We start from the raw sequence: 124,912 nt of genomic DNA on the forward strand, positions 1-124,912 counted from the left end.
TCAGTATTGAATATTCCTGGGTAGAATATTGCATCCAGACGTGATATATATGGCATATTTGTGCCTAAAAAGTCTGTTTCATATTGTGTTTGTACTGTGTAGGCCAGGGATGGGCAACTTTGATGGGGGTGGGGGGCCACAGAAAATCGAAACTCAGAGCCTTTTGGGGGCCCTAAGCTACATTTTGAGAGCAAAGCATTTTAGCGGACCCCTTGACAGCAAATATTTAAAAAAATTGTTTTAGAGTTAATTTCCTGCCATTCTACACATTTTGCCATGGGGCGTAGAGAAAATTGTGCCATTTTTAAGTACGTTTTCTGCAATTCTACATATTTTGCTATGAGGTGGATAGAAGATTTTCTAATTTTATATGTAATTTCATGCAATTCTACACATGATCAATGGGGGCCCACAGGTCAGTAATTCAATCATGATTACTACAAGTTTGGAAAAATACACATTTTGCCATAAGGTGGAGACAAGTGTTTGCAGTTTTTAATATAATATCTGATGATCAATTGGCTCCCCCCGGTCGGTAATTCGGCCATGATTACTACAAGTTTAGGTGGCTGGGGGGGGATTTAATCCGCAGTAACAAGGGGCGCTGCCAGTTGCCCATCCTTGGTGTAGGCTATATGTGACGTGCTCTATCATAATCAGTTGGAAGTCGCAATGACTAATTTGCATATAAACTGTGTTTTTGTCAACATTTAGATTTTTTTGCTATTTGGGGGTTTCATCTGGTTTTAACAAAACAATGTCTTTGTTTTCATAATCTGTATGTATCATTGCCAAATTCAGTATAAATATAGTTTTTAATCTTATAAATGTAGGATGAAATGGAGCACTTTCCCATCGGTTCGGTGGATGCTAGCTAGTAACACATCAGGCTTTCGCGGCACTAGCTTATCTGCACAATGAAAACCCTCCTCTATTCCCGAAATCATGAATGAATTACAAACTAGCTAGATATATATTTTGAATCAAGCTACAATAGGCTATTCAATTGGAGGATTTTCCTGTTTTCCCAATCAAAGCTACTGTAGTGTATCATCCGCGGGAAAACAAAGTGTACTTCAGGCTACACTCTCTCGCACTTAAAAACCCATCTCCCGAGTGGCGCAGTGGTCTAAGGCACTGCATCTCAGTGCTTGAGGCGTCACTACAGACCCCCTGGTTCGTTTCCAGGCTGTATCACAACCGGCCGTGATTGGGAGTCCCATAGGGCGGCGCACAATTGGCCCAGCGTCGTCCGGGTTTGGCCGGTGTAGGCCGTCATTGTACATAAGAATTTGTTCTTAACTGACATGCCTAGTTAAATAAAGGTAAAAAATATATATACATAGTTACACTGTCACTACTGCCTACACCTTAGCTAGCTAGCTTAGGTTTATACTGCATTGATGGATTCCCGGGAGAGAGAAATCGCTACATTTTTAAATAGCAATGTTGTGCTGGGAGCTGGTTCAGACGATCAGTGGCATCAACTTATTGGCGACTACTTTTTGACCCTGCGCCACAGAGCAACGCCATCAGCGACTCAGACAAGCTCACTGAAGTCGAGGCCGAGCACCTTGAGGAGGCATCCAAGGAAGACCACCCATTAATGGTGGATCCGTCAATTACGGTGCTTCAGTCGGTCGAGGGGGAATATGTCAGTGGTGCTGGGCAAGAAATTGAAAAGGCTTGCGAGTTCAGGTGCACTTCCAAGTCCAATGAATGGAAGCCGGGATTTTTGCTTTTTACCCCCGAGGAGATGAATTAGCTAACTCACCAATGGTAAGTGCTTGCCATTCAACTATTAGTCGAGTTTATATGGCTGTGAGTGTGTAATGTGTGCGTCTTTCTGTGTCTGTCTATCTGTCAGTGTCTGTGTGTGTGATGAGGCACACACAGACTGACTAGCTAACTGTTAGCGTATTAAAGCCAAGCGTGTGTGTGTGAGTAAATGTGTGGCTTGGGAGGGAGAGCGAGAAGTGGGGGACGTGTAGCCCATGCAACCTAGCTATGTAGCTAGTAATGTATGGGACCTGTGTGTGTGTGTGTGTGTGTGTGTGTGTGTGTGTGTGTGTGTGTGTGTGAGTGAGTGTGGTGTGTGCGTGGGCACGGGGGAGAGAGAGAGAGAGAAGTGGGGAATGTGTAACCCATAAAACATTTGCAGTAACTTATGGGACCTGTGGCTGCTGATATTTGTCCTAAAGACAGGTTACATAAATGCATGAAATGGCCATCTATAAAGTTATCACATACACACTACCGTTCAAAAGTTGGGGTCACTTAGAAATATCCTTGTTTTTGAAAAAAAAATCAATTTTTTGGTCCATTAAAATAACATCAAATTTATCAGAAATATAGTGTAGACATTGTTAATGTTGTAAATGGCTGATTTTTTATGGAATATCTACATAGGCGTACAGAGGCCCATTATTAGCAACCATCAGTCCTGTGTTCCAATGGCACGTTGTGTTTGCTAATCCAAGTTTATCATTTTAAAAGGCTAATTGATCATTAGAAAACCTTTTGCAAGTTACAAATAACTTTCTTCTGAAACTCATCAGTCTATTCTTGTTCTGAGAAATCCCAGCGTCGCCTCTTCACTGTTGACGTTGAGACTGGTGTTTTGCGGGTAATATTTAATGAAGCTGCCAGTATTTGTCCTCTTGCTCAGTTGTGCACCGGGGCCTCCCACTCCTCTTTCTATTCTGGTTAGAGCCAGTTTGCGCTGTTCTATAAACTTCTGATTAACTTGGATTAGCAAACACAACGTGCCATTGGAACACAGGACTGATGGTTGCTGATAATGGGCCTCTGTACGCCTATGTAGATACTCCATAAAAAATCAGCTGTTTTCAGCTACAATAGCCATTTACAACATTAACAATGAATACACTGTATTTCTGATCAGTTTCATGTTATTTTAATGGACAAACAAATTGCTTTTCTTTCGAAAACAAGGACATTTCTAAGTGACCCCAAACTTTTGAACGGTAGTGTACCTTTACATCAAACCTGACCCATTTACACTACTGGTAAAAGTGTGTGTGTGTGGGATTCACGCATGCATTTCAATGAGTGCAGGTTGTATAGTTTGTGTGTTGTATTGAAAGTGTGTTGATATTACTTGAAAATCTATTGGCTAGAATAGATTATGACGATGACTGAATGTTAAAGAATTATAAATTGTTATGTCTTATTTTTCAGATGAAAAACATCTAGTGCTCATTGGCAAGATCTCTGGTTCCGTTAACCTCTGCAAGGAAACGGTCATCTGGAACAGGAGCTAACAAAAAGGAAACATCAGAGGACATATTTCTTTGATAGCTAGCAAGTCTGCAGAGAAACATTCAAGTTCTGACACACTTGATGTTTTCTGTTATTATTGGGGCTGCAACAGTATCAACAAGTTCGTGAGGTATTTAAGAAAAAATGAGTAGGACGATGTATCATGACTAGAAATAAAAGAGCAGAGAATACATTGTGCCTTTCAGCACATATTAAAGGCATGTAAAAACAAATACAAAATAAGATTGATTTCAGATTTTCTACAACAAGCTGACTGCAGTGATAAAGTTCTACAAGGAACATGGTGTGGCTCCAAGGAAGAAGAGGTGTGGTGGTCGTCTTGCCAGAAAACGGGTGCTGTCCTACGAGGACACTCAGCAAATCTTCCACGATGTCAACAACTCCGCCGGTGTCCACGCGATGCCGCTCCCAGGACAGATCCCTGGATTTAAGAGGGCAGACATCCGGTGGCTACCGACATATGAGACCAAGTCCTGTGTGTGGCGCTAGTACAAAAACGTTCATGCGTGATCATGGTGAGTGTTTTCCAAAATATTGATACTTTTATATTTGTACCCAACGTTCATCAGCTCAAGCCAGCAGCAAAGACTCTAACCAAAGCCCACACGAATCGGATCCAAAGAGACTGTCAGTCCTTACTCTCTGGTGACGCGTGTGTACTCAGATTTTCTTTAACGTTTCTCATTTTAGTTGCTGCTTAGAGACCAGAGCTAACTCTGACCATTTTTAGCTCTAACCCCCTCATTCCCCTTCCCTGTTTTAGCTCTAACCCCCTCATTCCCCTTCCATGTTTTAGCTCTAACCCCCTCATTCCCCTTCCATGTTTTAGCTCTAACCCCCTCATTCCCCTTCCCTGTTTTAGCTCTAACCCCCTCATTCCCCTTCCATGTTTTAGCTCTAACCCCCTCATTCCCCTTCCATGTTTTAGCTCTAACCCCCTCATTCCCCTTCCCTGTTTTAGCTCTAACCCCCCTCATTCCCCTTCCATGTTTTAGCTCTAACCCCCCTCATTCCCCTTCCATGTTTTAGCTCTAACCCCCTCATTCCCCTTCCATGTTTTAGCTCTAACCCCCTCATTCCCCTTCCATGTTTTAGCTCTAACCCCCTCATTCCCCTTCCATGTTTTAGCTCTAACCCCCTCATTCCCCTTCCCTGTTTTAGCTCTATTGAGATGTTGTTTACTCTGTGTGACTGTCATAACAATGTAGGTCCTGGGTTTGTGAGCGGGTTGCTTGGGCACATCTATGCACATTCTCTATAACGTATTTATAAGAGATGTTATTTAACGTGGTAATGTATTCATTATTTATCATCCCAAGCCTCCAAGATCCAACATGGAAAAACTATGGGACACAACCATGAAATGTTCGAGGACTACGTGGGATGGGCACACGTTTGTACGTGCACATGCGCACATATGTGCACACAGCATGTAGTCCACGCACATATAATGGCGTGAACATGTGCAGTGTGAGAGAGTGTTTCTCAGTCATACATACAGTACCAGTCAAAAGTTTGGACCCACCTACTCATTCCAGGGTTTTTCTTTATTTTTACTATTTTCTACATTGTAGAATAATAGTGAAGACATCAAAACTATGAAATAACACATATGGAATCATGTAGTAACCAAAATAAAGTGTTAAACAAATCTAAATATATTTTATATTTGAGATTCTTCAAAGTAGCCACCCTTTGCCTTGATGACAGCTTTGCACACTCTTGGCATTCTCTCAACCAGCGTCATGAGGTATTCACCTGGAATGCATTTCAATTAACAGGTGTGCCTTGTTTTAAAGTTCATTTGTGGAATTTATTTCCTTCTTAATGCATTTGAGCCAATCAGTTGTGTTGTGACAAGGTAGGGGAGGTATACAGAAGATAGGCCTATTTGGTAAAGACTAAGTCTATATTATGGCAAGAACAGCTCAAATAAGCAAAGAGAAAAGACAGTCCATCATTACTTTAAGACATGAAGGTCAGTCAATCCTGAACATTTCTATAACGTTGAACGTTTCTTCAAGTGCAGTTGCAAAAACCATCAAGCGCTATGATGAAACTGGCTCTCATGAGGACCACCACAGGAAAGGAAGACCCAGAGTTACCTCTGCTGCAGAGGATAAGTTCATTAGCGTTAACTGCACCTCAGATTGCAGCCCAAATAATTGGTTCACAGAGTTCAAGTAGTAGACACATCTCAACATCAACTGTTCAGAGGAGACTGCGTGAATCAGGCCTTCATGGTCGAATTGCTGCAAAGAAACCACTACTAAAGGGCACCAATAAGAAGAAGAGACTTGTTTGGGCCAAGAAACACGAGCAATGGACATTAGACCGGTGGAAATGTGTCCTTTGGTCTGGAGTCCAAATGTAAGATTTTTGGTTCCAACCGCTGTGTCTTTGTGAGACGCAGAGTAGGTGAATAGATGATCTCCGCATGTGTGGTTCCCACCGTGAAGCATGGAGGAGGAGGTGTGATGGTGTGGGGATGCTTTGCTGATGACACTGTCAGTGATTTATTTAGAATTGAAGGCACACTTAACCAGCATGGCTACCACAGCATTCTGCAGCAATATGCCATCCCATCTGGTTTGCGCTTAGTGGGACTATAATTTGTTTTTCAACAGGACAATGACCCAACACACCTCCAGGCTGTGTAAGGGCTATTTGACCAAGAAGGAGAGTGATGGAGTGCTGCATCAGATGACCTGGCCTCCACAATCACCCGACCTCAACCCAATTGAGATGGTTTGGGATGAGTTGGACCACAGAGTGAAGGAAAAGCAGCCAACAAGTGCTCAGCATATGTGGAAAAGCATTCCAGGTGAAGCTGGTTGAGAGAATGCCAAGAGTGTGCAAAGCTGTCAACAAGGCAAAGGGGTGGCTACTTTGAAGAATCTCAAATATAACACTTTTTTGGTTACTACATGATTCCATATGTGTTATTTAATAGTTTTGATGTCTTCACTGTTATTCTACAATGTAGAAAATAGTAAAAATAAAGAAAAACCCTTGAATGAGTAGGTGTGTCCAAACTTTTGACTGGTACTGTATGTATGCGCGTGTACATGTGTGTGCGTGGACGTGTGAAAATAAGTGAATGTTGCCAATACATTCTGTTGCTTGTACAGTACATGACCAAAAGTATGTGGACACCTGCTCATCAAACATCTCATTCCAACATCATCAGCATTAATATGGAGTTGGTCCCCCCTTTTGCTGCTATAACAGCCTCCACTCTTCTGGGAAGGCTTTCCACTAGATGTTGGAACATTGCTGTGGGGACTTGCTTCCATTCAGCTAATGTTCTCCTCTTTCCAGCACTGTCCAAATGTGTTTTGGGGTCAATGTGAGTGATTATGATAAAGCAAGTCACATATGATGTTCACAAATGCCTATTTCATTATTTCCGTTCAACTACTTAATTATTTTCCCAAAACACTTTTAATGAGAAAATGAATGCAGTTTATCAAGTTCATGCAGATTCTTTTTTGGGAGACATGTACAGTTGAAGTTGGAAGTTTACATACACTTAGGTTGGAGTCATTAAAACTCGTTTTTCAACCACTCCACAAATTTCTTGTTAACAAACTATGGTTTTGGCAAGTTGGTTAGGACATCTACTTTGTGCATGACACAAGTAATTTTTCCAACAATTGTTTATAGACAGATTATTTCACTTATAATTCACTGAATCACAATTCCAGTGGGTCAGAAGTTAACATACACTAAGTTGACTGTGCCTTTAAACAGCTTGGAAAATTCCAGAAAATGATGTCATGGCTTTAGAAGCTTCTGATAGGCTAGTTGACATCATTTGAGTCAATTGGAGGTGTACCTGTGGATGTATTTCAAGGCCTACCTTCAAACTCAGTGCCTCTTTACTTGACATCATGGGAAAATCAAAAGAAATCAGCCAAGACCTCATAAAAATAATTGTAGACCTCCACAAGTCTGGTTCATCCTTGGGAGCAATTTCCAAACGCCTGAAGGTACCACGTTTATCTGTACAAACAATAGTACGCAAGTATAAACCCCATGGGACCACGCAGCCGTCATACCGCTCAGGAAGGAGACGCGTTCTGTCTCCTTGAGATGAACGTACTTTGGTGCGAAAAGTGCAAATCAATCCCAGAACAATAGCAAAGAACCTTGTGAAGATGCTGGTGGAAACAGGTACAAAAGTATCTATATCCAGAGTAAAACAAGTCCTATGTCGACATAACCTGAAAGGCCGCTCAGCAAGGAAGAAGCCACTGCTCCAAAACCGCCATAAAAAAGCCAGACTACGGTTTGCAACTGCACATGGGGACATAGATCGTACTTTTTTGAGAAATGTCCTCTTGTCTGATGAAACAAAAATATAACTGTTTGGCCATAATGACCATCGTTATGTTTGGATGAAAAAGGGGGGAGCTTGCAAGCCGAAGAACACCATCCCAACCGTGAAGCACGGGGGTGGCAGCATCATACTGTGGGGGTGCTTTGTTGCAGGAGGGACTGGTGCACTTCACAAAATAGATGGCATCATGAGGAAGGAAAATGATGTGGATATATTGAAGCAACATCTCAAGACATCAGTCAGGAAGTTAAAGCTTGGTCGCAAATGGGTCTTCCAAATGGACAATGACCCCAAGCATACTTCCAAAGTTTTGGCAAAATGGCTTAAGGACAACAAATTCAAGGTATTGGAGTGGCCATCACAAAGCCCTGACCTCAATCCTATAGAACATTTGTGGGCAGAACTGAAAAGGCTTGTGCGAGCAAGGAGGCCTACAAACCTGACTCAGTTATACCAGCTCTGTCAGGAGGAATGGGCCAAAATTCACCCAATTTATTGTGGGAAGCTTGTGGACGGCTACCCGAAACGTTTGACCCAAGTTAAACCATTTAAAGGCAATGCTACCAAATACTAATTGAGTGTATGTAAACTTCTGACCCACTGGGAATGTGATGAAAGAAATTAAAGCTGAAATAAATAATTCTCTCTACTATTATTCTGACTTTTCACATTCTTAAAATAAAGTGGTGATCCTAACTGTCCTAAGATAGGGAATTTGTACTATGATTACATTTCAGGAATTGTGAAGAACTGAGTTTAAATGTATTTGGCTTCTGACTTCAACTGTATGTGTGGTTTTCATATGGTGTAATTAACATTTGTTTATGTTTAATAAACACAAAATGGGACTTTTCATTCTAAGACTTTCATTGAGACTCTCTTTACTATACATCACATCTGATCTCACCCTATTTTGCATACACCCTACAGAACTTCATAACCAATATACACTTACTAAATATACCTACACATACCCACACACTAACAAACACCTACTGTACACATCAACATAGTTTAGTCAGGTTCGTCTAATGATGACTTATCATAGATTACTTTTTTTACCCACAACATCATATTTTTGTCCACCATGATGGGTTTAACAACAATGAAGTCATTCTGTAACTACATTATAGGACTCAAATGTAGTGGGGATGGGTAAACACTCCATATTGAACGTGTTTTTATCTGTGTGTACGTACCTGAGGGGGTGTATGTCTGTGTAAACTGTATCACCCCTCTGTTCCAGGAGGAGGAGGGTCCAGAGGTGCTGCTGGTGAAGGAGGAGGGGTGTGAGGAGGGTCTGGGGAACCCTGAGGGGACCATGGTCATGGAGGACAACCAGACTACACCTCCTCCTGAACCCACAGAGGAACCAGCTGAGCAGCACAGGACCACACACAGTCTCACTGAGGTGATCCCATTGTGAACTACTGTCTTTATGGGATTAGGTCAGGGCCCGTATCCACAGTGTCTCAGAGTAGGAGTGCTGATCTAGGATTATAATGAATACGATTATATGGAAAGATCCTAGATCAGCACTCCTAGTCTGAGACTCTGTGGATACGGGCCCAGGTCTTGATTAATTTTGTCTTAAGTGCTTTGAATGATCAAACCATTAAAGAGTGGAAAGTAATCGAGCTAACCGGTTTGCATGGTATCAAATCAACTAACATGTTTGCATAGTACTCATAGCAATTCCTCATTGCCCAATCTGAAGATGCTCCATAGCAGGGTGCTCATATCAGATTTATTGATCCAACATCCTCTCACTCTGTATCTCTTACAGTCAGTAGACATGGAGGATGGGAAGCCTGATCTGCTGCTAGTCAAAGAGGAGACAATAGAAGACGGACCAAAGAGCATTGACCTGCTGAGTGGACTAAAGATGGGGGAGCAAGGTAAGGGAGACATACAATACATTTGGAAAGTATTCAGACCCCCACCCTTTTTCCACATTTTGTTACGTTACAGCCTTATTCTAAAATGGATTAAATAGAAAAAAATCCTCATCAATCTACACACAATACCCCATAATGACAAAGCGAAAACAGGTTTTTAGACATTTTTGCACATTATTAAAAATAAAAAACAGATACCTTATTTACATAAGTATTCAGACCCTTTGCTAAGAGACTCGAAATTGAGCTCAGGTGCATCCTGTTTCCATTGATCATCCTTGAGATGTTTCTACAACTTGATTCAATTGATCGTTCATGATTTGGAAAGGCACACACCTGTCTATATATGGTCCCACAGTTCACAGTGCATGTCAGAGCAAAAACCAAGCCATGAGGTCGAAGGAATTGTCCGTAGAGCTCCGAGACAGGATTGTGTCGAGGCACAGAGCTTGGGAAGGGTAGCAAATACATTCTGCAGCATTGAAGGTCCCCAAGAACAAAGTGGCCTCCATCATTCTTAAATGGAAGAAGTTTGGAACCACCAAGACTCTTTCTAGAGCTGGCCGCCCGGCCAAACTGAGCAATCGGGGGAGAAGGGCCTTGGTCAGGGAGGTGACCATGAACCCGATGGTCACTCTGACAGAGCTTCAGAGTTCCTTTGTGGAGATGGGAGAACCTTCCAGAAGGACAACCATCTCTGCAGCACTCCACCAATCAGGCCTTTATGGTAGAGTGGCCAGACAGAAGCCACTTCTCAGAAAAAGGCACATGACAGCCCGCTTGGAGTTTGCCAAAAGGCACCTAAAGGACTCTGACCATGATAAACAAGATTCTCTGTTCTGATGAAAGCAAGATTGAACTATTTTTTTGCCCAAAAAATCTAAATATCTGTTTTTACTTTGTCATTATGGTAATTCTGTGTAGATTGAGGAGTAAAAAATACAATTTTTTAAATCAATTTTAGAATAAGGCTGTAACGTAACAAAATGTGGAAAAAGTCAAGAGATCTGAATACTTTCCGAATGCATTGTACATATACAGAACATAATAGATATACTTCAATGGGAATAGTGATGCACCTGGCTATTATTTTGTCCATACAACTCCATATTCTCTGCCATGTTTATAAAGTCTATTTTGTAACCTCTTCCTACAGGTGGTTGGCTGGAGGCTAACAGAGGAGACTGGGCTGCCATCTTGGATTCCAAGACCGGTGCAGCCAATATCCCAGGGGACGACATCACTGAGCAGGCCAGGACCAGAGGCAACATCATAGTGGAGGTCAGTGGATGGGACAGCGTCCTCAACTCTGGGCTGGGGAACAACGCTGTTCACCACAACCAGAAACAGACAGTGGAACACAAAACAACATCCGAACTTAGTCTACATGACAACAGACTGGCTGAGACCAGGGCGAGGCGTAGAGTTGGTCTGCGGGGTCGGGGAGGTGTCCGTATGCAGCTTGAGGGAACAGACACAGATTCGGCTAGCGATGCTCCGTCTTGCTCCTATAGTTGTGATTCAGAGAGACTGATGGTGCCTCAGGTTAACCCCCTAACAGGTGCTGCCTTCAGCCTGCCTTCTATAGGATCTATCAGCTGGAACATGGACCCTGCGACAACACAGACACTCCCTGGCCTTCGTCCTCCTCACACTCTCCTTATGTTAAACCAGACCTCAGACAATGCCAGTGCCTCAACAATAAATGGCTACACAAGCCCATTGACAAATGACAGTAGTAGTAAAACTCTCAGCAGATCTGGTGGCAAAGAGAAGCGCTTCCCGTGTTCATTCTGTGGGAAAGCTTTCAGTTTCCCCAAACAGGTCGAGATCCACCAGAGGATGCACACAGGGGAAAAACCATTCAGCTGCCATCTGTGCCGGGTCAGTTTCTCCCACTCGTCCAGCCTGAAGAGGCACCAGATGGTCCACACAGGGTTGAAACCCTTCAGCTGTACCCAGTGTCACATGCGCTTCGCCCAGGCTGGTGACCTGAAGAGGCACCAGAGGATCCACACAGGGGAGAAACCCTACAGCTGCTCACAGTGTGAGAAGAGGTTCACCCGTCAGAACCAGCTAAAGATACACCTGAAGGTCCACACAGGAGAGAGGCCGTTCGCCTGTACGCATTGCAGGAAGAGGTTCTCAGAGAGGAACTACCTCAGGATACACCAGCAGAAAAACCATTCCGCTCTATAGCTTCTGACGTTTTGGGCAAACCCTTCAATAAAGACAAAGACTAATTTTCATTGTTGTCAGCAGAAAATATCCACAGATGCATTTGGAATAACGAGAGTAACAGATTTCAGTGTTGAATATTCCTGGGTAGAATATTGCATCCAGACATTGTGTGATAAATAAGGCATATATAAGCCTAAAAAGTCTGTTACATAGTGTTTGTACTGTGTAGGTTAGGATGTTCACAAATGCCTATTTCATTACTTCCGTTCAACTACTTTTTTCCCCAAGACACTCTTAATGAAAAAATGAATGCAGGTTATTAAGTTCATGCTCATTTTAAGTTGAGACCTCTGTGTGGTTTTCATATGGTGTATGTAAAACTTGTTTATGTTCAATAAACACAAAATGGGACTTTTCATTCTGACTTTCATTGAGACTCCCTTAATAGACACTGTTTACAAAACAGACTGACCAGGTGAAAGCTATGATCCCTTATTGATGTCACCTGTTAAATCCACTTCAATCAGTATATATGAAGGGGAGGAGACAAGTTCAAGATTTTTAAGCCTTGCGACAATTGAGAAATGGATTGTATATGTGTGCCATTGAGGGTGAATGGGCAAGACAAAACATGTGAGTGTGCTTGAACTGGGTATGGTAGTAGGTAGTGATGGGGAAACAAAGTTTTCTGAAACATTAAGCATTTCCAGAAAATTGTGTCCAAAATAGGTTCATTACTTGAGGCTTTGATCCACACAGTGTACACTATTGGCACCTGCTGATCAAAAGCATTTAGAACAGCCAAATTATTATAGATGACGTCGCACACCCCGTAGCGCGTACGCAGGGTAGCCTTTTTGTCTTCTACAGAAGCCAATACCAAACCAATCAGCTGGCTAATCGACAAAACAAAGCTTTGGACGTCATTGATCACGTGCTTCTGATAAAATGGTACAAGCATCGGCACACTGCTTCGAAGTAAACTGCTTAGCGATTTCGCCGCATGCCTCGGAGCTCCGGTATCAAACGTAGCATCGCTAATAGTAGGTGCCAGGTGCCATCCAGACAACTTGACACAACTTTGGGAAGCATTGGAGTCATCATGGGCCAGCATCCCTGTGGAACGCATTTGACGCCTTGTAGAGTCCATGCCCCGATGAATTGAGGCTGTTCTGAGGGCAAAAGGCGGTGCAACTCAATATTAGGACAGTGTTCCTAAGGTTTTGTACACTGTGTACATAATATTAGGACAGTGTTCCTAATGTTTTGTACACTGTGTACATAATATTAGGACAGTGTTCCTAATGTTTTGTACACTCTGTGTACATCACATCTTTCACCCTATTCTGCATACACCCAACAGCACTTTATAACCAATAAAACACTTTATAACTCACTCTAACAAATACCTACTGTATGTAACGGGAGTCTGTGTGCTGTTAACAGCTTAGCTTCCTCCACTGTCTGACTTCCCCATACTGGGCTCGAACCAGTGATCCTCTGCAACACACTGTGTGACTGCCCTCCTTCACAACGTGCAAACCTATTTAGCCATACAAAAGGTACCTTATGAATGGCTCCATCTGCAACATTTCCAACTAGCTGTGGAGTGAGGTACGTTCTTAACTCAGTTACATGTACACGTCAAAATAGTTTAGTCGGGTTTGTCTGACTTTTGACTTATAGCCGACTCATTTATGTCCACCATGATGGCTTTAATAACAGTATAGGACTCAAATGTAGTGGGGATGGGTAAACACTCCATGTTGAAAGTGTGTTTATTATCTGTGTTACGTACCTGAGGGAGTGTATGTCTGTGTAATCTGTATCACCTCTCTCTTCCAGGAGGAGGAGGGTCCAGAGGTGCTGCTGGTGAAGGAGGAGGGGTGTGAGGAGGGTCTGGGGAACCCTGAGGTGACCATGGTTATGGAAGACAACCAGACTACACCTCCTCCTGAACCCACAGAGGAACCAGCTGAGCAGCACAGGACCACACACAGTCTCACTGAGGTGAGCCCACTGTGAACTACTGTCTGTATGGTATTAGGTCAGGGCCTGTATCCTCAAAGTCTCTCAGAGTAGGAGTGCTGATCTAGGATCAGTTTAGTCTTTTAGATCATAATGAATAAGACTATGTAGACAGGTGGGGACCTGATCCTCGATCAGCACTCTTACTCTGAGACTCTTTGTAGATACGGGCCCAGGTCTTGATTAATTTTGTTTTAAGTGTGGGACCATGCCTTTCAATTATCAAACCTTTAAAGAGTGTCAAGTAATCAAATCGACTAAAACATTTGCATAGTACTCATAGCCATCCCTCATTGCCCAATCAGATGCTGCATAGCAGGATGCTCATACTCTCTCTCTGTATCTCTTACAGTCAGTAGACATGGAGGATGGGAAGCCTGATCTGCTGCTGGTCAAAGAGGAGACAATAGAAGATGGACCAGAGAGCATTGACCTGCTGAGTGGAGTAAAGATGGGGGAGCAAGGTAAGGGAGAAATACATATAGCCTACATACAGTAATAGATCTTCAATGGAAATAGTGATGCGCCAGGCTGTGATTTTTTTTCTAAATTTCCTTCAGTGAAATCAATACAACTTCTGTTTACATACTAAAACACAATGTATGAACTTCACCGGATAATTGACCAAAAAAACTCCATACGTAGAGTTCTCTCTGCCATGATTTTGTAACCTCTTTCTGCAGGTGGTTGGCTGGAGGCAAACAGAGGGGACTGGGCGGCCATCTTGGATTCCCAGACCCAGACCGGTGCAGCCAATGGCCCACGGGACAACATCACTGAGCAGGCCTAGACCTGAGGTGACATAGTGGAGGTCAGTGGATAGGACAGCGTCCTCAACTCTGGGCTGGGGAACAACACTGTTAACCACAACCAGAAACAGACAGTGGAACACAAAACAACATCCAGTCATAGTCTCCATGACAACAGACTGGCTGTGACCAGAGCGAGGCATAGGTTTTGTCTGCAGGGGTGGGGAGGTGTCCGTATGCGGCGGGATAGAACCGACAGACTGCTAGCGATGCTCCGTCCTGCTCCTATAGTGATTCAGAGAGACTGATGGCACCTCAGGTTAACCCCCGAACAGGTGCTGCCTTCAGACTGCCTTGTATAGGATCGCTATGTGGGAAAGCCTTCAGTTTCCCTTAATAGCTGGAGAAATCATTTGGCTGCCATCTTTGCCAGGCCAATTTCTCCCAGTTGTCCAACCTGAAGAGGCAACATAGAGTCCACACAGGGGAGAAATCCTACAGCTGCCCCCAGTGTTTCTCCTACCAACACCATCTGAAGATGCACCTGAAGGTCCACACGGGAGAAGGCCACACGGGAGAGGAGCTACCTCAGGTTACACCAACAGAAAATGCACACAGCCCATGTATAGAGTATAGTGACATGTAATAAAATGATAATAATGATTAGGGAATAATAATAGATTTATTTTCATGGGAAAATGATGATGCACTTCAGTAAAGGAGTAGCTTGATTGGAGGTGGCGTCGATGATACAGCCAGGGAGGGAGACACATCAGTCAGACAGGCCCGGAGCTTTTCATCAGGCACCTCTGTCTCTGAAGTTCCTTTTCCAAAGTATTCTAAAATTCATTTTATCAAAGTGAGGGTAAAGAGTGTTACCATACTGAGAAAATGTATACTTCTTGTCATATATCGTTTTGTGAAATAAAAGTACTATACTTGAAGTCACTCATGTTAGAGTAGAACCATTTTGTTGAAATGAAATACAAAATCGAATTTGTGCTGACTGACTATTTTTACATTTATTTTATCATCTGAGGGACTGAGATCCCAACAATCCCAACAACACCCAAACAATGGCTAGAGGTCAAGGAGGGAGCTCAGTCTAACCACCTGAGGGTGGCACCTGCTTTACCTCCTCATGGGTCATTGGGTCACAACGTGGGAGACCGAGCATTAGGACGGAGACAAGCGCTTCGCTAGGGCAAACTATTTGAAGTAGCACCAGACCGTTCACCCCAAGGAGAGGCCCTTCTCGTGCAAACTGTTACAAGAGCTCCTTCCTGACTAACCTTACCAGACATAGGAGTGTCCACAACGGGGAGAAATTATAGCAGTGTGGCTTGAGATGTACGCAGGGGATGTCTGGGAACTGTTCATTAGCTGACATATTATAGTTATCATCTGAAGTTTCTAAGGGTAATAAGGTAATTAACCACATACCCCTCATTAACCCTTTATTAACTTGTCATTTGAAACAGGCTTGTGTAAATAACTGTTTTTAGAGAGACAGTAAGATAGCTATCATAGGAGATTTTATGTGTAATGTACACTGAACAAAAATCTAAACGCAACATGTAAAGTGTTGGTCCCATGCTTCATGAGCTGAAAAAGATCCCAGAAATGTTCCATACACACAAAAAGCTTATTTCTCTAAAATGTTTTGCACAAATGTCTTGAGCCGCCTCCTACATTGTTTTAGAGAATTTGGCTGTACATCCAACAGGCCTCAACCGCAGACCACGTGTATGGTGTCATGTGAGCGAGCGGTTTGCTGATGTCAACGTTGTGAACAGAATGCCCCGTGGTGGTGGGGTTGTGATATGGGCAGGCATAAGGTACTGACAACGAACACAATTTCATTTTATCGTGATTTGAATGCACAGAGATACCATACAAGATCCTGAGGCCCATTGTCATGCCATTCATCCGCTGCCATCATCTCATGTTTCAGCATGATAATCCACGGCTCCATGCTGCAAGGATCTGTACACAATTCCTGGAAGCTGAAAATGTCCCAGTTCTTCCATGGCCTGCATACTCACCAGACATGTCACCCATTGAGCATGTTTGCAATACTTTTGATCGACATGTACGACAGCGTGTTCCACTTCCCGCCAATATCCAGCAATTTCGCACCAACATTCCACAGGCCCCAATCAACAGCTCTATGCGAATGAGATGTCGCGCTCCAGGAGGCAAATGGTAGTCCTTATATGAACTGTAAAGTCTTTTAAATTGTTGCATGTTCCGTTTTATATTTTTGTTCAGTATTCAAAAGCAGTACCATGTTTCAAAGAACAGTGCGCGTACCCTTTTCATTTAACCACACCCTTTGAGCTATGACGCCAACCAATAAGATCCTTTCTCTTCAGTGTAAACGGAAGAGAACTGTGACCAAGAACAATTTCAATGTTAGCGTTTTTATTGTTGTTATTTAGACGTTTATTAACACCCTGGAACTCAAAATATGACAAATGTAACTGCACAGCATCACAAACTTACCACAGGTAGTGTGTAATTCGCGTTGGACTTGGTTGATATGTTATCTAGGTAACGCTAGCTTGCTAGTTGCTGACGTTAACTAACAATGGCTAACTGTATGGTTTTTCACACTCAAATAGCCTCCATCATGGAGGTGCTAGCGAATGCAGCCGTGGCAGAGATCTGTAAACTCGTAGACGACGACTATGCAGTGTTTCGTTTGGAAATAACTCAAAGCCAGAAAGAAAACAGGGCATTGCAGAGGAAACTACAGCTACTGGAACTGAAGGTATCACGGGAGCGCGCAGAGAGGACAATGCGAGAGCGCGTCCTCGCCAGTCCCAGTAGTGTCAAGATCGTTGACCGATACAGAGCATCGGCAAGAGGTACATTTTTCCGAGGCTGTGCTGCCTGACGCCGTTCATATATAGCTCAGTGCCTGTCGCCCCCTTCCCCTTTGCACACATGTTCAGATGTGTTACCCAGAATTGGGTCTTAGTTAGCCCATTCAAAAAGACGGTAAATGTTATTAAACATTTTAAACTGGGTGGTCCGAGCCCTGAATGCTGATTGCTGACAGACGTGGTATATCAGACCACCCTTATGACAAAACATCTAGTTTAGCTGCTCTAATTACGTTGGTGACTAGTTTATAATAGCAATAAGGCATCTCGGGGGTTTGTGATATATGGCCAATATACCACGGCTAAGGGCTGTGTCCATGCACTCGCTTTGGGTCGTGCATAAGAACAGCCCTTAGCCGTGGTATATTGGCCATATACCACACCTCTGGCCTTATTACTTAATTATACAGTCTATTCTGATGACTGCCTGAGGGCATTTCTCCGATGCTGCCCATGCTCTGTCTTAATACGAATATGCCTTGCCCAAGATACCGTTTTGGAAAACTCGAACACTGGAGAGAATACGTAAACATAAATGGTACCGTAGATCTGTCATGTACAACCACAGAACAATCATGAGCCAGATGTTTCACAAATTTTTATAAATCTGAAGCATCTGGTGAGCATTTCCACAGAAGCCCAGTGGCCGGCAGTGGAAGAAGATGGACCGAGTTTAATTTTGGTCGACATTCTGCACATTTTCTCATTGATGAAACAGATCCTCAATAGAGTTTTCTGTTCCCAAAACTGAAATCTGTTACGAACAGAGTGGTTCTGGTTTAACCGAGATTTCAGTTTTGGAAATCTCGGTTAAACCAGAACCACATAAATTATTTTTCAAATAGAAAAGATACACTTGCAAAGTTGCACCCGGCTGTATTTTGAGAAACACAGGAAATGTGGAATGGAATGGTCGAATGGAAATGCGAGCGCAAGGTGAGAGGATGTGTCATAGCCGAGGCAGCGTTTGAAAACAGCCAGGTGCAACTTTGCTAAACTGTGCACAGTAAGTGTATCTTTTGTATTTGTAAGATTCTTTCTCTCTTATATGAAAGTTAAGTTAAAGGTTTCCAAAACTGTATCACAAGTGAGGTGCATTTGCGTTCAGACAGTGTCTGGATTAAACAGAGCGTCGGGATTGTAGTTCACGAGGGAGCAAACTGGGATCAATACCATCAGCTGAGAACCAGGGGGGCCGGCTGTAAACTGGGTATACCCCACTTGGGTTCTTGAGAGCTTGGTCTTGGTCAATTCTTGGATAGTAAGCAATAATTCCCCTGATTACTTAACTATCTTGCGCAAAGACACTATCATATTCTAACCAGATGTTTTATTTACTGCATTTCCGATTATTTACTCAATTAAAAAAAAAATATGCATGGAACAAAATGCATCAATCAATAAATAGTATATCAAGAAGTTATAAGAAATGTTACCTTACATCCTTGACAATTCTAGACAGTGTCAAAAGTGTACAATACACTGTTGAGCATTGACAGTAGCTAACCTAACCACTAGAGCCTGACCGATATTGATATCAGCATAAACCGATAATCGATATTCAATAAATAGGGTGGAAAAGGGGAATCTGATGCTTATCTGAACATTTGTGGACATTCTCATGATGTGGAAATATTGTCACAATGTAAGAAATCTACATTTGAAGTGAAGTTATTGGATGGCAGTTTATGAAAATTCAGTGTGGAAAAATGACACTTTTTCATTTTCCGCTGTAACAGTATATCGGCAGATATATCGGTATCGGTAAGTTTTGTTCCCCCAAAAATCTGAATCCGTATTGGACCCAAAAAAACATATAGGTCGGGCTCTACTAAGCACCTCTTTTCCCCCCAATCACTCTCAGGTGAAGGACATCTCACTGGAGGCCACAGGAGCTTTGTGAAGCCAGCGGGACACAATACATGGAGAGAAGACCAACCAATCACTGTTGATGAGGGGAGTGGAACCTCAACACAGCACATTATCATGATAGAGGTTAGTGTAATAGTGTTGCATAAAACAGTTACTTTGTAAATCAAATGTGGCCAGTTTATTTCAGAAAGGCTACCCTCAGCTAGGGATTGGCACGGTTATGTGAATATCCAAACTGATATTAGTATTCGATTACTAGGAGAGTATTCATTTTTGAGGGGGAAAAAAAGGCCTATTATTTTTTAAGGCAGTGTCTAAAATTAAACAATGATCTATGTGACATTGCTACGTAGCCTACGAGGATAGACCATTACATTAAAACATGTTATACAAGTTTTATTACAGTTTTTATGAGTGCGCCCCATAAAAAAAGACGCACCGGTAGCCTAGACATGTTTTACACTGGTGTAGCTTGTTATTGTCGGTCAATCAAGAGGAACCATGTGTAGCAAGTGAAGTGGGAGCTTTCTAATCAATGCTAAATGGAATTAAAGTTACAGAATTATGCTGGCTAAATGAGAAGGAGTAGGCAACAATGATCAACCAACAGGTAGGCTGTTGTTTCATATGAATGGAGTTGTAGACAAGGACGGGAAGCGCAGAAAAATAGCCTCAATTAGCCTTGCTACTTTAGCTAGCTGGCTAACTTAGCTAGCTAGCTTGCTTCTTTATATTGATGCAGTCTAGACAAGATAGCATGACAGATAAACTATGGCAGCAACAAGTTTGTCGAACTAGCGCAAGTTGGTTTGGCTACTTTCCCTCTCTCTTTCTCCCTCAGTGCTACACACACCGGCCCCTGCTCCTCTCTCGACTGCCCCCTACCGTTAGCGCAGCGCACCTTCTCTCTCAAATCTCCATTGAAGTAAAATAAAATAAAATACATTCTTTAAAACATATGTATCCAGATATCCGAATAAAAGATCATGATATTATTCAAATAGTGAAATAATTTAAAATGCCCATCGCTACCCTAAGCTATTCACTTGCTTACATGTACATCCACATTTATCTGTCATTGCCTCCAGAGACCGTTTTTTTTTTTTTTTTTTTTGAAAAGCCCAAAATGTCCTCTCATAAGTACAACAGGACCTAACACAGTGGCATGTATTTCATTAGTGATACGGATCAAACACAAATGTCCATTAAAGAACATAAAAAATGATTGCTGGGTCTCAGGAGGATATGGGAGCTTGTAAGACTTCCCTATGACATTGTTAACCAATTCAACTCATGTACCACCTCTCTTCTTGTCAGTCTGCAGATGCAGAGGCTGCAGGTCCTGGAGGATCATCTCTGGTCAAGCAGGAGAAGACTGAAAGAGAGGACCCACGACACAGCAGAGACACTGAGACTGGAGTGGCTGGAGCGCCGCCTGTAGCCCCGGAGGACCCCACCACCGCCCCAGCGCTGCCCAGGTCCCGATGCAGCATCGGGTCAGTGGAACACCGAACGCCGTCAGAGATGGACACTGAGACTTTAATTGAAACACACAGGCTCTTAAACAAAGGATATGACCACAGATCAGACCCAGAGAGTCTGGGCTGTCCTCCTGCTCCCAGCTCAGACTACTTACCGGTATTTCACCAGAGCCAGAGGTCAGTTTATTCCCGTGAAGAGGGTGATGGTGATGGTGACGCGTTAGACACTAGCGGTGATGACCTGTCTTGTTCTTACACTACAGAGATGGACGCTGGCAACATGCCCTTGGGTTTAGAGACACAGACTGATCTGTCTACAGGGGACTGGAACCGGTACAGTAGTAGTGTATACTCTGAAGGGTGCCTAGATAAGAAAGTGGAGGTTATAGTGGTAGATGAGGTGACTGTGAAAGTGGAGGGCGACACTCCTCCCACATGGAATGCAGATAGTCACCTAGGAGACGGACAGTCACAGGGCAGAGATTTCTTAGATTACAGGGAAAGCTTAGAGACAAATCTAAATGTTGTGACCCACTCCCCTTTACATTCGCTCAGGGATTGCGACCCAGTGTCCACGTCGGTGGGGCCTTCCAATTCACACGGCCGCATCCTTTTCGATCAGGTATTGAACTCAAACGACAGGGCTAGAGCCCAGGCTCAGGGAGGGGGAGCCACATCAGGCAATAGTAAAGAGAAACGGTTCCTCTGCATGTTCTGTAACAAAGGCTTCAGCTGCCTACAGAAGGTGGAGATCCACCAGAAGGTCCACACAGGGGTGAAACCCTACAGCTGTACCCAGTGTCATATGCGCTTCGCCCAGGCTCGTGACCTGAAGAGGCACCAGAGGGTCCACACAGGGGAGAAACCTTACAGTTGCCCCCAGTGTGAGAAAAGGTTCTCCCGCCAGGACAATTTGAAGATACACCTGAAGGTCCACACGGGAGAGAGGCAGTTCACCTGTACGCACTGCGGGAAGAAGTTCACAGAGAGGAGCTACCTCAGGATACACCAGCAGAAAAACCATCCCACTCTATTAACATAGAAAGTAACCATTCCACGCGATAGCTTCTGAGTTTAGATCAAAACTGCATTAAAGGGTTTGTAGCATTAACATAACCACATGTAACATGGATTTGCATTAGTATACGCATCAAAAGTCCCAATGCAAAGTTACTTAGAGTTATTACATAAAACCCATCAGAATGCCGGAAAATGTTTTTGCGGGGTGTGACGTAATATGGAGGACCCAGGCAAGCCATAATGTAAACTCCAACAGAAATAACTTCAAATGTATAACATGTTTACACTCTTGACTACTGGTTTCAATTACATTTTCAGCCAACTGACAAGCAAATACTTTATGAATTTATTGTTACAAATCAGCTTGCAAGGTTGCTAGCCAACTAGCCTGCTAACGTCAGTGGTGTAAAGTACTTAAGTAAAAATACTTTAAAGTACTACTTAGGTAGTTTTTTGGGTATCTGTACTATACTTTACATTTCTGACAACTTTTACTTACATTTTCCCTGACACCCAAAAGTACTAGTTACATTTTGAAGGCTTAGCAGGACAGGAAAATTGTCCAATTCACACACTTATCAAGAGAACATCCCTGGTCATCCCTACTGCCTCTGAGCTGGTGAACTCACTAAACACGAATGCTTTGTTTGTGAATGATGTATTATGGAGAGTGCCCCTGGCTATCCGTAAATTTTAAAAACAAGAAAAATCAGTGCAAGCAAGCCGTTTTTGCCGCCAGAATGGCCAACGCTACCGAAAATGTTGTGGACTTTTTGTTGAAGAATCCCTTTCATTCTCTGGGGTACACAGAAAAGGTGCGAATTAAAACCGAGGGTCGACCTCTGCCTGAGAACAGTTTCATGAAGAAGGATGAAAAGGTGAGGGCGTTCAATACCAATTGGTATCAAAAGTATAGCTGGTTAACAGGGAGCCTTTCATCAAGTGGCCTGTATTGCTGACCTTGCCTGCTTTTTGTTAAGTCAGAGCCTTGGGGGGAAAGGGGGTACAGTGACCTGAAGAACATTGGTCGTTCAGCAAAACGGCATAACAAAAGCAGGGAGCATATAAATGCCCACATCAGATTCAAGCTTCTGGGAAAAAGCCACTTCAATCATGTAATGACCTCCTTCAAGGTCTATGTGTTCAAACTGCGCAACACAAGTAAGAAGAAACAGGGATGTTATCAAGCGGCTTATCGACCCCACTGCATTTTTGGCCATACAATAATTGCCGTTTAGAGGACACGAAGAGAGGGAAAGTTCCACTAACAAGGACAACTACAAGGAACTTGCAGAGGTAATTGCACGTTACGATGCTTTACTTGCTTAACATATGGAACTTTCGACTGTCTTTGCTTGGATGTCGAAATCAATTCAGAATGTTTTGATAGCTTCCATCGCATCATCCATTAAAAGTGAGATTAAAGAGAGAGGTTGACGCAGCACATTTTTCCCGCACTCGCTCAAGTAGCCTTTCCACTTTCCTTCTGTATTTATTTAGCAAAGGTGATAACACAATCACTCCGGACAGACACAAACAAGTCTGATCAACTGTAGGCTACTAATAATAACAGCTGCAAACAGCCTATGCACCCTGTCCATCTGGTCAGGGTAAACAAATTGTTAACGTTATGGACAGTTACCAGTCAAAAGTTTGGACACACCTACTCATTCCAGGGTTTTTCTTTATTTTTAATATTTTCTACATTGTGGAATAATAGTGAAGACATCAAAACTGTAAAATAACACATATGGAATCATGTAGTAACCAAAAAAGTGTTAAACAAATCAAAATATATTTTATATTTGAGATTCTTCAAAGTAGCCACCCTTTGCCTTGATGACAGCTTTGCACACGCTTGGCATTCTCTCAACCAGCTTCATAAGGTAGTCACCTGGAATGCATTTCAATTAACAGGTGTGCCTTGTTAAAAGTTAATTTGTGGAATTTCTTTCCTTCTTAATGCGTTTGAGCCAAGGTAGGGGTGGTATACAGATGATTGCCCTATCTGGTAAAAGACCAAGTCCATATTATGGCAAGAACAGCTCAAATAAGCAAAGAGAAACGACGGTCCATCATTACTTTAAGACATGGTCAGTTAATCCGGAAAATGTCAAGAACTTTGAAAGTTTCTTCAAGTGCAGTCACAAAAACCATCAAGCGCTATGATGAAACTGGCTCTCATGAGGACCGCCACAGGAAAGGAAGACCCAGAGTTACCTCTGCTGCAGAGGATAAGTTCATTAGAGTTACCAGCCTCAAATTGCAGCCTAAATAAATGCTTCAGAGTACAAGTAACAGACATCTCAACATCAACTGTTCAGAGGAGACTGCATGAATCAGGCCTTCATATTATATTTTTTTATGTTATATTTTTATAATTTTTTCTAAATACATTTTTTTAAAATATTTTTTGTTTGTCATTTAGCAGATGCTCTTATCCAGAGCGACTTACAGTTAGTGAGTGCATACATTATTTTGCTTGGGGGAAGAAACACGAGCAATGGACATTAGACCAGTGGAAATCTGTCCTTTGGTCTGATGAGTCCAAATATGAGATTTTTGGTTCCAATTGCTGCGTCTTTGTGAGACACAGAGTAGGTGAACGGATGATCTCTGCATGTGTGGTTTCCACCATAAAGCATGGAGGAGGTGGTGTGATGGTGCTTTGCTGGTGACACTGTCAGTGATTTATTTAGAATTCAAGGCACACTTAACCAGCATGGCTACCACAGAATTCTGCAGCGATACGCCATCCCATCTGGTTTGCGCTTAGTGGGACTGTCATTTGTTTTTCAACAGGACAATAACCCAACACACCTCCAGGCTGTGTAAGGGCTATTTGAACAAGGAGAGTGATGGAGTGCTACATCAGATTACTTTGCCTCCACAATCCCCTGACCTCAACCCAATTGAGATGGTTTGGGATGAGTTGGACCTCAGAGTGAAGGAAAAGCAGCCAACAAGTGCTCAGCATATGTGGGAACTCCTTCAAGACTGTTGGAAAAGCATTCCAGGTGAAGCTGGTTGAGAGAATGCCAAAAGTGTGCAAAGCTGTCATCAAGGCAAAGGGTGGCTACTTTGAAGAATCTCAAATATAAAATATATTTAGATTTGTTTAACACTTTTTTTTGGTTACTACATGATTCCAAATGTGTTATTTCATAGTTTTGATGTCTTCACTATTATTCTACAATGTAGAAAATTGTTCAAATAAAGAAAAACCCTTGAATGAGTAAGTGTGTCCAAACTTTTGACTGGTACTGTATTTATAGTCCATTTGTGTGTCAGGAGAAAATGTGAATGTGGTCAAATGTGGTTTATATTCAAACTTGGGCTGGCTAGACTGCCTTTACGTTTTCAATCCAAAATTATTAACTGGAATTAATCAACATAATAGTGATGACAGATGTGAGTTAATGTTTTATAGGGTGGTATATAGGATACCTGCGTGATGCAAACATGCATATAGCAATCTCAGCCCTGTGAGTTCAATTGTCTATCTGTCTCTGTGTCTGGGTAGAGGAAATCCCCCTCTTAATCGAGTCTAAATATAAGTCATATGAACAAGTACAGTGAGGGAAAAAAAGTATTTGATCCCCTGCTGATGTTGTACGTTTGCCCACTGACAAAGAAATGATCAGTCTATAATTTTAATGGTAGGTTTATTTGAACAGTGAGAGACAGAATAACAACAAAAAAATCCAGAAAAACGCATGTCAAAAATTTTATAAATTGATTTGCATTTTAATGAGGGAAATAAGTATTTGACCCCCTCTCAATCAGAAAGATTTCTGTCTCCCAGGTGTCTTTTATACAGGTAACGAGCTGAGATTAGGAGCACACTCTTAAAGGGAGTGCTCCTAATCTCAGCTTGTTACCTGTATAAATGACACCTGTCCACAGAAGCAATGAATCAATCAGATTCCAAACTCTCCACCATGGCCAACACCAAAGAGCTCTCCAAGGATGTCAGGGACAATATTGTAGACCTACACAAGGCTGGAATGGGCTACAAGACCATCGCCAAGCAGCTTGGTGAGAAGGTGACAACAGTTGGTGCGATTATTTGCAAATGGAGGAAACACAAAATAACTGTCAATCTCCCTCTGCCTGGGGCTCCATGCAAGATCTCACCTCGTGGAGTTGCAATGATCATGAGAACGGTGAGGAATCAGCCCAGAACTACACGGGAGGATCTTGTCAATGATCTCAAGGCAGCTGGGACCGTAGTCACCAAGAAAACAATTGGTAACACACTACGCCGTGAAGGACTGAAATCCTGCAGCACCCGCAAGGTCCCCCTGCTCAAGAAAGCACATATACAGGCCCGTCTGAAGTTTGCCAATGAACATCTGAATGATTCAGAGGAGAACTGGGTGAAAGTGTTGTGGTCAGATGAGACCAAAATGGAGCTCTTTGGCATCAACTCAACTCACCGTGTTTGGAGGAGGAGGAATGCTACCTATGACCCCAAGAACACCATCCCCACCGTCAAACATGGAGGTGGAAACATTATGCTTTGGGGGGTGTTTTTTTGCTAAGGGGACAGGACAACTTCACCGCATCAAAGGGACGATGGACGGGGCCATGTACCGTCAAATCTTGGGTGAGAACCTCCTTCCCTCAGCCAGGGCATTGAAAATGGGTAGTGGATGGGTATTCCAGCATGACAATGACCCACAAAACACGGCCAAGGCAACAAAGGAGTGGCTCAAGAAGAAGCACATTAAGGTCCTGGAGTGGCCTTTCTCCAGACCTTAATCCCATAGAAAATCTGTGGAGGGAGCTGAAGGTTCGAGTTGCCAAACGTCAGTCTCGAAACCTTAATGACTTGGAGAAGATCTGCAAAGAGGAGTGGGACAAAATCCCTCCTGAGATGTGTGCAAACCTGGTGGCCAACTACAAGAAACGTCTGACCTCTGATTGCCAACAAGGGTTTTGCCACCAAGTACTAAGTCATGTTTTGCAGAGGGGTCAAATACTTATTTCCCTCATTAAAATGCAAGTCAATTTATAACATTTTTGACATGGGTTTTTCTGGATTTTTTTGTTGTTATTCTGTCTCATACTGTTCAAATAGACCTACCATTAAAATTATAGACTGATCATGTCTTTGTCAGTGGGCAAACGTACAAAATCAGCAGGGGATCAAATACTTTTTTCCCTCACTGTATAAGGTTGCTGCAGTTTGACATGGTTTTCATCCCCCTGTAGGGGCATCTCAAAAACGAAAGCCCTTTTTGAGAATAGAGCTCCATTTAGGCCAGTATGGTCCACCATGCAAACAGGCTGTTCAGAGCCCTATACTACGAATGTAATTTGAGGAGTTAGCGAGGTAACTTTGGTCAACTGAGTTCAACTCGGGATAACCGGTACCACGAAAGTGGTTCAGCTTTCAGCCTGGTACATTTCTATGGCAACGAATCCTTCAGAACTAACCTTGGCCTGGTTTCCCAAAGGCTAAGTGCATCGTTAGAACCTTCGTAGGCGAATCGGTCAATCTCCAACCTTTTTCCCAAAACCATCGTTATTAACGTTGCACTTCAAAACGCTTGTAATCTAACGCCTGCCTCAGACCACTCGTAGAACAGCTAAATGTGTCGTTAGATGCTTTTTTGCCCTCCCGCTTCACTTTATACGCAGATCTCTGCTAAACATAGAATCACATGGTGTATCCGTCTCTCTGTGACAAAAGTTGACTACTAATACAAAGTTGCCAATGTCTTTGCAATTTATACAAACAAGCAACGTACAAAAATATGATTCAAATCAAATCCGAGATGACTGCATAAAAATAAACTGTAGGCTATAGGACTATTTTAATTATAATGAAAAACATGTCATGTTCAATCAATTGAGTTCTATTTAGCTACTTGTAGGCTAGGCTGTCTTGTAATTTGTCTCAATATATTTCATGATGTGTAGCCTAAAGTGCGCAATGATGTTCCAAATCGGTGATTTAATGCATTTTTATTGGGTAAGCATTAGAATAAGCCGCGTTAATATTTCGAGCCTTAGGAGGTAAAATGTATCTAAGAGCTGATCCGTCAACAGTATTGCGAAATAATCCTGATGTTAAGGTAAGATTTGAATGGAGAAAGGTGATCTGAGCGCAGCGCTTCCGTTCTTTCGAGCCTATCAGTATCGACACATGCTCCAACGATGCACTTAGCGACCGTTCTCTGCGTGGTGTTTTGGAAAACGGATGTTACATTATTCGGCCATTGTAGGAAAGATGTATCGTTAAAACACTCGTAAGCCTAAATTCCGTCACTATCGGGAAACTAACTACATTTATCATTAATGAAGTGTCTGAGCCGCGAGTTGAGAACCAATGAAATAACATTCCCTCCCTTTCAAAGATTTCGTCGACATCCAATTCATTTGAGGAAGACAAATTATTTAAATGTTATTCATCAAATGTGTTAAAAAATAGTAATGTTAAATAACCTATCACATTACACACCAAATGCATTTGAAACTTCACGCACAGTAAAACTTTTGTATGCCTTAATACAATGACTTTATCGATAGGAGTGGGGAAAAGGATGCTTGTGCATTGATAAGCACAAAGTAATAAAATAAAGACGGCACTTCTAAAAGCCTATTTCACACCCTAGCCTGCTGAATTGGCAAGATAACGTTTCTTTAATTTAGGCACAAAATGAAAATGTGGAACTGACTTCCCCATGGAATGATGTTTCAGCATTGTCTCAATAAAGAGTTTGGCGTTCGACTAGACATGAGCAACATGCACGCGCAGTTACAAGCCTGCTAGAGTTAGCGGCAGGCGGATGGGCATTATCCACTGTTGTAGTACGGATGAAGCCGGAGCTTGAATGGGATGCTAACTGAAGCTGGCTAGCTTTAGAAAACCCTGAGTAGATCTAGCTTGCTTTGCAGTATACCCCTCTCGGCCTGCATCTTCTGGTGACCTATTGAAAACAGTACAGTAATGATATAGCAAATTATGATGTGTGATGTATGCCTTTTGTTTTTATGACAAAACGAAGTAGCCTACACACCTGTGGAAGTTTGTCGCATTCAAGCTCCAACTGACAGGCTTTCAGGGTCCAGCTCCAACTCAGGTTGAATACCATGTGCTTTAGGTTTTTGTATCCACAAAGCATCTCAGAAAAGGTCTTAGGAATCCTGTTAAACCCGGTTTTAAGAAGAAAACAACCTTCCACCTCAGAGTAGGTTTTAGGATGGTGTTAAGACACTGCTCAGACAAACTCTGAGCCAGGAGTAAAATCAACTCATAAAAGTTTCTCAGCTGGTAATCACGACTATTTGAGGTACTGCAAAGTGATGATGCTCATTGACATTGTTGCAAATGATGGGGAATTACCAATTGCGATGAGGCATCGCTAGCTGTGAACTCTATAGCACGCTTCAGACAACCACGGTGAATGTGACTGTACATCAAATGTTGCAATGGTAAAACTTTTGATATAATTTTCGCCTGACACGATCACTTTGCCGACTCTTAATTCTTACCTAATATGACGTAATATCTGTGATAATGCCTTAAATCATCTTTACTTGACAGGAAGTAGTGAAGCTGTGTGTAATGTAATGTTGAACCTTTTACCAAGTATTCTAAAATCCATTTGATCAAATTGAGGGTATCAGATTTACAGAAAGGGTCAAGTGTTACCATAGTGAAAAGTTTTTCTACTTGTCATGTATCGTTTTGTGCAATAAAATTACTGTACTTTACGTTATGTGAGTGTATGACCATTTTGTTGAAATTAGCATGTTTTATCATCGGACCCAGCTCTGCCAGCTGAATTTAAGAACCCACCACTTATTGTATATAGGAGAGGATGCAATTTACGCGACAGATTGGTCCATGCCAACTGCCAGCTACAAAAATAAATGAGCCCGGTTATTTTACACCCTCTTCCGAATGATAGAGGTTGCGCACAGTGCAACAATATGATGAAGTGTGAATATTTCTGCCACCCACATAGAGGAAAACGGTTCCAAATAAATGACATTATTACGTGCTTCACCACCAATGTTATCTATATGATTAAATGTCCATGTGGGCTGTGTTATGTCCATGTTATGTAGGTAAAACCTCTCGTTCTCTCAAACAGAGAATTAGTGAACATAAAAGTTCAATCAGGAGAAACGACAGGGATTATCCAGTCGCAGTACATTTTAATGACCAAAAACATGACCTTTCTACCTTTAGATTTTGTGGCATAGAGAAAGTCAAGATATCAGACAGGGGCGGTGATATAAATAATACTCTGAGCAAAATATAATGTTTTTGGATTTTCACCCTCCAGACATTATTCCCAAAAGGTCTTAATGATTAAATGCCCATGCATGTTATGTTGTAAATGTGAACATGAATTAATGCTGCCCATTCAGTCTACTCTGACGTTTTTTCTTGGGCTGTACTCAGTAATTTATGAAAACTTACTTGATATGTCGATGTCCTCATTGTGGTTTTACACTCTTGTTTAATAAGTTATGTACACACCTTATTAGAATACTTATGAAATGCACATTGTTATATTTGGTAACGCTTGTTTATTTTCCCTCGACTCCAACCCCATTCGATGCATTGAACGGATGTGGGTGGAGCAATGTCTATATAAAGGTGCAAATTATAAAAACTCACAAAATCTCTGACAAGGCCTTGAGGCCGATACGTAAAGCTGAATAAAGAGCAGTGATACTAGCAAGAGCAGTGTGCGGGTTTTCTTTTTTTCTCTTGAAATGAAATGCAAAATGTAATCTGTGCTGACTGACTTATTTTTGTACCATTGAGTCGAGCTATAATTTATAAACAACATTGGCTCCATATTGTTAGGTACTTGTATCACAGTGTTAGAGATGGGCTTGACTGTGGTTAACATTTTATAATAGCATGTCATGTTTGTGTGTACAGCAAAGAGTTTCTTATATAAACCTTTATGCTTTTCTGTACAATCTTTGTTTTAAGTCTGTAGTCCATGGTGAACTGAACAACCACAGTCCTGGTGGTCATCAGCGAGACAGAGGCTCCAGTCAGGGATCCAGTCTGCAGCCCAGACCCTTCTCTTCACAGTCTCAGTGCAGTGATGGAGCAGGGCCTGGGGCTGATAGAGATAGACCTTCCTGTTCCTATGATACAAACACCACAGTATCCATGATGAACAGAGCAGGTTACCCTGGGCTTCAGCCTTCACAGAGAGTGGTGGGAGAGCCCCATGGTGGTAGTCTATCAGCAAGTCTGTCTTCTCCTTCAGGGTCTTGTCTAATGACTAGTGACTGGGTTCATAGAAGACCTGGATATAGCCTTCCTCAGTTACCTCATGGTTACCCCACCAATACAGACCAGGTCAGGATGGGCATTCTCCACAAGAGGTACCTGGTCTATAACACAGCACACAATCTCAACAACATCCAAACAATGGTTAGAGGTCAAGGAGGGAGCTCAAAGACTAATCACATGGGTGGTAGATCCTGTTTCTACCTCCTGGGGTGTCATTGTGTCACAACGTGGGAGGCTGAGCATTAGGACGGACGCTGACAAGCCATACGCCTGCCATACGCATGGAAATCGCGTCGCTGAGGCTAATTATGTGAAGAAGCACCAGACCGTTCATACCAAGGAGAGGCTCTTCAAGTGCAAAGAGTTTCTCCTTCCTGAGTAGCCTTATCAGACATAGGAGTGTCCACAATGGGGAGAAATCTTAGAAGTATGGTTTTAGATGTACGCAGGGGATATCTGGGAACCATTCTTTAGCTGACATATTATAGTTATCATGTGAAGCGTCTTGGGGTAAGAGGGTAATTAACCACATACCCCTCATTAACCCTTGGTTAACTTGTCGTTTGAAACAGGCTTGTGTAAATACCTGTTTTTAGAGAGACCGTAAACCTAGGCTAGAACAAGGACAGTTGAATATTTACCTTACTGAGGTGATGTAGATGGAATAAAGTCATTCTATTATTTTCTACTGTAGCTCATACACTGTTCTTTCTAAACAAGTCTCTTCTCAGCTTAAAAGATACTGATCATCAGGGTTTGGTAGGTTACTTTCTAAATGTAATCCGTTAGTTACTAGTTACCGGTCCAAAATTGTAATCAATAATGTAGCTTTTGGATTACCCAAACCCAGTAACGTAATCTGATTACTTTGGTACTTTTGGATTACTTTCCCCTTAAGAGGCATTAGAAGACAAAAAGGATCCATCAAACACATTTGGCATGTCATCATAGTGGTCTCTGACATGTGGTCAGAATTGCTCAGATGGAACAAACTTAAACTTGCACCTTTTTTCAATGCTGAATTGAATGTCAATGAGAAAACAGAAAGGTGTAAATGTATTTTTTTATCGCAAACTAAATTTGAGTTTAAAAGTAATCCAATAAGTAAAAAATACAAAATCTAAACTATCTATAATCTGATAACAATATTTTTGCTGGTAACGTAACTGATTACAGTTATCTATTTTTTTTGTAATCAGATTACATTTGTATTTATTAAGGATGCCTTGGCACCAGTTACTCTTTCTGGGGTCCAAACAAGATTAAGGCAATTACATCACAAAAAAAATACATAATAATACCACAATACAACAACAATACAACATTACAAATGTACGTGTGTGTAGAGTGCGTGCAATAACGGTGCGTGGGTAAAATCACTGGGGAAGCCAATCCAGGAAAAAAAAAGCAATATTACAACCTGTGTTGTGATAATTGCGTTGTTTGCTCTATAACCTGCTAGTTCATACGCCTTAATTAATTTTAATCATTGGACATTGATCACCGGATATTCGGCCAGTCTGCACAGCGCGTTATCGACCCAGATCATATCAGTTTTTCCGCCGGAATCACTGAATCACTGGACCTTTAACTCCGGATTCATCGCTACCAGCTGGCTACAACAAAACGGACGCTGTGGTCTGGCTAATCATCCTGAGCTAGGCCCATCTCCCGGCTATCTACCTCTCTGTCAACCGGACGGGACCACCTAGTGTTGACACGAAGCCCCGCCGATCCTACACGACTGGTCTGCCGACGAAATCGTCTGATGTGGTTACGACGTTAACCACGAAGATTCCATCCATCTGCTAGCCTGGCCCGCTAGCACACGCTATCCGTGGCCTCTTACTCACAAGTGCTTCACCACCGGACCTTATGATAACTCAGCTATACAGCTGATATCTGCTGGACTGTTCCTTTTTACGGTACTACATCCTGTTTATGTTTAGCCTCAGCCCAAACATGGTTAGTTTATTGTTGTTTCGGTTATTTCTAATTGTACTATATCACTGTAGACCCCCCAGCCTAGCTAAACCTGCCTTAGATAGCTCCTTTGTCCCTCCCCCCATACACTCAGAGACCGACTCAATTAATGCCTCTAGAGATACTATCTCTTTCATTGTTACCCAACGCTTAGGTTTACCTCCACTTTACTCATATCCTTCCATATCCTTGTCTGTACATAATGCCCTGAATCTTTTCTATAACACCCGGAAATCTGCCCCCTTTATTCTATGTACCCAACGCACTAGAAGACCAGTTCTTAAAGCCTTTAGCCGTATCCTTATTCTAGTCCTCCTCTGTTCCTCTGGTGATGTAGAGGCTAACCCAGGCCCTGCAGCCCTCAGTATCACTCCTACTCCCCAGGCGCTATCATTTGATGACTTCTGTAATCGCAAAAGTCTTGGTTTCTTGCACATAAATATCAGAAGTCTACTTCCTAAGTTTGAGTTATTCACTGCGTTAGCACACTCTGCCAACCCTGATGTTCTAGCAGTGTCTGAATCCTGGCTCAGGAAGGCCACCAAAAATTCTGAAATTTCCATCCCCAACTATAACATTTTCCGTCTAGATAGAACTGCCAAAGGGGGGTGGAGTTGCAATCTACTGTAGAGATAGCCTGCAGAGCTCCATCATACTATCCAGGTCTGTGCCCAAACAGTTTGAGCTTCTACTTCTAAAAATCCACCTTTCCAGAAATAAGTCTCTCACTGTTGCCGCTTGCTACAGACCCCCCTCAGCCCCCAGCTGTGCCCTGGACACCATATGTGAATTGATTGCCCCCATTTATCCTCAGAGTTTGTACTGCTTGGTGACCTAAATTGGGATATGCTTAATACCCCAGCCATCCTACAATCCAAGCTAGATGCCCTCAACCTCACGCAAATTATCAACGAACCTACCAGGTACAACCCTAAATCCGTAAACATGGGTACCCTCATAGATATCATCCTGACTAACATACCCTCTAAATACACCTCAGCTGTCTTCAACCAGGATCTCAGCGATCACTGCCTTATTGCCTGCGTCCGTAACGGGTCCGCGGTCAAACGACCACCCCTCATCACTGTCAAACGCTCCCTAAAACACTTTAGCAAGGAGGCCTTCCTAATTGACCTGGCCCAGGTATCCTGGATGGATATAGATCTCATTCCGTCAGTAGAGGATGCCTGGTTGTTCCTTAAAAGTAATTTCCTCTCAATCTTAAATAAACATGCCCCATTCAAAAAATACAGAACTAAGAACCGATATAGCCCCTGGTTCTCCTCAGACTTGACTGCCCTTGACCAGCACAAAAACATCCTGTGGCGTACAGCATTAGCATCAAATAGCCCCCGCGATATGCAACTTTTCAGGGAAGTTAGGAACCAATATACACAAGCAGTCAGGAAAGCAAAGGCTAACTTTTTCAAACAGAAATTTGCATCCTGTAGCACTAACTCCAAAAAGTTTTGGGACACTGTAAAGTCCATGGAGAATAAGAGCACTTCCTCCCAGCTGCCCACTGCACTGAGGCTAGGAAACACTATCACCACCGATAAATCTACAATAATCGAGAATTTCAACAAGCATTTTGCTACAGCTGGCCATGCTTTCCATCTGGCTACCACTAACCCGGCCACCAACTCTGCACCCTCTGCTGCAACTTGCCCATGCCCCCCCGCTTCTCCTTCACACAAATTCAGACAGCTGATGTTTTGAAAGCGCTGCAAAATCTGGACCCCTACAAATCAGCTGGGCTAGACAATCTGGACCCTTTCTTTCTAAAACTAGCCGCCGAAATTGTCGCAACCCCTATTACTAGTCTGTTCAACCTCTCTTTCATAACGTCTGAGATCCCCAGAGATTGGAAAGCTGCCGCGGTCATCCCCCCTCTTCAAAGGGGGTGACACTCTAGATCCAAACTGCTACAGACCTATATCCATCCTGCCCTGCCTTTCGAAAGTATTCGAAAGCCAAGTTAACAAACAGATCATCGACCATTTCGAATACCACCGTACCTTCTCCGCTATGCAATCCGGTTTCCGAGCTGGTCACGGGTGCACTTCAGCCACGCTCAAGGTCCTAAACGATATTATAACCGCGATTGATAATAGACAGTACTGTGCAGCCGTCTTCATCGACCTGGCCAAGGCTTTCGACTCTGTCAACCACCGCATTCTTATTGGCAGACTAAATAGCCTTGGTTTCTCAAATGACTGCCTCGCCTGGTTCACCAACTACTTCTCAGATAGAGTTCAGTGTGTCAAATCGGAGGGCCTGTTGTCTGGACCTATGGCAGTCTCTATGGGGGTGCCACAGGGTTCAATTCTTGGGCCGACACTTTTCTCCGTGTATATCAATGATGTCGCTCTTGCTGCTGGTGACTCTCAGATCCACCTCTACGCAGACGACACCATTTTGTATACATCTGGCCCTTCATTGGACACTGTGTTAACAAACCTCCAAACGAGCTTCAATGCCATACAACAATCCTTCAGTAGCCTTCAACTGCTCTTAAACACTAGTAAAACTAAATGCATGCTTTTCAATCGAACGCTGCTAGCACCCGCCCACCCGACTAGAATCACCACTCTCGACGGGTCTGACCTAGAGTATGTGGACAACTACAAATATCTAGGTGTCTGGTTAGACTGTAAACTCAACTTCCAGACTCACATAAAGAATCTCCAATCCAAAGTTAAATCTAGAATCGGCTTCCTATTTCGCAACAAAGCCTCCTTCACTCATGCTGCCAAACATGCCCTCGTAAAACTGACTATCCTACCGATCCTTGACTTCGGCGATGTCATTTACAAAATAGCCTCCAACACTCTACTCAGCAAATTGGATGTAGTCTATCACAGTGCCATCCGTTTTGTCTCCAAAGCCCCATACACTACCCACCACTGTGACCTGTACGCTCTTGTTGGCTGGTCCTCACTACATGTTCGTCGTCAAACCCACTGGCTCCAGGCCATCTATAAATCACTGCTAGGCAAATCCCCGCCTTATCTTAGCTCATTGGTCACCATAGCAGCACCCACCCGTAGTCTGCGCTCCAGCAGGTATATCTCTCTGGTCATTCCCAAAGCCAACACCTCCTTTGGCCGCCATTCCTTCCAGTTCTCTGCTGCCAATGACTGGAACGAATTGCAAAAATCTCTGAAGCTGGAGACTCTTATCTCCCTCAATAACTTTAAGCATCAGTTGTCAGAGCACCTTACCGATCACTGCACCTGTACACAGCCCATCTGAAATTAGCCCACCCAACTACCTCATCCCTATATTGTTATTTATTTTGCTCTTTTGCACCCCAGTATCTCTATTTGCACATAATCTCTTGCACATCTAGCATTCCAGTGTTAATACTATTGTAATTATTCTGCACTATAGCCTATTTATTGCCTTACCTCCATAACTTGCTACATTTGCACACACTGTATATATATTTTCTGTTGTATTTCTGACTTTATGTTTTTTTTTACCCCATATGTAACTCTGTGTTGTTTTTATTGCACTACTTTGCTTTATCTTGGCCAGGTCGCAGTTGTAAATGAGAACCTGTTCTCAACTGGCTTACCTGGTTAAATAAAGGTGAAATAAAATAAAATAAAAAAATACCGTGATATATAGGCCTAAGGCCGAGACAATAAGAAGACACAGTGGCAGAATAAATTCAACCACACATTTGTTTCATTACAAAACGGAGAGCAACATCTGACTGGTGAAGTCCACAAAACATATTGCATGTACAAACAGTTACATGACCTACAGCATGGTCAAGCAAGGTAATGTTTCCGACATTTTCGGACTGATAAACAAGTCGCAAAGAAAACAGCAGCAGCCTCCACTATTCCAGCACCATTTCAACATATTTCAATACAGTGACAACTAAAAGATACCAACAACTATTTAGTCCAATCAATGTACGCTAAATGGGATGTGGCTGTCCATGGTACTGATGTGTGTGTGTGTGTGTGTGTAAGTAGAAAAAACATGTTGACTCACCCTACTTGTAGAGAAAAGCCAATGCCATCCTCCTCTTTCATTTTGCCTAAACTGTCTATAACTTTGTCATACAGTTCATACTTTTAGTTTTTGTTGTCCTAGGCTACTTGACTAAAATACTTGCTCACTAGTTTCCATTCATGGGCAACAATAGTTAATATTAGCATACTACATCTAGCTAGCTACATGTTGAACTTCCATCCTCACAGGCCAGGGGCACAATGTATAAATGTATGGTTGGATCAGAATCGTCGTTATAATCATTGGCCAGTACAGAGAATTAAATAAAACCACAAGTCCAAATTCTTATCTCCATCGATGGCTAATTTAGGAAAGGGGTGATTTTAGCTAGCTAGCTAGCCACCGGAGGACAACACAACGAGATGCAACAATTCATGTTTTTCACTGTCAATAATGAAGTTTGGCTTGTGATGTGATTGGTCTGAAGCCAAATCCAAACTGGCTTCCCTTGACAATTTTTTATTTTTTTGTGAGCCAGGACCATTCACAACTGAGCTCACTCAGTTTAGCTCAACACTGATTGGCAATTATTATAATTTTTTTCAAATAACAAGGGAGGCCAAATGCTCGCTTGCTGCCTTTGTATTCAATGCTAGGGGTGGAAACAATGTCATACACTTTCTGACCAGAGAGCATCAGATAGATACGCTAAACATACTGAGACAGAGGGGCGCTGTATCGTTCGCTCGGATGCTTTCTCCCTTGTGAATTGAAACTGTGGTATCTGGACAATTTATGACTTTGCTAATGGTTGCAAATGGTCTTAGAGGATGTTGACTAAGCTTAAAGGGAGCATCTGGAGAGTAGTTCTATAGGGGCACCCTACAGCCGAGGAAGTCTGTTAGGTGGAGTCCTGGGATTGGTCTGTAGGGGAAAACACCCATATTATGTTACATAGGGCATAGGATATAAATACCACGGTTAAAACAGAGGACGGGGAGAATAACATATTACAGATTGGAGCCGGTTATTCTCCAGATATCGGCAGATGTCTGTAAATTGACGCTGGAATACTTTGATATAATAAACCTTTATAATCAAAGTACAGAGTCAGCGGATTTCCTTGTTCTCACAGCATAATTAGCATCGTTTTCTCGACACCACAAAACAGAGACGAAATATTTCATTTTTTCTTGGTCAATCTGTTGGGGAAGCCTGGCTTCCCTTGGCATCAATGAATACACCCCACTGAGTGCGTATGTTAGCGTGTACATGTAATTAGTTACTCCCCAACACTGCTGATCATTGATTTAATGTGTAACGTAATAAGCAGTACCGTATTTCAAAGAACAGCGCGCATAACCTTTTTCATTTAACCACACCTTTGAGCTATGACGCCAACCAATAAGATACTTTCTCTTTAGTGCAAACGGAAGAACAATTTCCACGTTAGGATTTTAATTGTTATCTTGACGTTTATTAACACCCTGGATCTCAAAATATGACTCATTTAACTGCACAGCATTACATACTTACAACAGGTAGTCTTCGCATTGGAGATAGGACTTGGTTGATATATATTTTCTAGGTAACGCTATCTAGTAGCTAGTAACGTTAGCTATGTTTTTTCACACTCAAATAACCTCCATCATGGAGGTGCTAGCAAATGCAGCCGTGGCAGAGATCTGTAAACTCGTAGACGACGACTATGCAGTGTTTCGTTTGGAAATAACTAAAAGCCAAAAAGAAAGTAGGGCAATGCGGAGGAAACTACAGCTACTCGAACTGAAGGTGGCACGGGAGCGCGCAGAGAGGACAACGCGAAAGCGCGTCCTCGACAGTCGTCCTGGTAGTGTCAACATCCTCGACCGATACAGAGGAATGGCAAGAGGTACATTTTGTAGAATGCCGAGACTGCAGGGCATGTCGCCCCGTTTTATTTTATTTTTTACAAAGACAGTGCACATTAATCAACGTTTCAGTAAAAGTGCCGGTTTTAGTCAGCCGGCTAATTTTCAACTGCAGTCCCTGGGCAGGTTATTAAAAACAAGTACATTAACAATACAGATAAGAAATTAGCAGTGAGCACATGCAGAGCAACAAAATACATAAAAGCAACAAAGTGTTTACACACCTCACAAGCTACAGATAACATGGAAAGTGGCAATAAACAGCTAGGGATTATGTTTACTAGTCTGATTGTCCTTTAGCCATCTCTTCATGTTTTTTTGTGATGGTGCAGGTATATGTCTGATGGCAATGTGTTCCAGACACGGGAAGCTCTCACAGAGAAAGCAGTTTGACTAAAGGTGCTTTTCCTTAAGGGAACTAACTATACAGTCACTTCTCATGGGAGACCTTGTGGATCTGCTGCCAGTCACTTCTCATGGGAGACCTTGTGGATCTGCTGCCATGGGTTTGGGTTTTCTGTTTGACAAAAGTACTAGGTGGAGGGGGAGCCAGGCCGGTTAGGATCTTGAATACAAGACATGCCTCAGTGTGTTGTACAAGATTTTCCCAACTCAGAAGCTCATGCTTTTTGAGGATGTAACAGTGATGATGTCTATCAAGCACTTTGAGAGCCTGTTTGTAGACAGACTGAATGGGTTTTAATGTTGTACAGCAAGCTTGGGCCCAACTAGTCAAGCAGTATGTTAAGTGGGGGAGTAGCATAGCATTGATGTACAGTTTTGCTGCCTCTGTAGTCTAAACAATTTCGTATGTATCGGACATTAGATAGGTTCCTCCTCTGTGCATGTGTTTAGATGTGTTGCCCAGAATCAATGGTGGAAAAATGACTCAATTGTCATAATTGAGTAAAAGTAAAAATTGAGTAAAAGTATCTGGTTTTAAAAGTACTTAAAGGAAAATTCCACCCAAACCTTTTGGTATTTGTTTCATTAGTCCATTGTTGATATAGTCCCAAAATGTTTTGCATATCAGCAATCAAGTTGTATTGATAGGTGTGTGAATTGGACCATAATTATTTCCTGCTTGAGCATTGGAAGTGTAACAAGTACCTTTTGGTGTCAGGGCAAATGTATGGGAATAAAAAGTACATATTTACTTTAGGAATGTAGTGGAGTACAGATACCCCCCCAAAACTACTTATGTAGTATTTTAAAGTATTTTTACTTAAGTACTTTACACCACTTCCCAGAATTGGGTCTGGGTCCGTTTTTGGATAGTATGCCATACTTCCCCTAATTACTTAGCTATCTTGAAAAACATTTTATTTTACCTTTATTTTACCAGACAGGTCAATTAAGAACAATTAAGTGTCTTGCAGACACAGTATCATATTCTAACCAGATTCTTGATTTACTGAATTTCCTATTGTCATACTCAATTAAAACAATGTGATGCATGGAACATAATCAATCTATAAATAGTATATCAAGAAGTTATGAGAAGTGTTACCTTACATCCTGGGCCAGATTACCAAACGCTAGAGCTCTATTTTCATGTAATCTGACCAAAGCACCGGTTTGGTCAGCTCTTTGGCCACGCACACCAGTGGTGGGTTTGGTGTCGAAATGAGTTTAAAACAACCCCATACCTACTGTAAAATATGGGGGTGGATCTTTGATGTTATGGGGCTATTTTGCTTCCACTGGTCCTGGGGCCCTTGTTAAGGTCAATGGCATCATGAACTTTACCCAGAACCAGGATATTTTAGCCAAAAACCTGGTTGCCTCTGGCAGGAGGCTCAAACTTGGCCGCAAGTGGATCTTCCAGCAAGACAGTAACCACAAGAACACATCAAAATCTACAAAAATGATTAATTGGCCATAAAATCAACATTTGCAATGGCCATTTCAGTCTCTGGACTTGAAACACATTGAAAACCTGTGGTTTGAATTGAAGAGGGCAGTCCATAAGCACAGACAAAGGATATCAAGAATCTGGAAGGATTCTGTATGGAGGAATGGTCTAAGATCCCTCCAAATGTCTTCTCCAACTCATTAAACATTTTAGAAAAAGGCTATGCGCCGTTATCCTCGCAAGGTAGGCTATTGAAAGGAATTGAAAACGGGTGTCAATTTTTTATGAATTGTTAAACAAAACCTCTGTTTTGAGCATACAATGAAGCTCAGTGTGTGAATGATTTATTTTATACAGTCATTTTTGCTCATCTTTATCAAGGGTGTGAATAATTTTGGACCCCACTGTAGGTGCCCCAGGTCCCCAGATGTGGTAGTCCGGCTTACATCCTTGCCAATTGTAGACGGTGTCAATAGTGTACAATATAGCGTTGAGCTTTGACAGTAGTACCTAACTTAACCATCCCTTTTCCCCCAATCACTCTCTCAGGTGAAGGACATCTTACTGGAGGCCACAGCAGCTTTGTGAAGCCAGCGGAACACAACGTGTGGAGAGATGACCAACCCATAGCTATAGATGAGGGGAGTGGAACCTCAACCCAGCATGTTATCGTGATAGAGGTTAGTGTCATAGTGTAACATAAAAAATTACAGTACATCAAATGTGGCCTGTTTATTTCAGAAAGTCTCCCCTCAGCTATTCATTTGCTTACATGTACATTGTTATTTATCTGCCATAGGGGAGCTTGTGAGACTTCCCTATGACATTGTTATCCTATTCAACTCATGTACCGATAATAACCTCCTCTCTTCTTGTGTCAGTCTGCAGATGCAGAGGCTGCAGGTTATGGAGGATCGTCTCTGGTCAAGCAGGAGAGGACTGAAGGAGAGGACCCACGACACAGCAGAGACATCCAGACTGGAGAAGCAGCTGGAATGGCGCCCCCTGTAGCCACAGAGATAATCGCCGCCTCAACCCAGCCCAGGACACGATGCAGCATCACGGAGGTCAAGTCAGACACAGACACCGAGACTTTAACTGTAACACACAAGTTTCTACACACAGGATCTGACCACAGATCAGACCCAGAGAGACTGCAGCTGGGACCAATGGGCTGTCATCCTGCTCCCGGCTCAGAGTATTTACTTTATGGTAATCCAAGCCTAAGGACGGTTAAATCCCATCGGGACTCAGGTGACATGTTAGAGACTGGCAATGATCCGTCTTGTTCTTACACTTCAGAGATGGATCCTGGCAATATGCCCTTGGGTTTAGAGACACAGACTGATCTGTCTAGAGGGGACTGGAACCAATACAGCAGTAGTCTATACTCTGAAGGGTGCCTAGATAAGGAAGGGGAGGTTATAGTCGTAGATGAGGTGACTGTGAAAGTGGAGGGCGACGCTCCTCAGACATGTAATGTAAACGAGACTCACTTAGGAGAAGGACACTCACAAGGCAGAGATTTATTAGATTACAGGGAAAGTTTAGAGACAAATCCAAATGTTGCGACGCACTCCCCTTTACATACGCTCAGGGGTTGCGACCCAGTGTCCACGTCGATGGGGCCTTCCGATCAGGTATTGAACTCAAACGACAGGGCTAGAGCCCAGGCTCAAGGAGGGGGAGCCACATCAGGCAATAGTAAAGATAAACCGTTCCTCTGCATGTTCTGTAACAAAGGCTTCAGCTGCCTCCAGAAGGTGGAGATCCACCAGAGGGTCCACACAGGGGAGAAACCATTCAGCTGTACCCAGTGCCACATGCGCTTCGCCCAGGCTGGTGACCTGAAGAGGCACCACAGGGTCCACACAGGGGAGAAACCATTCGGCTGCCACCTGTGCCGGGCCAGTTTCTCACACTCGTCCAACCTGAAGAGGCACCTGAAGGTCCACACGGGAGAGAGGCCGTTTGCCTGTACGTACTGCGGAAAGAGGTTCTCAGAGAGGAACTACCTCAGGATACACCAGCAGAAAAAACATTTCACTGTATAACATAGAAAGTAACCATTCCACTCGATAGCTTCTGATGTTTAGATCAAACCTTGCATTAAAGACAAAGATCAATTTTCATTGTCCACAGATGCAGTCCTATGAATTCACGTGTGTGTCCCAAGGACCTACCCTTGTGTATAAAAAAGGTGGTGTTTACAGAATACTCACTGCGTGTAAGGTTTTTATGTTCTTCTTTAACTTCAGGCTATAGTCGAGTCGTCCAAAAGCAAGAGTGTTTCCTGGTCCATCTCCTCTGCTGCAAAAGAGAGGGTAAAAGGGAAAGGGGGTACCTAATCAGTTGTACACCTGAATGCATTAAAACGAAATGTGTCTTCCGCATTTCACCTGACCCCTCTGAATCAGAGTGGTGTGGGGGGCTGCCTTAATCGAAATTCACGTCTTCGGTGCCCGGGGAGCAGTTGTTGTTGGGGGTTAACTGCCTTGCTCAAGGGGCAGAATGGCAGATTTTTCCACCTTGCTGGCTAGGGGAGTCGAACCAGTAACCTTTCAGTTACTGGCCCAAAGCTCTTAACCTTAACTACTAGGGGGGGAGATTGTAAGGGATAGTTTCACCCACATTTCTAAATTAAAATACTTTGAAGGAAGGGTTGATAAGCCAGGTCAAATGGTTGAGCAAGGGATTGAGGAAAGAGCTAAATGAATAGAGGTGGCAGTAGCTTCGCAGTTAGAAAGGCAGGCTGATATTCGAACCCCCGAGCTGCCTGAGGGGAAATCTTCAGGGAGAGATTCGTCAGCCAGAGGGTTACCAGCTACAATATCTCTATATACCACCTACTGCTGTTGTGCCCTTGAGCAAGGCACTTTACCCCTAAGTGCTCATGAGCTGCTCCCAGCCTGTGATGTGTGTCAGGTTGGTCAACCTGAAATGAAGTCTCAAGTTTCCATTAAGGTTGTACTATTGGTTATCAATGAAAATGTGGAAGACTTAGATGCTGTTTTACACAGGGTCAATAAAAATCAGTGTTTTTCCCCCACAAAGCTTTGTCCCCACTCTCAAAAATGAATTTATCGTTTTACTTACCCTCAAACTTTGGAATCAAAGAGGCCAGGTTCCACTCATTCAGTGTATCCTTTTCAATGCTGTCCATTCATTGGCCTGGACCTCTGCAAGTACAGAAATAAAGAAATGTTAGAAACATAGCTAACAAACCCCCACTTCTCCTTATATGGTTCCTATCGACACCTCCACTTTTCCTGAGAGATGCACTGCACTGAGATGACATATCAGTAGGTGGCAGCATAGAGACCCGGCTGAGGGAGGAATGCTATGAGAGATGATTTCATAGATAGAGATAGCCAGAGATATTAGCACAGAAAATGGCTAGCTAGCTAACATTTGTTAGCTAACACTCAAGCTAACGTTAGCAAGCTACCAAAATTATGCTAGGACAACCTATTTAACCTGAATGACCATCAAATTCATAATTCGTAATGTTTGGAGCACCTGGCTGCTGATGTCATGCAGAGGCTGTCATTTTGTGTTTATACTTTTTCATAACAACAACGATGAGTTTGATGTCGGATGACAATAGAATGTTCATGATGACGCTATGGCAATTGTCTACAGACATGTCGATAGACGGACTGTAAACCAGCCTTAACTTCCTTATCCACGAGTTCATCTGACTCTGGGGAAGTAGATACAGGGCCTCATTGCCAAAATCCCAAAGTATCCCTTTAATGAAGAGTTCAGCGTTAGACTAGACGTGCGAAATGCACACGCAGTTACAAGCCTGCTAGAGTTAGTGGCAGGTGGACGAGCAGGTGGACGAGCAATATCCGCCGTCGTAGCACGGATAAAGCCTGACCTGGAATGTGAAGCTAACTGAAGCTGGCTAGCTTAATAAAAGCCTGAGTAGATCTTGCTTGCTTCGTAGTATACCTATCAGAGCAGGTCATCCTGGACTTCAGCCTTCACAGAGAGTGGTGGGAAACCCCCCTGGTGGTAGTCTATCAGCAAGTCTGTCTTCTCCTTCAGAGTCTAATCTAATGCCTGGTGACTTGGTTCATAGAAAGCCTGGGTCTAGCCTTCCTCAGCTGCCTCATGGCTACCCCACGAATACAGACAGGGTCAGGATGGGCTTTCACCACGAGAGGTACCTAGCCTATAACACAGCACACAATCCCAACAACACCCAAACAATGGCTAGAGGTCAAGGAGGGAGCTCAAAGACTAACCACCTGAGGGTGGTGGCTCCTGCTTCTACCTCCTCTGGTGTCATTGGGTCACAACGTGGAAGGCAGAGTGTTAGGCTGGACAAGCCGCACGCCTGCCCCAGGTGTGGGAGGCGATTCGCTGAGGCGAGCTTTGTGAAGAAGCACCAGACCGTTCACACCAAGGAGAGCAGGCTGGTCACTACAAACAGGTGTCTATTTTAGACGTTTGAAAAGGTCCTGAGGACGTCAATATATGCCACCATTCTTATAAAAAACAATGGCACAGCACTGGGCTCGAATTCATGACATTGCAGTTCATAATTGTCTAGCAAGCAGGGAGAGTACTTGATGATACTAAATGGAAACAGCGCATTGTTTGAAATTAATTCGTTTTATGCTTTCTCCTAACCATAACCCTAACCTTAACCACTCGGAATTAATACCTAAACTTAACCCTTTGAGTTTTTAAAAATTATTATTTAGTTTTATGCTTTCCCCAAATCATAGCCCTAACCACTCGGAATGAATACCTAAACTTAACCCTGTAACCACGCAGAATTAATGGGTCAAAAATCAACGTTCATCCAATTACGTCAAATCCCGAAGTGAAACTATAAAACAAGTTGAGGAGAGGCCCTTCAAATGTAAACTATGTTACAAGAACTTCTCCACGTCACGCGCCTCGGGATCGACCTGTGTCGTGCTTTGCTCTCTGGAGCAGGGTGCCACTCAAAGTAGTGATCAATGGGGTAGAGTTGGATCAAATGAAAAATAATATTCCTGGTGTTTGTGACGTCCAATGTTTGGTGAGACGTAGAACCTGTGGCAATGGCAAGACTGAGAATACCCTCTCTGTCTTGTTGAGCTTTGACACAGTTTCTACCTGACAAAGTCAGGTTAGATTATATTTGCTATTCTGTGAGGGCCTATGTTCAGAACCCACTATGGTGCTTTAGGTGCCAAGGATTCGGACACGTTGCAGCAGTGTGTAGAAGGGAGATTCCACGATGTGAGAAATGTGCAGGAGAGCACAGTAAGAGAGAGTGTAAAGTTGGGATAGAAAAAGCACTGTCTGTCAACTGTGGGGGCAACATGCAGCTGGGGATCCGAAGTGCCCTGTGAGAGAGAGAGACTGGTTGAGATTGCCAGAGCTGGAGTGGGGCAGAACGTTTCCTATGCCAAGGCAGTGAAGAGAGCAGTAGAGGATAGTGTTTCAACTGGGAGTCCCCAGTGAGTAGGCCTGAAGAGAGCGATCAAATCAAATGAAATTGTATTTGTCACATGCGCCAAATACAACAGGTGTAGACCTTACCGTGAAATGCTTACTTACAAGCCAACAATGCAGTTAAGAAAAATAAGAGTTAAGAAAATATTTACTAAATAAACTAAAGTGAAAAAAGTAACAATAAAATAACAATAACGAGGCTATATACAGGAGTACCGGTACTGGGTCAATGTGCGGCAGTACAGATTAGTCTAGATAATTGAGGTAATATGTACATGTAGGTAGAGGTAAAGTGACTATGCATAGATAATAAACAGAGAGTAGCAGCAGCGTAAAATAAAGGGGGGTCAATGCAAATAGTCCGGGTAGCCATTTGATTAACTGTTCAGCAGTCTTATGGCTTGGGGGTAGAAGCTGTTAAGGAGCCTTTTGTACCTAGACTTCGCGCTCTGTTACCGCTTGCCGTGCGGTAGCAGAGAGAACAGTCTATGACTAGGGTGGCTGGAGTCTTTGACAATTTTTAGGGCCTTCCTCTGACACCACCTGGTATAGAGTGTGGTCCTCTGTAGCTCAGCTGGTAGAGCACGGCGCTTGTAACGCCAAGGTAGTGGGTTCGATCCCCGGGACCACCCATACACAAAAATGTATGCACGCATGACTGTAAGTCGCTTTGGATAAAAGCGTCTGCTAAATGGCATATTACATATTTAGAGGTCCTGGATGGCAGGAAGCTTGGCCCCAGTGATGTACTGGGCCTTACACAATACCCTCTGCAGCGCCTTGAGGTCGGATGCCGAGCAGTTGCCATACCAGGCGGTGATGCAACCAGTCAGGATGCTCTCGATGGTGCAGCTGTAGAACATTTTGAGGATCTGAGGGCCCATGCCAAATCTTTCCAGAGGATAAGTTTTAGTAAGGTAGGATTTCATGTGTTTTTTGCTATGGTTATTAATTGTACTGCACTGATGGAGTGTAAATCCTAGAAAATAGATGTGGTAGTGGCAGCAACAGAGATATTTTTGGGTGTAAGAGATTTTAGCGCAGAAGAGCTAAAGGGGGTTTTAAGAGAAGGGGTCCCATCCTCCCAGTTGGCCTGGAGTAAGATCTGGTAGGGCTAAAGTAGTGGGGTAGGGGTGGTGTTTTTTTTGGGGTATAGTGGTGTATACAATTAGTGGGTCAGATGGTGGTGCGATTTATTTTCTACCTTTCCCCTTATTTTTGTGACAAATTGTGCAATTCACACTCCGACCTGTGAAAGGCAACAATACCCAACACAGCGACCAGTCTACCGGAAACTCACACGAAGAACAAGTAAACAGAAAGTGAACAGTGACTTAGAAGAATTTCAAATTTTTTTAGCGTTTTTATTGTTATTTAGACGTTTATTAACACCCAGGAACTCAAAATATGACTAATTTAACTGCACAGCATCACATAATTGCCGTGTATAGTGTTTAATAAGCGTTGGAGACTGGACTTGGTTGATAGATGTGATCTAGGTAACGCTAGCTAACAATGGCTAACTGTATGGTTTTTCACACTCAAATAGCCTCCATCATGGAGGTGCTAGCTAATGCAGCTGTAGCAGAGATCTGTAAACTTGTAGACGACGACTATGCAGTATTTCGTTTGGAAATAACTCAAAGCCAGAAAGAAAACAGGGTTTTGCGGAGGAAACTACTGGAACAGAAGGTGGCACGGGAGCGCGCAGAGAGGACAATGCGGGAGCGCGTCCTCGCCAGTCGTCCCAGCAGTGTCAAGATCCCCGACCGAAACAGAGAAATGTTAAGAGGTACAGTTTGCAGACCAGTTTGTGGTGAACAATATTAGCGTGCAATAGTGTTATCGGCGGATCGCATTCAAAATAAAAGTCCCCCATTGAAACTGATGCAAACTGATAAAAATAGTGGAATAATGCCCCATTAGATAATGCTAAACCATTTTGGAATGTTGTTATATAAATTCAACAAAATACAATAATTAGTTAATTTGACATAAAAAAGGAAAAGTCAGTTGAAATCGCATTGTGGATGTATAGACTTCAGAATTAAATTGGGGGCATAATTATATTGCAGTGTAGATACAACCTTACCTATGGGTCTTGGGTCTATGAAATGGGGTATCAGCCTACTCAGTGACACCCACAGATTGCAGAAATATTATTGTGTTACTTTAACTGTGGGAAATCACCTCATTATACAGCCTATTTCTTACCAAGATCATAGGTATAAGGCTGTACACTGCAATATGAATGTTCAATACAATAGGCTGAATAGTGAGATTATTTCCCACAGTTAAAGTAACACAATAAGAGCTACGATGCTAATATTTGTGTAAACTCTTCAGAGTTGTAATCTGTGGGTGTCCCCTCTTCCCTTCTGCACGTGTTCAGATGTGTTACCTAGAATTGGGTCTTGCTGGTCACTTTTTTGATAGTATGCAATAATTCACCTGATTACTTAGCCATCTTGCGCAAAGACACAATATCATATTCTAACCAGATTCTTGATTTACTGCATTTACTATTATTTCCTCAATGAAAACAATGTGATGCAAGGAACATAATACACTGATAAATAAAAAGTATATCAAGCAGTTATGAGAAGTGTTACCTTACATCCTTGCCAATTGTAGACAGTGTCAATAATGTACAATATACCGTTGAGCATTGACAGTAGCTAACCGAACCACCTCTTTTCCCCCAATCACTCTCTCAGGTGAAGGACATCTCACTGTAGGCCACAGGAGCTTTGTGAAGCCAGCGGGACACACTACATGGAGAGATGACCAACCAATCACTGTTGATGAGGGGAGTGGAACCTCAACCCAGCACGTTATCGTAATAGAGGTTAGTGTAATAGTGGTGCATAAGAAATTACAGTTTGTCACTGAAATGTGTCCTGTTTATTTCAGAAAGGCTAACCCTCAGCTATTCACTTGCCTACATGTACATCCTTATTTATCTGCTATAGGGGAGCTTGTGAGACTTCCCTACGACATTGTTATCCAATTCTACTCATGTACCGGTAATAACCTCCTCTCTTCTTGTGTCAGTCTGCAGATGCAGAGGCTGCAGGTCCTGGGGTCAAGCAGGAGAGGTCTGAAGGAGAGGAGGACCCACGGCACAGCAGAGACATCCAGACTGGAGCGCCCCCTGTAGCCACAGAGGACCCCACCACGGCCCCAGCGCAGCCCAGGATGCGACACAGCATCACGGAGGTCAGTGGAACGCAGAACGCCGTCCTCAAGTCAGAGACCGACACCAAGACTTTAACTTTAACACACAGGCTCTTACACACAGGTTCTGACCACAGATCTGACCCAGAGAGACTGGGGCGGGGGAGACTGGGCTGTCCTCCTGCTCCCGGTTCAGAGCACTTACCGGTATTTCACCAGAGCCAGAGGACGGTTCATTCCCGTGGTGATGGTGATGCGTTAGACACTGGTGTTGATGATCCCTCTTGTTCTTACACTACAGAGATGGACCCTGGCAACATGCCCTTGGGTTTAGAGACACAGACTGATCTGTCTAAAGGGGACTTGAACCAGTACAGTAGTAGTGTATACTCTGAAGGGTGCCTAGATAAGAAAGGGGAGGTTATAGTGGTAGATGAGGTGACTGTGAAAGTGGAGGGCGTCGTTCCTCCCACATGGAATGCAGATAGTCACCTAGGAAACAGACACTCACAGGGCAGAGATTTCTTAGATTACAGGGAAAGCTTAGAGACAAATCCAAATGTTGAGACCCACTCCCCTTTACACGCGTTCAGGGATCGCAACCCAGTGTCCATGTCGATGGGGCCTTCCGATTCACACAGCCACGTCCTTTTCGATCAGGTATTGAACTCAAACGACAGGGCTAAAGCCCAGGCTCGGGGAGGGGGAGCAACATCAGGCAATAGTAAAGAGAAACGGTTCCTCTGCATGTTCTGTAACAAAGGCTTCAGCTGCCCCCAGAATGTGGAGATCCACCAGAGGGTCCACACAGGGGAGAAACCCTACAGCTGCCCCCAGTGTCACATGCGCTTCGCCCAGTCTGGCAGCCTGAAGAGACACCAAAGGGTCCACACAGGTGAGAAACCCTACAGCTGCCCCCAGTGCGAGAAGAGGTTCTCCCGCCAGCACCTGCTGAAGACGCACCTGAAGGTTCACACAGGAGAGAGGCCATTCGCCTGTACGCACTGCGGGAAGAGGTTCTCAGAGAGGAGCTACCTCAGGATACATCAGCAGAAAAACCATTCCATAACTATAGCTTCTGACGTTTAGATCAAACCCTGCATTAAAAGTAGACTCAGCGAGATGACGTAGATGCACAAAGAAAACCGCAGTAGTGGGTCAATTTCCACAACAACTAAGAGCGTTGAAGCACGAGGCTAAACTTCTCTGAAGTTTTGGTCCTGCAGCTACCATGTTGTAGCAGCGTGAAGCAAACCCGTGTACATGCGCAGATACTCTGTGTGACAGCAAAGTCTAGCATCACGCTCTTAACAATATCTGCGGTTCTGCTCGTGGCAACCTCATAACGCTGAGTCTTCCTTTAAAGACTGTTCATTTTCATTGTTGTCAAAATAACGAGAGTAACAGATTTCAGTGTTGAATATTCCTGGGTAGAATATTTCCTTCAGGCGTTGTGTGATACAGTGCCTTTAGAAAGTATTCACACCACTCAACTTTTTTCACATTTTGTTGTGTTACTGGCCTACACACAATACCCCATAATGTCAAAGTGGATATTTTTTTTTTTACCAATTAATAAAAAATGAAAAAATGAAATGTCTTGAGTCAATAAGTATTCAACCCCTTTGTTATGGCAAGCCTAAATAAGTTCAGGAGTAAAAATGTGTCACATAATAAGTTGCACAGTGTTTAACACAATTATCTGTATGGTCCCTCAGTCGAGCAGTGAATTTCAAACACAGATTCAACCACAAAGACCAGGAAGGTTTTCCAATGCCTTGCAAATAAGGGCACCTATTGGTAGATAGGTAAAATTAATAAAAAAGCAGACATGAGGTCCATGGTGACTTTTAAGAGTTAGAGGTTAATGGCTGTGATAGGAGAAAACACTAACCTAAGTGAAAAGAAGGAAGCCTGTACAGAATAAAAATATTCCAAAACATGCATCCTGTTTGCAATAAGACACTAAAGTAAAACTGAGGCAAAGAAATTCACTTTATGTCCTGAATACAAAGCGTTATGTTTGGGGCAAATCCAACACAACACATCACTGAGTACCACTAAGTATTTTCAAGCATGGAGGTGGCTGCATCATGTTATTGGTATGCTTGTCATTGGCAAGGACTAGGGAGTTTTTTTAATCAAAAAAATAAACGGAATAGAGCTAAGCACAGGCAAAATCCTAGACGAAAGCCTGGTTCAGTCTGCTTTCCAACAGACATTGGGAGTCAAATTCACCTTTCAGCAGGACAATAACCGAAAACACAAGGACAAATATACACTGGCGTTGCTTACCAAGACGACATTGAATGTTCCTGAGTGGCCTAGTTCCAGTTTTGATTTAAATCGGCTTGAAAATATATGGCAAGACTTGAAAATGGCTGTCTACCAATGATCAACAACCAACTTGAAGAGCTTGAAGTTTAAAAAAAATAATAATGTGCAAATATTGTACAATCCAGGTGTGCAAAGCTCTTAGGGACTTACCCAGAAAGACTCAGCTGTAATCGCTGCCAAAGGTGATTCTAACATGTATTGACTCAAGGGGTTGAATACTTATTTAATGAAGATGAGTTAATGTTTTTTTTTTTTACAAATGTTAGAATTTTTCCAATTACAATGTATTTACAATTAAATACATTTTAATCTCACTTAACACAACAATATTTGGAAAAAGTAAAAGGGGTGTGAAGGCAGTACTTAATTTTTATATTGTGCTTGTACCGTGTAGACTATGATGTTCACAAATGCCATTGAAATACATTTTTTCTTCCCAAGACACTTTTAATGAGAACATTAATGCAGTTCATGCATATTTTTTGTTGAGACATTTGCATGTGTGGTTTTCATATGATGTATTTAAAACTTGATTATGTTCAATAAACACAAAATGGGACTTTTCATTCTAAGACTTTCATTCACTCTCTTTAGTATACATCACATCTCACCCTATTCTGCATACACACACAACAATGCTTTATATCCAATATACACTTACTAAATATACCTACACACTAACAAAATTCTGCAATACACGTCAAAATAGTTTAGTCAGGTTTGTCAGATGACTTCTGCCTTACCATAGCTGACTTGTTTTTACCCACATCATATTTATCCCCACCATGATGAGTTTAACAACAATGAAGTCATTCTGTAACTACAGTATAGGACTCAAACGTAGTTGGGATGGGTAAACACTCCATGTTGAAAGTGTTTATTATCTCTGTGTGTGTGTGTACATACCTGAGTGTATGTCTGTGTAATCTGTATCACCTCTCTATTCCAGGAGGAGGAGGGTCCAGAGGTGCTGCTGGTGAAGGAGGAGGGGTGTGAGGAGGGTCTGGGGAACCCTGAGGGGACCATGGTCGTGGAGGACAACCAGACTACACCTCCTCCTGAACCCACAGAGGAACCAGCTGAGCAGCACAGGACCACACACAGTCTCACTGAGGTGAGCCCACTGTGAACTACTGTCTGAATGGTATTAGGTCAGGGTCCGTATCCACAAAGCCTCTCAGAGTAGGAGTGCTGATCTAGGATCAGTTTAGCCTTTTAGATAATAATGAATAGGATTATATGGAAAGATCAGCACTCTTACTCTGAGACTCTTTTGTGGATACGGGCCCAGGTCTTGATTCATTTTGTCTTAAGTGTAGGACCATGCCTTTGAATTATCAAACCATTAAAGAGTGTCAAGTAATCAAATCAACTAACACGTTTGCATAGTATAAAATCAACTTGCATAGTACTCAAAGCAATCCCTAATTGCTCAATCAAAAGATGATTCATAGCAGGGTGCTCATATCAGATTTCTTGATCCATCATCCTCTCACTCTGTATCTCTTACAGTCAGTAGACATGGAGGATGGGAAGCCTGATCTGCTGTTAGTCAAAGAGGAGACAATAGAAGACGGACCAGAGAGCATTGACCTGCTGAGTGGACTAAAGATGGGGGAGCAAGGTAAGGGAGAAATACAAATAGCCTACATAGAGTAATAGATCTTCAATGGGAACAGTGATGCGCCTGGCTTCATTTTGTTAATTCATAAAATGAAATCAATACAACTCATGTTTACATACAAAAACACACATTATAATGTATTTACTTGACCAGGTGATTGACCAGGTTAATAAAACACCATACGTAGAGTTCTCTGCCATGTTTTGTAAACCCTCTTCCTGCAGGTGGTTGGCTGGAGGCTAACAGAGGAGACTGGGCAGCCATCTTGGATTCCCAGAGTCAGACGGGTGCAGCCAAGGGCCCAGGGGACAACATCACTGAGCAGGCCAGGACCAGAGATGACATATTGGAGGTCAGTGTATGGGACAGTGTCCTCAATTCTGGGCTGGGGATAAACACTGTTAACCACAACCAGAAACAGACAGTCGAACACATAACAACAACCGAACTTAGTCTCCATGACAACAGGCTGGCTGAGACCAGGGCGAGGCGTAGAGGCCTGTTTTGTATGCGGTGGGAGAGAACAGACGCAGCTAGCGGTAGTCCGTCCTGCTCCTATAGTTGTGATTCAGAGAGACTGATGGCATCTCAGGTTAACCCCCTAACTTCAGCCTGCCGTCTATAGGATCTATCAACTGGAACATGGACCCTGCGACAACACAGACACTCCCTGGCCTTCGTCCTCCTCACACTCTCCTAATGCTAAACCAGACCTCAGACAATGCCAGTGCCTCAACACTAAATGGCTACACAAGCCCATTGACAAATGACAGTAGTAGTGACGCTATCAGCAAATCCGGTGGCAAAGGGAAGTGCTTCCCATGTTCGTTCTGTGGGAAAGACTTCAGTTTTCCCAAACAGGTGGAGATCCACCAGAAGGGGAGACACCATTCGGCTGCCCCCAGTGCGGGAAGAGGTTCTCCCGCCAACACCTGCTGAAGACGCAACTGAAGGTTCACATGGGAGAGAGGCCGTTCACCTGTACGCACTGCGGGAAGAGGTTCTTAGAGAGGAGCTGCCTCAGGATACACCAGCAGAAAATGCACACGGCCCATGTATAGAGTATAGTGACATGTAATGTAGTACTAGTTAGTTTATAGTTAATTATGTTGGTTTTGGATGTAGTAGGGAACTGGATGAGGAGAACTGAGGAAAAAATGAGTATGATGAGGCAGAGTAGATGATATGGTGATGGTTGGTGTGATGGTGTCTGTAAAAATGCTTCACTGATAAAGAGTGACAACTTTGTCCTGTTGTTTGATACTGGTGTTTTATAGTGAGGTAAGGATGGTGCCTTAATTCATGTTTACTTATGAAGTAGTGAAGATGATAACATTTGATAATATTATGTAATGTTTCTGTGTGTACAGCAAAGAGATTCTTATATAATCCTTTTTCTTTCCAATCTTTGTTTACAGTCTGCAGTCCATGAAGACCTGCTGATATCCAGTGTTACTGGCGGGAGAGACTGGACCTCTGAGGTGGCTGGTCACAAACCCTGGCCCCGGAACCTGAATCAGGAGCCGTCACTCTTCCTTCCTGAGTCGGAACCAGAACCCAACCGCGAGGGACAGAGACTCCACCACCACACAGAACACAAACAGTGGACAGGTGGACTGAACAACTTCAGTCCTGGTGGTCATCAGAGAGACAGAGGCTCCAGTCAGGGATCCAGTCTGCAGCCCAGACCCTTCTCTTCACAGGCTCAGTGCAGGGATGAAGCAGGGCCTGGGGCTGATAGAGATAGACCCTCCTGTTCCTATGATACAAACACCACAGTATCCATGATGAACAGAGGAAGTCACCCTGGGCTTCAGCCTTCACAGAGAGTGGTGGGAGACCCCCCTGATGGGAGTCTAACAGGACGTCTGTCTTCTCCTTCAGGGTCTCATCTAATGCCTGGTGACTGGGTTCATAGATGGCCTGGACCTGGGTCTAGCCTTCCTCAGTTACCTCATGGTTACCCCACCAATACAGACCGGGTCAGGATGGGTGTTCACCATGAGAGGCACCTAGCCTATAACACAGCACACAATCCCAACAACACCCAAACAATGGCTAGAGGTCAAGAAGGGAGCTCAAAGACTAACCACCTGAAGGTGGTGGCTCCTGCTTCTACCTCCTCTGGTGTCATTGGGTCACAACGTGTGAGGGCGAGCATTAGGACGGACGCCGACAAGCTGTACGTCTGCCCCACTTGTGGGAAGCGCTTTGCTAAAGCAAACTATGTGAAGGAGCACCAGACCATTCACACCAAGGAGAGGCCCTTCAAGTGTAAGCTATGTTACAAGAGCTTCTCCTTCCTGAGTAACCTAATCAGACATAGGAGTGTCCACAATGGAGAGAAACCTTTCAGCTGTACTCAGTGTCACATGCGCTTCGCCCATGCTGGCAACATGAAGAGGCACCAGAGGGTCCACATAGGGGAGAAAGTCTACAGCTGACCCCAGTGTGAGAAGAGGTTCTCCAGTCAGAACCAGCTGAAGATGCACCTGAAGGGCCAACTGGGAGAGAGGCTGTTCGCCTGTACACACTGCGAGAAGAGGTTCTCAGAGAGGAGATACCTCAGGATACACCAGCAGAAAATGCACACAGCCCATGTATAGTGTATAGTGACATGTAATGTAGCTAGTTTGTTTGTAGTTAATTCTGTTGGTTTTGGATGTAGTAGGGAACTGGATGAGGTGAACTGAGGAAAGAATGAGTATGATGAGGCAGAATAGATGAGTAGACTCCCGAGTGGCGCTGTGCCACTAGAGATCCTACCGGGAGGCCGCGACTAGAGGCCGCGACCGGGAGACCCATGGGGCGGCGCACAATTGGCCCAGCGTCGTCCAGGGTAGGGGAGGGAATGGCCGGCAGGGATGTAGCTCAGTTGGTAGAGCATGGCGTTTGCAACGCCAGGGTTGTGGGTTTGATTCCCACGGGGGTCCAGTATGAAAAAATAAAATAATGTATGCACTCACTAACTGTAAGTCGCTCTGGATAAGAGCGTCTGCTAAATGACGTAAATGTAAATGTAATGATATGGTGATGGTTGGTGTCTGTAAAAAATGCTTTACTGATGAAGAGTGTAACTGGCCCTTTAGGTTGATACTGGTGTTTTATAGTGAGGAAATGATAGTGCCTTAATTCATGTTAACTTACATTTTAAAAAACATTTTAGTAATTTAGAAGACGCTCTTATCCAGAGCGACTTACAGGAGCAATTAGGGTTAAGTGCCTTGCTCAAGGTCTCATCGACAGATTTTTCACCTAGTCGGCTCTGCGACTCGAACCAGCAACCATAACCACTAGGCTACCTACCAGCTACTTGACATAAAGTAGTGAAGATATATGTAATGTAATGTTGAACCTTTCCCAAAGTATTCTAAAATTAATTTTATCAAAGTGAGGGTACCAGATTTACAGAAAATGTAAAGTGTTACCATAGTGAGAAAGGTTATTCTACTGTCACATATCATTTTGTGCAATAAAAGTACTGTACTTTAAAGTTATGCGAGTGTGACAATTAAAAAATAAATACAAAATCGACTCTGTGCTGACTGACATGGTTATTTTTGTATAATTGGAGGGACTGAGTTTCCCTTATCTCAGTCGAACCAAAACACTATACTTCATTCTTGAATCAACACATATGGACATTTTTTTAAATAATAAACTCAAATACCTCCATATTGTTAGGTACTTGAATCACAGTGTTAGATATGAGCTTGACAGTGGTTAACATTTGAAAATATGTCATGGTTCTGTGTGTACAGCAAAGAGTTTCAAAAATACTTACCCCAACCAAAGAACGTGTATAGATGGCATTTATTGCACAAAACTGAAATCTCGAACCACCGCATTCAACCACTGTAAGGTGACCGGGAACATTGACAAGTACAAAACACACCAGCTACGACCTCTGTTAGGCAATCAGAGGCAAAAAGTCAGTACAGGGACAAAGAGGTCATAATTCAATGGTTCAGACACGAGACGCATTTGGCATGGACTTCAGACAATCACGGATTATAAAGGGATAACCAGCTGCGTAGTGGTCACTTCCAGACAGGCTAAACACCTTTTTTGCCCACTGTCCCCACATGCTTCAAGATCTCCACCATTGTTCCTGTACCCAAGCAAGCTAAGGTAACTGAACTAAATGACTATCGCCCCGTAGCACTCACTTCTGTCACTATGAAGTTGTTTGAGAGGCTAGCCAAGGACGATATCACCTCCACCTTACCCGACACCCTGGACCCACTATAATTTGCATACCGCCCCAATAGATCCACGGACGACGCAATCACCATCGCAGTACACACCGCCCTATCCCACTTGGACAAGAGGAATACCTATGTGAGAATGCTGTTCATCGACTACAGCTCAGCATTCAACATCATAGTGCCCTCCAAGCTCGTCACTAAGCTCAGGGCCCTGGGTCTGAACTCATCCCTGTACAACTGTGTGCTGGACTTCCTGATGGGCTGACCCCAAGTAGTGAGGATAGGCAACAACCCCTCAACCACACTGACCCTTAACACTGGGGCCCCCCAGGGATGTGTGCTCAGCCCCCTGCTGTACTCCCTGTTCACCCACGCACAACTCCTACTCGATCATCAAGTTTGCTGACGACGCGACAGTGATAGGCCTGATTACCAACAATGATGAGACAGCCTACAGGGAGGAGGTTGGAGCCCTGGCGGAATGGTGCCAGGACCATAACCTCTCTCTCAACAGTCAACAAAACCAAGGAAGCCACAGTGGGGAGGGTCAAAAGCTTCAAGTTCCTCGGAGTGCACATCACCGAGGACCTAACATGATCACATCACATTGACACCGTAGTGAAGAAGGCGCAACCTCACCACCTGGTACGGTAACTGCACCCTTCAGAGGGTGGTGAGGTCAGCCCAACACACTATCGGGGGCACGCTGCCTGTCCTCCAGGTCATTTACACCACTCTGTGTCGAAGGAATACCAAGAAGATCATTGGGGACCTCAGCCACCCGAGTCACGGACTGTTCACTCTGCTACTGTCTGGCAAACGGTACAGGAGCATCAGAGTGCCGGAACCAACAGGCTCCTAGACAGCTTCTAACACCAGACCATCAGACATCACTAGCTGTCTGCCTGTCCAGTACTCTGTCCTGCACCTTAGAGACTTTTTTTGCACACATACTCCCACAAAACACACACACAAGCTCTCGCACACACACACCTCACACAAACAAACACTGCACTCACATATACACTCACACCCATACTTGCAAACACACACACTCACATACACACACACACAGTCAACTCTGCTGTCCCATGTATAGTATATAGAGACATTGAACACGGGACACTTTTAATTTCTGTTTGGGAGGGTAATTAACCACGTACCCTCATTAACCCTTTGTTAACTTGTCATTTGAAACAGGCTTGTTTCTATGGCGCCAACCAATAAGATCCTTTCTCTTCAGTGTAAACGGGTGTCTTGATTTGTCTAGATCTCTCTGAGTCATGACACAGACCCGGAAGAATGGGAAGAAAGGCTCAAACCTCCGTGTTCTGAATATACAGTGCATTCGGAAAGTATTAAGACCCCTTGACTTTTCCCACATTTTGTTACATTACAGCCTTATTCTAAAATGGATTAAATGAAAATGTTTCCTCAATCTACCCATAATGACAAAGCAAAAACAGGTTAATTTTTTTTGCAAATGTATACAAAAAATAAATCACATAGGTATTCAGATCCATTGCTATGAGACTCGAAATTGAGCTCAGGTGCATCCTGTTTCCATTGATCATCCTTGAGATGTTTCTACAACTTGATTGCAGTCCAACTGTGGTAATTTCAATTGATTGGACATGATTTGCAAAGGCACACAACTGGCTATATAAGGTCCCACAGTTGACAGTGCATGTCAGAGCAAAAACCAAGCCATGAGGTCGAGGGAATTGTCCGTAGAGCTCCAAGACAGGATTGTGTCGAGGCACAAATCTGGAGAAGGGTACCAAAAAATGTCTGCAGCATTGAAGGTCCCCCAAGAAGGCCTCCATCGTTCTTAAATGGAAATTTGGCCTGAATGCCAAGCGTCAAGTCTGAAGGAAACCTGGCACCATCCCTACGGTGAAGCATGGTGGTGGCAGCATCATGCTGTGGGGATGTTTTTCTGCGGCAGGGACTGGGAGACTAGTCAGGATCGAGGGAAAGATGAACTGAGTAAAGTACAAAGAGATCCTTGATGAAAACCTACTCCAGAACGCTCAGGACCTCAGACTGGGGAGAAGGTTTACCTTCCAACAGGACAACAACCCTAAGCACACAGCCAAGACAACGCAGGAGTGGCTTCGGGACAAGTCTCTGAATGTCCTTGAGTGGCCCAGCCAGAGCCCGGATTTGAACCCGATTGAACATCTCTGGAGAGACCTGAAAATAGCTGTGCAGTGACACTCCCCATCCAACCTGACAGAGCTTGAGAGGATCTGCAGAGAAGAATGGGAGAAACTCTTCAAGCTTGTAGCGTCATACCCTAAAAGACTCGAGGCTGTAATCACTGCCAAATCGCTGCCAAAGGTGCTTCAACAAAGTACTGAGTAAAGGGTCTGAATACTTATGCAAATGTAATATTTCAATTTTTTTAAATATAAATTAGCAAACATTTCTAAAAACCTGTTTTTGCTTTGTCATTATGGAGTATTGTGTAGATTGATATCTTTTTTAAATCCATTTTAGAATATGGCTGTAAAGTAACAAAATGTGGAAAAAGTCAAGGGATCTGAATACTTTCCGAATGCACTGTATACCTAGTAATGGTGTTAACGAGTACAAATCAACTACTGAGCGTGAGATCCTGTCTCCTGTTACAACAAGTAACCATGGAGGGAGTGACATGGAGTTTGGAAATGAGCCTGACCAGGATAAAGTACTTGCGACGACAGGTGTGGTAGAAACTTCAACGTTTTCCCTGAGAATCCTACCAGAGATGATTTTGGACTGGTTTTGGATCCCTGCTTTTTGGCTGACCCATACGTTGTTTCAAGCTGGGTAAATGACTAACAGAACTGTTACACCTGTCAAAGTTTCGAGAAGTGGAATTTTTTAGATTTTTGAGGTACCGGGTGCTCCGCGTCACACCCCTCGGGGATTGACCCGTGTCGTGCTTTGCTCTCCGGTCATGAGCAAAACATGTTGATTGCCACACACATAGATCCGCGTTTTGAAGTTGGTTTAATAATACTTTCCTGTGGACCACCAGCAGAGCAAGTTTAAATATAATTTCATTCAACATTTGTGACAGACAAGGAACATGTAAATGTGCGTGGCGTTGTCTACATAATTTAGTGACTAGGATAGAGAAAGCACTGTGTCAACTGTGGGGGCGCCCAAGATGTACTCTTAAAAAGTCTTAATCGATTCTCAATTGCGATGCGGTTCTAGAAACAAAGCCCATTACTTTCATATCACATCAAAATAAATTCACAAATGCTAAATATACACACTGTGTTAACTGGATTTATCACAGTTGCAGCCGACAGTATTTTTCAGTTACAAGTTTCTGGCAGCCTTCTTCTGTAACACACATGCTAGATAGCTAATTAGCACAGATGGTCCCTCTGTCTTCCGTAAACACATGCTGTAACATGGAGATATGGACGTGTGTGAACATATATTTTTGGCTGACATGAAACTTACGTTCCTTATGTTTCCAAAACCGTACCGCAAGCGATACGTTTTCACGTTTAGAGTAAACATCGGTTCCATCATCAATAGGTGATAAAGGTAGTTAGCGTCTATGAATGGGGTAGAGGCACCCATGCAGCTGGTGATAGGAAGTGCTCTGTGAGAGAGAAACGAGTTTGAGTGGGGCAGAAAGTTTCCTATGCTGAGGCAGTGAAGAGAGTAGAGGATAACCCAAGGGAGAGTGATTTGACTGGAGCCCCCCAGTGAGTAGGCCTGAAGAGAGCGATCCAGAGAGGATGAGTTTTAGTAAGGTAGGATTTATTGCTATGGTTATTAATTGTCTGCACTGATGGAGCATAAATCCCAGAAAATAGATGTGGTAGTGGCAGCAGCTGTTGGCCTGGAGTAGGATCTGGTAGGGCTAAAGTATTGGTATATTTTTGTATATGTGTAGGGTTAGATAGTGGTGAGATTTATTTTCACCCTTCTTTTCTGTGACATAATGTGCAATTCACACTCCGACCTGTAAAAGACAGCAATACGCAACACAGCGCCAAGTATGCATGCCGGAAACTCACAGGAAGAAGAAGTAAACAGTAAACCTATGCTAGGACAGTTGAATATTTACCTTACTGAGTCGATGGAATAAAGTTATGTATTATTTTCTATTCTATTTTTTATTTTCTATTCTAACACACTGTTCATTGTAAACAAGTCTGCTTTGACCTTGAAAGATACTGATCATAGGATATTTGATGTGTACAGTACCGTAATTCAAAGAACAGCGCGCATACGCTTTTCATTTAAGCACACCCTTTGAGCTATGACGCCAACAAATAAGATCCTTTCTCTTCTGTGTAAACGGAAGTGAACAGTGACCAAGAACCATTTCCACATTCATGTTTTTATTGTTGTTATTTGGACGTTTATTAACCCACTGGAACCTTAAAATATGACCCATTTAACTGCACAGTGTCACATACTTACCTCAGGTCTTACCTCAGGTCTTTAATTCGCGTTGGAGACAGGACTTGATAGATGTTATCTAGTTAACGCTAGCTAGCTGCAAACGTTAGCTAACAATGGCTAACTGTATGGTTTTTCACACTCAAATAGCCTCCATCATGGAGGTGCTAGCGAATGCAGCCGTGGCAGAGATCTGTAAACTCGTAGACGACGACTATGCAGTGTTTCGTTTGGAAATTTCTCAAAGCCAGAAAGAAAACAGGGGATTGCGGAGGAAACTACAGCTACTCGAACTGAAGGTGTCACGGGAGCGCGCAGAGAGGACCATTCGAGAGCGCGTCCTCGCAAGTCGTCCCAGTAGTGTCAAGATCCTCGACCGATACAGAGGAATGGCAAGAGGTACATTTAGCCTGTCGCCCCGTTCGCCTCTGCGCATGTGTTCAGATGTGTTACCCAGAATTGGGTCTTGGTCAATTTTGGGATAGTATGCAACTTCCCCTGATTACTTAGCTATCTTGCAAAAACGTTTTTCTTGTATCTTTATTTTACCTGGCAGATCAATTAAGAGCAAATTCTTCTTGCACAAAGACACAATATAATATTCTAACCAAATTCTTGAATTTCCTATTGTTATACTAAACATTTTGTATTTATTGCATGGAATATAATCAATCAATAAATAGTATATCAAAAAGTTATGAATAGTGTTATAAGTGTTACCTTACATCCTTGCCAATTGTAGACAGTGTCAATAGTGTAAATATTGTGTTGAGCATTGACAGTAGCTAACTTAACCACTCCTTTTCCCACAATCACTCTCATAGGTGAAGGACATCTCACTGGAGGCCACAGGAGCTTTGTGAAGCCAGTGGGACCCAATGCGTGGAGAGATGACCAACCTATAGCTATAGATGAAGGGAATGGAACCTCAACCCAGCATGTTATCGTGATAGAGGTTAGTGTCATAGTGTTGCATAAAACATTACAGTACATAAAATGTGGCCCGTTTATTTCAGAAAGGCTCCCCTCAGCTATTCACTTGCTTACATGTACATCCTAATTTATCTGCCATAGGGGAGCTTGTGAGACTTCCCTACGACATTATCTAATTCAACTCATGTACCGACAATAACCTCTTCTCTTCTTGTGTCAGTCTGCAGATGCAGAGGCTGCAGGTCCTGGAGGATCGTCTCTGGTCAAGCAGGAGAGGACCGAAGGAGATGAACCACAACACACCAGAGACATCCAGACTGGCACAGTGGCTGGAGTGGCGTCCCCTTTAGCCACGGAGGACCCCGCCGCCCAGCCCCAGCCCAGGACCCGACGCAGCAACACGGAGGTCAGTGGAACGCTGAACGCCGTCCTCAAGTCAGAGACAGACAGCGAGAATTTAACTGTAACACACAGGCTCTTACACACAGGACCTGACCACAGATCAGACCAAGAGAGACTGGAGTTGGGACCACTGGGCTGTCCTCCTGCTCCTGTCTCAGAGTATTTGCTTCACGGTATCCCAAGCCCGAGGACGGTTCATTTCCATCGGGACTCAGGTGACGCGTTAGAGACTGGCAATGATCTGTCTTGTTCTTACACTACAGAGATGGACCCTGGCAACATGCCCTTGGGTTTAAAGACACAAACTGATCTGTCTAGAGGGGACTGGAACCGGTACAGTAGTAGTGTATACTCTGAAGGGTGCCTAGATAAGAAAGTGGAGGATATAGTGGTAGATGAATTGACTGTGAAAGTGGAGGGTGACGCTCCTCCCACAAGGAATACAGATAGTCACCTAGGAGATGGACACTCACAGGGCAGAGATTTCTTAGATTACAGAGAAAGATTAGAGACAAATCCAAACGTTGTGACCCACTCCCCTTTGCACATGCTCAGGGATCGTGAACCTGTGTCCACGTCGATGGGGCCTTCCAATTCACATGGCTGCATCCTTTTCGATCAGGTATTGAACTCAGAGGACCAAAGGGCCAAGGTGCAGGGAGGGGGACTAACATCCGGCAATAGCAAAGAGAAACGGTTCCTCTGCATGTTCTGTAACAAAGGCTTCAGCTGCCCCCAGAAGGTGGAGATCCACCAGAGGGTCCACACAGGGATAAAACCCTTCAGCTGTACCCAGTGTCACATGCGCTTCGCCGAGGCTGGCAACCTGAAGAGGCACCAGAGGGTCCACACAGGGGAGAAACCCTTCAGCTGTACCCAGTGTCAGATGTGCTTCACCCAGGCTTGCCACCTGAAGAGGCACCAGAGGGTCCACACAGGGGAGAAACCCTACAGCTGCCCCCGGTGTCATATGCGCTTCGCCCAGGCTGGCAACCTGAAGATGCACCTGAAGGTCCACACGGAAGAGAGGCCGTTCGCTTGTACGCACTGTGGGAAGAGGTTCTCAGAGAGGAGCTATCTCAAGATACACCAGCAGAAAAACCATTCCACTCGATAGCTTCTGATTTTCATTGTTGTCAGCAGAAAAGATCCACAGATGCATTTGGTATAACAAGAGTAACATATTTCAGTGTTGAATATTCCTGGGTAGAATATTGCATCCAGGCATTGTGTGATATGTAACGCATATATAAGCCTAAAAAGGCTGTTACATATTGTGTTTGTACCGTGTAGGGTATATGTTGTTCACAAATGCCTGTTTCATTACCTCCATTTAAGATTCTATTTCAAGAGGTAGGCTTTCAGACATTTTCAGAAGATGGGCAGGGACTATGCTGTCCTAGCTTCAGGGGGAAGCTGGTTCCACCAATCGGGTGCCAGGACAGAGAAGAGCATTGCCTGGGCTGAGCGGGAGCTGACCTCCCGTAGGGGTGGGACGGCCAAGAGACCAGAGGAGGCAGAACGGATGCTCAGGTTGGGGTGTAGGGTTTGATTATAGCCGGAAGGTATGGAGGGCCAATTCCCCTTGCTGCTCCGTAGGCAAGCGCCATGGTCTGCTAGTGGATGCAAGCTTTGACTGGAAGCCAGTGGAGTGTGCGGAGGTGTGGGGTGAGAACTTGGGAAGGTTGAACACACGGCGGGCTGCGGCGTTCTGGATAAGTTGCAGGGGTTTGATGGCACAAGCAGGGAGCCCAGCCAACAGAGAGTTGCAGTAGTCTAGATGGGAGGTGACAAGCGCAGGGATTAGGACCTGCGCCGCTTCCTGTGTGAGGAAGGGTCGTACTCTATGGATGTTATAGAGCACGTGTCACACTCAACACCCCTGTTGTAGAGCATGAACCTGCAGGAGCGAGTCACTGCTTTGATGTTCTTTGCACTCTGGGAGGGGGACACCGTGGAGCCGCGGCTTTGTCTTGTTGAGCTTGAGGTGGTGGGCCAACATCCAAGCTGAGATGTCTGCCAGGCACGCAGAGACGTGTATGTGTGGTTTTCATATGGTGTATTTAACACTTGTTTATGTTTAATAAACACAATGGGACTTTTCATTCTAAGACTTTCATTGAGACTCTTTAGTATACATCACATCTGATCTCACCCTATTCTGCATATACCCAGCAGCGCTTTATAGCTGTAGCGGGGATGGGTAAACACTCCATGTTGAAAGTGTGTTTATTACAGGGCCGGCATTATGGGCGGGCCTTAGGGGGCCTGGCCCGCCATACTGTATCTCCATACCCGTCCAAATATATTTATAATTTATTTGGCCGAGACGCGCGCAGACAGAAAGACCCATCATTGTCAGATAAAGCATCCGAGCAACCAAAACAGCCCCCCTCTGTCTCAGTATGTATAGCCCAAGAGTATGGCAAGACATTCTCTTTTTTGACCACATCAGACAAATGGGCTACATATTGTAAGACAGAAATGTAAGTCGTTCGGATGCTATTTTGGACTAACGTGCGAAGGTAACCTACTTTTTAAAGTGATTTGATTTACAATCGGATGAAAACATCATGACGTGTTGCGTTCATGCCACATAAGGTAGACAAATACATTTTTACAGTTAAATTACATGTCATTACTATAAAACCCACAATAGAAGCGCTAAAGCAGTCATTTGGACTGCTCAAGAATTTAAAAAATACATTAGTCTACTCTGCTATTTTTAAAGTCAGGCCCCCTCCGTCCTTGACTTTTCCTAAATAAGTCCATAATACACACTGTCCTTGTCAGAATCTTAATATCACAAACAGAACTGGTGTTATAGACCGTTTTAGGAGGGCATATCATTTTGGTTTTCCTCGTTGCCCCTCCTCCTGAGGGTAGGGCCTGCTCCCCACCTTCTCCCGATAGTTGAAGATGCCGTGCCCAGTTGATAATCACCCCGATAATTGCCTCGAAGCTGAACCTAAACTATACTGAAACGAATTTCACACATATAATAACAGATTAAATAAATTAAGTAGGCTAAAGTATGATGAGGGAGAATGGATGAGTTGATGCGCAAGGGGAAGCGAACAATGCATAATTATGCTATCACCAATTGTGAATAAAGAACAGGGCGGGCCATTCTATTGTATTGATCTATTCTAATTATAATCTAAAAATGGTACAGTGGAGAAAAAAAGTATTTAGTCAGCCACCAATTGTGCAAGTTCTCCCACTTAAAAAGATGAGAGAGGCCTGTAATTTTCATCATAGGTACACGTCAACTATGACAGACAAATTGAGAGAAAAATTTTCCAGAAAATCACATTGTAGGATTTTTTATGAATTTATTTGCAAATTATGGTGGAAAATAAGTATTTGGTCACCTACAAACAAGCAAGATTTCTGGCTCTCACAGACCTGTAACTTCTTCTTTAAGAGGCTCCTCTGTCCTCCACTCGTTACCTGTATTAATGGCACCTGTTTGAACTTGTTATCAGTATAAAAGACACCTGTCCACAACCTCAAACAGTCACACTCCAAACTCCACTATGGCCAAGACCAAAGAGCTGTCAAAGGACACCAGAAACAAAATTGTAGTCCTGCACCAGGCTGGGAAGACTGAATCTGCAATAGGTAAGCAGCTTGGTTTGAAGAAATCAACTGTGGGAGCAATTATTAGGAAATGGAAGACATACAAGACCACTGATAATCTCCCTCGATCTGGGGCTCCACGCAAGATCTCACCCCGTGGGGTCAAAATGATCACAAGAACGGTGAGCAAAAATCCCAGAACCACACGGGGGGACCTAGTGAATGACCTGCAGAGAGCTGGGACCAAAGTAACAAAGCCTACCATCAGTAACACACTACGCCGCCAGGGACTCAAATCCTGCAGTGCCAGACGTGTCCCCCTGCTTAAGCCAGTACATGTCCAGGCCCGTCTGAAGTTTGCTAGAGTGCATTTGGATGATCCAGAAGAGGATTGGGAGAATGTCATATGGTCAGATGAAACCAAAATAGAATTTTTTGGTAAAAACTCAACTCGTTGTGTTTGGAGGACAAAGAATGCTGAGTTGCATCCAAAGAACACCATACCTACTGTGAAGCATGGGGGTGGAAACATCATGCTTTGGGGCTGTTTTTCTGCAAAGGGACCAGGACGACTGATCCGTGTAAAGGAAAGAATGAATGGGGCCATGTATCTTGAGATTATGAGTGAAAACCTCCTTCCATCAGCAAGGGCATTGAAGATGAAACGTGGCTGGGTCTTTCAGCATGACAATGATCCCAAACACACCGCCCGGGCAACGAAGGAGTGGCTTCGTAAGAAGCATTTCAAGGTCCTGGAGTGGCCTAGCCAGTCTCCAGATCTCAACCCCATAGAAAAAATTTGGAGGGAGTTGAAAGTCCGTGTTGCCCAGCGACAGCCCCAAAACATCACTGCTCTGGAGGAGATCTGCATGGAGGAATGGGCCAAAATACCAGCAAAAGTGTGTGAAAACCTTGTGAAGACTTACAGAAAACGTTTGACCTGTGTCATTGCCAACAAAGGGTATATAACAAAGTATTGAGAAACTTTTGTTATTGACCAAATACTTATTTTCCACCATAATTTGCAAATAAATTCATTAAAAATCCTACAATGTGATTTTCTGGATTTTTTTTCCTCATTTTGTCTGTCATAGTTGACGTGTACCTATGATGAAAATTACCGGCCTCTCTCATCTTTTTAAGTGGGAGAACTTGCACAATTGGTGGCTGACTAAATACTTTTTTTCCCCACTGTATATACTCACTCTGTCAATCTATTCTGGCCTACTTGGAGTACACAGTGAGAGCGTGCGTAATTTACAATGGCAAGAAGACCAAGACAAATGGATGCACTTGTTACCGTTGCTACAAAATCTGAATGAAACCAACTCAGATGGTGGGGAAGAGTGAATCATGATGACATCTCTGATGAGTATTCTTCTGATTCTAAGCCTCAACCTGAATCTACTCCCAAGCGCAAAACATAATTGTGCACGCTGAGCAGGTGCCAGCGCCACCACCAAATGAAACGGTGAGACAGGAGAGAGGAGGGCACCGTTCGGAATAGAACAAGCCGGTGAGAATTCTATGGGCCATTATCAGCACAAAATGTCATCACTGCGAGAGCAGGCCCTACATCTCAAGCAAGAAAACAAATTCAGCAACACACTTTCGTTGTTTAGGCTATGTGAGATGGACATGTTCCAACTGATAATTAACTTTTGGACTGGTGTCATATCAACACTTATATTAATTATGCCATTATTGCTTTTGTGATGATTTTCACTATTATCAAGCACACTTGGCGCTTGTAATGATATTTCTGGCGGAAGGCTCTGGCTGATCCTGTCTGGCGGAAGGCTCTGGCTGATCCTGTCTGGCGGGCGAAGGCTCATGGCAGACGGGCGGCTTTGCAGGCTCAGTACAGACGGGTAGTTCAGACGGCGTTGGGCAGACCGGGCAGTTCAGGCCCGCGTTGGGCAGACGGGCAGTTCAGACGGCGTTGGGCAGACGGGCAGTTCAGGCGCCCGGTGGGAGACGGGCAGTTCAGACGGCGTTGGGCAGACGGACAGTTCAGGCCCGTTGGGCAGACGGCAGACTCTGGCCGTCTGAGGCGCACCGTAGGCCTGGTGCGTGGTGCCGGAACTGGAGGTACCGGGCTGAGGACACGCATCTCAGGGCTAGTGCGGGGAGAAGCAACAGGGCATGCTTGACCCTGGGGACGCACCGTAGGCCTGATGCGTGGTGCCGGAACTGGAGGTACCGGGCTGAGGACACGCATCTCAGGGCTAGTGCGGGAAGCAGCAACAGGGCATGCTTGGCCCTGGGGACGCACCGTAGGCCTGATGCGTGGTGCCGGAACTGGAGGTACCGGGCTGAGGACACGCATCTCAGGGCTAGTGCGGGGAGCCGGAACAGGGCATGCTGGACCCTGGGGACTCACTCACGCCTAGTGCGGAGAGCAGGAACAGGCCGGGCTGGGCTGGCGACGCGCACCGTATCCCTGGTGCGAGTGGCCGGAACAGGCCGGGCCGGGCTGGCGAGCGCACCGTATCCCTGGTGCGTGGAGTAGGAACAGGCCGGGCTGGGCTGGCGACGCGCACCGTAGACCTGGTGCTTGAGTACGGAACAGGCCGGTCCGTACGGGAACACACACCACTGGCCTCAACCGAGGATCAGGAACGGGCCGGACCGGACTGGCAACACACATCAGTCCCTCACGCCGTAGCCACACACTTTCCTCCCTGCTTCTACCCAATGCCCCTTGGTCAGCCTCCGTTAGCCTTCTTCTCCTTGCTCTCCTTGTGGCAGCCTCCTGCTGCCCAGTCGCCTAAGCCATGTGCCCCCCCAAAAAATTTCTTGGGGTTGCCTCTCTTCCACGGGCTTCCAGCCTCGCCTGCGCGCTGCCTCCTCGTCACCACCTCCTCTCGGCTTTGGCTGCCTCCAGCTCTTCACGGGAGGCGATATTCTCCCCGGTTGTGCCCAAGGACCCTTTCCATCCAATAACTCTTCCCATGTCCCGACCTTAGGGTCCCTGTGTGAGGTCCTGTTGCCGCTTGTTACGCTGCTTGGTCCTTTTGTGGTGGGTTATTCTGTCACGATCGTCAAAAGGAGCGGACCAATGCGCAGCGCGTGCGAGTGAACATGATGACTTTATTATTTAAAGCAACCACGAAGAAAACAACAAAACGACGATAGTGAAGTTCAAAATACTGATACAAACTAACAGCAACACGGAAACAATAACCCACACACAAAGGAGAAAACACACAGAATATATATGGCTCCCAATCAGAGATAACGAGCCGACAGCTGACACTCGTTACCTCGATTGGGAGTCATCGACCAATCACCAAATGAACACAAACAAATGAAACTCACCCATACCCAACACCACCAAATGAAATACACCGGCTTAACACAATCCTGAGCCAAATGAACAACCACTGAGCTCATATATAAACGTGCATAGAGCCAGAGTCTTGGTGTTATTTAGTTGTTATAAATATACCGGGTTCATAGTTGTAACAAAGCCACTCCACAAATACAATTGATTGAACACTTTAATTATTATAATTAAAAATGTTTATACATATATCCACATAGGAGGTCTTGAAAAAAAACATGCCCCCCTACGTTGCCCGTCCAACGGATTCGTTCTTATTATCTGTTTGTGCGTGTGTACAGTACATATCTGATGGAGTGGATGTCTGTTTAATCTGTATCACCTCTCTTCCAGGAGGAGGAGGATCCAGAGGTGCTGCTGGTGAAGGAGGAGGGGTGTGAGGAGGGTCTTGGGAACCCTGAGGGGACCATGGTCATGGAGGACAACCAGACTACACCTCCTCCTGAACCCACAGAGGAACCAGCTGAGCAGCACAGGACCACACACAGTCTCACTGAGGTGAGCCCACTGTGAACTACTGTCTGAATGGTATTAGGTCAGGGCCCGTATCCACAAAGCCTCTCAGAGTAGGAGTGCTGATCTATGATCAGTTTAGCCTGTTAGATCATAATGAATAAGACTATGTAGACAGGTGGAGGACCTTTGCTTTGTGGATTTAATTTTGTCTTAACTGTGGGACCATGCCTTTTAATGATGAAACCATTAGTGTCAAGTAATCAAATTAACAAACACGTTTTTTATTTCGCCTTTATTTAATCAGGGAGTCATACTGAGACCAAGGTCTCTTTTACAGATGAGCCCTGAATTACAGAAATGTGAGAAAATACACACATCAAAATATAAATACAAAATGCAACTAGAAAGAAAAACAGTCATAAAATACAAACACATTCATCAGGATTAAGGTCCTCAATCATCCTTCTGAATTGCCCTAGAGGCACCAAAACATCAAATGTAAGAACATTTTGAAGATTGTTCCACAAATAAGGTGCAAGAAAACTAAAAGCTGATGAACCTAACTTAGTAGAGACCAAATGAATTTCCTGAGTTAGCCAACCCTGACACCGGGTGTGGTAACTCATAAGTCTAAAGTTTAGTAATAATGTTAGGTACAGTGGGAGTTTTTGTAAAGGGGCTTTATAAATGAAAATATAGCAATGTATCAACCTACGTGACATCAAAGAGGGCCAACCAACTTTCTGGTAGAGAATGCATTGATGAGTACTAAAACTGTCGCCAATAATGATAATAGCATCTAACGGCTTTAATGAAGTGGCAGCTGCGTTCATATAGATGATGTCGCCATAGACTGAATAATTTGCTGTCTACTATTTAGTGAGAGGCATGACCTATTTCTATAGAATAAGCCTATTTTTATTCTCATCTTAAATAACTCATCCATATTCTTTTTAAAAGACAGATTTTCATCTCTCCAGATGCCCAGACATTTGTAAGCAGGGACACGTTCAATATGGACACCATCCAAAGTACATATGCTTAAATCATCAGAGTTATTTTTATGCGCTCTAGAGAACAACATATGCTTAGTTTGATCTGCATTCAATACTAATTTCAGGTCAATAAAGTTTTTCTGTAATACGATGAAGGCAGACTGTAGATCAGATAAAGCCTGGTGAATCATGGGGGTAATAGCATACACAACAGTATCATCGGCATGCAAGTGCAGGTTACAATTTTTTTGTAAACTGCAACAATATTGTTAATGTAAACAGTAAAAGGTACAGGACCCAGAATTGACCCCTGCGGGATACCTTTTGTTATGTCCAGAAAACAGGATTTAACACCATCAGTAGATACACATTGAATTCTATCTGCCAATAAATTTTTAAAACAGTTATACTGAACTAAAATATAAACGAACATGTAAAGTGTTGGTCCCATTTTTCATGAGCTGAAATAAAAGATCCCAGAAATGTTCCATATGCACAAAAGCTTATTTCTCTCAAATGTTGTGCACAAATTTGTTTACATCCCTGTTAGTGAGAATTTCTCCTTTGCCAAGATAATCCATCCACCTGACAGGTGTGGCATATCAAGAAGCTGATTAAACAGCATGATCATTACACAGGTACAACTTGTGTTGGGAACCACTCTAAAATGTGTAGTTTTGTCAAACAACACAATGCCACAGATGTCTCAAGTTTTGAGAGAGCTTACAATTGGCATGCTGACTGCAGGAATGTTCAACAGAGCTGTTGCCAGAGAATTTCATGTTAATTTTTTGACCATAAGCCGCCTCCAACGTCGTTTTAGAGAATTTGGCAGTATTCAGTACTCAGACTAGAAGTGGTAGGCCACACAAGCTCACAGAACGTGACCGCCGAGTGCTGAAGCGCATAACGTGTCAGTCCTCGGTTGCAACACTCACTACCGACTTCCTAACTGCCTCTGGAAGCAACGTCAGCACAATAATTGTTCGTCGGGAGCTTCATGACCGAGCAGCCGCACACAAGCCTAAGATCACCATGGCAATGCCAAGCGTCGGCTGGAGTGGTGTAAAACTTCCCGCCATTGCATTCTGGAGCAGTGGAAACGTGTTCTCTGGCGTGATGAATCACACTTCACCATCTGGCAGTCTGATGGACGACTCTGGGTTTTGCAGATGCCAGGAGAACGCTATCTGCCCAATGCATAGTACCAATGGTAAAGTTTGGCGGAAGAAGAATAATGGTCTGGGGCTGTTTTTCATGGTTCGGGCTAGGCCCCTTAGTACCAGTGAAGGGAAATCTTAATCCTACAGCATACAATGACATTCTAGACGATTCTGTGCTTCCAACTATGTAGCAACAGTTTGGGGAAGGCCCTTTCCTGTTTTAGCATGACAATGCCCCCATGCACAAAGAGAGGTCCATACAGAAAGGGTTTTGTTGAGATCGGTGTGGAAGAACTTGACTGGCCTGCACAGAGCCCTGATCTCAACCCCATCGAACATCTTTGGGATGAATTGGAATGCCGACTACGAGCCAGGCCTAATCGCCCAACATCAGTGCCCGACCTCACTAATGCTCTTGTAGCTGAATGGAAGCAAGTCCCCGCAGCAATGTTCCAACATCTAGTGGAAAGCCTTTCCAGAAGAGTGGAGGCTGTTATAGCAGCAAAGGGGGACCAACTCCATATTAATGCCCATGATTTTGGAATTAGATGTTCGACGAGCAGGTGTCCACATACTTTTGGTCATGTAGTGTATGTTGATGTTGATGGTGGTGCTGGAGATTATGAATATGTCCCTTTAACTTCTTAAGGATCGGACACTTTTTTTAAATTTTCGCCTAAAATGACATACCCAAATCTAACTGCCTGTAGCTCAGGACCTGAAGCAAGGATATGCATATTCTTGATACCATTTGAAAGGAAACACTTTGAAGTTTGTGGAAATGTGAAATTAATGTAGGAGAATATAACACATTAGATCTGGTAAAAGATAATACAAACAAAAAAACATGAGTTTTTTTTTTCTTGTTCCATCATCTCTGAAATGTAGGAGAAAGGCCACAATATAATATTGCCGTTTAGGCGCAATTTAGATTTTGGCCACTAGATGGCAGCAGTGTGTGTGCAAAGTTTCAGATTGATCCAGTGAAGCGTTGCAATACTGGACTATTATCATGTCTGCCCAAATGTGCCGAATTGGTCAATTGATACATTTTCAAGTACATAACTATAGAGAACATACAAAAATTATATGGTAATACAAAATGTAAGTTGACACACTCCCAGGAATGTCATACATGATGGAACATTAGCTTATGCACTAACTTTCACACATCTAGATGGCCGGGGTTCAAACTGTAGAACCCAGTTCCTACATTTGAATATAAAAATTGATTTTATCAAACAAAACTATGCTACATTTTATCTCTGGGACCCTTAGGTGAATGTATCAAACCAGTTGCCGTGATACGTTTTTTGTTGTTTTGCACTCTCCTCAAACAATAGCATGGTATTTTTTTCACTGTAATAGCTACTGTAAATTGGACAGTGCAGTTAGATTAACAATAATTTAAGCTTTCTGCCCATATAAGACATGTCTATGTCCTGGAAAGTTTGCTGTTACTTACAACAGTCATGTTAATCACATTAGCTCGTTAGCTCAACCGTCCCGTATACGAGACACCGATCCCGTAGAGGTTAAAAGGAATCTAGTACATAACATGTAGTAAATTGATGAAATGAAAACAAAGATTCACTAGAAGTTGACTGGTTAACCGTCGAGTCAGCTAGAGGCTGGCAGAGGGAAGAGCAGTCGATTGACTGACCAGTGTCAATTAAACCACAGTTTCTCTCAAATAAAAAGCCTGCCGAGGTAAAATGATGATTAAAAGCATCACTTCTCATATTCTTCTCAGTTATAATGCCAGAGTCAGACAGAACTTGCTTAGGCAGGGAAGAAGAGGAATGTCTATGCTTCAGTGCATTTACTGTTTTCAAAATCACCAGCAGTCAGAGATGGAGCTTTCAAAGTAGCTTGATTTAGCTTTCTTAATGAAAATAGCGCATCTGTTTCTCAGTTGTCTGAAAGAGTGCCAGTCCACTACAGAGTCAGTTTTCCTTGCTTTGGACCAGGCCTGATTTCTCATCTGAAGGAGCTCAGATAGCTCCGAAGAAAACCAGGGGTTAGATCTATCTTTGACTCTGAATTGTTTAAAAGGGGCGTGTTTATCTGCCAGAGGAATACATATGGAGTATACATTTTCTAGAGCCAACTCAGGGTCAGGAATACAGGAGACAGTGGCTAAATCAGAGTAGAGCATGTCATGTAAAAACCCTTGAGGAGAGAATTTTTAAAAATGTATATTTTTAATTAAACAAGGGTGAGTATTTTTGCTGTTTGGTATCTCTAATACATACTATGGGACAATTATCACTGAGATCATATGCAAATACTCCACTAGACAAATATTTATGGGGGTTATTAGTAAGACATTTAGCTGTGTGGGTTTTGAGATCAATTGAGTCAGATTAAACTCAACGCATTCGTGAAAGTATTCAGACCCCTTGACTTTTTGCACATTTTGTTACGTTATAGCCTTATTCTAAAACTGATTAAATTGTTTTTTCCCCTCATCAATCTACACACAATTCCCCATAATGACGAAGCAAAAACAGGTTTTTAGAAATTAGAAAAATGTGGCAAAGCAATTCAGTTTTTGTCCTGAATACAAATTGTTATGTTTGGGGCAAATCCAATACGACACATTACTGAGTACCACTCTTCATATTTTCAAGCATAGTGGTGGCAGCATCATGTTATGGGTATGCTTGTAATTGGCAAGGACTGGGGATTTTATCAGGATAAAAATAAAACAGAATGAAGCTAAAATCCTAGAAGAAAACCTTGTTCAGTCTGCTTTCCACCAGACACTGGGAGATTAATTTACCTTTCAGCAGGACAATAACCTGAAACACAAGGCCAAATCTACACTGGAGTTGCTTAACAAGAAGACAGTGAATGTTCCTGAGTGGCCAAGTTACAGTTTTGACCAATCTACTTGAAAATATATGTCAATACCAGAAAATGATTGTCTAACAATGATCAACAACCAATTTGACAGAGCTTGTAGAATTTTGAAAAGAATAATGGGCAAATGTTGCACAATCCAGGTGTGGAAAGTTCTTAGAGACTTAACCAGAAAGATTCAGAGCTGTAATCGCTGCCAAAGGTGCTTCTACTAAATATTGACTCGGGTGGGAATACTTATGTCAAGTAGATATTTCTGTATTTTATTTTCAATACATTTGCAAACATTTCTAAAAACATGTTTTCACTTTGTCATTATGGGGTATTGTGAGAAAAAAATCTATTTACTCCATTTTGAATGCAGGCTGAAACGCAACAAAATGTGGAATAAGAATACTTTCTGAAGGCACTGTATATGGCCACTCCTCCCCCTTTCTGTAATCTGTCACATCTAAATACATTATAATAATTTACTTCAATGTCTTTATCAGAGACAGAACCATTTAACCATGTTTCCGAGAGAACCAGAATGTCAGGATACTAGTTCTGAACCCAAATGTCAATTGTGTCCATTTTTAAAATCATACTACGCACATTTAGGTGCATTAGCCCCCTACGAGATTTAAAGTCAGAGGGGGTATTCAGCTCATTCACATAAGAGCTAACAGGCATAGGGTAATCTGCAGCAATTTGTTGAGTAAGCTGAGACTTTACCAGGTCCCTGGCCAACCACGTGAGAGCAGAGCAGACTGAGAATTCGACAGATCTCCTTCAAGTCGCTGGATGCAAGGGCTGGGATGGGAACGGGGTGAGCAGTGTTTGCAGGGCTCAGTCCACCCAGATGAAACTCCCATAGTATCAAATTAACTAACATGTTTGCATAGTACTAATAGCAATCCTTCTTTGCCCAATCAGAAGATGCTCCATAGCAGGGTGCTCATATGAGATTTCTTGATCCAACATCCTCTCACTCTGTATCTCTTACAGTCAGTAGACATGGAGGATGGGAAGCCTGATCTGCTGCTGGTCAAAGAAGAGACAATAAAGGACGGACTAGAGAGCATTGACCTGCTGAGTGGACTAAAGATGGGGGAGCAAGGTAAGGGAGAAATACATATAGCCTACATACAACCCTGTGTAGCTCAGTTGGTAGAGCATGGCGCTTGCAATGCCAGGGTTGTGGGTTCGATTCCCACGGGGGGCCAGTATGAAAATGTATGCACTCACTAACTGTAAGTCGCTCTGGATAAGAGCGTCTGCTAAATGACTAAAATGTAATACAGTAATAGATCTACAATGGGAATAGTGATGCGCCTGGCTATTATTCATTCTTAATTTTCTTCATTGATAAAATGTAATCAATACAACTTATGTTTACATACCAAAACACACATTATAATGTATGAACTTGACCAGGTAATTGACTCAGAAAACTTCTCTGCCATGTTTGTAAAGTCTATTTTGTAACGTCTTCCTGCAGGTGGCTGGCTGGAGGCAAACAGAGGAGACTGGGCGGCCATCTTGGATTCCCAGACCCAGACGGGTGCAACCAAGGGCCCAGGGGACAACATCACTGAGCAGGGCAGAACCAGAGGCGACATAGTGGAGGTCAGTGGATGGGACAGCGTCCTCAACTCTGCGCTGCAGTACAATACTGTTAACCACAAACAGAAACAGACAGTCAAACACAAAACAACATCCGATCTTAGTCTCCATGACAGCAAACTGGCTGAGACCAGGCCAAGGCGTAGATTTGGTCTGCGGAGACAGGGAGGTGTCCATATGTGGCGGGAGAGAACAGACACAGACTAGCAATGCTCCATCCTGCTCCTATAGTTGTGATTCAGAGAGACTGATGGCGCCTCAGGTTAACCCCCTAACAGGTGCTGCCTTCAGCCTGCCTTCTATAGGATCTATCAACTGGAACATGGACCCTACGACAACACAGACACTCCCTGGCCTTCGTCCTCCTCACAATCTCCTTATGTTAAACCAGACCTCAGACAATGCCAGTGCCTCAACACTAAGTGGCTACACAAGCCCATTCACAAATGACAGTAGTAGTGACGCTATCAGCAGATCCGGTGGCGAAGAGAAGTGCTTCCCGTGTTCGTTCTGTGGGAAAGCCTTCAGTTTCCCCAAACAGGTGGAGATCCACCAGAGGATGCACTCGGGGGAGAAATAGTTTGGCTGCCACCTCGGCTGGGCTTGTTTCTCCGACTCATCCCACATGAAGATGCACCTGATGGTCCACATGGGAGTGAGGCCATTCGCCTGTACATACTGCTGGAAGAGGTTCTCAGAGAGGAGATACCTCAGGATACACCAGTATAGTGTATCCTGAGTATAGTGATATGTAATGTAATACTAGTTAGTTAGTTCGTAGTTAATTCTGTTGGTTTTGGATGTAGTAGGGAACTGGATGAGGTGAACTGAGGAAAAAATGAGTATGATGAGGCAGAGTAGATGATATGGTGATGGTTGGTGTGATGGTGTCTGTAAAAATGCTTCACTGATGAAAAGTGTTTTCATGTAATGTTGAACCTTTTCCAAAGTATCCCCCAACCCAACCCGGTTATATCCACCAACCCAACCCAGTTATATCCCCCATATCCCCCCCAACCCAACCCGATTATATCCCCCATACCCCCATTGACTGTGGTTAATATTTTAGAATATCATGTCATGTTTCTGTGTGTACAGCAAAAGGTTTCTTATATAAACCTTTATGATTTTCTCTTCCATTTGTGTTTACAGTCTGCAGTCCATGAGGACTTGCTGATATCCAGTGTTACTGGTGGGAGAGAGTGGACCTCTGAAGCGGCTGGTCACAAACCCTGGCCCCGGATCGGGACCATGGATCAGGAGCCATCGCTCTTCCTTCCTGAGTCGGATCCAGGACCGAACCGCGAGGGACAGAGACTCCACCACCACCACAACTACACAGAACACAACCAGTGGACAGGTGGACTGAACAACCTCAGTCCTGGTGGTCATAAGAGAGACAGAGGCTCCAGTCAGGGATCCAGTCTGCAGCCCAGATCCTTTTCTTCACAGTCTCAGTGCAGGGATGAAGCAGGGCCTGGGACTGATAGAGGTAGACCCTCCTGTTCCTATGATACAAACAAAACAGTATCCATGATGAACAGAGCAAGTCACCCTGGGCTTCAGCCTTCAGAGAGAGTGGTGGGAGAGCCCCCTGGTGGGAGTCTAACAGGAAGTCTGTCTTCTCTTTCCGGGTCTCGTCTAATGCCTAGTGACTGGGTTCATAAAAGGCATGGGCCTGGACCTGGGTCTAGCCTTCCTCAGCTACCTCATGGTTACCCTACCAATACAGCACACAATCCCAACAACACCCAAACAATGGCTAGAGGTCAAGGAGGGAGCTCAAAGACTAACCACCTGAGGGTGGTGGCTCCTGCTTCTACTTCCTCTGGTGTTATTGGGTCACAGCGTGGGAGGCAGAGCATTAGGGGGGATGCCGACAAGCCGTACGCCTGCCCCACATGTGGGAAGCGCTTCGCTCAGGCGAATTATGTGAAGATGCATCAGACCGTTCACACCAAGGAGAAGCCCTTCAAGTGCAAACTATGTTACAAGAGCTTCTCCTTCCTGACTAACCTTACCAGACATAAGAGTGTCCACAATGGGGAGAAATCGTAGCACTGTGGCTTGAGTTTTACACAGGGGATATCTGGGAACCATTCTTTAGCTGACATATTATAGTGATCATGCGAAGTGTCTTAGGGTAAGATTTTATTTTTTAAAGTACTCTAAGTCCCTCCATTGAGCATCTGGGTATGCTCACATTTTCGTCCTCCATTTGGCAAATCTGACCATAACTCTATCCTCCTGATTCCTGCTTACAAGCAAAAACTCAAACAGGAAGTACGAGGACGCTCTAAATTCGGAAGTGATCAGATGATGTGGATGCTAAGCTACAGGACTGTTTCGCTAGCACAGACTGGAATATTGTTCTGGGACTCATCCGATGGCATTGAGTAACCACATCAGTCATAAGTGCATTGATGATATTGTCCCCACAGTGACCATATGTACATATCCCAACCAGAAGCCATGGATTACAGGCAACATCCGCATGGATGTGGCAGGGCTTGCAAACTATCACGGACTACAAAGGGAAACCAATGCCGCGAGCTGCCCAGTGACACGAGCTTACCAGACGAGCTAAATGCCTTCTATGTTCGCTTCAAGGCAACCAACAGTGAACCATGCGAGAGCACCAGCTGTTCCGGATGACTGTGTGAGCACGCTCTCCGTAGCTGACGTGTGTAAAACCTTTAAACAGGTTGACATTCACATGGGCCAGACGGATTACCGGGACACGTAGTCAGAGCATGCGCTGTCCAGCTGGCAAGTGTCTTCACTGACATTTTCAACCTCTTCTTGACCCAGTCTGTAATACCTACATGTTTCAAGCAGACCACTATAGTCCCTGTGCCCAAGAGCGCCAAGATAACCTATCTAAATGACTATCGCCCCATAGCACCCACATCTGTAGCTGTGAAATGCTTTGAAAGGCTGGTCATGGCTCACATCAACATCATCATCCCATTTTTATTTCCCACAGCAAGAGAGGAGTTGCCACATTTATACAATATTTTTTTTTCTCCATAATGTTTTCAAGCCAATTAAGAAGGAATATCGATGTAACTTGTAACTACGTTAGAAGCTACATTTGGTTTATCAAAATAATAATGATTGTGAACTATGACATGACGTAATAAACTAATTTGAATATGTCGCAAGAGAAAATATAATTTGCCCTTATTAAACTTGCCAGATCATTTTCCATCAATGGATGTCGATTTAACTAGTTTGACTGCTATGATTAACCAATAAAGCACGAGAGGGTATGGTATATGGCCAATATACCACAGCTAAGGGCTGTTCTTAAGCATGACGCAACGCGGAGTGCCTGGATACAGCCGTTAGCCATGGTACAGTGTCTTGCAAAAGTATTCATCCCCCTTGGCGTTTTTCCTATTTTGTTGCATTACAACCTATAATTTAAATGGATTTTTATTTGGATTTCATGTAATGGGCATACACAAAATAGTCCAAATAGGTGAAGTGAAATGAAAGAAATTACTTGTTTCAAAACATTCTAAAAAATACATAACGGAAAAGTGGTGCGTGCATATAAATTATATTCACCCCCTTTGCTATGAAGCCCCTAAATAAGATCTGGTGCAACCAATTACCTTCAGAAGTCACATAAATAGTTAAATAAAGTCCACCTGTGTGCATTCAAAGTGTCACATGATCTCAGTATACAGTTGAAGTCGGAAGTTTACATACACCTTAGCCAAATACATTTAAACTCAGTTTTTCACAATTCCTGACATTTAATCCTAGTAATAATTCCCTGTCTTAGGTCAGTTAGAATCACCACTTTATTTTAAGAATGTGAAATGTCAGAATAATAGTACAGAGAATGATTTATTTCAGCTTTTATTTATTTCATCACATTCCCAGTGGGTTAGAAGTTTACATACACTCAATTAGTATTTGGTAGCATTTCCTTTAAATTGTTTAATGTTTCGGGTAGCCTTCCACAAGCTTCCCACAATAAGTTGGGTGAATTTTGGCCCATTCCTCCTGACAGAGCTGGTGTAACTGAGTCAGGTTTGTAGGCCTCCTTGCTCGCACACGCTTTTTCAGTTCTGCCCACAAATTGTCTATAGGAATGAGGTCAGGGCTTTGTGATGGCCACTCCAATACCTTGACTTTGTTGTCCTTAAGCCATTTTGCCACAACTTTGGAAGTATGCTTGGGGTCATTGTCCATTTGGAAGACCCATTTGCGACCAAGCTTTAACTTCCTGACCGATGTCTTGAGATGATGCTTCAATATATCCACATCATTTTCCTTCCTCATGATGCCATCTATTTTGTGAAGTGCATCAGTCCCTCCTGCAGCAAAGCACCCCCACAGCATGATGCTGCCACCCCCGTGCTTCACGGTTGGGATTGTGTTCTTCGGCTTGCAAGCCTACCCCTTTTTCCTCCAAACATAACGATGGTCATTATGGCCAAACAGTTCTATTTCTGTTTCATCAGACCAGAGGACATTTCTCCAAAAAGTATGATCTATGTCCCCATGTGCAGTTGCAAACCATAGTCTGGCTTTTTTATGGCGGTTTTGGAGCAGTGGCTTCTTCCTTGCTGAGCGGCCTTTCAGGTTATGTCGATATAGGACTCCTTTTACTGTGGATATAGATACTTTTGTACCTGTTTCCTCCAGCATCTTCACAAGGTCCTTTGCTGTTGTTCTGGGATTGATTTGCACTTTTCGCACTAAAGTACATTCATCTCTAGGAGACAGAACGGGTCTCCTTCCTGAGCGGTATGACGGCTGTGTGGTCCCATGGTGTTTATACTTGCGTACTATTGTTTGTACAGATGAACGTGGTACCTTCAGGCGTTTGGAAATTGCTCCCAAGGATGAACCAGACTTGTGGAGGTCTACCATTTTTTTTCTGAGGTCTTGGCTGATTTCTTTCTATTTTCCCATGATGTCAAGCAAAGAGGCACTGAGTTTGAAGGTAGGTCTTGAAATATATCCACAGGTACACCTCCAATTGACTCAAATTATGTCAATTAGCCTATCAGAAGCTTCTAAAGACATGACATCATTTTATGGAATTTTCCAAGCTATTTAAAGGCACAGTCAACTAAGTGTATGAAAAACGTCTGACCCACTAGAATTGTGATACAGTGAAGTTAAATAATCTGTCTGTAAACAATTGTTGGAAAAATTACTTGTGTCATGCACAAAGTAGATGTCCTAACCGACTTGCCAAAACTATGGTTTGTTAACAAGAAATTTGTAGAGTGGTTGAGAAATGAGTTTTAATGACTCCAACCTAAGTGTATGTAAACTTCCGACTTCAACTGTATATACACCTGTTCTGAAAGGCCCCAGAGTCTGCAACACCACTAAGCAAGGGGCACCACCAAGCAAGCGGCACCATGAAGACCAAGGAACTCTCCAAACAGGTCAGGGACAAAGTTGTGGAGAAGTACAGATCAGGGTTGGGTATAAAAACATATCCAAAACTCTGAACATCCCACGGAGCACCATTAAATCCATTATTAAAAAATTGAAAGAATATGGCACCACAACAAACCTGCCAAGAGAGGGCCGCCCACCAAAACTCACGGACCATGCAAGGAGGGCATTAATCAGAGAGGCAACAAAGAGACCAAAGATAACCCTGAAGGAGCTGCAAAGCTCCACAGCGGAGATTGGAGTATCTGTCCATAGGACCACTTTAAGCTGTACACTCCACAGAGTTGGGCTTTACGGAAGAGTGGTCAGAAAAAAGCCATTGCTTAAAGAAAAAAATAAGCGAACACGTTTGGCATGTGGGAGACTCCCCAAACATATGGAAGAAGGTACTCTGGTCAGATGAGACTAAAATTGAGCTTTTTGGCCATCAAGGAAAACGCTATGTCTGGCGTAAACCCAACACCTCTCATCACCCCGAGAACACCATCCCCACAGTGAAGCATGGTGGTGGCAGTATCATGCTGTGGGGATGTTTTCATCGGCAGGGACTGGGAAACTGGTCAGAATTGAAGGAATGATGGATGGTGCTAAATACAGGGAAATTCTTGAGAGAAACCTGTTTCAGTCTTCCAGTGATTTGAGACTGGGAGGGAGGTTCACCTTCCAGCAGGACAATGACCCTAAGCATACTGCTAAAGCAACACTTGAGTGGTTTAAGGGGAAACTTTTTAAATGTCTTGGAATGGCCTAGTCAAAGCCCAGACCTCAATCCAATTGAGAATCTGTGGTATGACTTAAAGATTGTTGTACACCAGCGGAACCCATCCAACTTGAAGGAGCTGAAGCAGTTTTGCCTTGAAGAATGGGTAAAAGTCCCAGTGGCTAGATGTTCCAAGCTTATAGAGACATACATTTTACATTTACATTTGAGTCATTTAGCAGACGCTCTTATCCAGAGCGACTTACAGTTAGTGAGTGCATACATTTTTCATTCCCCAAGAGACTTGCAGCTGTAATTGCTGCAAAAGGTGGCTCTACAAAGTATTGACTTTGGGGGGGTGAATAGTTATGCATGCTCAAGTTTTCTGTTTCTTTGTCTTTCACACACAAAAAAATATTTTGCATCTTCAAAGTGGTAGGCATGTTGTATAAATCAAACTATACAAACCCCCCCAAATATCCATTTTAATTCCAGGTTGTAAGGCAACAAAATAGGAAAAATGCCAAGGGGGGTGAATACTTTCGCAAGCTACTGTATATTAGCCATATACCAGAAACCCCCAGGGTGCCTTATTGCTTTTATAAGCTGGTTACCAACGTAAAAGTACTTTTTTGTCACACCCATGGTATGTGGTGTGATATACCACGGCTTTCAGCCGTTCAGTATTCAGGGCTCGAACACGGTTTATAATTGTAAGTAAATCCCTTTTGTGCATAACTATTGATAAATCCGACATGAGAGTTTGAGTGATGAAAGTTGGACAGAGGATCTCGAAATCTCTAAGCAAGAAACACTTGGACAAACTTTCAAAAACAAATGTTAGGTTATTTTCTGCCAATTATGCCGTTATTATGTGCCAGATGTTAAGACTACAAACAGTTATAAATGGTCAATTTGCGAGATTGACACCATACCTACTGTGAAGCATGGGGGTGGAAACATCATGCTTTGGGGCTGTTTTTCTGCAAAGGGACCAGGACGACTGATCCGTGTAAAGGAAAGAATGAATGAGGCCATGTATCGTGAGATTTTGAGTGAAAACCTCCTTCCATCAGCAAGGGCATTGAAGATGAAACGTGGCTGGGTCTTTCAGCATGACAATGATCCCAAACACACCGCCCGGGCAACGAAGGAGTGGCTTCGTAAAGAAGCATTTCAAGGTCCTGGTGTGGCCTAGCCAGTCTCCAGATCTCAACCCCATAGAAAATCTTTGGAGGGAGTTGAAAGTCTGTGTTGCCCAGTGACAGCCCCAAAACATCACTGCTCTAGAGGAGATCTGCATGGAGGAATGGGCCAAAATACCAGCAACAGTGTGTGAAAACCTTGTGAAGACTTACAGAAAACGTTTGACCGGTGTCATTGCCAACAAGGGGTATATAACAAAGTATTGAGAAACTTTTGTTATTGACCAGATACTTATTTTCCACCATAATTTGCAAATAAATTCATAAAAAATCCTACAATGTGATTTTCTGGAGAAAAAAAATCTAATTTTGTCTGTCATAGTTGTACCTATGATGAAAATTACAGGCCTCTCTCATCTTTTTAAGTGGGAGAACTTGCACAATTGGTGGCTGACTAAATACTTTTTTTCCCCACTGTATAGTCATTTCAACATATTTATTGTATCAAATGGCAGCCTACAGTAGCCTATAATGGCATATAAATTAATAGCCAACTTGATGGCCAACAGATGCTAATGTATCATTCTCCACATTTAATGTCAATTTCATTGAGGACTTTTCCCTATAACAGAAGCACGCGAGGGAGTTCCATAACTTCCATTTCAAATTTCCACTGGTGCATAATAAGTTAAATAGCCTACCTACTGGTAAAAAGTTGTCACAACGTGCTCATACTGCTTTGTCTCCACTCACTCATGTGACTCAGCCAATAGTGAACTAAGCTGCATGCTGCAGTGCTTTCCCAACACACACACACCCCTCCGACCCTCCCCACCACTCGCTCAGCAACAGCCTGCCTCACTGCCTGATAGTCAGCAGCAGCAGGTCACAGTGAAATAGATTATTTATTTTTTAAAGAAAAATGCCATGGTGGCCGTGGTGCAACTTAGAAGTAGCCCAAAAACCTGCAACCAATACATTTTCACCTGCGGCATCGTTTTCAAAGTAGCCCTATTTGCGGGAAAAACGCGAACATGGCAGCCATGCCCTCAGGTGTGCATGCTTAGTTCCCTTCTGTACTCCCTGTTCACCCACGACTGCATAGCTGCTCAGGACTCCAACACCATCTTAAGTTTGCAGAGGACACAATGGTGGTAGGCCTGATCACCGACGATGATGAGACAGCCTATAGGGAGGATGTCAGAGACCTGGCAGTGTGGTGCCAGGTCAACATCTTCTCCCTCAACGTCAGCAAGACAAAGGAGCTGATCGTGGACTACAGGAAACAGAGGGGCGAGCACGCCCCGATTCATATCGACGGGGCTGAAGTGGAGCAGGTCGAGAGGTTCAAGTTCTTCGGTGTCCACATCACTAAGGATCTATCATGTTCCAAACACACCAACACAGTCTTGAAGAGGGCACGACAACGCCTCTCCCCCCTCAGGAGGCTGAAAAGATTTGGGATGGGCCCCCAGATCCTCAAAAGGTTGAGGGCATCTTCACTGGCTGCATCACCGCTTGGTATGGCAATTGCTTGGCATCCGACCACAAGGCGCTACAGAGGGTAGTGCGTACGGCCCAGTACATCACTGGAACCGAGCTCCCTGCCAACCAGGAGCTCTATACCAGGCGGTGTCAGAGGAAGGCACAACATTTTTTAATAGACTGCAGTCAACCAAGTCACAGACGGTTCTCTCTGCAACGGCATGGCAAGCGGTACCGATGCACCAAGTCTGGAACCAACAGGACCCTGAACAGCTTCTACCACCACCACTGCTAAATAGTTAGTCCGGGTAGCTATTTGGTTAATAATATAATATAATAATATGCCATTTAGCAGACGCTTTTATCCAAAGCGACTTACAGTCATGCGTGCATACATTTTTGTGTATGGGTGGTCCCGGGGATCGAACCCACTACCCTGGCGTTACAAGCGCTGTGCTCTACCAGCTGAGCTACAGAGGACCACTATTTAATTATCTGCGTTGGCTCTTTTCTGCACTAACTCATCACTTACGCTGCTGCTACTGTTTACTATCTGTCACTTTATTCCTACTTATATGTACATATCTACCTCAATTACCTCGTAACCCTGCACATTGGTTTGGTACTGGTACCTGTGTATATAGCCAAGTTATCGTTACTCATTGTGTATCTATTATTATTTTTTATATTACGTGTTTTACCTTTCTATTCCTTGTCTATTTCTCTCTGTATTGTTGGGAAGGGCCCGTAGGTAAGTATTTCACTGTTAGTCGACACCTGTTGTTTACAAAGCATGTGATGAATAAAATGTGATTTGATTTGAGATAAAGGTGCTCAAAGTTTTGCATACCCCACCATTTATTTTATTTATTTATTTAACCTTTTTTTAACCAGGTAAGCCAGTTGAGAACATGTTCTCATTTACAACTGCGACCTGGCCAAGATAAAGCAAAGCAGTGCGATAAAAACAACAACACAGAGTTACATATGGGGTAAAACAAAACATAAAGTCAAAAATACAACAGAAAATATATAAACAGTGTGTGCAAATGTAGCAAGTTATGGAGGTAAGGCAATAAATAGGCCATAGTGCAAAATAATTACAATTAGTATTAACACTGGAATGATAGATGTGCAAGAGATTATGTGCAAATAGAGATACTGGGGTGCAAATGAGCTAAATAAATAACAATATGGGGATGAGGTAGTTGGGTGGGCTAATTTCAGATGGGCTGTGTACAGGTGCAGTGGTCGGTAAGGTGCTCTGACAACTGATGCTTAAAGTTAGTGAGGGAGATAAGAGTCTCCAGCTTCAGAGATTTTTGCAGTTTGTTCCAGTCATTGGCAGCAGAGAACTGGAAGGAATGGCGGCCAAAGGTGTTGGCTTTGGGGATGACCAGTGAGATATACCTGCTGGAGCGCATACTACGGGTGGGTGTTGATATGGTGACCAATGAGCTAAGATAAGGTGGGGATTTGCCTAGCAGTGATTTATAGATGGCCTGGAGCCAGTGGGTTTGGCGACAAATATGTAGTGAGTACCAGCCAACAAGAGCGTACAGGTCACAGTGGTGGGTAGTATATGGGGCTTTGGTGACAAAACGGATGGCACTGTGATAGACTACATCCAATTTGCTGAGTAGAGTGTTGGAGGCTATTTTGTAAATGACATCGCCAAAGTCAAGGATCGGTAGGATAGTCAGTTTTACGAGGAAGCCGATTCTAGATTTAACTTTGGATTGGAGATGCTTAATGTGAGTCTGGAAGGAGAGTTTACGGTCTAATCAGACACCTAGGTATTTGTAGTTGTCCACATATTCTAAGTCAGACCCACCGAGAGTAGTGATTCTAGTCGGGTGGGCGGGTGCAAGCAGCGTTCGTTTGAAGAGCATGCATTTACTTGTGTTTAAGAGCAGTTGGAGGCTACGGAAGGAGTGTTGTATGGCATTGAAGCTCGTTTGGAGGTTTGTTAACACAGTGTCCAATGAAGGGCCAGATGTATACAAAATTGTGTCGTCTGCGTAGAGGTGGATCTGAGAATCACCAGCAGCAAGAGCGACATCATTGATATACACAGAGAAAAGAGTCGGCCCAAGAATTGAACCCTGTGGCACCCTCATAGAGACTGCCATAGGTCCAGACAACAGGCCCTCCGATTTGACACATTGAACTCTATCTGAGCCATACCATGAGACATCCATGTCTTCATCACAGGAAAATAAAAAATAGTTGAGATTGATATAATTTAAAAGCTTACAAACTGGGTTGTCAAACTATTCAATCATCTCTTGAAAAAAAATGAAAAAAATAAATAAAAAATGATGTTATTTATTTACCTTTATAGTAAATTATCTAAAAACACCTAAACTCCGATGTTTTTTATATTCGCATTCAGAAAGTACAGTTTTGACATAAATCTGTTTGAAAATCTATGGCAAGACCTGAAAATGGTTGTCTAGCAATGATCAACAACCAATTTGATAGAGCTTGAAGAATTTTTAAAAGAATAATGGGCAAATGTTGCACAATCCAAGTGTGGAAAACTCATAGAGACTTACCAGAAAGGTTCACAGCATGTATTGACTCAGGGGGTTGAATACTTATCTAATTAAGATACAGTTTTATTTGTGTTTTATTTGTCATGATTTTTTAAAATACAAACGTTGGACTTTTTCTTGCACTTTGACATTACAGAGTATTTTGTGTAGATCGTTGACAAAAAAAAGACAATTAAATCCATTTTAATCCCACTTTGTAACACAACAAAATATGGAAAAAGTCAAGTGGTGTGAATAATTTCTGACGGCACTGTATGTGGTAGCTTACAGTGCATTCGGAGAGTATTCAGAACCCTTGACTTTTTTCACATTTTGTCACGTTACAGCCTTATTCTAAAACAAAAACTCAACAATCTACACACAATACCCCATAATGACAGTGAAAACAGGTTTTTAGACATTTTTGCTAATTTATTAAAAATGTAAAACAAATACCTTATTTACATAAGTATTCAGACCCTTTGCTGTGAGACTCGGAATTGAGCTCAGGTGCATCCTGTTTCCATTGATCATCCTTGAGATGTTTCTACAAGTTGATTGGAGTTCACCTGTGGACAATTCTCAGAGACAGCTTTGAAGGTCCCCAAGAACACAGTAGCCTTCATTCTTCTTAAATGGAAGAAGTTGGAACCACCAAGACTCTTCCTAGAACTGGCCGCCTGGCCAAACTGAGCAATCGGGGGAGAAGGGCCTTGGTCAGGCAGGTGACCAAGAACATGATGGTCACTCTGACAGAGCTCGAGAGTTCCTCTGTGGCAATGGGAGAACCTTCCAGAAGGACAACCATCTCTGCAGCACTCCACCAATCAGGCCTTTATGGTAGAGTGGCCAGACGGAAGCCACTCCTCAGTAAAAGGCACATGAACGCCCGCTTGGAGTTTGCCAAAAGGCACCTAAAGGACTCTGACCATGAGAAACAAGCTTCTCTGGTTTGATGAAACCAAGATTTAACTCTTTGGCCTGAATGCCAAGCGTCACATCTGGAGGAAACCTGGCACCATCCCTCTGGTGAAGCATGGTGGTGGCAGCATCATGCTGTGGGGATGTTGTTCAGTGACAGGGACTGGGAGACTAGTCAGGATTGAGGAAAAGATTAACGGAGCAAAGTACAGAGAGATCCTTGATGAAAACCTGCTCCAGAGTGCTCAGTACCTCAGACTGGGGCGAGGGTTCACCTTCCAACAGGACAACGACCCTAAGCACACAGCCAAGACAACGCAGGAGTGGCTTCGGGACAAGTCTCTGAATGTCCTTGAGTGGCCCAGCCAGAGCCTGGACTTGAACCCGATCGAACATCTCTGGAGAGACCTGAAAATAGCTGTGCAGCGACGCTCCCCATCCAACCTGACAGAGCTTGAGAGGATCTGCAGAGAAGAATGGGAGAAACTCCCCAAATACAGGTGTGCCAAGCCTGTAGTGTCAAACCCAAGAAGACTTGAGGCTGTAATCGCTGCCAAAGGTGCTTCAACAAAGTATTGAGTAAAGGGTCTGAATACTTATGTAAATTTGATATTTCCGTTTTTTAAATTGTATAAATGTACCCGTTTTTGTTTTGTCATTATGGGGTATTGTGTGTAGATTGATAAGGGAAAAAATCATAATCATAATTTATTAGAAAAACACTGCAGATGCAGGAATGCCCACATGCAGGAACACCCTGAATCACACACTATTGGAGAGATGACATATTTGCTGAGGAATGTGATTAATTTTCATGAGTCATATTTTATTTGTTACTATTTTTATTTTCTGGTGTAATTTGTTGTGTAATTGTAAGATGCAGGGCTCCCTGTTAAAATAAAGGTAAAACATGTTTTATAATAAAGTACAGTGCGCATACTCTTCATTTAGCCAAACCCTTTGAGCTATGACGCCTACCAATAACATCCTTTCTCTTCAGTGTAAACGGAAGTAAACAATGACCAAGAAACATTTCCACGTTAGCGTTTTTTTATTGTTGTTATTTAGACGTTTATCAACACAATGGAACTCAAAATGTGGACAATTTAACAGCACAGCATCACATTCTTACCCCATGTAGTCTTTAATTCGCGTTGTAGACAGGACTTGATTGATATATGTTATCTAGGTAACGCTAGCTAGCTGCTAACAATGGCTAACTGTATGGTTTTTCACACTCAAATAGCCTCCATTATGGAGGTGCTAGCGAATGCAGCAGTGGCAGATATTTGTAAACTCGTAGACAACGACTATGCAGTGTTTCGTTTGGAAATGTCTCAAAGCCAGAATGAAAACAGGTCATTGCGGAGGAAACTACAGCTACTGGAACTGAAGGTGGCACGGGAGCGCGCAGAGAGGACAATGCGAGATCGCGTAGTTGCCAGTCGTCCTAGTAGTGTCAAGATCCTCGACCGATACAGAGGAATGGCAAGAGGTACAATTTGTAGAAGGCCGAGGCTGCGCGGTCTGTCTCCCTATTCCCCTCTGCACATGTGTTCAGATGTGTTACCCAGAATTGGGTCTTGGTCCGTTTTTGGATAGTATACAGTAATTTCCCTGATTACTTAGCTAGCTATCTTGCACAGACAAAATATCGTTCAGGTATTCTAACCAGATGCGCGCTACTTTTGGATGCAGATTGCAGAATGAAAGCAGGTCACCCAGTCGTCAGTCAGGGCCCCGAATAACTATTCATAGGTTGTTGTAACCAGAGCCATAGAATTTTGGGTTGTCATACGCGTATAATGTTTTGATTATTACTTGAACAGTCACTATGATTATATTTGGTTGTCTTTTTTTTAAATATATAACTATTTTGGATACAGCAGTTAGTTCGAACGCTAACGCTCATTGACATAGACTGTAGCAAAGTTAGCCGAAATAACCATCATTTTAAAGTATAATGCAGTTGATTTGCGATGATGACACAAACGTTATATTTAGCAGGACATTCATGCGAGCTTTAATCCAATTATAATCAAAAAGTAATGTGTAATGTGTTTTAATTTTTGTTGTTGCTGACGTTCTATGAGAACTTCCCCGTCTTCTGGAACCAAATTCTGCGCATAGCCCTGGTGCAGCAATGTTTGCAAACACAGAATGGGGTCTATACCGTTGAGCAGACAGTAGCTAACCTAAAAACCTATTTGTGAAACCAGCAGGACACAATAGATGGAGAGATGACCAACCAATCACTTTTGATGAGGGAAGTGGAACCTCAACCCAGCACATTATCGTGATAGAGGTTTGTGTAATAGTGTTGCATAATTTTTTTTAAACTTTGTAAATCAAATGTGTCCAGTTTATTTCTGAAAGGCTCCCCTCAGCTATTCACTTGCCATAGGGGAGCTTGTGAGACTTCCCTACAATATTGTTATCCAATTTTACTAATGTACCGGTAATAACCTCCCCTCTTCTTGTGTCAGTCTGCAGATGCAGAGGCTGCAGGTCCTGAGGTCAAGCTGGAGAGGTCTGAAGGAAAGGAGGACCCACGGCACAGCTGTGACATCCAGACTGGACTGGCTGGAGCGCCCCCTGTAGCTATGGAGGACCCCACCACTGCCCCAGCGCAGCCCAGGACCCGATGCAGTATCACGGAGGTCAGTGGAACGCCGAACGCCGTCCTCAAGTCAAAGACAGACACCAAGACTTTAACTGTAACACACATGTTCTTACACACAGGATCTGACCACAGATCAGATCCAAAGAGGCTGGGGCCACTCGGCTGTCCTCCTGCTCCCGGCTCAGAGTATTTACCGGTATTTCACCAGAGCCAGAGGACGGTTAATTCCTGTGGGGATGGTGAAGCGTTAGAAACTGGCGGTGATGATCCTTCTTGTTCTTACGCTACAGAGATGGAACCTGGCAACATGCCCTTGGGTTTAGAGACACAGACTGATCTGTCTAGAGGGGACTGGAACCAGTACAGTAGTAGTGTATACTCTGAAGGGTGCCTAGATAAGAAAGGGGAGGTTCTGGCTGTAGATGAAGTGACTGTGAAATTGGAGGGCGACGAATGGAATCCAGATAGTCACCTAGGAGATGGACACTCACAGGGCAGAGATTTGTTAGATTACGGGGAAATCATAGAGACAAATCAAAATGTTGCGACCCACTCCCCTTTACACGCATTCAGGGATCGCAACCCAGTGTCCACGTCGATGGGGCCTTCCGATTCACACGGCCGCGTCCTTTTCGATCAGGTATTGAACTCAAACGACAGGGCTAGACCCCAGGATCGGAGAGGGGGAGCTACATCTGGCAATAGTAAAGAGAAGCGGTTCCTCTGCATGTTCTGTAACAAAGGCTTCAGCTGCCCCCAGAAGGTGGAGATCCACCAGAGGGTCCACACAGGGGTGAAACCCTTCAGCTGTACCCAGTGTCACATGTGTTTCGCTGAGGCTGGCACCCTGAAGAGGCACCAGAGGGTCCACACAGGGGAGAAACCCTACAGCTGCCCCCAGTGTGAGAAGAGGTTCTCCCGTCAGCACCAGCTGAAGATGCACATGAAGGTCCACACGGGAGAAAGGCCATTCGCCTGTACGCACTGTGGGAAGAGGTTCTCAGAGAGGAGATACCTCAGGATACACCAGCAGAAAAACCATTCCGCTCTATAAAATAGAAAGTAACCCTTCCACTCGATAGCTTCTGACGTTAACGTAAAACCCTGCATTAAAGGTAGACTCAGTGAGATTACGTAGATGCACAAAGTAAACAGCAGTAGTTGGTCAATTTACGCAACAACTAAGAGCGTTGAAGTGCAAGGCCCAGACATTGTGGGATATATAAGGCATGTACAGTGGGGAGAACAAGTATTTGATACACTTCTTACGGAGCCACTCCTTAGTTGCCCTGGCTGTGTGTTTCGGGTCGTTGTCATGCCGGAAGACCCAGCCACGACCCATCTTCAATGCTCTTACTGATGGAAGGCGGTTGTTGGCCAAGATGTCGCGATACATGGCCCCATCCATCCTCCCCTCAATACGGTGCTGTCGTCCTGTCCCCTTTGCAGAAAAGCATTCCCAAAGAATGATGTTTCCACCTCCATGCTTCACGGTTGGGATGGTGTTCTTGGGGTTGTACTCATCCTTCTTCTTCCTCCAAACACGGCGAGTGGAGTTTAGACCAAAAAGCTATATTTTTGTCTCATCAGACCACATGACCTTCTCCCATTCCTCCTCTGGATCATCCAGATGGTCATTGGCAAACTTCAGACGGGCCTGGACATGCGCTGGCTTGAGCAGGGGGACCTTGCGTGAACTGCAGGATTTTAATCCATGACGGCGTAGTGTGTTACTAATGGTTTTCTTTGAGACTGTGGTCCCAGCTCTCTTCAGGTCATTGACCAGGTCCTGCCGTGTAGTTCTGGGCTGATCCCTCACCTTCCTCATGATCATTGATGCCCCACAAGGTGAGATCTTGCATGGAGCCCCAGACCGAGGGTGATTGACCGTCATCTTGAACTTCTTCCATTTTCTAATAATTGCGCCAACAGTTGTTGCCTTCTCACCAAGCTGCTTGCCTATTGTCCTGTAGCCCATCCCAGCCTTGTGCAGGTCTACAATTTTATCCCTGATGTCCTTACACAGCTCTCTGGTCGTGGCCATTGTGGAGAGGTTGGAGTCTGTTTGATTGAGTGTGTGGACAGGTGTCTTTTATACAGGTAACGAGTTCAAACAGGTGCAGTTAATACAGGTAATGAGTGGAGAACAGGAGGGCTTCTTAAAGAAAAACTAACAGGTCTGTGAGAGCCGGAATTCTTACTGGTTGGTAGGTGATCAAATATTTATGTTATGCAATAAAATGCAAATTAATTACTTAAAAATCATACAATGTGATTTTCTGGATTTTTGTTTTAGATTCCGTCTCTCACAGTTGAAGTGTACCTATGATAAAAATTACAGACCTCTACATGCTTTGTAAGTAGGAAACACTGCCGATTTTGCAGGTTATCAAATACTTGTTCTCCCCACTGTATAAGCCTGACATTCAGAAGCTGAGCTATAACATTCTAAAGTGTAGGAGTCAAAGAAATTGTGAAGTCATCTTATTCTCTTTTACAGAAAGTGAAACGATCAGTTGATAGCGAGAGTCACACATTGTATATGTATAATTAAATTGAGGGTTCATATAAATTATCATAATAAAACATATTTGGTAGCGGAATAACATTTGGGGAAATTGGGTCTAGACTTTATTTTCCTTATCCATTATTATTATAATTAAATAGCCTATCTAAAAGATGTAATGAGTAGAATTGCAGGAAATGAGCTTCAAAACAAAATTCCTAGGTCCCTCAAATTAAACAGAATCAAGCTGGCTATAGAATGTTCACAAATGCCCATTTCATTCTATTCAACTATTTTCTTTTTTCCCAAGACACTTTTAATGACAAAATAAATGCAGTTTATCAAGTTCATGCAGATTTGAAGTTGAGACATGTGGATGTGTGGTTTTTATATGTTCTATTTAAAACGTGTTTATGTTTAATAAACAACACATTTGACTTTTCATTCTAAGACTTTCATTGAGACTCCCTTTAATATACATCACATCTGGCCATATACATCACACAACTTTATAACTAATATACACTTACTAAATATACAGTGCATTCGGAAAGTAGTCAGACCCCTTGACTTTTTCCACATTTTGTTACATTACAGCCTTATTCCTATAATGACAAAGTAAAAACAGGTTTGTAGAAATTTTTGCAAATGTACACTGCTCAAAAAAATAAAGGGAACACTTAAACAACACATCCTAGATCTGAATGAATGAAATAATCTTATTAAATACTTTTTTCTTTACATAGTTGAATGTGCTGACAACAAAATCACACAAAAATTATCAATGGAAATCAAATTTGTCAACCCATGGAGGTCTGGATTTCGAGTCACCCTCAAAATTAAAATGGAAAACCACACTACAGGCTGATCCAACTTTGATGTAATGTCCTTAAAACAAGTCAAAATGAGGCTCAGTGGTGTGTGTGGCCTCCACGTGCCTGTATGACCTCCCTACAACGCCTGGGCATGCTCCTGATGAGGTGGCGGATGGTCTCCTGAGGGATCTCCTCCCAGACCTGGACTAAAGCATCCGCTAACTCCTGGACAGTCTGTGGTGCAACGTGGCGTTGGTGGATGGAGCGAGACATGATGTGCTCAATTGGATTCAGGTCTGGGGAACGGGCGGGCCAGTCTATAGCATCAATGCCTTCCTCTTGCAGGAACTGCTGACACACTCCAGCCACATGAGGTCTAGCATTGTCTTGCATTAGGAGGAACCCAGGGCCAACTGCACCAGCATATGGTCTCACAAGGGGTCTGAGGATCTCATCTCGGTACCTAATGGCAGTCAGGCTACCTCTGGCGAGCACATGGAGGGCTGTGCGGCCCCCCCAAAGAAATGCCACCCCACACCATGACTGACCCACCGCCAAACCGGTCATGCTGGAGGATGTTGCAGGCAGCAGAACGTTCTCCACAGCGTCTCCAGACTCTGTCACATCTGTCACATGTGCTCAGTGTGAACCTGCTTTCATCTGTGAAGAGCACAGGGCGCCAGTGGCGAATTTGCCAATCTTGGTGTTCTCTGGCAAATGCCAAACGTCCTGCACGGTGTTGGGCTGTAAGCACAACCCCCACCTGTGGACGTCGGGCCCTCATACCACCCTCATGGAGTCTGTTTCTGACCGTTTGAGCAGACACATGCACATTTGTGGCCTGCTGGAGGTCATTTTGCAGGGCTCTGGCAGTGCTGCTCCTGCTCCTCCTTGCACAAAGGCGGAGGTAGTGGTCGTGCTGCTGGGTTGTTGCCCTCCTACGGCCTCCTCCACGTCTCCTGATGTACTGGCCGGTCTCCTGGTAGCGCCTCCATGCTCTGGACACTACGCTGACAGACACAGCAAACCTTCTTGCCACAGCTCGCATTGATGTGCCATCCTGGATGAGCTGCACTACCTGAGCCGCTTGTGTGGGTTGTAGACTCCGTCTCATGCTACCACTAGAGTGAAAGCATCACCAGCATTCAAAAGTGACCAAAACATCAGCCAGGAAGAATAGGAACTGAGAAGTGGTCTGTGGTCACCACCTTCAAAACCAGTCCTTTATTGGGGGTGTCTTGCTAATTGCCTATAATTTCCACCTGTTGTCTATTCCATTTGCACAACAGCATGTGAAATGTATTGTCAATCAGTGTTGCTTCCTAAGTGGACAGTTTGATTTCACAGAAGTGTGATTGACTTGGAGTTACATTGTGTTGTTTAAGTGTTCCCTTTATTTTTTTGAGCAGTGTATTACAAATAAAAAACTGAAATGTCACATTTACATAAGTATTCAAACCCTTTACTCAGTACTTTGCTGAAGCACCGTTGGCAGCGATTACAGCCTTGAGTCTTCTTGGGTATGACGCTACAAGCTTGGCACACCTGTATTTGGGGAGTTTCTTCCATTATTTTCTGCAGATTCTCTCAAGCTCTGTCAGGTTGGATGGGGAGCGTCGCTGCACAGCTATTTTCAGGTCTCTCCAGAGATGTTCGATCGGGTTCAAGTCCGGGCTCTGGCTGGGCCACTCAAGGACATTCAGAGACTTGTCCCGAAGCCACTCCTGCGTTGTCTTGGCTGTGTGCTTTGGGTCGTTGTCCTGTTGGAAGGTGAACATTCGCCCCAGTCTGAGGTCCTGAGTACTCTGGAGCAGGTTTTCATCAAGGATCTCTCTGTACTTTGCTCCATTCATCTTTCCCTTGATCCTGACTAGTCTCCCAGTTCCTGCCGCTGAAAAACATCCCCACAGCATGATGCTGCCATCACCATGCTTCTCCGTGGGATGGTGCCAGATTTCCTCCAGACGTGACGCTTGGCATTCAGGCCAAAGAGTTCAATCTTGGTTTCATCAGACCAGAGAATCTTGTTTCTCATGGTCTGAGAGTCCTTTAGGTGCCTTTTGGCAAACTCTAAGCGGGCGTTCATGTGCCTTTTACTGAGGAGTGGTTTCCATCTGGCCAGTCTACCATAAAGGCCTGATTGGTGGAGTGCTGCAGAGATGGTTGGGATTCTGGAAGGTTCTTCCAACTCCACAGAGGAACTCTGGAGCTCTGTCAGAATGACCATCAGGTTCTTGGTCACCTCCCTGACCAAGGCCCTTCTCCCCCGATTGCTCAGTTTGGCCGGGCGAACAGCTCTAGGGAGAGTCTTGGTGGTTCCAACTTCTTCCATTTAAGAATTATGGAGGCCACTGTGTTCTTGGGGACCTTCAATGCTGCAGAAATATTTTGGTACCTTTCCTCAGATCTGTGCCTCGACACAATCAGACAGACAATTCCTTCGACCTCATGGCTTGATTTTTGCTCTGACATGCACTGTCAACTGTGGGACCTTATATAGACAGGTGTGTGCCTTTCCAAATCATGTCCAATCAATTGAATTTACCACAGGTGGACTCCAATCAAGTTGTAGAAACATCTGAAGGATGATCAATGGAAACAGGATGCACCTGAGCTCAATTTCGAGTCTCATAGCAAAGGGTCTGAATACATGTAAATAATGTATTTCAGTTGTTTTATTTTGAATACATTTGCAAAAATGTCTAAAAACCTGTTTTTGCATTGTCATTATGGGGTATTGTGTGTAGATTTATGAGAAACATTTTTTATTTAATCCATTTTAGAATAAGGCTGTAACGTAACAAGGAAAAAGGGAAGGGGTCTGAATACTTTCCGAATACACTGTACCTACACATACACACACTAACAAACCCCTATTTATTTGGAACGGCAAGCCAAACAAAATTGAACGGGCCTATTTATATAATGAATTCGGAGGGAAGAAATGATTAAATATTAAAGTATTGGACCTCTCACACAAAATGATGGCGGATTCAAAACTTCAAGTTTTTAAATTTAAATTATTATACAAAATTCTTGCAACCAATAGAATGTTATATACAATTTATACAAGGGTCTAATCCTTGACGCTGGTTGGTTAAAACGGCATTCCAGCCGGTGTCTATTTCAGAAGTTACCACAGGCTAAAGCTATGACGTTGAAATGCCTGTTTACTCTGTTCCATCACACTGCGCAATCCACTGTCTCATCAGCCCAACCAGGCAATTTATAAACTTGATCTCCACTGTAAAAAGCATCTAGACATTATCTCCCATTTCTTTTAGACTAGCAATTGGTTTTCAACAGTGGAGATTTGTATAAAACTTGCAGTCTGTCTTTCTGACATTTGCAACATTGTTTCAATATTGAAATTATGTCGGGACGAGACAGACAGGCAGGCAGCTTTTCTCAGCCAGTCGAAATCATGAATCAGCATAATTTTTATGGACATATACAAAGAAATCGATCAATAATATAATAGTACTCATAGCAAAAATGTTTATCTTTAATTTACAATCTGTAGAAACTATGAGAATAGAAAGGTTCAGAAATGTTGTGAAACATAACAGCACAGTTGAGAAATATATGGCAATTCGAAATCAAAACTGGATGGTCTTCAGAGATAGATGGGAGGGCTTGAGGGTAGCTGAAGGCTGGGTGTGAATACTAATGTAAATTAGATTTCTGTATTTCATTTTCAATACATTTGCTAAAATTTCTAAAAATATGTTTTCACTTTGTCATTATAGGGTATTGGGTGAGTAGATGGGTGAGAAAAAAATCGAATTCATTTTGAATTCAGGCTGTAACACAACTAAATGTGGAATAAGTTGAAAGCTGGGAGGAAAAAAGAAAGGGAAAATAGAAGTAATGTAAAATATACTGTGTCCGTAAAAATTGATATAGGCTGTATAAACTGGAAGTTGTCCATTAGTTTACACCAATTAGGGGAGGGTTGGTAGGGGAAAAAAATTATAAACTACTGTACACGTCAAAATAGTTTAGTCGGGTTTGTCTGATGATGACTTTTTACTTATCATAGCTGACTTATATGAAGTCATTCTGTAACTACAGTATAGGACTCAAACGTAGTGGGGAAGGGTAAACACACTATGTTGAAAGTGTGTTTATTATCTGTGTGTGTACGTACCTTAGGGAGTGTATGTCTGTGTAATATGTATCACCTGTCTCTTCCAGGAGGAGGAGGGTCCAGAGGTGCTGCTGGTGAAGGAGGAGGGGTGTGAGGAGGGTCTGGGGAACCCTGAGGGGACCATGGTCATAGAAGAAAACCAGACTACACCTCCTCCTGAACCCACAGAGGAACCAGCTGAGCAGCACAGGACTACACACTGTCTCACTGAGGTGAGCCCACTGTGAACTACTGTCTGAATGGTATTAGGTCAGGGCCTGTATCCAGAGAGCCTCTCAGAGCAGAAGTTCAGTTTTGCCTGCGTTGTTTCCTGTTATTAGTTGATTTTGGTTGAGCATCCCCATATCTGTTTGATCAGCTGTTGTCAAAGCCGAAAAGAGTATAACATCCGGGCATTTAAGGTATACTAGAATTTCAAAACGTTGCATACTATTAAACATTCTTTCTTTCGCATACTAAACAGCCTACTATTTAGGACACATGTATGGGTATTTCGGACACGGCCCATGTCTTTGAATGATCAAACCATGAAAGCGTGACAAATAATCTAATCTAACATGTTTGCATAGTATCAAATCAACTAAAATGTTTGAATAGTAATCATAGCAATACCTTATTGCCCAATCAGAAGATGCTCCATAGCAGGGTGCTCATATCCTCTTACTCTGTATCTCTTACAGTCAGTAGACATGGAGGATGGGAAGCCTGATCTGGTGCTGGTCAAAGAGGAGACAATAGAAGACGGACCAGAGAGCATTGATCTGCTGAGTGGACTAAAGATGGGGGCGCAAGGTAAGGGAAAAATAGGATTCATATAATATCCAATAAATATAGTACCCAACATCCAATTTGGACCAAACATTTTTCTAACAATGAGTAAGACATGAGGAATCTAAATAAATGGTCAAGCCACCCATGGACCCCCCACGCCAATCCCACCTTAACAACGAGTATACAGTATCAGTTCTCAATGTCTAACTAGTATGGAGCTGCGGCTCGGAGTATTGTTTCTTCATCCTATGTAATGTATTCTTAACGAATTTGGTGATGGTTTCTTTCCCCTGTTCAGAGAAATTATTCATTGCATATCCAAATCATCTATAAGTAACATCATCGAGTTACACAATACATTTTTAGATACTTCAGGATGATTTGGACATGAAGCGTGAAAATGCTAATATAGGTACCATTGACTTGCATTGGATTTGTGCTACAAATGCTAAAAAGTTAGCATTTGAAACAGTGGGGAACAAAAGCAATGCATTGATTGCTGTCATACCTTTTCCATACACTGCTTACAGGGTAAGGAAACCAATATCTCATTTAGTAATTTGGGTGAACTATCCCTTAAACATTGAGGGGTGGGGATTCTTTAAAAAATAAATAACTTGGAACAGCACCATCTAGTGGTCAGAACCTGGTAATATCAGGATGTAGGATGGGACATAAACCTAACAACTTAAAAGACACATTTTTCTGAACAGGAAAAAAAAATACATCACCAAATTCTCTGGGAATACATTACATAGGATGAAGAAACAATACTCAGAGCCACAGCTCCATACTATATATCAGACATAGAGAACTATATACTCGTTGTTGGTTGACAATTTCTCTGGATTCCTCATGTCTAATTCATTGTTAGTAAAAAATGTGGTCCAAATAGGATGTTATGGACTATATTCATTGAACATTATATGAATCCTATAAATTAAAATGGCCAATTTTGGTGCTATCAATTAGCTTAATTTCTCAGAGATTAAATTATATTTCAACAAAATAATGTTGCAGGAATGCTAATCTTATCTGTTTCGAACAACAGAAACAATTTCAGAACAATCTGAGGTGGTGGGTGTCGAAATCCTCTTTCTTGTGCTTTTTGAGGTGCATCCTTACCAGGAGTCCACCCGCACATTCTGATACAGAAATTAATTGCATCACATACAAAAATGGGTCTGGACAATTAGCTGACAGTGTAAGACGCTTAGTTCCTGACACTTTTCATCACTTGCGACTTAAATTCATATCCCCAGTGGGGTCATAATTTTTCTTTTGACATGTGGACATTCATTGTGGTATTGTATTTAGAAGGAAAGTGCAGTCATCACCTTAAAAATGAAGATTAAGAATTCATTTCATAAGGCTCTAGGCCTAAGACTTTCTTCAGCCTTCTTCACAAACATACTGCTAGGACCTAATAATGTCTTAGTATACGAGGCTGCATGGATGTGTACACTTGCTTACTTGTAGGTTAGGGCTACAACATTTGATATGCGTTTTTTGAATCATTATCTAGCCTACCTTGTCACACATGTGTAACAAAGTGTAAATTGACTGGTCTGGCTAGGTTCACCAAGTGTCCAGTGAGGGCGCAGCTTCTCCAGGAATCTACTGAGGTGAAGCCTAGCCTTCTCCTGGCTTCACAACTTGAAGTCACTCAGACCGAAACACAGGCTATAGGATAGGCCTAATTCAGAAATATTTGTCGCTACAATGAATATAGGCGAAGTTACATAGACGTGTACACTTAATTGTAGGTTTTATATGCATTTATATGCATTTTGGTAATTGGCTACTTCGTCACATTTGCGCTATTTCACTCGACGACCAGCAGTGGAGGATTTTCTCTTTTAAAATAATCTTGGCCTGAATGGGATTTGAACTCACAGCCACCATATGCCAACATGTGGCGTAGACCACTTTAGTGGATGACGCCACTACTCCGCTTAGACCATGGGTAATAAATTAAACCAAGCAGTTGGATGGTTTAACAATCTGCCACTGTTGGCCAAATTTACCTGTTGAACAAATGCGAATGGATGGCAGCTCTACCGTTTAAGGTCTCTGATAGGTTGATTTGTTATTTTGTTACCGGATATAATTATGTGCTCAGCTGGCCGTCCACAGAATCGTGGCTAATTTGGCCATGTTGCCCTATGAGAAAAGCTAGCAGCTAGCCATTTTAGACCGATGGTTTAAACCATGGTCTAAGCAAAAGTTCACAAGTATGGCCCCCATATGTAAAGTCTATTTTCTAACCTCTTCCTGCAGGTGGTTGGCTGGAGGCTAACAGAGGAGACTGGGCGGTCATCTTGGATTCCCAGACTGGTGCAGCCAAGGCCCCGGGGGACGACATGATTGAGCAGGCCAACACCAGAGGCGACAAAGTGGAGGTCAGTGGATGGAAATCCATATGTTTGTTTTTTACCAGCTAAAGATGCACCTGAAGGTCCACACAGGAGAGAGGCTGTTTGCCTGTACGCACTGTGGGAAGAGGTTATTAGAGAGGAGCTACTTTAGGATACACCAGCAGAAAATGCACACGGCCCATGTATAGAGTATAGTGACATGTAATGTAGTACTAGTTAGTTTGTTTGTAGTTAATTCTGTAGGTTTCGGATGTACCGGTAGTAGGGAACTGAATGAGGTGAACTGAGGAAAGAATGAGTATGATGAAGCAGAGTAGATGATATGGTGATGGTTGGTGTGATGGTGTCTGTAAAAATGCTTCACTGATGATAAGTGACAACCTTGTCCTGTTGTTTGATGCTGGTGTTTTATAATGGAGGAAGTTATAGTGCCTTAATTCATGTTTACTTGACAGGAAGTAGTGAAGCTGTGTGTAATGTTGAACCTTTTCTAAAATATTTTAAAATTCATTTTGTCAAAGCGAGGGTACCATATTTTTAAAGAAAAGGTAAAGTGTTACCATAGTGAGAAAAGTTATTGTATTTGTCACATATCGTTTTGTGCAATAAAAGTAATGTACTTCACGTTATGTGAGTGTATGACCATTTTGTTTAAATTAAATACAAAATCAACTCGGTGCTGACTGACTTCCCTTATCTCAGTCAAACCAAAACATTATATTAAATTATTTAATCAACACATAAGGACATTTTTTATAATAAACTCCAATGGCTCCATATTGTTAGGTACTTGAATCACAGTGTTAGAGGCTTGACTGTGGTTAACATTTTATGTCATGTTTCTGTGTGCACAGCAAAGAGTTTCTTATATTAACTTTATGCTTTTCTGTACAATCGTTGTTTTGAAGTGTGCAGTCCATGAGGACCTGCTGAAATCCGGTGTTGCTGGCGGGAGAGACTGGACCTCTGAGGTGGCGGGTCACAAACCCTGCCACCAGATCAGAACCCTGGAGCAGGAGCCGTTGCGCTTCCTTCACGAGTCAGAACCAGGACCCAACCACGAGGGACAGAGACTCCACCACCACCACCAGCACCACACAGAACACAACCAGTGGACAGGTGGACTGAACAACCTAAGTCCTGGTGGTCATCAGAGAGACAGAGGCTCCAGTCAGGGATCCAGTCTGCAGCCCACACTCTTCTCTTCACAGTCTCAGTGCAGGGATGAAGCAGGACCTGGGGCTGATAGAGATAGACCCTCCTGTTCCTATGATACAAGCACCACAGTCTCCATGATGAACAGAGCAGGTCACCCTGCGCTTCAGCCTTCACAGAGAGTGGTGGGAGACCCCCCTGGTGGTAGTCTATCAGGAAGTCTGCCTTCTCCTTCAGGGTCTCGTCTAATGACTAGTGACTGGGTTCATAGAAGGCCTGGGTCTAGCCTTCCACAGTTACCTCATAGTTATCCCACAAATACAGACAGGGCCGGGATGGGCGTTCACCACGAGAGGTACCTAGCCTATAACACAGCACACAATCCCAACAACACCCAAACAATGGCTAGAGGTCAAGGAGGGAGCACAAAGACTAACCACCTGAGGGTGGTGGCTCCTGCTTCTACCTCCTCTGGTGTCATTGGGTCACAACGTGGGAGGCCGAGCATTAGGACGGACGCCGACAAGCCATATGCCTGCCCTACGTGTGGGAAGCGCTTCGCTAAGACGAAATATATCAAGCAGCACCAGACCGTTCACACCAACGAGAGACCCTTCAAGTGCAAACTATGTTACAAGAGCTTCTCCTTCCAGAGTAACCTTATCAAACATAGGAGTGTCCACAACGGGGAGAAATCTTAGCAGTGTGGCTTGAGATGTATGGGGATATCTGGGAACCATTCTTTAGTATTGCTGACATATTATACCTATAATGTGAAGTGTCTTAGAGAGAGTTTTATTTATTTATTACAAAGTCCCTCAGTTGAGCATCTGGGTACGCTCTAATTTGGAGGCGAAAGAAACGCACACCTGTTTAGGCGAGGTGCTGGCTAGCGCAGTAGAACACTTGAAAAATAAAAGGAGAGCCGCACACTCTAGAAGCTCAGATGCAATAATTTAATAACCTAATAACCAACGTTTCGACAGACAAGCTGACGTTGGTTATTAGGTTATTAAATTATTGCATCTGAGCTCCTAGAGTGTGCGGCTTTCCTTTTCTTTTTCAAGTACGCTCACATTCTCACATGATACAGACTTGTTGTTTGGTGTGCTGGCATAGTCAATCCATTTGAATTCACTCACTTTTTGACAGCATCCTTTATGATTTTAAACAAAACGTTCCATGCACGTTTGCCCATGGAAGAAGTTGTCAGAAAGTGACACGTAAATTCCGATGTTGCAGCTTCGATCCTAGTTCACATTATCTGAGTTTTTTTGTGTTGTGCCCGCCATCAGTTGAAACACAACATGCTCTTGAATACAGGGTGGGTGTCATTTCAATCATAGAAATATAATTTATAGAATGGACCTATCCCTTCAGACTACTGCAATTTAGCTGGTACACCATTTACATTTTTATTGAATTGACATATTTACTTTTAATTACTATCACAAAGATGACCTTCGTCCACCCACCGTTTAATGTCAACATAAATGGTCATATCTATTCTCTATTTTTCAATAGGTTTCCTATGGAGGATTGGCAGTATAATTTAGAGTGTGCGACTATTTATTTATATAGCTTACAGTATAATTTAAAACAACAGCTAATTCCCATTCAAGTCAACATTCTCGGATGTGTGGACCTCTAACCATCTTTGTGGTACCATTTTGAAATTTAAAATGTTAGTACATTTATCAGCCAAAACATGACACCAACCATGTATTCAAGAGCGTGTTGTGTCTCAACTGATGGCGGGCACAACACAAAAACCTTAGATGATTTAAAATAGGGTACAACATATGCGAATATGAAAATAATTCTCATTTTACAGGTTTTTAGATAATTGACGTTACATTTTCTTTTTTGACTTTATTTTCTTTTCTTTTAAATAAAATAAATCTCCAGCAATAAAATAGTTTGACAACCCAGTTTGTACGCTTTTAAATATCAATCCAATTTCCAGTGATGAAGACATGGATGTCTCACCTTTTATCTCTTGAATGTTTTGGTATTCAGGTCCAAACAGTTACTTTCTGAGCACTTCTACAATGGGTTTTGTTCAAATCAAAAGGGGTGCCATCAAAAAGTGATTTGAATTCAAATGGATTTACCCATAGCTGAAACACTGTCATTGAAGTGTAACATCATATTTCCCCTCTGAATTTGGTTTTGGCTATGTTCTATTCATAACAAATATAATATCCCTCTTTTTTATAACACCTTTATAACACCCCCTTCCCCCCCGACATTATTTGGCATAATCAGGTGACACCTGTTCTTTTATGTAAAATGTTTTATCAAATCTGTGTCGTGAGTGGGTTACACTGGCGAAAAAGGAAGGAAATGAGAAGTAAAGTGGTGGTGGAAATAGGAAACCCCTAGACTCGTTTTTAGTCGGAGTGAGGGTTTTGGACCAATGTAACCTGGGAGATCCGTTTGAAGTCTCGATAAATGTCATGCATGAGGCGTTGGGTGAAGTGGCGTCAGTAAGGGTCACAAGAAGTGGGCTTATATAGCTTTTTTTTGTGTCAACGAAGCAGAAGAAGCGTGCATTGTGCCTCAAGAAGATATGAGTGGAATGTTTTGTATATGGATCTTCAAAGCAGAGCGGCTATCAAGGAGGTTATATCTGGGGTGGCGCATAAAGTACGTGCAGATTTAATACCTGAGGAAGTAGATGGAGTTGTTGGTGCAGATTGACTGACCCGTGTGGTAGATCGAGTGAAGAAATTAACTTCATCCATACTTTTGTTTACAGCCGAGGCATTGCAAAAAATCCTTTTAAAGGATGGTCTGCCCTCACAGGCCTCCGAGCCTGTTTAGTTGGGATGTGACATGAATGTGACTGAAGGAGTGGGATGGGTTTTTTCAGGGGCGGACTGGGACAAGAATTCGGGCCTGGCATTTTTTCCACACCAGCCCACATCACTGCGCGTGCTGGCAACAATTTCCCCCTGGTGTCATTAACTGTTCCAGTTGGTAGCACCAGCCCATGATACGGTCGAACCCAAAACAACCCAAATCATGAGTTATCATCTAATAAAGTCATTCATAGTGCACATGTTTTTTACATTTCCCCAATATTCCTTTCCAAAATCTGGTCACCTTAATTTTGACAGTAAAATATAGCAACTATAGTCAAATTGTCAACCCAAAATTCATGACATTCACTGTATCAGGATGCATATCAAAGTATCATGAACTCCTACATAACACATCCAAGCAGGAATGTATGAGTTCATGATATTTTGATATGCATCCTAATCCAGTGATTATGAATTTTGACTTTGAATGTATGTTTGCGTGACCTTAGCTCAGCCTATCAGAAAACTGGGCCGGCCCATCCTGGTAGGGGGGCCGGCCATTGCCTACTGATCAGCCAAAGGCTCATTATAGATTAGTATAACAGAGAAATTGGGCAAAATATTTAATAAAGGCCCATGGGCCACCGGCCATGTCACCTTTCTCATTGTTTTATTTATATATATAAACTCAGCAAAAAAAGAAACATCCTTTCACTGTCAACTGTGTTTATTTTCAGCAAACTTAACATGTGTAAATATTTGTATTTGAAGAAAGTAGAGGAAGAGGGGTCAAGGGGGAGGAGTGGTGAGAGTAGTAGATACAGTTGAAGTCGGAAGTTTACATTCACTTAGGTTGGAGTCATTTAAACTCGTTTTTCAACCATCCCACAAATGTCTTGTTAACAAACTATAGTTTTGGCAAGTCTGTTAAGACATCTACTTTGTGCATGACACAAGTAGTTTTTCCAACAATTGTTTACAGACATATTATTTCACTGTATCACTATTCCAGTGGGTCAGAAGTTTACATACAGTGGGGGAAAAAAGTATTTAGTCAGCCACCAATTGTGCAAGTTCTCCCACTTAAAAATATGAGAGAGGCCTGTAATTTTCATCATAGGTACAACTATGACAGACAAAATGAGAAAATTAAATCCAGAAAATCACATTGTAGGATTTTTAATGAATTTATTTGCAAATTATGGTGGAAAATAAGTATTTGGTCACCTACAAACAAGCAAGATTTCTGGCTCTCACAGACCTGTAACTTCTTCTTTAAGAGGCTCCTCTGTCCTCCACTAGTTACCTGTATTAATGGCACCTGTTTGAACTTGTTATCAGTATAAAAGACACCTGTCCACAACCTCAAACAGTCACACTCCAAACTCCACTATGGCCAAGACCAAAGAGCTGTCAAAGGACACCAGAAACAAAATTGTAGACCTGCACCAGGCTGGGAAGACTGAATCTGCAATAGGTAAGCAGCTTGGTTTGAAGAAATCAACTGTGGGAGCAATTATTAGGAAATGGAAGACATACAAGACCACTGATAATCTCCCTCGATCTGGGGCTCCACGCAAGATCTCACCCCGTGGGGTCAAAATGATCACAAGAACGGTGAGCAAAAATCCCAGAACCACACGGGGGGACCTAGTGAATGACCTGCAGAGAGCTGGGACCAAAGTAACAAAGCCTACCATCAGTAACACACTACGCCGCCAGGGACTCAAATCCTGCAGTGCCAGACGTGTCCCCCTGCTTAAGCCAGTACATGTCCAGGCCCGTCTGAAGTTTGCTAGAGTGCATTTGGATGATCCAGAAGAGGATTGGGAGAATGTCATATGGTCAGATGAAACCAAAATATTACTTTTTGGTAAAAACTCAACTCGTCGTGTTTGGAGGACAAAGAATGCTGAGTTGCATCCAAAGAACACCATACCTACTGTGAAGCATGGGGGTGGAAACATCATGCTTTGGGGCTGTTTTTTCTGCAAAGGGACCAGAACGACTGATCCGTGTAAAGGAAAGAATGAATGGGGCCATGTATCGTGAGATTTTGAGTGAAAACCTCCTTCCATCAGCAAGGGCATTGAAGATGAAACGTGGCTGGGTCTTTCAGCATGACAATGATCCCAAACACACCGCCCGGGCAACGAAGGAGTGGCTTTGTAAGAAGCATTTCAAGGTCCTGGAGTGGCCTAGCCAGTCTCCAGATCTCAACCCCATAGAAAATCTTTGGAGGGAGTTGAAAGTCCGTGTTGCCCAGCGACAGCCCCAAAACATCAATGCTCTAGAGGAGATCTGCATGGAGGAATGGGCCAAAATACCAGCAACAGTGTGTGAAAACCTTGTGAAGACTTAAAGAAAACGTTTGACCTGTGTCATTGCCAACAAAGGGTATATAACAAAGTATTGAGAAACTTTTGTTATTGACCAAATACTTATTTTCCACCATAATTTGCAAATAAATTCATTAAAAATCCTACAATGTGATTTTCTGGGAAAATAATTCTCATTTTGTCTGTCATAGTTGACGTGTACCTATGATGAAAATTACAGGCCTCTCTCATCTTTTTAAGTGAGAGAACTTGCACAATTGGTGGCTGACTAAATCATTTTTTCCCCCACTGTACACTAAGTTGACTGTGCCTTTACACAGCTTGGAAAATTCCAGAAAATGATGTCAGGCTTTAGAAGCTTCTGATAGGCTAATTGACATAATTTGAGTCAATTGGAGGTGTACCTGTGGATGTATTTCAAGGTCTACCTTCAAACGCAGTGCCTCTTTGCTTGACATCATGGGAGAATCTAAAGAAATCAGCCAAGACCTCAGAAAAAATTGTAGACCTCCACAAGTCTGGTTCATCCTTGGGAGCAATTTCCAAACGCCTGAAGGTACCACGTTCATCTGTACAAACAATAGTACGCAAGTATAAACACCATGGGACCACGCAGCAGTCATACCGCTCAGGAAGGAGACGCTTTCTGTCTCCTAGAGATGAACGTACTTTGGTGCGAAAAGTGCAAATCAATCCCAGAACAACAGCAAAGGACCTTGTGAAGATGCTGGAGGAAACAGGTACAAAAGTATCTATATCCACAGTAAAACGAGTCCTATATCGATATAACCTGAAAGGCCGCTCAGCAAGGAAGAAGCCACTGCTCCAAAAGCGCCATAAAAAAGCCAGACTACGGTTTGCAACTCACATGGGGACAAAGATCATACTTTTTGTAGAAATGTCCTCTGGTCTGATGAAACAAAAATAGAACTGTTTGGCCATAATGACCATCGTTATGTTTGGAGGAAAAAGGGGGTAGCTTGCAAGCCGAAGAACACCATCCCAACCGTGAAGCACAGGGGTGGCTGCATCATACTGTGAGGGTGCTTAGCTGCAGGAGGGACTGGTGCACTTCACAAAATAGATGGCATCATGAGGAAGGAAAATTATGTGGATATATTGAAGCAACATCTCAAGACATCAGTCAGGAAGTTAAAGCTTGGTCGCAAATGGGTCTTCCAAATGGACAATGACCCCATGCATACTTCCAAAGTTGTGGCAAAATGGCTTAAGGACAAAAAAGTCAAAGTATTGGAGTGGCCATCACAAAGCCTTGACCTCAATCCTTTAGAACATTTGTGGGCAGAACTGAAAAAGTGTGTGCGAGCAAGGAGGCCTACAAACCTGACTCAGTTACACCAGCTCTGTCAGGAGGAATGGGCCAAAATTCACCCAACTTATTGTGGGAAGCTTGTGGAAGGCTACCTGAAATGTTTGACCCAAGTTAAACAATTTAAAGGCAATTCTACCAAATACTAATTGAGTGTATGTAAACTTCTGACCCACTGGGAATGTGACGAAAGAAATAAAAGCTGAAATAAATCATTCACATTCGTAAAATAAAGTGGTGATCCTAACTGACCTAAAACAGGGAATTTTTACTAGGATTAAATGTCAGGAATTGTGAATGTATTTGGCTAAGGTGTATGTAAACTTCCGACTTCAACTGTATGTACCAGTACAGAGGGATAGGCCAACAAGTGATATATGTTTCAGTAAGATTGGATTTTTAACATTTATAGCAATGGTTATTCATTGTACTGCAGGGATGGAACGTAAGTCTAAGAAAATTGAGGTTGTGGTGGCAGCTGCAGAGAGGTATTTGGGTGTGCGAGACTTGACATCAGAAGAGTTACAGGGTGTGTTAAGCGGTGATGTCCCATCCTTTCAGGTTGAGGGCATGAGGTAGGAATGAATATATTTAAATAGTGGAGTAGGGTGGTGTTAATTATTAATAATATTTTTTTGAATATTTATTTTTGAATTTCTGAGTGTAGTGTTAGATGGTAGGGTATTTCTTTATTTTATTTTTCAAGCAAAATATAAGGGAGTTGTACTCCAGTCTAGTAGGTGGTGGTAATGCAACAAATTGGATGCCAACCGCCGTTAAACCTCTTTAAACAGATGGGTATTCAGATACGATTTACTTGGGTCCCAGCCCATGTGAGGGTGTAGGGGAACGATGCAGTAGATGTACTGGCTAAACAAGCACTTAGTAGTGGGGATGTTGATGTTGAAGTTTCAATGAGCAAGGCAGAGGCAAAAAGACTGATATATACAGTGATGGTGAAGAGATGGCAGGAGCAGTTGAATAGAGATAATAAGGGAAGGCATTTATTTCAAGTACAGAGGAAAGTCGGGGAGGGGAGGACGGCAGGAAGGGACAGAAGAGAGGAGGCTATTTTTACAAGATTAAGGGTGGGACACAGCCAGTTGAATAAGACATTAAATGTGATAGGAAAGCATCCAACAGGAAAGTGTGATTATTGTCAGCAAACAGAGACTGTGGAGCATGTATTGCTACAGTGTAGGCAGTATCAGAGGGAAAGAGAGAGGGTGAGATCTAGTATGAGGGAGAAGGGGATACAGGAAATTCGTTTAAAGAGTATATTGAGTAGAACGTCATTAGATATAGTGTCAAATATTTTATATTTTTTAAGAGAAACAGGGCTGGCAGGTTGGATTTAGTTTATCCCTGTCTCTGGCCCACACTCCAGTACAGTATGTGGCGGTAATGCACCATAAACCCCACTGAAGAAGAAGAAGAAGTTAAACCTCATCGAAGAAGAAGAATATCACTTTTGCTATGGCAATAGCAGCTAGAGGTAGGAGATAAATGTGCAGGTAACGGGTGGTCAATAGGGACTGAGTTTTCATTTGAAAATAACACATTTAGGCTGAATTGGCATTTAACAGGGCAAATTGGCTAGGTTATATTGTATCTGTGCGCTGACGATTCATTTGATACATTGTAGTTTATTTCCTCAGACCTTTTTTTCGGCCCCTATCCTTTCCCCATTCAGTTTTCCCATAGGGATGGCTGAAAGAACCAGAGGTAACTTATTTCCGGGTTTTAGGACTACAAGCTGGCGTGCTCTATTGATTTTTACTTTAAGCAAATCTAAGCGATATCCGACTCCGACTCATCATCGTAATAAAGTCCAGAATCTCGCGGTAGTTCAATTGTAAATCTCGTCCGTAGCTGTACTCTATCTAGTCACAACCGTTTCATAGCGGTACCAAGAACAGTTTCCACGTAATCGTTTTTATTGTTTAGACATTTATTAACACCATGTAACTGAAACGTATGACTCATTTAACGGCACAGCATCATATACTTACCCCAGGTAGTCTTTAATTCGCATTGGAGACGGGACTTAGTTGATAGATGTTATCTAGGTAACGCTTGTTAGCTGCTAACAATGGCTAACTGTATGGGTTTTCACACTCAAATAGCCTCCATCATGGAGGTGCTAGCGAATGCAGCCGTGACAGAGATCTGTAAACTCGTAGACGACGACTATGCTGTGTTTCGTTTAGAAATAACTCAAAGCCGGAAAGAAAACAGGGGATTGCGGAGGAAACTACAGCTACAGGAACTGAAGGTGGCACGGGAGCGCGCAGAGAGGACAATACGAGAGCGCGTCCTCGTCAGTCGTCCCAGTAGTGTCAAGATCCTTGACCGATACAGAGGAATGGCAAGAGGTACAGTTTGCAGAAAGCCTAGACTGCGCGGCCTTTCGCCGTTCATATGAAATTATATTGGTCACATACACATATTTAGTATTGCGGGTGTAGCGAAATTCTTGTATATAGCTAATTGTATGTCGCACCGTTCCCCTCTGCATGTGTTCAGATGTGTTACCCAGAATTGGGTCTTAGTCAGTTTTTGGATAGTATGATTACTTGGCAAAGACACTATCATATTCTAACCAAAATCTTGATTTACTGCATTTCCTATTATTTACTCAATGAAAACAATGTGATGCATGGAACATAATACATAATCAATTAATAGTATAGTATAAGAAGTTATGAGAAGTGTTACCTTACATCCTTGCCAATTGTAGACAGTGTCAACATAGCCACGGGAAGTAGGGGTGCTGAGTGTGCTGCAGCTCCCCCTGATAAATCGAAATGTAAAACATGAAGATATTAAACCCCCCCCCCAAAAAAATAAAAAATCCCACCAAATTAGTGCACTAGGCCTTTATTACACCTAACCAAACACCTCTTTTACCCCAATCACACTCTCAGGTGAAGGACATCTCACTGGAGGACACAGGAGCTTTGTGAAGCCAGCAGGACACAATACATGGAGAGATGACCAACCAATCACTGTTGATGAGGGGAGTGGAACCTCAACCCAGCACGTTATTGTGATAGAGGTTAGTGTATTAGTGTTGCATAAAACCTGTTACTTTGTAAATCAAATGTGGCCCTTTTATTTCAGAAAGGCTGCCCTCAGCTATTCACTTGCTTACATGTGCATCCTAATTTATCTGCCATAGGGGAGCTTGTGAGACTTCACTACGACGTTGAGTACGGTTACATGCACACAATAATGCGATTATTGTGGATAGTCAGATTAATATAATAGTTTGATTAAAACGTTGACATGCTTTGCAAGAAGAATGATTTCCCTAATTATCATCTTTACATGGACACATCTGAAAGGCTAGCTCTTGGCACTCTGATAAATGTAGAAAATCGCCAATCAAAATAAATGTTGTATCACATGTTATTTTTGGGAAGCATATTTGATTCTGAGTTGGGACCTGTAAAGTTTGTATGTGAAAACAACTTCTAAGATGCATACATTCAGTTGTTCCAAACTCATTTCACTAGCGCTAAAGAGGGAGGCTCGCTCGACTGGGGTTAGCACATGCACAGATCAAATACACTGCTGGAACACCGATTTAAGATATTTACATGTCCTAATAATTCAAAAGATGGCTCAGAAAACCAGGTGTTTTAATCGGCGTATGCTTACTTCGATTTTGACCTTACGGCAATTAAGATAAGCAGAGTAAGGTGTTTACATAACTATTGCATAATCTGCCTACTGCCATAATCAGCTTAATATCACATTATTACTGTGCATGTAAACGTACTCTTTGTTATCCAATTTAACTAATGTACCGATAATAACCTCCTCTCTTGTGTCAGTCTGCAGAGGCTGCAGGTCCTGGGGTCAAGCAGGAGCGGTCTGAAGGAGAGGAGGACCCACGGCACAGCAGAGACATCCAGACTGGAGGGTCTGTAGCGCCCCCTGTAGCCACGGAGGACAACACCACCACCCCAGCGCCGCCCAGGACCCAACGCAGCATCACGGAGGTCAGTGGAACGCAGAACGCCGTCCTCAAGTCAGAGACAGACACCAAGACTTTAACTGTAACACACAGGCTCTTACACACAGCATCTGACCACAGATCAGACCCAGAGAGACATGGGCTGGGGAGACTGGGCTGTCCTCCTGCTCCCGGCTCAGACTATGTACCGGTATTTCACCAGAACGAGAGGATGGTTCATTCTCGTGAGGATGGTGATGGTGACGCATTAGACACTGGCGGTGATGATCCGTCTTGTTCTTACGCTACAGAGATGGACCCTGGCAACATATCCTTGGGTTTAGAGACACAGACTGATCTGTCTAGAGGGGACTGGAACCAGTACAGTAGTAGTGTATACTCTGAAGGGTGCCAAGATAAGAAAGGGGAGGGTCTGGTCATAGATGAAGTGACTGTGAAAGTGGAGGACAACGATTCTCCTACATGGAATGCAGATAATCACTTCGGAGACGGACACTCACAGGGAAGATATTTCTTAGATTACAGGGAAAGATTAAAGACAAATCCAAATGTTGCGACCCACTCGCCTTTATACGCGTTCGGGGACCGTGACCCAGTGTCCACGTCGATGGGGCCTTCCGATTCACACGGCCACGTCCTTTTCGATCAGGTATTGCACTCAAACGACAGTGCTAGAGCCCAGGCTCGGGAAGGGGGAGCAACATCATGCAATAGTAAAGAGAAACAGTTCCTCTGCATGTTCTGTAACAAAGGCTTCAGCAGCCCCCAGAATGTGGATATTCACCAGAGGGTCCACAGAGGGGTTAAACCCTTCAGCTGTACCCAGTGTCACATGCGCTTCGCCCAGTCTAGTGACCTGAAGAGGCACCAGAGGGTCCACATAGGGGTGAAACCCTTCAGCTGTACCCAGTGTCACATGCGCTTCACCCAGTCTAGTGACCTGAAGAGGCACCAGAGGGTCCATACAGGGGAGAAACCCTACAGCTGCCCCCAGTGTCACATGAGCTTCACCCAGGCTGGCAGCCTGAAGAGGCACCTGAAGGTCCACACGGGAGAAAGGCCGTTTGCCTGTCCGCACTGCGGGAAGAGGTTCTCAGAGAGGAGATACCTTAGGATACACCAGCAGAAAAACCATTCCACTCTATGAACTAGAAACAATTCCATGTTATTGCTTATTACGTTTAGATCAAACCCTGCATTAAAGACAAAGATTACTTTTCATTGTTGTCAGCAGAAAAGATCCACAGATGCATTTGGAGTAGAGAAAGTAACACATTTCAGTGTTGAATATTCCTGGTTTGATCGAGAATGACTGATGATTGGCTGGAAGAAATTAATAATAAGAAGCTTGTGGGAGATGTTTTGTTAGACTTCAGTGCAGCTTTTGACATTCTCGATCATAATTTGCTGCTGGAAAAATGTATGTTGTGGCTTTACATGCCCTGCTATATCGTGGATTGAGCGTTACCTGTCTAACAGAACACAGGTAGAGTCGGGCATTCCCCAGGGCAGTTGTCTAGGCCCCTTACTTTTTTCAATCTTTACCAATGAGCTGGCACTGAGTAAAGCCTGTGTGTCTATTACTGCTTTCACTGTATTTTGCTTGTAAAAATAAAAAAGAGGGCAATGTTTATAGGACCCCCTTAAAAACAGGTCCATTTTTACCACATTCTTGCCTGCATATGCATTTTATACCTGCTGTGCGCATGCCGGCATCCAGGTGATGAGTGGTGGTAGTAGTGGTGTGCAGATGCTGGTGGGCGTTTATTTTAATAAATCCATTGAATATACACCATCAAAAATAAATATATTATACATTTTTTCAAGCAGGTCCTAAGAAACATAAGACTAATAAAATGTATTTTCAAAGGAATAGAATAGGCCTAGCATATTGAGTTTAATTATGTTACGTCCAAATGAATTAAATCAATAGTTCATTATTTTGTTCATTAAACACACAAGACACACCTACCCCGATCAGTCAACACACATGTATTTTATAGTAAGAAAATAATGGAATAAAATGCAAATAAAAATTTTCCTACACAACCGCTGTCATTTAAAAAAGAGATACTGAAACAGAGCCCAAACCCATGCTTTTTTGATCCACGTTTAATCTATTTCCTACCCTCACTCCACTTTGTTAGGGAGCAGGCGTAAGGTCTTATCTTCATCATGATACTGATAGAAGATAAGCTTGGAGTTGCCTATACGCGATCGAGCAAAATAATAGGGCTACACTTGATTTAGGCTACATTATTGCATGCTATATGTTTCTGATTTGCCCAGCCAGAAACCAATTAACCAAATAGCCTGAGACAAGTCGGTGAAGTCACAGGCTTTTGGTCAGGAGTAGGCCTAGGCTACTAAGCGATTGCGAGTGAAGAGCAAAAGAATCCACTTGTTAAACTGCATATTAAACGGCCTATATTACAGGCTGACAAAATGTTCTAATAAATGAGCCAACTATACAACATGATCATGAGCAGCACTCACCTCAACTTAGCTAACGTTTCCCCAGTCTAATTGTAACCTAACAAATATCCAAACGGAGATTCAATGAAATCAAAAATCTGACATTGAGTCCCCACGCTTGTCTCAAAGCAGCACGATGGCGCTGTCCCAAACGAAACGGTGCTGAAATGATCATCTAGTTGACCACGTGGGTAGGCTATTGCTTCAAATGTATTACAACGGTTGGATGACTTTGGGAGTTTCATCAAGCAACAATTTGATACATGCCTTCAATTGCATTAACCTACTTTATTCCATCATGTTTGTCATTCAGTGATATTTATTCCCACAGTAATTCTTTATGGATCCATCCAGTTGTGGTTAAGAAAACAGTGCACACTTAGTGGTGGGCTATGCGAAAAGATGGGCGAAGTGACATGCCTCAAAGTTTAGAAACTGACGGGAGGATGGTTACAGGGTGGTGCCAAGCAACCATCAAGAGATTAAGAGCGTAGTGCATGTCAATGCCGCCTCAGAATTACGGCTATGTATCATACTAAGCCGTATGCAGAACTTTACCGAATTGATTACTAGGTCGTTAGGTAGAAATAAAAGTTTAGGCTTTGATACCGGCAATACCTTTCAGGTATAAAGTAAAGGCCGAAAAAAGTTGGCGGTATGGTAAAAATGGCAAAAAAATAACGATATATGCATGCTGAACATTAAACACGTCAGCTACTGCAACAAGTGAAATCACTGCAACACTTAAAGAACTGCAGTCAGTTTTAGAATGGGTGGCAAGTAATAAGCTAGTACTAAATCTTTAAATAAATAAACAACTAAAAGCATTGTATTTGGGACAAACCATTCACTTGGCAGCAGCTAATGGGGATCCCTAATAAATACAAATACATTGTGTGATATACACTGAGTGTACAAAACATTAGGAACACCTCCCTACTATTGAATTACACCACCTTTTGCCCTCAGAACAGCCTTCATTTGTCGAGGCATGGACTTTACAAGGTGTCGAAAGCTTTCCACAGGGATGCTGGCCCATATTGACTCCAATGCTTCCCACAGTTGTGTCAAGTTGGCTGGATGTCCTTTGGGTGGTGGACCATTCTTGATACACACGGGAAACTGTTGAATGTGAAAAACCCAGCAGCATTGCAGTTCTTGACACACTCAAACCGGTGCGCCTGGCACCTACTACCATACCCCGTTCGTTCAAAGGCACTTAAATCTTTTGTCTTGCACATTCATCCTCTGAATGGCACACACAATCCATGTCTCAATTGCCTCTAGGCTTAAAAATCATTTTTTAACCTGTCTCCTCCCCTTCATCTACACTGATTTAAGTGGATTTAACAGGTGATAGATCATAGCTTTCACCTGGATTCATCTGGTCAGTCTATGCCATGGACAGAGCAGGTGTTCCTAATGTTTTGTACAATGTGTATAAGCCACATACAAGCCTAAAAAGTCTGTTACATATTGTGTTTGTACTGTGTTGGATATGTGATGTTAACAAATGCCTATTTCATTACTTTGATTATACTACTTAATTTTCAATTAGAAAATGAATGCAGTTTATCAAGTTGATGCAGATTTTTTGTTGAGACGTGTATGTGTGGTTTTCATATGGTTTCTTTAAAACTTGTTTGTTTAATAAACACAAAATGGGACTTTTCATTCTAAGGCTTTCATTCTCTCTCTTTAGTAAACATCACATCTGATCTCACCCTGTTCTGCATACACCGACAGCACTTTATTACCAATATACACTTAAATATAAATAAATATACCCACACACTAACAAACACCTACAGTACACATCAAAATAGTTTAGTCAGGCTTGTCTGATGATGACTTGCTTTATCATAGCGGACTCATATTTATGTCCATGATGAGTTTAACAACAATTAAGTCATTCTGTAACTACAGTATAGGACTCAAACATATTGGGGATGGGTAAACACACTGGGGCCATACTTGCGAACATTAGAAAAAGTTTACGTTAAAGGTAAAGTTTAAGTATCAGCAAATTAAAATCCTTGACGTAGTGGCATGTGATCAAAGGCTACGTGTTAGCTGTTCCCATTACATAAGCTTGCACATTTAGCCCTATGGTAACCTTACCAGGTGGCTGTGATTATTTCCTGTAACAAATTCTGCATCAGGCAAATAAAATCATCAACGTAGTTGGACGTGTTCCAACACTTGTTCATGGAAGCGTCCTTAACAGAAGTATAACAGCACGTACTGATAATCAAAACAACTGCATCACGTGTATTTGACTGACTGGTCAAATTGCTTTCTGTGTAGAGTGCCTAGCTCCATGTAATTGTGGTAAGGGTTCGAATCTCACATTAGTGTGTTGAAGGGATGTAGCCTACAGCCAACAGCTTGAAAATGAAGATTAAGAATGAATTTAATAAGGAGCGACCTCTTTCTTCAGTCTTGCAGACAAACACTGCTATGGCCTAATAATCATATTACATAGGCTATATTACATGGATGTGTACACCTAATGTATGCCTACAATGTTTTGTATGCATTTTTATAATAATCTAATTCGTCACATATGCCTTATTTGACTCGAGGACGAGCATTACAAAGTGTTATAGATTAGGATTACAGGTTGCACTCTCACTACAGTTCTTTTAAATAAGTTTATTGTGAGTCCGGACTCGAACCCACGCTTAGCACAGTATGTAAAAGATTCCAAATTGACAGTCTTGGTAGAGGAAGACACTTGTCTAATCAGATGGTGAATTACTTATATTTGACAAAGTCATCTAACTCTCTGCTTCTCATATACTGTACTATAGGAACTCCGATCAACAGTAGAGCTAAAGCCTACATTCATTCACATCATATAGTGTCCTCCTTATGCTATAAGTTATTAATGCGTATGGGACTTTGTATGGTACACTTCAATTCACTTCGACAATGTGAGTGTGGGCTATAGACCTATGGAAATAAAAATGAATCACTGCTGGAACCCTCTCATGTGAAATCCATGAATTCAATGTAAAAATGCAGACCGATACATAGGCTACTGGCACCGCTACATAAATAATCAACGCTACTCTAGTATAGGCTATATTACATAGACGTGTAGGTTGACACTTACATGTACAATGTTATATATGCATTATTATAATCATCCACTTCGTCACATATGCGTGGACCATGCGTGAAAACTGTTTTCCTTAACAAGGAATGCTTGAAGCAAGGGGGGGCTCGAACCTGCGGTTAATGAACACTGTTGTTTACGGGTCAACCGCTTTAGCGGTGTTTGCCACCAGGAAAGCAATGATGGTTACGGTACATGACAGCTATCTGACAAGTCAATAAGGCTCTTCAACTTTTTTTTAAAAAAACTATGCACGATAAACGTATGTTGTATAGACCTCCTTCATATTTTCTCTGTAAAAAGCACATGGATGTACACTACCAGTCAAACGTTTGGACACACCTACTCATTCAAGGGTTTTTCTTTATCTTTACATTTTTTACATTGTAGAATTATAGTGAAGACATCAAAACTAGGAAATAACACATATGGAATCATGTAGTAACCAAAAAAGTGTTAAACAAATCAAAATATATTTTATATTTGAGATTCTTCAAATAGCCACTCTTTGCCTTGATGACAGCTTTGCACACTCTTGGCATTCTCTCAACCAGCTTCATGAGGTAGTCACCTGGAATGCATTTTAATTAACAGGTGTGCCTTCTTAAAAGTTAATTTGTGGAATTTCTTTTCTTCTTAATGCGTTTGAGCCAATCAGTTTTGTTGTGACAAGGTAGGGGGGGGGTATACAGAAGATAGCCCTATTTGGTAAAAGACCAAGTCCATATTATGGCAAGAACAGGTCAAATAAGGGTAGAGCCTAACTGGCAAACATATGCAGTACGTGAGTTTCAAGTTTGGGGAAGATAATCTTCACCATAGAAATGCACCTTTATAATAAAAGCATTACATATGTAATCGCATTTGCGGTCACTTTTGATGATTGTGATTGTTTCCCACTAATGGAACATTCGCGCTTATAGCCTACTGCTGTGTGCGCATCGCTGCGCTTATAATGTGAAGAAATAGCCGAATAGTTGATCAACATTTAAAGCTAAACATTCAGATTTTTTAGGGGGCATTACGGCCACACAAAAGGGATGCCGCCAGGAAATTAGAGGCTTATGTAATGGGAACAGCTAACATGTAGCCTTTGATCACGTGCCACTACATCAACGATTTTAATAGGCTGAGGCTTAAACCCTTATACTCGTGGGATTTGGCCTATATGGATCGAGCTAAATTGAAATGTTGCTTACAGAAGAAATATGGAAAGCATATGAATAACCAATCAAAATGGAACAGTTTGGGGATTATGGGAAAATTATTAGACTAAAGGTGAGGACAAAACAGTTAATCTGACACAAGACTGAATCCAAACATTACACTGTTGAGTTTATGTGTATTTTACATTTACTGTAATATTCGCCGCGTTTGTTAATAACGAAATCTGAAAATACTCTGGATACATTCAATAACATAAGAATATTCATGGGAAATTTGGGGCACCGTAAGAAAGAAAAATGACAAGGGTTTGAGTGAGAGGACTAACTCAATGCACTTTTATGACTCAAAGAAGAGTCAACTATAAGGTCCTGTTTTGAGCTCTCCTAGCTGTGCTTTTGAGGAACTAAAGCAAGTTTGATTTTGAACACAGCCCTGCATCCCCACCATCACACAATTACTGTTGTTTACACATTCCAAAAAACAGTCGATTTAAATCACAATCTGGTTAGGTGGGCATCATTTGAAAGCGTGTTCTATTGCCAACATGACTAGCTAAGTTACAAAATACGATCTTACAGTGTTAGGCTTTCACAAGGCAATTCAGAGAAGCAGATCGTAAATTTGTTGCGCAGATCGTAAATTTGTTGCGTGTTCCCTGCCAAATTTCTTCACAATACAACAAACAGGCTCATTCTATTCAGAACAACCCAGGGTATGACGCCATGTCATCTTGTAACTGTACATCATAGTGATCATAAACGTTGACACTGTATATGACATGAGTTTTATGATAAGGAAATCAAAGCGGTATTTATTATAATTCTCAACGCCTCATCTCTCAAAATACATTGAGTCCTCTTTATTTACAGCATTTCCCTCACTCAGACAAAACATTTGTAAAAGCTGCCCAATTAGCGGGAGGGATGGGGTCAACTTCTTGTTGTGCACAGTGTTCAAGTTCAGAACCGCTGTCAGTCAAAACCAATACTGTGCTGTGAAGTGGAGACCTTTAGCTCTGACGTCATGTATAGCATGATACTGTACAGCATTCCAGTTTAGGCGCGTAACAGTGTCCAAATCTGCTATTTTGAACAGGTATACGGGTACGAGTGTAAAGAGCTACACTTAACCTTGAACTTTTTCTAATGTTCGCATGTATGGCCCCCACATGTTGAAAGTGTGTTTATTATCTGTGTGTACATACCTGAGGGAGTGTATGTCTGTGTAATCTGTATCACCTGTCTCTTCCAGGAAGAGGAGGGTCCAGAGGTGCTTCTGTTGAAGGAGGAGGGGTGTGAGGAGGGTCTGGGGAACCATGAGGGGACCATGGTTGTGGAGGACAACCAGACTACACCTCCTCCTGAACCCACAGAGGAACCAGCTGAGCAGCACAGGAACACACACAGTCTCACTGAGGTGAGCCCACTGTGAACTACTGTCTGAATGGTATTAGGTCAGGGCCCGTATCCACAAAGGCTCTCAGAGCAGGAGTGCTGATCTAGGATCAGTTTAGCCTTTTAGATCATAATGAATAAGAATATATGGAGAGATCCTAGAACAGCACTCCTACTCTGAGACTCTTTGTAGATACGGGCCCAAGGCTTGAATAATTTTGTCTTAAGTGTGGGAAAATGTATTTGAATGATCAAACCATGAAAGACTGTCAAGTAATCAAATCAACTAATACATTTGCATAGTATCAAATCAACTAACATATTTGCATAGCAATCCCTCATTGCCCAATCAGAAGATGCTCCATCGCAGGGTGCTCATATCAGATTTCTTGATCCAACATCCTCTCACTCTGTATCTCTTACAGTTAATAGACATGGAGGATGGGAAGCCTGATCTGCTGCTAGTCAAAGAGGAGACCATAGAGGACGGTCCAGAAAGCATTGATCTGCTGAGTGGACTAAAGATGGGGGAGCAAGGTAAGAAATACAGTTCAGAGAAAATGATTTATTTCAGCTTTTATTTCTTTCATCACATTCCCAGTGGGTCAGAAGTTTACATACACTCAATTAGTATTTGGTAGAATTGCCTTTAAATTGTTTAACTTGGGTCAAACGTTTTGGGTAGCCTTCCACAAGCTTCCCACAATAAGTTGGGTGAATTTTGGCCCATTCCTCCTGACAGAGCTGGTGTAACTGAGTCAGGTTTGTAGGCCTCCTTGCTCGCACACGCTTTTTCAGTTCTGCCCACAAATGTTCTATAAGATTGATTGTGATGGCCACTCCAATACCTTGACTTTGTTGTCCTTAAGCCATTTTGCCACAACTTTGGAAGTACGCTTGGGGTCATTGTCCATTTGGAAAACCCATTTGCGACCAAGCTTTAACTTCCTGACTGATGTCTTGAGATATTGCTTCAATATATCCACATAATTTTCCTTCCTCATGATGCTATCTATTTTGTGAAGTGCACCAGTCCCTCCTGCAGCAAAGCACCTCCACAGCATGATGATGCCACCCCCGTGTTTCAAGGTTGGGATGGTGTTCTTCGGCTTAAAAGCGATCCCTTTTTCCTCCAAACATAGCGATGGTCATTATGGCCAAACAGTTCTATTTTTGTTTCATCAGACCAGAGGACATTTCTCCAAAATGTACAGTCTTTGTCCCCATGTGCAGTTGCAAACCGTAGTCTGGCTTTTTTATGGTGGTTTTGGAGCAGTGGCTTCTTCCTTGCTTAGCGGCCTTTCAGGTTATGTCGATATAGGACTTGTTTTACTGTGGATATAGATACTTTTGTACCTGTTTCCTCCAGCATCTTCACAAGGTCCTTTGCTGCTGTTCTGGGATTGATTTGCACTTTTCGCACCAAAGTACGTTCATCTCTAGGAGACAGAAAGCGTCTCCTTCCTGAGCGGTATGACTGCTGCGTGGTCCCATGGTGTTTATACTTGCGTACTATTGTTTGTACAGATGAACGTGGTACCTTCAGGCGTTTGGAAATTGCTCCCAAGGATGAACCAGACTTGTGGAGGTCTACAATTTTTTTTCTGAGGTCTTGGCTGATTTCTTTTGATTTTCCCATGATGTCAAGCGAGGAGTTTGAAGGTAGGCCTTGAAATACATCCGCAGGTACACCTCAAATTGACTCAAATGATGTCAATTAGCCTATCAGAAGCTTCTAAAGCCATGACATAATTTTCTGGAATTTTCCAAGCTGTTTAAAGGCACAGTCAACTTAGTGTATGTAAACTTCTGACCCACTGGAATTGTGATACAGTGAATTATAAGTGAAATAATCTGTCTTTAAACAATTGTTGGAAAAATTACTTGTGTCATGCACAAAGTAGATGTCCTAACCGACTTGCCAAAACTATAGTTTGTTAACAAGAAATTTGTGGAGTGGTTGAAAAACTAGTTTTAATGACTCCAACCTTAGTCTATGTAAACTTCCGACTTCAACTGTACATATAGCCTACATACCAAGTTTATTATAGTTTTGTGTTTTTATATTAGTTTTTATTTCTATTAGTTTTAAGATTTGTATTTGAAATTCAGTTTAGTTTCAGTTCGTTTTCAGATCTGATTTCCTCGCTTTGAAGTTTTATAAAAACATTTCTATTGCGTTTGTATATTTTTTTGTTTTGGGGTCAGAAAGTAGCCTATTCGTGGGAGGCTAGGAGCCATTTATAGTGTCTCTGTTTTTGGGGATGTCACTTCTTGCCACTGTGGGGCAGTAATACATAAGGTGATGGGTCAGGTCAGTAGGTTAGGTTTAAAGGTAGACTCAGTGAGATGACGTAGA

At 43.0% G+C, this 124,912-nt stretch overlaps 8 protein-coding genes across 11 annotated transcripts in view; all 8 read left to right on the plus strand.

The window, feature by feature from the left end:
* The window catches only part of LOC121561813 (neurotrophin receptor-interacting factor homolog), a 16,150-nt gene extending 4,010 nt beyond the window's left edge, over window positions 1-12,140 (plus strand). Inside the window, exons 4-6 of the mRNA XM_041874258.2 lie at window positions 8,892-9,056; window positions 9,432-9,543; window positions 10,700-12,140. Coding sequence (XP_041730192.1) covers window positions 8,892-9,056; window positions 9,432-9,543; window positions 10,700-11,742 — 1,320 coding nt within the window. The 3' untranslated portion in view covers window positions 11,743-12,140. The remainder of the gene's footprint in view (window positions 1-8,891; window positions 9,057-9,431; window positions 9,544-10,699) is intronic.
* A 7,209-nt stretch (window positions 12,141-19,349) lies between these two features.
* Window positions 19,350-23,432, plus strand: LOC121561815 (zinc finger protein with KRAB and SCAN domains 8-like). Its single transcript, XM_041874262.2, has 2 exons — window positions 19,350-19,384; window positions 20,579-23,432. Exons 1-2 carry the CDS (start codon window positions 19,376-19,378, stop codon window positions 21,782-21,784), a joined length of 1,215 nt encoding a protein of 404 aa, XP_041730196.2. The 5' UTR covers window positions 19,350-19,375; the 3' UTR covers window positions 21,785-23,432.
* A 14,996-nt stretch (window positions 23,433-38,428) lies between these two features.
* Window positions 38,429-64,751, plus strand: LOC121535916 (gastrula zinc finger protein 5-1-like). Of its 3 annotated transcripts, none has more exons than XM_045217442.1 (3): window positions 38,429-38,882; window positions 41,306-41,436; window positions 63,129-64,751. In XM_045217442.1, exons 1-3 carry the CDS (start codon window positions 38,612-38,614, stop codon window positions 64,425-64,427), a joined length of 1,701 nt encoding a protein of 566 aa, XP_045073377.1. In that variant the 5' UTR covers window positions 38,429-38,611; the 3' UTR covers window positions 64,428-64,751. The 3 variants fall into 3 exon arrangements, with proteins under 3 accessions (XP_045073377.1, XP_045073378.1, XP_045073379.1); XM_045217443.1 differs by lacking the exon at window positions 63,129-64,751 and adding an exon at window positions 49,268-50,922; XM_045217444.1 differs by lacking the exon at window positions 63,129-64,751 and adding an exon at window positions 41,638-43,199.
* Window positions 53,332-54,996, plus strand: LOC121561817. The gene is made up of 2 exons (XM_045217448.1): window positions 53,332-53,351; window positions 53,576-54,996. Exons 1-2 carry the CDS (start codon window positions 53,339-53,341, stop codon window positions 53,974-53,976), a joined length of 414 nt encoding a protein of 137 aa, XP_045073383.1. The 5' UTR covers window positions 53,332-53,338; the 3' UTR covers window positions 53,977-54,996.
* A 5,950-nt stretch (window positions 64,752-70,701) lies between the features above and the next one.
* Window positions 70,702-79,718, plus strand: LOC121561818 (zinc finger and SCAN domain-containing protein 22-like). The gene is made up of 4 exons (XM_041874265.1): window positions 70,702-70,736; window positions 76,705-76,816; window positions 77,198-77,325; window positions 78,475-79,718. The coding sequence occupies exons 2-4, from the start codon at window positions 76,714-76,716 to the stop codon at window positions 79,378-79,380; spliced, it is 1,137 nt and encodes a 378-aa protein (XP_041730199.1). The 5' UTR covers window positions 70,702-70,736; window positions 76,705-76,713; the 3' UTR covers window positions 79,381-79,718.
* Window positions 79,719-90,543: 10,825 nt separating this feature from the next.
* On the plus strand, window positions 90,544-93,462 carry LOC121561822 (transcription factor Ken-like). 2 transcript variants are annotated; one of them, XM_045217445.1, is made up of 3 exons: window positions 90,544-91,035; window positions 91,760-91,845; window positions 92,027-93,462. In XM_045217445.1, exons 1-3 carry the CDS (start codon window positions 90,753-90,755, stop codon window positions 93,215-93,217), a joined length of 1,560 nt encoding a protein of 519 aa, XP_045073380.1. In that variant the 5' UTR covers window positions 90,544-90,752; the 3' UTR covers window positions 93,218-93,462. The 2 variants fall into 2 exon arrangements, with proteins under 2 accessions (XP_045073380.1, XP_045073382.1); XM_045217447.1 differs by having other exon boundaries at window positions 91,763-91,845.
* A 6,928-nt stretch (window positions 93,463-100,390) lies between these two features.
* On the plus strand, window positions 100,391-104,860 carry LOC121536071 (zinc finger protein 768). The gene is made up of 3 exons (XM_041843380.2): window positions 100,391-100,426; window positions 102,686-102,807; window positions 103,692-104,860. The coding sequence occupies exons 1-3, from the start codon at window positions 100,414-100,416 to the stop codon at window positions 104,637-104,639; spliced, it is 1,083 nt and encodes a 360-aa protein (XP_041699314.2). The 5' UTR covers window positions 100,391-100,413; the 3' UTR covers window positions 104,640-104,860.
* An 8,594-nt stretch (window positions 104,861-113,454) lies between these two features.
* LOC123486195 (zinc finger protein with KRAB and SCAN domains 1-like) lies at window positions 113,455-115,930 on the plus strand. Its single transcript, XM_045217440.1, has 2 exons — window positions 113,455-113,472; window positions 114,254-115,930. The coding sequence occupies exon 2, from the start codon at window positions 114,608-114,610 to the stop codon at window positions 115,541-115,543; it is 936 nt and encodes a 311-aa protein (XP_045073375.1). The 5' UTR covers window positions 113,455-113,472; window positions 114,254-114,607; the 3' UTR covers window positions 115,544-115,930.
* Window positions 115,931-124,912: the final 8,982 nt, after the last annotated feature.

Source organism: Coregonus clupeaformis, unplaced genomic scaffold, assembly GCF_020615455.1.
Source record: "Coregonus clupeaformis isolate EN_2021a unplaced genomic scaffold, ASM2061545v1 scaf1058, whole genome shotgun sequence".
In the NCBI taxonomy this organism is placed as follows: Eukaryota; Metazoa; Chordata; class Actinopteri; order Salmoniformes; family Salmonidae; genus Coregonus; species Coregonus clupeaformis.

Coding starts and splice junctions, on each gene's coding strand:
- LOC121561818 (XM_041874265.1), top strand. CDS start 76,714: ATGGAGGATGGGAAGCCTGATCTGCTGCTGGTCAAAGAAGAGACAATA. Junction 76,817..77,197: donor ACTAAAGATGGGGGAGCAAG/GTAAGGGAGAAA, acceptor GTCTTCCTGCAG/GTGGCTGGCTGGAGGCAAAC. Junction 77,326..78,474: donor CCAGAGGCGACATAGTGGAG/GTCAGTGGATGG, acceptor TTGTGTTTACAG/TCTGCAGTCCATGAGGACTT.
- LOC121561822 (XM_045217445.1), top strand. CDS start 90,753: ATGGCTAACTGTATGGTTTTTCACACTCAAATAGCCTCCATTATGGAG. Junction 91,036..91,759: donor ATACAGAGGAATGGCAAGAG/GTACAATTTGTA, acceptor TTGTGAAACCAG/CAGGACACAATAGATGGAGA. Junction 91,846..92,026: donor AGCACATTATCGTGATAGAG/GTTTGTGTAATA, acceptor TTCTTGTGTCAG/TCTGCAGATGCAGAGGCTGC.
- LOC123486195 (XM_045217440.1), top strand. CDS start 114,608: ATGGTTCATTCTCGTGAGGATGGTGATGGTGACGCATTAGACACTGGC.
- LOC121535916 (XM_045217442.1), top strand. CDS start 38,612: ATGTTTTTTCACACTCAAATAACCTCCATCATGGAGGTGCTAGCAAAT. Junction 38,883..41,305: donor ATACAGAGGAATGGCAAGAG/GTACATTTTGTA, acceptor TCACTCTCTCAG/GTGAAGGACATCTTACTGGA. Junction 41,437..63,128: donor AGCATGTTATCGTGATAGAG/GTTAGTGTCATA, acceptor TTCTTGTGTCAG/TCTGCAGATGCAGAGGCTGC.
- LOC121536071 (XM_041843380.2), top strand. Junction 102,808..103,691: donor CCAGAGGCGACAAAGTGGAG/GTCAGTGGATGG, acceptor GTTGTTTTGAAG/TGTGCAGTCCATGAGGACCT.